Source organism: Pyrus communis, chromosome 7 (assembly GCF_041283825.1).
Source record: "Pyrus communis isolate YQ-2024b chromosome 7, ASM4128382v1, whole genome shotgun sequence".
Taxonomy (NCBI): Eukaryota; Viridiplantae; Streptophyta; class Magnoliopsida; order Rosales; family Rosaceae; genus Pyrus; species Pyrus communis.
In genome coordinates, this window is record NC_142571.1 from 24,873,861 (window position 1) to 25,012,696 (window position 138,836).

At 38.3% G+C, this 138,836-nt stretch overlaps 15 protein-coding genes, 1 long non-coding RNA gene and 1 other non-coding gene across 35 annotated transcripts; 8 read left to right on the plus strand and 9 right to left on the minus strand.

Moving 5' to 3' along the window:
• The first annotated feature begins 365 nt into the window (after positions 1-365).
• Positions 366-5,159, plus strand: LOC137734751 (BTB/POZ and MATH domain-containing protein 3). 3 transcript variants are annotated; one of them, XR_015964093.1, is made up of 5 exons: positions 367-1,022; positions 2,036-2,384; positions 3,231-3,547; positions 3,668-3,814; positions 4,552-5,000. XR_015964093.1 is itself a non-coding variant. In XM_068474028.2 (4 exons), the coding sequence occupies exons 1-4, from the start codon at positions 592-594 to the stop codon at positions 4,773-4,775; spliced, it is 1,281 nt and encodes a 426-aa protein (XP_068330129.1). In that variant the 5' UTR covers positions 366-591; the 3' UTR covers positions 4,776-5,159. The 3 variants fall into 3 exon arrangements, 2 of the variants coding, with proteins under 2 accessions (XP_068330129.1, XP_068330130.1); XM_068474028.2 differs by lacking the exon at positions 3,668-3,814 and having other exon boundaries at positions 366-1,022; positions 3,231-3,507; positions 4,552-5,159; XM_068474029.2 differs by lacking the exon at positions 3,668-3,814 and having other exon boundaries at positions 4,552-5,159.
• Positions 5,160-13,244: 8,085 nt separating this feature from the next.
• LOC137735358 (ultraviolet-B receptor UVR8) lies at positions 13,245-18,848 on the plus strand. 2 transcript variants are annotated; one of them, XM_068474779.2, is made up of 12 exons: positions 13,245-13,582; positions 14,147-14,220; positions 14,319-14,403; positions 14,643-14,774; positions 14,859-15,077; positions 15,236-15,472; positions 15,864-15,907; positions 16,431-16,613; positions 16,958-17,048; positions 17,531-17,574; positions 17,694-17,836; positions 18,374-18,848. In XM_068474779.2, the coding sequence occupies exons 1-11, from the start codon at positions 13,378-13,380 to the stop codon at positions 17,811-17,813; spliced, it is 1,434 nt and encodes a 477-aa protein (XP_068330880.1). In that variant the 5' UTR covers positions 13,245-13,377; the 3' UTR covers positions 17,814-17,836; positions 18,374-18,848. The 2 variants fall into 2 exon arrangements, with proteins under 2 accessions (XP_068330880.1, XP_088552790.1); XM_088696664.1 differs by lacking the exons at positions 17,531-17,574; positions 17,694-17,836; positions 18,374-18,848 and having other exon boundaries at positions 16,919-17,048.
• Positions 18,849-29,421: 10,573 nt separating this feature from the next.
• Positions 29,422-32,031, plus strand: LOC137733643 (mannose-1-phosphate guanylyltransferase 1). Its single transcript, XM_068472781.2, has 5 exons — positions 29,422-29,695; positions 30,252-30,384; positions 30,616-30,678; positions 30,781-31,020; positions 31,109-32,031. Exons 2-5 carry the CDS (start codon positions 30,274-30,276, stop codon positions 31,778-31,780), a joined length of 1,086 nt encoding a protein of 361 aa, XP_068328882.1. The 5' UTR covers positions 29,422-29,695; positions 30,252-30,273; the 3' UTR covers positions 31,781-32,031.
• Positions 32,032-33,208: 1,177 nt separating this feature from the next.
• Positions 33,209-36,652, minus strand: LOC137735450 (CASP-like protein 5B2). The gene is made up of 3 exons (XM_068474873.2): positions 35,980-36,652; positions 34,433-34,565; positions 33,209-33,884 (listed from the first exon to the last, which is right to left on the minus strand). Exons 1-3 carry the CDS (start codon positions 36,108-36,110, stop codon positions 33,684-33,686), a joined length of 465 nt encoding a protein of 154 aa, XP_068330974.1. The 5' UTR covers positions 36,111-36,652; the 3' UTR covers positions 33,209-33,683.
• A 569-nt stretch (positions 36,653-37,221) lies between these two features.
• On the plus strand, positions 37,222-38,879 carry LOC137734992 (uncharacterized protein At2g39795, mitochondrial). Its single transcript, XM_068474342.2, has 3 exons — positions 37,222-37,601; positions 38,123-38,466; positions 38,561-38,879. The coding sequence occupies exons 1-3, from the start codon at positions 37,344-37,346 to the stop codon at positions 38,718-38,720; spliced, it is 762 nt and encodes a 253-aa protein (XP_068330443.1). The 5' UTR covers positions 37,222-37,343; the 3' UTR covers positions 38,721-38,879.
• Positions 38,880-39,312: 433 nt separating this feature from the next.
• On the minus strand, positions 39,313-45,457 carry LOC137733612 (delta-1-pyrroline-5-carboxylate synthase). Of its 5 annotated transcripts, none has more exons than XM_068472745.2 (20): positions 45,151-45,457; positions 44,814-44,885; positions 44,604-44,707; positions 44,377-44,479; positions 44,024-44,185; positions 43,478-43,755; positions 42,954-43,104; positions 42,635-42,799; positions 42,366-42,443; positions 41,973-42,062; positions 41,555-41,641; positions 41,345-41,431; positions 41,166-41,262; positions 40,926-41,029; positions 40,708-40,783; positions 40,293-40,443; positions 40,141-40,209; positions 39,892-39,958; positions 39,732-39,802; positions 39,313-39,607 (listed from the first exon to the last, which is right to left on the minus strand). In XM_068472745.2, exons 1-20 carry the CDS (start codon positions 45,208-45,210, stop codon positions 39,526-39,528), a joined length of 2,154 nt encoding a protein of 717 aa, XP_068328846.1. In that variant the 5' UTR covers positions 45,211-45,457; the 3' UTR covers positions 39,313-39,525. The 5 variants fall into 5 exon arrangements, 3 of the variants coding, with proteins under 3 accessions (XP_068328846.1, XP_088552792.1, XP_088552791.1); XM_088696666.1 differs by having other exon boundaries at positions 39,900-39,958; positions 45,151-45,362; XM_088696665.1 differs by having other exon boundaries at positions 39,892-39,986; positions 45,151-45,362.
• A 13,383-nt stretch (positions 45,458-58,840) lies between these two features.
• Positions 58,841-62,635, minus strand: LOC137734780 (uncharacterized). The gene is made up of 6 exons (XM_068474066.2): positions 62,398-62,635; positions 61,618-61,660; positions 61,404-61,490; positions 60,506-60,671; positions 59,782-60,058; positions 58,841-59,334 (listed from the first exon to the last, which is right to left on the minus strand). Exons 1-6 carry the CDS (start codon positions 62,449-62,451, stop codon positions 59,143-59,145), a joined length of 819 nt encoding a protein of 272 aa, XP_068330167.1. The 5' UTR covers positions 62,452-62,635; the 3' UTR covers positions 58,841-59,142.
• A 114-nt stretch (positions 62,636-62,749) lies between these two features.
• TRNAV-CAC (transfer RNA valine (anticodon CAC)) lies at positions 62,750-62,823 on the minus strand. The gene has a single exon. It is a non-coding gene; the product is annotated as a tRNA-Val (tRNA).
• A 918-nt stretch (positions 62,824-63,741) lies between these two features.
• On the plus strand, positions 63,742-65,368 carry LOC137734442 (putative glycosyltransferase At5g03795). Its single transcript, XM_068473707.2, has one exon. It carries the CDS (start codon positions 63,945-63,947, stop codon positions 65,004-65,006), a length of 1,062 nt encoding a protein of 353 aa, XP_068329808.1. The 5' UTR covers positions 63,742-63,944; the 3' UTR covers positions 65,007-65,368.
• Positions 65,369-66,506: 1,138 nt separating this feature from the next.
• Positions 66,507-71,482, plus strand: LOC137733812 (folylpolyglutamate synthase). The gene is made up of 16 exons (XM_068473004.2): positions 66,507-66,743; positions 66,832-66,974; positions 67,084-67,149; positions 67,456-67,565; positions 67,674-67,734; positions 67,925-68,008; positions 68,123-68,179; positions 68,264-68,324; positions 68,619-68,665; positions 68,775-68,852; positions 69,509-69,667; positions 69,750-70,013; positions 70,096-70,174; positions 70,523-70,675; positions 70,793-70,953; positions 71,030-71,482. Exons 1-16 carry the CDS (start codon positions 66,731-66,733, stop codon positions 71,087-71,089), a joined length of 1,596 nt encoding a protein of 531 aa, XP_068329105.1. The 5' UTR covers positions 66,507-66,730; the 3' UTR covers positions 71,090-71,482.
• Positions 71,483-72,175: 693 nt separating this feature from the next.
• LOC137734953 (protein NEDD1) lies at positions 72,176-77,307 on the minus strand. Its single transcript, XM_068474296.2, has 10 exons — positions 76,808-77,307; positions 76,492-76,604; positions 76,099-76,359; positions 75,890-75,994; positions 75,417-75,482; positions 75,030-75,251; positions 74,093-74,659; positions 73,120-73,680; positions 72,611-72,787; positions 72,176-72,539 (listed from the first exon to the last, which is right to left on the minus strand). The coding sequence occupies exons 1-10, from the start codon at positions 76,965-76,967 to the stop codon at positions 72,432-72,434; spliced, it is 2,340 nt and encodes a 779-aa protein (XP_068330397.1). The 5' UTR covers positions 76,968-77,307; the 3' UTR covers positions 72,176-72,431.
• A 1,160-nt stretch (positions 77,308-78,467) lies between these two features.
• On the minus strand, positions 78,468-83,057 carry LOC137734774 (serine/threonine-protein phosphatase PP1 isozyme 4). Its single transcript, XM_068474060.2, has 4 exons — positions 82,499-83,057; positions 80,663-81,222; positions 80,361-80,583; positions 78,468-78,877 (listed from the first exon to the last, which is right to left on the minus strand). Exons 1-3 carry the CDS (start codon positions 82,698-82,700, stop codon positions 80,395-80,397), a joined length of 951 nt encoding a protein of 316 aa, XP_068330161.1. The 5' UTR covers positions 82,701-83,057; the 3' UTR covers positions 78,468-78,877; positions 80,361-80,394.
• An 8,671-nt stretch (positions 83,058-91,728) lies between these two features.
• LOC148695944 (uncharacterized) lies at positions 91,729-95,880 on the minus strand. 2 transcript variants are annotated; one of them, XR_015964558.1, is made up of 3 exons: positions 95,790-95,880; positions 93,320-93,373; positions 91,729-92,380 (listed from the first exon to the last, which is right to left on the minus strand). It is a non-coding gene; the product is annotated as an uncharacterized LOC148695944 (long non-coding RNA). The 2 variants fall into 2 exon arrangements; XR_015964557.1 differs by lacking the exon at positions 95,790-95,880 and adding an exon at positions 93,583-93,710.
• A 7,519-nt stretch (positions 95,881-103,399) lies between these two features.
• LOC137735033 (protein DA1-related 2) lies at positions 103,400-110,629 on the plus strand. Its single transcript, XM_068474393.2, has 12 exons — positions 103,400-103,521; positions 103,631-103,767; positions 108,099-108,186; positions 108,293-108,416; positions 108,565-108,685; positions 108,771-108,854; positions 108,941-109,060; positions 109,189-109,401; positions 109,485-109,547; positions 109,670-109,785; positions 109,903-109,961; positions 110,077-110,629. Exons 1-12 carry the CDS (start codon positions 103,515-103,517, stop codon positions 110,229-110,231), a joined length of 1,287 nt encoding a protein of 428 aa, XP_068330494.2. The 5' UTR covers positions 103,400-103,514; the 3' UTR covers positions 110,232-110,629.
• Positions 110,630-120,132: 9,503 nt separating this feature from the next.
• On the plus strand, positions 120,133-123,799 carry LOC137734145 (protein DA1-related 2-like). 4 transcript variants are annotated; one of them, XM_088696667.1, is made up of 12 exons: positions 120,133-120,442; positions 120,591-120,760; positions 121,327-121,414; positions 121,526-121,649; positions 121,785-121,905; positions 121,991-122,074; positions 122,161-122,280; positions 122,411-122,623; positions 122,704-122,766; positions 122,860-122,975; positions 123,075-123,133; positions 123,255-123,799. In XM_088696667.1, exons 1-12 carry the CDS (start codon positions 120,397-120,399, stop codon positions 123,581-123,583), a joined length of 1,533 nt encoding a protein of 510 aa, XP_088552793.1. In that variant the 5' UTR covers positions 120,133-120,396; the 3' UTR covers positions 123,584-123,799. The 4 variants fall into 4 exon arrangements, with proteins under 4 accessions (XP_088552793.1, XP_088552794.1, XP_068329540.2 ...); XM_088696668.1 differs by having other exon boundaries at positions 120,594-120,760; XM_068473439.2 differs by having other exon boundaries at positions 120,618-120,760.
• A 288-nt stretch (positions 123,800-124,087) lies between these two features.
• LOC137734146 (uncharacterized) lies at positions 124,088-128,504 on the minus strand. 8 transcript variants are annotated; one of them, XR_011068564.2, is made up of 9 exons: positions 127,395-128,089; positions 126,871-127,047; positions 126,615-126,764; positions 126,181-126,282; positions 126,021-126,091; positions 125,828-125,895; positions 125,374-125,491; positions 125,158-125,237; positions 124,088-124,569 (listed from the first exon to the last, which is right to left on the minus strand). XR_011068564.2 is itself a non-coding variant. In XM_068473441.2 (8 exons), the coding sequence occupies exons 1-8, from the start codon at positions 127,641-127,643 to the stop codon at positions 124,546-124,548; spliced, it is 921 nt and encodes a 306-aa protein (XP_068329542.1). In that variant the 5' UTR covers positions 127,644-128,089; the 3' UTR covers positions 124,088-124,545. The 8 variants fall into 8 exon arrangements, 2 of the variants coding, with proteins under 2 accessions (XP_068329542.1, XP_068329541.1); XR_015964098.1 differs by having other exon boundaries at positions 124,524-124,569; positions 125,374-125,515; XR_011068563.2 differs by having other exon boundaries at positions 125,158-125,491.
• Positions 128,505-134,688: 6,184 nt separating this feature from the next.
• LOC137735274 (BEL1-like homeodomain protein 9) lies at positions 134,689-138,714 on the minus strand. Its single transcript, XM_068474687.2, has 4 exons — positions 138,025-138,714; positions 135,936-136,309; positions 135,764-135,824; positions 134,689-135,398 (listed from the first exon to the last, which is right to left on the minus strand). Exons 1-4 carry the CDS (start codon positions 138,400-138,402, stop codon positions 135,024-135,026), a joined length of 1,188 nt encoding a protein of 395 aa, XP_068330788.1. The 5' UTR covers positions 138,403-138,714; the 3' UTR covers positions 134,689-135,023.
• Between the last annotated feature and the right edge of the window lie 122 nt (positions 138,715-138,836).

Genomic DNA, 138,836 nt, shown 5'->3' on the forward strand with positions numbered 1-138,836 from the left:
ACAAGTAATTGAAAATTTATTTTTCAAATATCCAACCACTTGTATTATGTCACTTAGTGTACTGAACCGAATTTCTAACCCACTGAAAAATCTCTTCATAAAGAATCTCACTTTAAAAGAGTCACATTAACATTTCAAATTCCAAATCATAATAATTGATATTGACAAAAAAAAAATGATAATTGATAAGTTTTAATGAATGGACTTGGGCCTAAGTTTGCTAATTAGCCAAATTAATAGTTAATTTACTTCCAAGTCCTAAAACTTAATAAAATAATCCTTTTAGACCAAATCTTCTCAAGTCCATCCGGACACGTCACCCGAACCGAAAAGAACTATAAATTCGAATCGAGCCCCAGCCCATCTGGCCCGTCAGGAAGCAAAAACGACCCGCCTAACCCCAAAAAATCTCTTCAGTCTTCTCGAATCTTTATCTCTTCTCCGGCGACGCATCGTTTCTCCTCCCCAATTCACCACCCAAAACCCAAAATTAGGGTTTCATTTTCCCAATTTGCGCAATTTACATGCCATGCCAAGGCCGCGCCTTGACCGCTTGGCTTTCTAGGGTTTCAGCCCGGACCCGACGGTCCGATGCCGCCGATTCGGAAACATTTCAGAGGGGCGAAATCGGGTGAATCCATGGGGAATTCGAAGCCTGGGTCCGACCATGAATCGTGCTCGAGATCGATCAGCGAGACTGTGAATGGCTCCCACCGGTTCACGATAAAGGGGTATTCGCTGGCCAAAGGTATGGGAGCTGGGAAGTATCTGACGAGCGATACGTTCACGGTGGGCGGATACGATTGGGCAATTTACTTTTACCCCGACGGTAAAAACCCCGAGGATAGTAACGCGTACGTCTCGGTTTTCATTGCTTTGGTTAGTGAGGGTACGGATGTGAGGGCTCTGTTCGAGCTGACGTTGGTGGATCAGACGGACAGTGGGAAGGACAAGGTACACAGTCACTTTGATCGCGCTCTCGAGGGCGGGCCGTACACGCTGAAGTATAGAGGCAGCATGTGGTATGTGTTTAAATGGGTTAATTGGCGGGTTTTCGTGCCTTAAAGATCTAATTTTTATGATAAAATTGAGTACATTCCCGGGTTACGGATAGGTTTTAATGTGTTTTATGTGAAATAATGGTGATTTAGCAGCTTGGTAATCAATTGGGTAATTGGGATTTGAATGTGATTGGTATGGGTGTTCTTTCAGTGGGTATGTATGTGATTATGCTAGATTGGCATTCTAGTTGTTATATTTGGGGCTTATAGCTTAAGTGGTTGAGCTCTCTGTGACATCGGTCTACCTATCTCCAGTCCTTAGGCTTTGCTTTCCAAAAAAAACGAGAGAGAAAAAAATGCATAAAACTGTACAAAAACTTCAAATGGATACTAATTTTTAAGATATATCATTGTTTAGTCTGGTGTACTAATGTGTATGTTCATCCAAATCTTGAAATGAACCATTCCTCTTCAGTTTTCTTTTTCACATTGTTGTTAGTAAAACCTAGTTTGAATTGTACTTTTATTTAATAAATCACTTGGAAAATCAACACAACTAAAGAAAGAAAAGATGATTTTGGTTAGGATTTTTTTTTTCTCCATAGAAAATGTAAAACAGACCCAGAAGTGATGGTGATAATAATATTAAAGGTCTGATTGAGTTATTTATGATATGCTTAGTTCAGACCCGAGATACATCTACTTTAGAAATGTTATATATAAAGAAATTATTTTGTCCGGTGAATATTAATCATATTAAAGATTATATTTTGGAAAATCCTAACGTTTCATTATCAATATCTACAATCTATACTATTGTTAAACAGAAGTCTACCTGTCAACTGTTTTTGCAAAGTTCTAATTTGAGAAGTTCATCGTTTATTGTTGATCAGACTGTTTATAGATTTCTTGCAGTTTATGTAACCTATTTTTCAATTTTGGTTAAGCTTACTGATTTCCGAATATTGGGAATTTATGTTCAGGTGGGAACTTTCTGCATGTTTCCGTAATGAGATTTACTTTTCTAATTTCAGGGGTTACAAGAAATTCTTCAGAAGATCAATACTAGAAACTTCTGAGTTCCTTAAGGATGATTGCCTTGTATTGAACTGCACTGTTGGAGTTGTCAGAACTCGCCTTGAGCAACCAAAACAATTTACAATCACTGTTCCATCATCAGACATGGGACGAGACCTCAAGGACTTTCTAGATTCTGAAGCTGGTTGTGACATAGTTTTTCAGGTTGGTGATGAACAGTTTAAAGCTCATAAGTTGATACTTGCTGCTCGGTCTCGTGTATTTAGAGCGCAGTTTTATGGACTTGTTGGGGATTGTAACGTGGATAAAGTAGTTGTGAAGGATGTTGAGCCCTTCATCTTCAAGGTAATGCTTCATGATCTTGTTGCTTCCCCTTGTTACCATCTGAATAATAGAGTGCGTTAACATTTGTGCACTTCTGTGTCTCTCCATAATTGACATTCACCTTTTACACTTTTATTAGTAGTCAAAAGGTTCTTTTTGAATTCAGTTATCAACTGAACAAATAAGAAATCTTGGGATGATCAAAGTCAAATGCTAGCATTATTTTGTTAGATTAGGAGCTTTCAAGACAAAGTAATGATGATAATAATTACAAGTTATCATATAATGCATTGAGTTGTTAAATTCACTTAAATATAAAAACTTATCTACAGGTTAAAGATTATCTGGAAAAGTGATATTTGTTTCTTCTTATGTTCACATTAGCAAACTACAGTGCTTGTTGGGGTCTGCTTGGTTGGTGGTATAATTATTGCAGGAATCCCCTAATATGAATTAGAGAGAGTCATCTTAAGGTTTGAGTTTTTATACTGTTGTTGTTCGATTGTTTACAGATATAATCAAACGTGATAAATCAAAAGTAGCTGATGGCATGTCTGGATTCAGATTCAACATGTAATTAAGGGTACATGTGGGAGTTGATTGCTTAGAACTGGCCTCTAATAAGTGAAAAGTTGAACCAGTTTGAGCTTGTTTCAGTAACATGTAACTGTGAATATTACACTGGTCCATTTGTCTTTGTTTCATTAGTTGAGATTTAGACTAGAAGTTCGCTCTTTGGCTTGTGGCCAATATTCACAGTGATACCGACCTTTCCTGATAAGTTTTATCCATATGGTTTTATTTATGTATGCTCTTATTTTGAACACGTTTAATGAATTTAATAGAGATCTTGGCACTTTTTTCCAGGCAATGCTTCTCTTTATTTACACGGACAAACTTCCTGATACACGCGAAGTTATGGGCTCATCACCTTTGTGCACATTCACTGTCATGGTGCAGCATCTGTTGGCAGCTGCAGACCTGTATAATCTAGATCGACTGAAATTGTTGTGTGAATCAAAGTTATGTGAAGAAATCACTACTGAGACAGTGGCAACTACACTTGCGCTAGCTGAACAGCATCAATGCCGACAGCTTAAGGATGTCTGTCTTAAATTTACAGCAAATCCGTCGAACTTGGGAGGTGGGTGTTACCCATAGATTCTGATGGTGCAAGCTTTCAGGTTATATCAGTTTTGAATTTTCTCTGTTTCTTAGTGTCTCAAGTATCCTTGATGTAGTATCATGCATGCCTGCCTCATCATGCATGCTGCAGATGTCCTTATCAATGTCTATGGTTTCAGGATGTCAATAAGGACGTTCCTTTAAAATTTATGATATTTCCATTTGGGACGGTGGGACCTCTGGTCAACCTTTCCGTCTGGGTCCTCTGGTCAGCCTATGGTGACACCTTGATATCTGGCTGATCGAGGGGCAGCGTTCTGAGAATGGTATAGTAGGATTTCTATTTTGGCTGATTGTATATAGGTTCTTCCCCTATACATTCTTTTTCCATTAAGTTATAGAAAGGAAAGAATTACGATGAATTTCACTGTTTCTCTCTCTAATGGTAGAAGAGTGATTCAAAAAGTTGGACCCTGCATGAAATTGTTACAATTTGCCATATTTTAGACCCTGGAAACTGGTTTAAACCAGAAGTGCTGTTAATTGGTCTTAACAAGGCACTGACCTCTTCACCCACCCACCGTTTGCTATATTTAAACTCGAATACAGTTATCAGTTTGTTCTAAGTTTTTAGGGATTAACCGATGAATTCCATATTGGTTGGTTAATAATTGAATGACCATTTTGAATGGTCTGGAACATCTCAGAGTTCCTATAATTCCGTTAGTGTGCATTGATTTAACCGTAGTTCCTTATCCTCACGTGGTTGAATGTCATGGTTATTCTGCTGAAAATATTGGTTGACCTTATCTTTGTGATGCATTTGATATGAATCTGGACGGTTTCCTGTTGCAACATGAATTTATGTTACTACCCGTGAACATAAATTTTCATGTGTTCTTTCTCAAAGCTTGTATTTTCCACATCCGTCCTCTTGCAACAATCACTTTCAACCTTTTATAGAGGAATTATTTTTTATTTTCTTTGCATGTAACTCTATTCATTTGGCAGTGTATGTTGTAAAACTGAATATAGGACTCATGACTGCTCGTGATTTTTGCAGCCGTAATGCAATCAGAAGGGTACAAGCATCTAGAGGAGAGCTGCCCATCAATGTTGGTAGAGCTGCTGGAGACATTTGCAGCGGTGGATGACAATTCTAGTCTTCTGTCAAGTCGGAAGAGGAGTGGCAGCAGCATATATGGACTAGATTTGCCAGCAGATGGGGGTGGGACTGTAGCAGAATCAGCAAATCCCAATGGTAGGCGCGTGAGGCGGCGGTTTTAGCATATGTAGGTTCCTGGAGGCCACAAGCCTGAAAGGAGTGGTAGTCATGCATGGCGGGCGTGTATTTGTCACTTACCGTCTTGCGTTATGTCAGGCACTCCTTGTATAAAGGTTCTGTGGGGGTTACTGTTGTTGGATGTAAAACTGAGAATTGTATGGTTACATTGTGTGTTATGTAGGAATTGTAGGTAGTCTCTCCTTTCCAATGGAAATTTTTACTGAAAAGCATAGTGTTTAGGTGTTGAAATTTACTTATTCAGTTTTAGCTTAATGTTTGCTCAAGTAACAAGCAACTCCGAGGCAATTTCGGACTCGCGGTCTAAGATCTTCGGGGTTTTTTAAGAACATTTGATATGAAATGTTAAAGTTCTTTAATGTTGTACACTGTTTTGATGTGTTGTTGGGGGGGGGGGGGGGGGGGAAGCTATTATACCAACAGAGAGATGTATATGAACTCTTCTAATGTACAAGTTATAGGCTAACGTGCTAATGAATTCAACAAATTGAATTCGTTTGGGGGTACATTGTTAGTGTAAAGGTATAACTTCATCGTTAGTTCAAGAGCTTGTAGGTTGAAGTAGTTAAAAGAGTATTAACCATTATGCTTGAGATTCTATGTTCGATTTCTCTTAAAAATGGCTCCATGTCAAAGAAAAAACTATAAAATGAAGAATTTAGTTACAATACTTACATTTAATCGTTAAATGATGATTGTGTTAAAAAGATATAAGTATTTTAGTCAGTCCCATTAATAAGACGATTGTGCACACTTCTTTTGGGCTAGACTGCTAGTACATGGCCACACTCATGGTCATGGGTAGAGCCACTAAGGGACCAGAGTGGTTCTAGGCCTATCTTGACAACTGTGTAAGAAATTTCTAATGGCCTCAAGCTTGCAGTTGTAGAACCGTGAGACATGAGAAAAAAAATGAATTATCTTCATGAAGAAGTTGAGTTGAACGATGTCGTGTCTTATATTTTTCTAACAGTTTTGTTTGTTTTGTCTTTGTGGTTTTGGGAAACTCATGGATAGGGTTTAAAATCGTTCTTAATATTATTTCTAAAGCAACCTAATCAACTATTATTTACCCTCTTTTTTCTGTCAAATGATTCAAATTAGATTTCTTTGTATTTTCTTCCTATAATTTCAAATTTTTTACAAGTTACGGTGCTCTTTACCCCACCCCCACTTAGTTGTACCATACACTTCTTCATCCTTTTGATTAAATTTAATGGGTCTTTCAGTTTTGTGAAGATTACTTCAGTTGCTCATGTTATGATTCGAAATTTTTCTCAATACATATATGAAAGGTCCCCTCACACAAAGAGTTTTAGCTCTACCACTGGCCACACTTTTTGAATATTGCAATGAAAATCATAATATTGTAATAGAAATCAAATTCATTACCAAATTTTAGGAGCATGATAGAAAGAAAAAATTACATAAAATATATTGATAGTCACATATAGTAGATGCTACTGCTGGTAGGAAGGTAGCTATTTGAGATTTTTGTCTCCAAAAGAACTTGAAGCGTCCTGAACTGTGGTGTCAGGCCAGAGAAAGGCACCCATTGCAAACTCTCGCTTGTGCGCTAAGTCACCGTGCATGGGCAACCCATATTCGGCAAGAAGGCGGTCGAGCTTCCACTCAGCCATGCCCTCGTAGTCCTTTTTGGTGTATCTCGGGTAGTGAAGCGGCATCTTGAAGAAGCCCACACCGCTGCTCATTTTTCTGCTTTCCATCTGATTTTTCCGCTCTTACTAATCACTGTGCTCGATCTAGAAATTCGGTTTTCTGTGTTTTAGTTTGGTGTTGTGAGCTTGAGTTATAGAGATTTTACGAGAGTTAATCCTTGAAGGCTCCAGAGGCATGATTAGGGTTCACAAGAATCGGTTGGCATACCTTCTCATAGCATGGTATTTACGTGCATGTGTGCATCTGCATGTCTAGAGAGAGACTCTTAACGAGAACAGCATGACACTAACCCAATAAGAAGGCTAAAGCAAGCATTGGAGACAAGGAACACATACAACATGCATCTACACACCCATTATGTTATTACGGTTCGACTCTTTTTCCGGTTATGCTGGATGTATTCCAACTTTAGACCTCTCTTAAATTTTGTCGACTGTATTAATGAACAAGTCATATTTGTATTGAGTAAGTTTACAAGGATCAATTATACTTGATAAGTGAGGATTGGTCAAGATTCAATACGACACTAGTTTTATTTATTTATTTTTGTTTCGAATTATTACACCATTCGTCTCTTCGTTGAAGTAGCCCTTGAGTTAATCGAGCATCAACGCACTACTCTAACCAGACCTAATTTTGTCCGAGCTCTCGACAACTATGTGATGTTTTTGTTGTTCTTAAAACGAAAAGATTGACTAGAACCAAAACCCTAAAAACCCTAGCTGGTATTTGGCCCCTACCACAGAACTTCACCGACACAATCTCAACTCCCAAGTGACCCTATAAAATGATCCCAAACCAAAACTAAATTAAAGGGTGCGAATAAGCAACTTGTACGTGTTGCCATATGGTGCCTATAAACCGAAGAGTACGAGTCTGTATTCGAGAATGTTATCCAAACCACTCAATTCTGTAGGCCGCTGCATGGGCTCAGATGAACATCCAATCGTAGCCACACGATCAGTTCTGAGACCGACAGATGATTAAGTGAGACGCATATAATTGGAGGGCCCGGACTTGGTGCATTGGGGGGGGGGGGGGGGGGGGGGGGGTGTGGGGGAAGAGGGGTGGTGGTGGGGTATCACGTCGTGCGGGTGCATGAGGTTCAGACATGAAACGTATGTGTAATACAGTTAGATATTAGTCTAAATATGTGGTGTGTTTACGGATCCGTACGCATGATCACTTTAAAAATAGCGACCCACCTCTTGATTGTGGGGACTTTGGGACCCTTAAACTCAATCATCAAACTATATTCCTAGCCTCGTGATTTGCTTCAACTAAATTGTGTGACCAAGTTAACCATATGATTGAGGGTGAGAGTCTACTCGTAATTGTTGGAGACAATGGCGGAGTCAGGATGACAAAGTAGGAGGTTTGATAGTGGATTAACGGGCGAAGTTTGGATTAAATTGAGGTTAAAATAGGTAAATCAATGTACATAATTTTTTATTGGATAACGAAATTTGGGCTGGACTAGAGCCGAATCTAATTGGACAAATGTTGAATCAGACATCGCTTGCTCTAAAGTTATGTGAAAATTTAAGCTTGTGTGCAGTGTAAAGTGCTCTACTAATAAAGACACTCAAATTGATGATGTGATAACTTTATAACGTATTATAAAATGGAGCAAATCTTAATAAATTTCTTGAATCCTAATGTACAATGTGAAATTTTTTTAAGGACAATTACGCACGAATGACTAATCTAAGTATTGTTCGGTAATGGTTACATGGTAACTGAAGCAAATTATTTTTTTGTGTGGAAATGATTTTCCTTCTTTTTCCCTTTTTTGCTATTCGAATTGAAAGGGGGCCAAATTGAGGGAAATAATGAGGCCAATTGTACCATGTAATAAGAAATTGAAAGATTTCGTTGAAATTGTTCGTTTGGAAATTTCCCGAAAAGCTAATCGTAGGTTATTCTCTCCATCAGAACAATAGGGCCGTTATGCTCATTACCAAACTTGTTGAAGAGATAAAATATAACAAAGGTATATCTTTTTTATCAAAGGTTGAATCGATAATCAGAAGAAGAATTAGGCCAAAAATTAGGATACATTATGGAAAAATATAACTTCTATCGAAGAAAAGCAAATGAAATATGCATGAGGCCCAAATATGGAGGGAATTGTGCCGTACACAAGGCTTAGGGAGTAACAAGTGGCTTTTCGGATCCGTTCTCAAATCACCACTCATAAGTGGTGCTATCAATACATCCGTTTTTATTTTTCATACATCTTTATCAATTTTTGACTGTCAAATTAAATGAATTGAAGATGATTAAATAATAGAAATTATCAGAGAATGTGCGGAAAGTAAAAGGAGTGTGTGGATGTGGATAGCAATACCCTTTGTGGGAATTAGATCCTCTCCTGAGCAGGAGATCAGGATCCTCCTGACCCACTAACACGGGCCGTTAGATTTTGATCCAACGGTTACAATTATTATAACTTTAAAGGGACTATCTGTTTGTAACCGTTAGATCAAAATCTAACAATCCGTGTTAGTGAATCAGAAGCATCTTGATCTCCTACTCAAGAGAGGATCCAATTCTCCGTTTGTGGTTTGCAGTCTATCCAACGTTTCTTCAGGTGTTCAGTTCAGTTCAGGCGTGAACTGTTTTGGGTTGGGCCACTTGTGGAAAGCAGAGATTGGTCAATATCCACGGGAAGGGACCGTACTAGGGCACACTTAATTGTAGGGGTGGAAAAAATTCCCAAAATTCCCAAACCAAACCAAAAAAATACCGATCCCAAACCAAAAATGTCCCAAACCGATTTTTCCAAAATTTTGGTATTCCCATACCGAAAAAATACCGAAATTTCGGTATGGGAATTGGGATTGCCTTTCCAATATTTCGGTATTCCCATACCGAACCGAAAATATATATTTTTAATTATTATATATATATTATTTTTTTTAATTATAATTAGAATTAATTTGAACCGTTGGATTGTTTCAAATTAATCTATGTCGTCCATCTATTCCTTGTTAGGCTTTCAAGTTTCAGCTTTGTTTGTCCCCATCGAGGACTGAACTAACTCCACTCCAATTTCTAACTTTCATTTCATTTCTCAATCTCTCTCTCAGCTCAGTCTCACTCAAATCCAACTCCGGCCAGCCATTCACCGGCCCACCACCACACGTGGATCATCCACCGCTATCTCTCCCTTCCTTCACGATACAAGGTCACAACTACCACCGGTCTGAGGTCTCTCTCACGATTCTCTCTATCGCGACTCTCTCTGGCGATTTTCTCTCTTAGGAGTCTCTTAACTCTCTCACGCGATTCTATCTCTCATATTCAGACACAAGTAAATAAATATGGGAATTAATTTAGGGTTTGAAATTTAATTTAGGGTTTGTGAAAATTAATTTACGAATTTTAGATTAGGGTTTGTAATTTTAGGGTTTTTGAAATTTAACTTTCGAATTCTAGATTAGGGTTTGTTTGTTTCACAAATCAGATTCTATTTAATTGATCTAATGGTTCATGTTCTTGGGTTCTTGGGTTTTTGCAGATTGGTTTAATACTTTCTCAGATTCCGATTTAATACTCTCTCAGATTCTGGTTTAATAGCATATGTGGAGCCGTGGAGGTTATTCTCTTCTAGTAGGAAGCCATTATTAATAAAATGGATGTCACATTAGCGACCAATATTTACCAATGTTGATCAAAGTTTAAGCAAGATCAAAATTTTTGTCTTTTTATGAGAATTACTTGGGGTATTAGGCAAACAGAATGTTGTTTGGTTGGTGTGTTATTGTTAACAGAGAAGGTGTACAAACAAACCAATGCCACAAGGACATCAAGGACAAGGTAATTCTGTTTGCCTCAACCGAGTAGGTATGTGTTGTTGAAATTGAATAGGCAAATGCTATTGTGCACAGATTGGCAGATTGCTTTTGAATAGGCAGATTGTGCACAGATGCTTTTGAATTGGCAGATTTGTGCACAGATTAGTAGAAACAAATTGGCAGATTGGGTCTGCCTGTATGTCAATTTTTAATATAAAATGTTGAATTTTAGCCCAAAAGCATAATATGTCAAATTTTTGTCCAAAAACCCAAAACCATTTAGGGATTCCCGATTTTTCCCGAAATCCCAAAACTATTTCGGGATTCCCGAAAATTTGGTTTGGGATCGGTATTGAAATTGGGATTCCCGAAAATTTCGGTTTGGGAATCGGGACAAGGATTTCGGTATGGGATCCCATACCGAACCACCCCTACTTAATTGGTTTCCAAGTTAGGTTTTGTGGTGGACTCTCTCTCTCTCTCTCTCTCTCTCTCTCTCTCTCTCTCTCTCTCTCTCTCTCTCTCTCTCTCTCTCTCTCTCTCTCTCTCTCTCTCTCTCTCTCTCTCTCTCTGACTTGATTGGATTGCATGACGGGGGGACATGGTATTGTTGGCATGAATGAATGTACATATTTAGGAGAATTAGAAGGTTATCCATACACATTTATACCAAAAATGCTCTAGCATTATAAGTGGTGGGGAAATGTAGAGAAAAACAAATGGTCTTTCTCATTCATGCTTCGCTTAATTTTAATAATTATTTTTTTTATGGTCTTGTTTCGGATTGCAGAAGTTTGATCATAGAGAACTAGAGTTGTTATGTGCAGCATGTTCATAGAGGGTGTAATTTTGCAGCTGATGAGTTAGCCAAATTGGGTTTAAATAGCAAGATGGAGTTTCAAGAGCTTGCGGAGCCTCCTCCTTGTTTAGTTCAAATTTTTTTCGATGACTGTTCTAGAGTCACTACAGCTAGATTAGTTGTTCCTTAGTTTTTCTTTTTCTTCTTCCATGTTACCGAGAAAAAGAAAAACATATGACTTTAAGCGACATTAAGTATTCCATAGTAAAAAAAAATTAAAAGTAAAATGCACAATAACAATACTTATAATTGTTGGTCTAAAAATTCGTTGAATGCTACTTGGTATGTCGAGCCACAGACGCACTGCTTATTTGGTTCACGCGTGAAATACTAAAGCTAGATGCAAACAACATCAAATAGCAGTCAATTTGCATGTTTCCAAGCCATTTGGTCTAGATACTCTAATAAATTGATACTTTATTTGGTTATATATGCATATGGAGTTGGTGGTCCTTCTATAACATATAAAAAACTTGTCATTTTATTTGGTTCATGTACAAATATTTTTGTATTGTTTCTCAATAAAAAATTTGTTGAAAATTATAGCTTCCAACTTGTAGCATGATGTGTATGCAAGTTGTCCTCTTTACCAAACAAATAAGGAAAAAGGAGTTAGAGTAATACTCAACCACGATAAGTGGCTCAATAAAATAAAAAAATACATACAACAACTCTTTAAAAGAAAAAAAAAGGAGGTTTTAGTTTTGATACTTAATAAGCTGGGTTCGATACTTTGTAACTGTGGAGAGGTCCTAGCCTTCTTCGGTCCCAATAGGTTTAGATAACCGCAAGGAGGTCCTAGCCTTCTCCGGCCCCAAAAGTTAAAATGGTAAAGTTTTGGAACTACCATGCCAAGTTGTTAGGATCTTTCTAATAATAGAACAAATGGAAAATTAATAACATATAATTCTAGTAAAATATAATGCCCTTCTTCAACTATTCGACCTTGTAGTATCCCACATCGCCCGTGAGGGCGTGGTCTTTGGGCCTTATATATCCATGCCCAGAGCTTTAACTTCAGAGAGGCCTTTTGTGGACTACGGTCCACAAGAACAAAACCGTGCGGTAGCTGGGTGGCTGCGACATAGTCCAGGCCCAGAATGCCAAAGCGGACAATATCCGAGAGGTTGGAGTCTGGGATGTGACAATTTGGTATCAGAGCCAGACTCACGGTCGTGGTGTGCCGACGAGGACGTCGGGCTCCCTAAGGGGGGTGGATTGTAGTATCCCACATCGCCCGTGAGGGCGTGGTCTTTGGGCCTTATATATCCATGCCCAGAGCTTTAACTTCAGAGAGGCCTTTTGTGGACTACGGTCCACAAGAACAAAACCGTGCGGTAGCTGGGTGGCTGCGACATAGTCCAGGCCCAGAATGCCAAAGCGGACAATATCCGAGAGGTTGGAGTCTGGGATGTGACAGACCTGCTCCTCGAAATAAGTAAATTTATTTGGTTTAAAGTAAATAGAATCCACAATACAAAAATATAGCTACTAGCACAACAATCTAAAAATATCTTTTTTTTTTAACATAAAAATAAAATGTCTCAAAGTTATTTTATCAAGATGACGAGTGCGATACTTGTGTTATCTGCATAACTGTTTTTATTCCTTGCACATTCTTTTTAGTTTTAGACAGTTGAATTTATTAATAAATTGAAGATCAAAGACATAAAATTAACAAAAATGTATGAGAGGTACCTTAAAATTGGTTTGTGAAAAACACTATCCTACTTAAATATGACTAAATATAAAATCCGACTACATTTTTTGAGATAAATATAAAAAACAGAAATCATGGAAGGAAAGAATCGAAAAAACATTTTCAGAGGTCCTAATCAAATATGCGGACACGTGGTAGCACAAAATCATTGGGGGCTCGCATCAGGTTCCACCACGTGGTGTGATGGACAGACGGCCACGCCAGCCCCGAACAATGCTCTCTGTAGTTAAGGGAGCCCGACCTTCCAGAAACTTCCGGGCACTACTGGCTTGCAGCGGCCGAGGCATCTTGGGGTCCAAAACGAGCCACGTGTCCACACAGCCACGCGGGAATCCAACGTGGCGTCCCCATTTTCCTGTATTTGATACGGCCCCATTTTTAGCAACCCAGCAAAATTAGGGCACTTCCCAAAAACGTACTCAAAAGTCCACCGAAGCTCAAAAAACTTAAAAGAAAATTCCGAAAACGAAATACGAAAAGGATTAGGAATCCGTTTCCGTTCCCTGTTTTTCGGATTTTATCGAGCGATGAATGCGGAGGGAATTACGGAGGGAGAGAAAGTGAAGATGGAAGAGGGGAAAGAGGAGGTGGTGTTCATGTGGGGATATCTTCCCGGAGCTCTGCCCCAGAGATCGCCGCTTTTGTCGCCGACGGTGGTGCGGACGGCCGACGCCGAGTACGCGTGGAAGGATGTATGCGGTGGCGGCTGCGGCTTCGCCATGGCCATATCTGGTGCTTTCTTCGAACACTGCCTTGGTTTTTTACTTTCTGATTGCAGTTTTACCCGCTGTTTGGACGCCGAGAAAATGTGGGAAAATAAAGCTTGAAATTTTATGCTTTCTGCTATTTTTTTTGCCATATAAAAACATACAGCATATTAAAGTTAGTAAATTTAGTATACAGAGTTTTTATGTCTGAAAATTGCTGCTGTACTTCATGTATCTTTTTCTATTTTCAATTCCACATTTCAAATTGGGGAAGAATTATAATTTTAGTCTACACACACACACATACACATACATACATACATATATATATATATATATATATATATATATTCTAAATTGCTCTAATCCACGGGGAGGGAATGTCAACTTGGTTGCAACAGGACGGGCACACTGTCTTGGCAAACTGGCTTTAACCCGCATTTGCCTTAATTTGAGGCAGATGATAGACTCTATTATTTTCTCCCCAATGCTGTTTTACCATATCTTTGTGTATGTTTGTCTTTGATGGTTGTGCTGCAAAGTACGTTTCTTTTTGCTCATGGTTCTTTGTTGGTATGATTTCACCCAGAGCCTGGAAAGCTTATTACATGGGGCTCAACAGATGATCTAGGCCAAAGCTATGTGACATCTGGGATGCACGGGGTACTGAAGCGATACACGACACTTGGTTCGTTCATTGGTTTATTTTGTTAATTTGTTGGTGGAATTAATTGACATTGTTCTCGATTTTGCTTGTTAAGGAAAACCCGGAGCCTTTTCCTCTTCCGAATGATGCTTGTATAGTACAGGCGGCTGCGGGTTGGGCCCATTGTGTTGCAGTCACAGGTAATGCTGATTACTGCATTTTTCTCAAGGAGTAGATTTTTATTCAACGTCCTTTTCTGACAAATAATTTCTTCTGAAGATGCCAAGGGGGTTTGGAATTAAGCGCATGAAACTAGACCGACTGAAACAATTAGTTGGTAACTAATTGAATTGTGGAAACAATTTCAGTTTCCATGTTCCTTCGTTATTAAGCTATTATGAGTATTGAGGCAGTCAATAAATTTTGGTTTTTAATGCAGATAATGGAGGAGTTTACACATGGGGATGGAAAGAGTGTGTTCCATCCGGGAAGGTCTTTGGGGAGCAATCTATGGGTCCAGACGGTGTAAAGGATGCCTATGAAAGGCAGAATTCTTTTATGACTGAGCAAGGTAATTCATGTTTGGCCTCTTTTCTTGACAATGAGAAAAGCTTGTTTTTCGTTCATTGCTGACTTATTTATGTTTATAATATAGTTAGCCCTCGCTCTCAAGGCTCACGATCCACTGCTGCAGCAGTTTCTGCTAGCGAAGAAAGTACAAAGCGAAGAAAATTGTCGTCAGCAAAACAAGCGGCTGAAAGTTCATCATCTGGTGATGAACCTCCGTCAGCATTGCCATGTCTTGTGGCATTGAACCCGGGAGTTAGAATAGCCAGTGTTGCTGCTGGAGGGCGCCATAGTCTGGCATTATCTGGTAATTTTACCCTGTTCTGATTTTTACCTGTATGCGATGCATAGTCTCTTTGCATTGTGGTCATGAAATAAGGTGTGGAATGAAGTATCAGAGTTAGAAATTAGAATATTTATAATATCAAGCAAGACATAAGGTATCCTAACTTCCCAAAACTTCAGATATAGGACAAGTGTGGGGATGGGGCTATGGAGGTGAAGGGCAGCTTGGTCTGGGCTCCCGCATACGTATGGTGTCCTCTCCTCATCCTGTACCTTGCATTGAGTCCTCTTATGGAAAAGATAGATCTGCAGCACTGTCTCGAGGAACCATGGGTTCAGACGGATTTGGTGTTAGGGTTCCTGGAAATTATGTGAAGGGGATTGCCTGTGGAGGGCGACATAGTGTAGTAATCACAGGTACAAATTTTAAGTTCTTTCTCCAATTATTTATAAGCATGGGCACCCGAGCTGGATAGTACTGTTACTGCCAACGTCTTTAATTAATCTTAGATACTCAATTGGTATTTCTTGCCGTTAATATGTTATATGTAAGAGATATTTGATTAAATACTGAAGAATCAGTCACTAGATTAGGTGAATGATCAATCATTGGAATCATGGGAGCCATTTTCAAAACTTCATAGTTATAGCTGTTTATAAGTGGGGAATTAGAATTGACTTATCACAGGAATGGCATTACTGTGGTTAGTGTATCATGTGGTACAACTGAGATGTTAAATGATTTTAGCACTTTAGCTTTTATGTTTTATTTTACTTGTATGTTTGTGATTTCTTTCTTGCATTTCAGATGCTGGAGCAGTACTTGCTTTTGGTTGGGGGCTGTATGGACAGGTGAGTTTTCTGCAGTATTGCACTCTTTGCCTCGCACTTTTGCTTCTTCAAGAAACCATAAGTGCTGTCTGCGTTAATTTTATTTCATCCGTATGCACAACATATTACTTCATAGTGAAAAATCATTGATCATAGTGCTTTTGGCTTGTTGGTGGTAAAACTGCTATTGATGACCAATATAAAAATCCATTATCTATAGTATTACTGGATTAGTACCTAAACAAGATGTTACCGGTGTACCAACCAGGCTGGAATGTCTAATTTTTAATTGTTGTATCCATCCATAATTCCATACAAAACAACTAGCAGGTGTTCCCCAAATCTTAACCATTCTACGGTATCATTATGTAGGTATAGGAATGATGGAGAAAAAGCACTGTAGGTGCTCAAGATGAGGTTCACTCAAATGGATTAATCTATTCTATTCCTTCCCAACATTACCAATATTGCACTGTTGCTGACCATTTTGGCTTATTAAAATAAGGCATAAAACTGATTTCCTTGTCATTTTTGTTTTTTCAAGTGTGGGCAAGGAAGCACAGATGACGAGTTAAGCCCGATTTGTGTATCTTCGTTACTGGGTATCCGGATAGAGGGTGTCGCGGCAGGACTGTGGCACACTGTCTGCATTTCAGCAGATGGCGATGTTTATGCATTTGGTGGGAATCAGTTTGGACAGCTGGGAACCGGAGCTGATCAAGCTGAGGTAACTATGAAGTTTACCTACATCTATCCTTTGTTTGGCTATAGACTTTGACATCCTCACTAATTGAGAAGTCATAAAGTTACTAGAATATGATATGGTTGCTTTGATTCATAGGTTTGTCATTCAGGCAATGACGCAACGGGATGATAACCCTTAATTTTTCCCTTACTCGGCCATAAAATGTTAATAGTATATAGGTAGGGTTACTAGGGTAACATAAATTAAATAATCGATAATATTTACGTGGCTACTTTTGCAGTATTTTCAAATCATCATTGCCAATATTCATTGAATGTTGCTTTCAGAGAAACTGTTGAACTGAATTTTCTTGAATTGTGGACCAGACGATACCAAGACTTTTGGATGCTTCAATTCTGGAAAATGAGAATGCAAAGATTGTTTCCTGTGGGGCGCGTCATAGTGCCATAATCACGGGTATGCTACCGTCTACTTTTACAAGCTCCCTAACTCTTTTATGATAAGCGACTTTATCTTTCTTTAAGCTAACTAGTCTTTCCTTTAAGCTAAAGAAGAGATGGTATCCAATCTTAATGTGGTTAAGCAAATATGATTACCTCGATTATATTTGGTTACATGTGGTCGTCTGCGTTGGTCCAGAGAACAGGAAGTGATTTATGGAGAAAGAAACACGGAAATTTGGTCAGCTCATAAGAGCCTTCACAAGTCCTTAGAAAATTCCAAATATTGTGTTTAGGCTAGTAAACAAACGAAAAACAGTGAAAGTGTCTGAAGTTGTAGGTAGTATGGATAAAAGTATCTATTTAGGTGGAGATATCAGTTGCTTGGGTTTACAGAAATATCGGTTTATGTCGTAATTTTAGTTTAGAAGATGTTGAAGTTGAACTTGTGCGGATTAAAACGTAAAGAGATTCTTAATTTATTTGTGTTTCATGTAGAGGATGGGAAAGTTTTCGGCTGGGGATGGAACAAGTATGGTCAGGTATTCAGCTGTCATCAATAGTTCATGTCGATGCTATGAATGTATTTTGCGCTGCAATGTTCCCATTTCTCGTATTGCCTTGCAAGTCTCATACTGTGGTTTTCTGTTGCAAATTCCAGCTTGGCCTGGGTGATGTGATCGACCGCAACATTCCGGCTCAAGTCACGATCGACGGATGTGTGCCGAAGAATGTGGCATGCGGCTGGTGGCATACCTTACTGCTTGCTGAACCTACTTGAGTTCTCCTAGTCCAAAGGCCACGGTACAATTTTGTTAGATAGCAGTGTTCATTGAAGTTGGTAACTTATTGGTTACATGTACATACACTAGTTTGGAATGGAATTGTATGTACATATACATATGTATTTATGTATGTATAATGTATATGCATGTGCCTCATTCTTTCATGGCGGACGTCTTCCACGTCTGATACGGTTAGGATATCGTAATATGTATCAAATTCGACGATGTACAACTAAGGTTGTGTATAATTGGAAGTGGCTGTGATGTAACCAAACGCCTGGAAATGTTATGTAATTGTTCTGTATTGTCTTAGGAAACTGGCAGCTATGTGGGGAATGCTATGGAAATTTCCTTGATTCATCTGTGTAATGCGATGTCTGCTGCAAAATTGCAAATCAAACGTTCTATTTTTTTTTTTTTTTTATATTCTCGAAGTACATTTTCTAAGAGAGAGATTTACATGCATCTAGAACACTAGTAATTGTATTCTAAACTATCATGCAATATTATGTGTTTTAACTCGCACACTTGACATTGCTTTATTAATTCGGAACAGGCCTTCAATGAAAGAAGTCGCGGACGAGCTTGAGTGCATTGCAAGCGTTGCCGCAGCAAAGGGTTGTCGATGTCTATTTTTTGTTCGAGTTACCTGTCCTATTTGGATATTGCACGGTTGTGTGTTTGTTTAGCAGATGCATTGTATGTTAAGAGATTATATTCACACACTCTAATTTATTTCTCCCACACCTTTTTAATTTTTTAATATTTTCTACACACCACTAACACTTGATAAAAAAAAATTCAAAAATTAAAAAGGTGTGGAACAAGTAATTTAGGGTATGTGAATATAATCTTTATTACCAGAGTTCTGCTTGTACAACTTGAGGTGAAGGTTTTGCTTGTTGAAATATGAGTTTTTTTTTTTTGGTTTTTGTTCTTGAGATTAAGGTTAAGGGGCGTGCCTTAAAGAATTTTTTTGGAAGTATTGGATACGCCAATGGGCATACCCAAAAGGAGGAGAAAGTATGTTATTCGCTTACGTCTACAACACTCGTGATCCATATGTACACAAAGCACGTGGTGAGTATTATACCATTGAGATTCTGTTTGGATTTCTGTGTTCGGAACCTAAGGATTAAGAAATCCTGACTACTCATTCAAATCTTGCGACTCCCTTTAGCCCACCTTACACAAATCAAAAGCCCAAACCTTTGTCTCCCTTCAACAGCTCGAATCGCCAGGTCTTTGGGCGCCAGACACAGAGATTCTCTAATCCAAAGCATATTCTCTCTAGAAAGAAGCTCAATTATGAGTGGCAGGGGAATTATGTAGTTGGGCTTTTTGGGTGGACTTATGGGCTTGAAGAAAGATTAGCACTAATGCCTTCATGGTCAAAGGGTTTTTGCTTGTTTTCTTTTTTATTCTGAAAGATGGCATTATCAATCATTGGTTTAGTTTCTAATGAGCGATTAGCTCGAGCAGAGCTGTTAATTGGTTGCAATCAACTCTTTCAAATGATTTCTTTGGCTGGTCTTCTGTTTTGAATCTTTTGATTCTTTCTTAAGTAGGTAATGAGTAGAAGTGAGACCTAAAAATAGGCTTTGAACGGACCAACTACCTGGACACTATAAACACGTTTAGACCGCTTTTAACACACTTTGAGTTGTGCCTGAAACAAAAGGCAATAGAACAATCAGATCTTATAACTAATTCACTCATATTATAATATAGGTGGACGATTATTTTATATTTTAGCGTGATTATTAATAACACGCGTTAGTAGTGAACTGGTCATGCTATGAGACAGCGTTCTAAGACCACATTATAATTTCTCCATGATAAGAACGCATATTCCATTGTTTTGGTTAAAGAAAGAATATAAGGATTACATTAATTTGTTAATCTTCTTGTTTTACCCTTGAATTTTTTCTATCCTGATTATTTCTGGCTTATACTAAAAATGGTAGCTAGATTAAGAAAGTTGGTGATGATATGAAGTAAAGCCTAAAGATTTTGAATAGTCAAATAAGACCAAATTCACAAATTATTTTTGCTTTTTCGAGAAGACAGATGAGTTGGGCTGACTTGTCCTTTACTATTTTAACTGGCATTGCACTTCTTGATTGTATTAAGGAAAGATGACATGCTCCTTAAGGCTTCATTAGTAATGGTGGGTATGAAATATCGAACACTTGATTTCGGGTGCAGTTCGTTAAGTCGTCCTTTACTTTTAATTACTTAAGTTGCAGTTTGCTCGGAAAAGTTGATGACTTGCCATTTGACTCAAGTCATATCTTTTTTTTAAAGATATTGTTGGAACCAAAGTTCTGCACCACCATGGATGGTAGGGAGTGTGAGAATATACGACCATAGACAAGAATAAACAACCGTGATTAACGTAAGGTACTGGTGTGGTACCAAGCCAAAGGCTTTTTAATAGTCAAGTTAGTATAAAGATCTTAGAACTCCTTTTATGATTGTGAATACTTGCAGCGCAAACCATTCCATGGATGGTGGGAATATCCAAGAATATAAGCAACCAATGCGAACCCTAGTTGGACCAGGTTTCCATGTCTTGTGAAACATGTATGGTCTATCTCAGCAAGGTCTGCAGGGGTAGTAATCCAATGGTAGTAAAAGATGACACTTGTCAAAAGATAGAGAAGGTTTTTAGAAGGTAGTTAGAGTTAGTTACATTGTGACTTAAGCAGTAAGATTTGTGCAAGGTAGTATATAACCTTGAGGCTGTAAGATTGTATGACATATAGAAAAAATACCAGTTGAAGAATATTCATTCTCTCTCTCTCTCTCTCTCTTCTTTGAACAATACTGTGAATTTCTTTTGGCGTCTGGTTTCTATGCATGCCAACTGTTTGACAAAAGTTTGCAATTACCATTCTGCTACAAGTTTTCAATTTTCTTGCAGCAATGGTTTCTGCCTCTCAACTACAAATTGTTCAATCTCCCATTACCTCTCTCATTTCCATTGTTTCAACATCTGTCACAGTCAAGCTTGATGAGACAAACTACTTGGTTTGGCATTTTCAGATGCAGCTTCTGCTCTAAGGGCATGGAATCATGGGGTTTGTGGATGGTTCCACACCTTGTCCTACTCGATTCACATGAATTACACCTAGTGGATTCGAGGTAGATTCTAACGAAATTGGTTCTTCCACAGAATCTGGTGGCTACAAGATTTGGAAGATGCATGATCAAGCCTTGATGTAGCTAATTACTGCAACCCTTTCATCACCTGCAATTTCTTGTGCCATCAGGAGTACTAGTGCTCAAGATCTTTGGACACGGCTCAAGGAGCAATTTTCAATTGTTACAAGAACAAGTATCTTCCAAATGAAATTAGAATTGCAGAATATCATAAAGGTTAATGATTTCATTTCTCTTTACTTACAAAGAATCAAGGAGACTAAAGATTATCTTTCTGCGGCTGGGGTTAAATTTGATGATGATGATATTGTAATCCTTACTCTTAGTGGTTTGTTTGGTTTAACAACACTAAAAGGTTAAGGGTTCTATTTCTAACTTGAGGTCGGCCACAAGGCCAATTACTTAGAAGTGGAGCATAACCATATATATGCATGCATGACGTGCTATTTTGTCAAGGGGATCCAACACCAAAAGATCAACGAATTGTTTAGGTTGTTTGGATGAAGACGGCAATTTGGAACATGCTGACGTTGACCAACATAAGTAAGCCTTAGTTTTGGTGCAAGACAACTACGTTTCCTTAATTGTATGATTCAGGTGCATAAATAAACGCTCGTATTTGCTTCAGTTACAAATCTCTTGTTATGATGTAATCAATGTAAAGCTCCATTATAATTTCTCCATGATAAAAATGTATATTCCATTGTTTTTTGGGTTTTTTTATTTTTTTATTTTATATATAAATATTTTAATATTTATTTAATATTTAATTAATTAATTTTTTTTAAATATTCAATTACTTTTTTAATAAAAAGTGGGTCCCGCCTCAAGCCACGTTAGCATTTAACGGAAGAATTGACAGACAGCTGATGAAAGGTATGACATTTTAACAAATTCGAAGATAAGACATGACATTGAAACTTTTTAAAGACTAGGTATGAAACCGTTAATGACCCAATAGTTGAGATAGTTTTATGTAATTTACCCTTTTAGTTTAGAAGATGTAGAAGTTGAACTTGTGTGGATTAAAACCGAAAGAGATTCTTAATTTCTTTGTGTTTCATGTAAAGGATGGGAAAGTTTTCGGCTAGGGATGGAACAAGTATTGTTTGGGTTAATATTTGAACATTGGACTTAGATGAAGGAAAGCCCAAGGGTGCCAAATTAAAAGAGATTTTCCTGAAGTCCATCATCAAGCCCAAAAGCAAATTGAGGCATTCTCAGCCAAGATACAAGTCACGTGCTTACCATTGAAGTGACAAGTGATGGAGACTAATCTACTACCAGCTCAAAGAACACTTTTCAATGGTATTACAAGTAAAAGTTGATGACTCACTACCCTCCAAGTGCTTTCGGGCAAGAACAAAGTTACAACAGTCGGGCTAATCTGCCTATAAAATGAGGAAGAGGCCCCAGAGGTAAAGACACTCAACCAATCAACACAAACATACAAACTCTGCTCTCAAGCCAAATTTGCATCCAAAAGCTGTAATCAGCCCAAATCCCAGATCTTTTAGTGACAAGCTATCTCTTGTCCAATTTAAAGCTCTGCTATTTCTCTCAGTGGCGTAGTATCGATTCCCTCGTGTAAACTTGTTTACCATCCATCCCTTTTTAGCATGTAAACCCTGTAATTACAAAGAGAAGTGACTGCAAGAAGTTCAACCTTGCCATACAAGGTGAAATCTTACCCGAAGCTCTTTGTTTGTTTTCTAAAGTTGTAGATCTATTACTTAATGCATTCTCCAGTACGTATTCAAGTCATATCCACCTGTTTTCCTATTTTAAGAGTTCCATTTGCATTTGGATCTGGTTAGTTTAATGGATATGTTATCATTAAAATCAATCAAAAACCAAGTAAATGGCTTAAAGGGCTCTGGACTCCCTTCATTTAAACATACAAGACTATGAACTAAAAGTCCTTGTTTACAAGGCAAGAAAAAGAACTTAATGTGGATTTAACCCATCCACGACAATCCTTTGATAACAAGAAGTCTGAGTAACTTGGGACGCAAGTAATCGACTAAAAACACTCTTGTTCTACATCTGCTATACTGAGATAGCAGTGGCACGCGTAGCACTCAGTTAGTTTTGATTGTGAGTCTCAAGGCCTACACCTAAGGCCCCACAAATGCACCTTTCAGAACTAACTTTGTCCTCTTCTTATAGCACATCAACAAGCAAGAGCCCGACTACACATCCAAAGTGCCAATCCCTAGGGAAGCTGTGCTGAGGTCCGAGGATCCTTCTCCAGAGAAATCTTCGCCCGAACAAGTATGGTCAGGTATTCAGCCGTCATCAATAGTTCATGTCGATGCTATGAATGTAGTTTGCTCTGCAATGTTCCTATTTTTCGTATTGCCTTGCAAGTCTAATACTGTGGTTTTCTGTTGCAAATTCCAGCTTGGCCTGGGTGATGTGATCGACCGCAAGATTCCGGCTCAAGTCACGATTGACGGATGTGTGCCGAAAAATGTGGCATGCGGCTGGTGGCTTACCTTACTGCTTGCTGAACCTACTTGAGTTCTCCTAGTCCAAAGGCCACGGTACAATTTTGTTAGATAGCAGTGTTCATTGAAGTTGGTTACTTATTGGTTACATGTACATACACTAGTTTGGAATGGAATTGTATATACGTATACATATGTATTTATGTATGTATATGCATGTACCCCATTCTTTCATGGCGGACGTCTTCCATGTCTTATACGGTTAGGATATCGTAATACGTATCAATTCGACGATGTACAACTAACTTTGTGTATAATTGGAAGTGGCTGTGATGTAACCAAACGCCTGGAAATGTTATGTAATTGTTCTGTATTGTCTTAGGAAACATGCAGCTATGTGGGGAATGCTATGGAAATTTCGTTGATTCATCTGTGTAATGCGATGTCTGGTGCAAAATTGCAAATCAGCGTTCTATGTTTTTTTATACTCTCAAAGTTCATTTTCTAGGAGAGAGACTTACATGCAACTAGAACACTGGTTACGGTATTCTAAACTATCATGCAATTTTATGTGTTTTAACTCGCTCACATGACATTGCTTTATTAATTCGGAACAAACCTTCAATGAAAGAAGTCGCAGAGGAGATTGAGTACATTGCAAGCATTGCCACAGCAAAGGGTTATTGATGTCTAATTTTTGTTCCAGTTACCTGTCCTATTTGGATATTGCACGGTTGTGTTTTTGTTTAGCAGATGCATATGTATGTTATATATTACCAGAGTTCTGCTTGTACAGCTTGAGGTGGAGGTTTTGCTTGCTGAAATATGAGTTTTTTTGTTTTTTTTTTTTTTGTTTTTGAGTTCATTGGTTTAGGATTTAGGGTTTAGGGACGTGCCTTAAAGAAATTTTTTGGAAGTATTGGATATGCCAATGGGCATACCCAAAAAGATGAGAAAGTATGTTATTCGCTTGTGTCTACGACACTCGTGATCCATGTGTACACAAAGCACGTGATGATTATTATGTCATCGAGATTCTCTCTGAATCTCTGAGTCCGGAGCCTAAGGATTATGAGATATGAACTACTCATTCAAATTTGGCGACTCCTATTAACCCACCTTACACAAACCAATAGCCCAAACCTTTGTCTTCCTTCAACAGTCTAAATCTCCTAGTCTTTGGGCGCCAGACACAGAGATTCTCTAATCCAAAGCATATTCTCTCTAGAAAGAAGCTCCATTATATGGGTGGGCATGGGAATTATGTAGTTGGGCTTTTTGGGTGCACTTATGGGCTTAAAGAAATATTAGCACTAATTATGTAGATGGGCCTTCATGGTCAAAGGGTTTTTGCTTGTTTTCATTTTTATTCTGAAAGATGGCATTGATCAATCACTGGTTTAGTTTCTAATGAGCGATTAGCTCGAGCAGAGCTGTTAATTGGTTGCAATCAACTCTTTCAAATGATTTCTTTGGCTGGTCTTCAGTTTTGAATCTTTTGATTCTTTTTGTTAAAGTAGGTAATGAGTAGAAGTAAGACCTAAAAATAGGCTTTGAATGGTACAACCATCTAGACACTGTAAACACATTTAGACCGCTTTTAACACACTTTGAGTTGTGCCTGAAACAAAAGGCAATAGAACAATCAGATCTTATAACGAATTTACTCATATTATAATATAGGTGGACGATTATTTTATATTTTAGCATTTATTATTAATAACAAGCGTTAGTGATGAACTAATCGTGTTATGAGGCAGCGTTCTAAGACCACATTATAATTTATCCATGATAAGAATTCATATTCCATTGTTTTGGATAAAGAAAGAATATAATGATTAAATTAATTTGTTAATCTTCTTGTTTTACCCTCGAAATTTTTCTGTTCCTAATTATTTCTGGCTTATGCTAAAAATGGTAGCTTATCGTGTCTATATTTATTTATTTAATTAAGAAAGTTGGTGACGATATGAAGTAAAGCCTAAAGATTTTGAATAGTCAAATAAGACCAAATTCACACATTATTTTTGCTTTTTCCAGAAGACAGACGTGTTGGCTGACTTGTCCTTTTACTATTTTAACTGGCATTGCACTTGATGATTGTATCAAGGAAATATGACATGCTCCTTAAGGCTTCATTAGTAATGTTGGGTATGAAATATCGAACATATGATGTTGGGTGCAGTTCGCTAAGTTGTCCTTTACCCTTAATCACTTAGGTTGTAGTTTGCTGGTAAAAGTTCATGACTTGCCATTTTGACTCAAGTCATATCTTTTTTAAAAGATATAGTTGGAATCAAAATTCTGCACCATCATGGATGGTAGGGAATGTGAGAACGTACGGCCATAGACAAGAATAAACAACCGTGATTAATGTAAGGTACTGGTGTGGTACCAGGCCAAAAAGCTTTCTGATGGTCAAGTTAGTATAAAGATCTTAGAACTCCATTTATGATTATGAATACTTGCAGCGCAAACCATTCCCTAGATGGTGGGAATATCCAAGAATATAAGCAACCAATATGAACCCTAGTTAGACCAGGTTTCCATGTCTTCTGAAACAAGCATGGTCGATCCTAGCAAGGTCTGTAGACCTTGCTTACCATATTAGAGCTCAACAAGATGTAGGGCATCATTGGTCTATTTAGTCGGCTTAGTCCAATCATAACCATAATCAGATTTCTAAGGCATTTTTATTCTGATTTGCCTTACTCCAACCCAAAAAATATATATGGTTCCACAGATAACAAAAAAAAAAAAGAAAAAAAAAAAGCCAAATTGTTACTTCAATTGGAGACTTCAAATCTCATTCACACATACATACCCCCCTTTTGGTTTGTTTGGTTTAACAGCACTAAAGGGTTAAAGGTTCTATTTCTAACTTGAGGTCGGCCACAAGGACAATTGCTTAGCAGTGGAGCATAACCAAATATATATGCATGCATGACTTGCTATTTTGTCAAGGGGATCCAACACCAAAAGGTCAACGAATTGTTTAGGTTGTTTGGATGAAGACGGCAAATTTAGAACATGCTGATATTGACCAACATAAGTAAGCCTTAGTTTTGGCGCAAGACAACTAAGTTTCCTTAATTGTATGATTCGGGTGCATAGATAATGCTTGTATTTGCTTCAATTACAAACCTCTTGTTATGATGTAATCAATGTAAAATTCTTAAAAAAATTCGTTTTTATTTTGTTAAAAGTTGGAACCTTGCTTCGTGGTTGAATTTCTCATGGTTGTATTTGTACTTACTAGTATTCGAAGAGTGATGCTATTCAGACCGCATTTACTGATTACATTGTCGATGACCTCTCAAATATACACAAGTCTCACATATATAGATGAAGTTTTCACCTTGATTAGAAAACTAATAAGGTGATCAGTAAATGTGGTACAAATAACATCATTCGTATCAGAAACAGAGAGATTTTGTTTTGGTGCATATCAATGACAATTTTTTTTAAGAGGCAAGCAAAAGTTTAAAGCTGAAATTAGCTGGAGTTTGTGCTTTTATAGGCAAAGCGGTCTGGGGTTAATTTGAACCTTTATGTGGATCTTGCATTAGAAGCAAAACCCATTAGGTTTGGTTTGGTGGTATAAGAGGATACGATCTGTGTGACATCCCATATCGTCCAGGGGAGTGATCCTTAAATGTATATTCTCATCCCTACCTAGCACGAGAACTTTTGGGAGCTCACTGGCTTCGGGTTCCGTAGGAACTCCGAAGTTAAGCGAGAAGGGGGCTAGAGCAATCCCATGATGAGTGACCCACTGGGAAGTTGCTCGTGAGTTCCCAAAAACAAAACCGTGAGGGAATGGTAAGCCCAAAGCGGACAATATCATGCTACGGTGGTTGAGCGGGCCCGGAAAGTGGTGCGCCCCGGGCCGGGATGTGACAATCTGATACACCAAGCGTAATAGTTATAATACAATTAGTTAAAAATAAAAATAAAAAATTAACTAATTATATTATTAGTTATTACACTTGATGTATCAAATTATATTATTGACAGATTGAAAAATTGCTTTGATGTAAGCTGCATCTTTATTTGGAATATACTTTTTTCTGCCTTGTTGGCAAATTTGGCTGCAACTTGCAAGTTGATATAAAAATAATGGTGGATCTCAAATTAAATATGTCATCTGTCCTCTAGGATCCCTACCCATTTATCTTTGGACTACAAACTTTTTATTTTTCTACAGTTGAGAAATCAAAGTCATGGCACATAGTTTTAGAAGTAGTACTACGATATTAACTCGATAAACTCTTTATTTGGGTTGTGTGAACCCTAATTATATGCATTGTAAAAAAACATTTATCCATGTAGAATTATCTCTAAGGTGAAGGGGTATCTCAAACTTTAAATCAAAAGAAGTTTATTAAACACGACAAGTGGTTTAGGGGGAATTGTGGTTGAATTTTAGATCAAGTTTATTCTCTACTCTTGAATTTGAGGTACAAAGTTAGCAAAAAACACAAGTAATTCTCTCATCGAAACCTTAAAATCACTATTATAAATCTTTCTTGTGAGCATACAAACCTTTCAAGAACATACAAATGATTTTAATTTTAATTTTAATTGCTTTTTTTTTTTTTTTGGCAGAAGCGGTTTTTTAATAAAGAATTTATAATATGAACGGTTTTAATCATAAACACAAGTTTTTATAACTCGACAATGAACACTTTTGAATAAAAATTTCTACTTATTTTAGCAAAGTATTATTCTAAAAGGCAAACAAAAAGAGAAATTTATTTCGACGATGGTTGTGTTTGACTACGACAGTATCATTATTATCTTCATTCGTCGATGTTGATTGCCCAACTCTGTCAATCACAACCAAGATTAATGGTATTTCATGAAATAAAAAAAATACCACATATTAGGATTACTATAATTATTCACATCATCTTTTTTAATCTTTTCTATTTGTTAGAACAATTTGATCAAGTCGAGTTCATCTTACTGTAAGTTCTCGGTCTAGTAACACAATATCAAATATTTCCTTAACATTACACATTATGTTATTAAACAAAAGTGTTACCGTAATTTTAATCAATCCATTTAACACCTCCCCCAATTAGACGCCATCTTTTTTGTAATATATACTAGCAGAGAGCACACACTTTATGTGTGTGAACAATTTATCTTAATATTACATAATTACTGTTTTTTTGTCATCATTATGTAAATATTGTGTATCATAAATAAAAATAAATAAATAAAAAAGGATAAAATAGGGATATGATTGTAATTTTGTCAAAAAAAAGAGGGTAAAATAGGAAAAATAGGGATATAATTGTCATGTTGTCAAAAGGTACGAAATTACCATTTTACCGTCCTTATGTCAATATTGTATATGGAAAAGTAAGGGCAAAATTGGAAAAAATGGGAAAAAAAAGTTGACAAAGGCTCTTCTCTTAATAGAATAGATTTTAAAATGAACCTTCTTTCCTACGGAAAGGTCCTGTCCAGATTCATTTCCACCTAATTCAACTAGTCTGGGATCTAGGCTGTTGAAATTTGATCTAACGGTTACAAACATGGAACTTCCTTAAAAGTGATAATCATTGTAACTGTTTGATCAAATTTCAACGGCCTAGATCCCAAACTAGGTGGATTAGGTGGAAAGAGATCTGGAGATGATCATTTTCCCTTTTTTTTAGAATCTATAATTTCACCCAAAACAAAAGAATCATACTTTGATCATTTAGTATTAGAATAGTGGTATTCTTCTTCACTTGTAAGTGAGAAGTCTTAAGTTTGATTATCATCAAATAACAATTTGAATCACATTATAACTGGCATATTTTAAGACGTAACCTACTTTCCAATGTATATAATATGGTTGTTAAAAAAAAAAAAAAAAAATCATACTTCGATACTTTACCGTACAAATTTATCCACAAACATAAACAGACGAAAGTACGAAACTACCCCGAAATTACGCGTAAACCATTAGCGCCAAGCGGACGTGAAGAAAGTTAGAATTAATATTTTAATTTGAGATCCGCCAGAAAACGTGGTTCGTTAATATCACCCTCCCCTCCGCGCGTATAAATACAAATCCGATGCGGAAGCATTCTCCTCAACCAAACGTCATTGCACAGCTCGGACCCTGACGGATAAACCGTTAGGGTGGAAAGGCAATACCACTAGCGCCAACTCGCTACCGACGACCCGGTCCCCCCACTCGTCCGAGTCCCAACCCAAGCTGCTGCGGTGGACTCCCTTCGCGTTTTGATCTGTTGAGATCCGAGGTAATTCAGTGCTCTTTGGGCGTCGATTCGATCGGACTTTTTGGCAATGTGTTTCGTGTCGATTGGATTGAATTGTTCAAAAAGTTGATTGATTTGATTGCTTCGATTCGCATGTTTTGGCGAATTTGCTTGGGATTTTGAGCTTTGAATTCGTCGTCGAAGTATTTTTTAGATTAATTTCATGTATAATGACAGATCCGGTGGAATTTCTGTGATTAATTGCGTTGGTAATGTCAGCACATAGAGTTTCTATGATTTCTGTTGGAATTTTTCCGGTTAAAGTTGCTCGAGCCATGAAAATTTGCGTAATTTATTTGGTTAATGGGGAATTATTTAGGTAGAAAGTATGAATGTGTCTTTCTTTAGATTTTGTTGGTGTGAAATTTCTGCTTTTTAGCTTCTGTGGTAGCTGAAGTTTTGAGCTTTTCGGGTTTTCGGATGTCGGTGAACGGGGAATGTGAATTTCTGTGATGACTAATGTGTTTGGGGGGTAAAGAAATGATCTGAACTAAGTTGAAGTTGCCTGTAAGATTTTCTGACCGTACTAATATACCAGGGAAAGCAGAGGGCATATCAAAATGAAGGCACTTATTCTTGTTGGAGGTTTCGGGACGCGTCTGCGGCCGTTGACACTCAGTTTTCCCAAGCCACTTGTTGAGTTTGCTAACAAACCCATGATCCTGCATCAGGTACAATTGCTCTAGCAATTGAAAAATAATTTTTTTTTTATCCGTTTGTAGGAGTGGATTTCCTTTTGTTGATCTTGAGCCTAAACATTATTACTTTCTATATAAGAGGAATTGTCAAAAACCTCAAAATATAGTGCTTACCTCAAATCCTCACTGTGTGTTTTATGTACGCATGCTTTTGTGATCGCATAAATCACGAGTTGATACAATTTTGTTGGTTTTTGCTTTCAGATAGAGGCTCTTAAGGCAATTGGCGTGACAGAAGTGGTTCTGGCTATCAATTACCAACCAGAGGTAAGCGAGGCCATCGTTTTGTGAAAAGTTTGATTTTATACTTGACGAGATTCATGCTACCGAAGGTTCTTTGAATGCTTATGCTCTTTATGATTTCTGCAGGTGATGATGACTTTCTTGAAGGAGTTTGAGGAAAAGGTTGACATCAAGATCACATGCTCACAAGAGACTGAGCCCCTTGGCACTGCTGGACCTCTGGCTCTTGCTAGGGACAAACTGATTGACGATTCTGGCGAGCCCTTCTTTGTCCTTAACAGTGATGTTATCAGCGAGTACCCGTTTAAGGAAATGATTGAATTCCATAAAGCCCATGGAGGAGAAGCTTCCATAATGGTGACCAAGGTAACATTGAGTTGTAATTCTACCTGATACTTTGCATTCAGCTTCCTTCCAGCCTTGATATCACCGAAAATAACTTCTTTTTATATAGGTGGATGAGCCGTCGAAATATGGAGTGGTGGTTATGGAAGAGTCTACAGGGAAAGTTCAGAAATTTGTGGAGAAACCAAAGTTGTTTGTTGGCAACAAAATCAATGCTGGAATTTACTTGTTGAACCCCTCCGTTCTTGATAAAATTGAACTCAGACCAACCTCAATTGAGAAGGAAGTATTCCCAAAAATCGCAGCAGAGAATAAGCTCTTCGCAATGGTCCTTCCAGGGTTTTGGATGGACATTGGGCAACCAAGGGATTATATTACCGGCCTGAGACTATACCTGGATTCGTTGAGGAAGAACTCTTCATCCAAGTTGGCCAGAGGCGCCCACATTGTGGGAAACGTTCTGGTGGACGAGACAGCCAAAATTGGCGAGGGATGCCTGATTGGACCGGATGTTGCAATCGGTCCAGGCTGCATTATCGAGTCGGGAGTCAGGCTCTCTCGCTGTACAGTAATGCGTGGAGTCCGCATCAAGAACCACGCATGCATTTCCAGCAGTATAATCGGATGGCACTCCACCGTTGGACAATGGGCTCGTGTAGAGAACATGACCATCCTCGGAGAAGATGTGCACGTGAGCGATGAGATTTACAGCAACGGAGGTGTGGTTTTGCCCCACAAAGAAATCAAGTCGAGCATTTTGAAGCCGGAAATTGTAATGTAGGGTGTACGCTGTCGCTTATGTTCAAATTACACAACAGAATTTGGTGTCAAGAGATGTAGTAAGTAAGTTATGTTGTTTGATATGTATTTGCTATTTTTATCCTTCCCGTTTATACAGTGCATAGGCTCTGCTGCTCCTTCATTTGTGATGTTTTTTTTGAAGTTTTGGGGCCGTTGGTTGTCCTCTGGGACTTGGAATTGTTGTGAATTGTGTATTGTTTTTGGTGTATATAGGAATAAATTTATCAGTCACTCTCTTGCTGTGTAACTTATTAATCAAGCTTGAATTCTTTTCTATTAATATTAATAATATTTTGTTTTTTGCATTTTTTAATTAAGTGGGTACTTTGCTTCCAGTGTTGGTATCTCTACTAGATCTGGGAAGATTCCATGACCATTGATCCAAGTGTCGGCAGCATAGATTATGTGAATTATGTCAGTTGGTCCAAGTAATATGCAGCGTGCTTGTCTCTTAGTTTGAATTGTTTTTCCGGCTATTAGAGTAGTTTTGTTTTGATACTTGTCAGAATACAAAGACAGAGCATTTCATGGGTGTGTTCCCGTTTCTTCGTTAGTCGCAAACAATACTAAGAGAGGGGAAATTTAAACACACGATTTCGAATGCATGGGTCAGTGCTCTCAGTCTCTCGTTCCTTTGCGGATTTGAATATTTTGCATTTTCTGGTCCAAACAAAATTAGAAGGTGAAATCATGGACCCCTTGTCATCCATCCCTATTACCTGCCACACAAGGCAAATCCTATGACTCTTAGGCTTCGTCCAAAACAGCGTATTATTCTACTGAGTGAGACTGAGAGGGACATAAGAAGAAATATTAGCGATTTGTAGAACCAAATAAAAAGGGGTTGGGTGTTGTAATTATTGTCACACATTTTATTTGTGACGTGAGTGAGCACCTCAGCCATCTTTATCTCCCAGAATGACACTTTGACGGACAACAAGGCTTTGATTATGTATCACTAATTAGTGATAATTATGACACTTTGACGGACAAGAAGGTTTTAATTAATGTCAGTTAGTACTACGGTCTAATAGTATTCGTCTTCACTTGTAAGTGAGAAATCTTAAGTTCGATTCTCATCAAAGGCGAATTTGAACCACATTATTGCTAACCCATTGTGAGGCTAAGCCAATCCCTCTCCCCTTAGTGTAGATAATATCATTTGTTCAAAAAAAAAAAATCCTTCGTGCTAAAAACACAAGTTTCAGTGTTTCTTACCACAATCGCTTTAAGTGCTTTTCAAAGATTCATTTGCATTTTTACCAAAAATTGGTTCCAAAAACAATTTTACCAAAAACGCTTTCAGTCATTTTAAAAGTATTTACAAACGAGACATAATTGAAAGAAAATGAAATAAACAAGGGTTAAATGGGTAATTAAAAAATGAAGTGACAAAGGGAAAAGCAACTAATCAAGTGTGGTCTACCATGTGAAATTCCACCAAATAAAATACAGCAAAGCAAGAGAGCCAATAGTACAGCAAAATGATTACACTCCAGAGACAGCAGACCTACTTTCATTACAAAAATTAACACACATGATGATTTTCAAGTCATGGACCCCACACCTCTTGTCCCAATCAAAGGTTGGAGCTGCTCAAGAATTGTGATTGACAAGTGGAAATCCATCCAGAAGATCAAAACCTCATGAACCTCCAAGACGGAGGACTTTCATGAAACAGGAATGCCATCATAACAGTATCTCAAGCTAACTACACCTCGTGCTGCCACGTAGAAAAGTTAGGATGTATGACACTGCGCGGCTGGCTCGGGATACTGCTCTAGTGGCATCCCCGTAGTTGTACATTTCTCTCCATATAGGGACGACAGTTCTCAGATGTATTTACAGGGGAAAATTGAAGAATATGTAGAATTTTGTCAAGCTCATACTGCGCCTAACAACCGAAACATGACGATGGACGAAACAGCAAGGAGGAACCATGAGATGAAAGCAAAGGCAACGGCGATTTGGAACCTGCTGCATGGAAGATGCATTGGTGGCCTGCAGTAATTCAAATCCCTCGAGTACAGAACTGTCACCCCCGCTGATGAGCATGCAGCTGCTAATGACAGAGTAGACGTCACCTGCATTTTTCATTTTTGTTAAACATGAATTAGTTGATAACCGCTTCGGTTTTTATACATCGAACCATAAACAGAATCAAAACTATGAAGTAAACAATCTGTTTAGTAGTGGTAGTGCAATACCTACAAGAAACGGTTAAAGCACAATGAAACCTTTCATTTGGGAAGGTGATACTTTCTTTCCGGAAAATTTTAGTAAATATCATGTATTGTAGTAGTCTTAAGTGTAGCAAAGGATCACCCGAAAAGCTTTATTCATTTCTAAGTTAATCAGTATCCTGAAGATCACACAACGGAATTGAAGTTATTTGACTGACCATGTTTTCTCAAACATTTTTCCGCTACTCAGTTGTCCTGATGATCCAACATTTGTTCCGCGTGATCAGGATAAGTTTCAATTAATAAGTGCATAAATTATCTATAAACTTCTCCCAACATCTCCAGTCCATCAGAAATCATGCATAACCCTTAAAATTAACGATGCCACACACACTTGTTTCTGAAGACTAAATGCAAAAAACAATCCATAAATAAATGAAGAAACTTACCCAATCCCCGACAACAAATAGGCTCACTAAAATGGGATTCTGCAAGCTTCTCTTCGACCTCAAAGCATGTAAATCAAGGCAAGCAAGTCCAAAACTCCAAACAACTTGAAGCCCCATTGATGCAATTAAATAGCTGCATCCACATAAATGCAGGTAAGAATTATACAACTATTCAAACCTAGAAGCATGTAAACTTCAAACCATTTACGGGAAAGGATATAAAGAACAATCTTACTGCATGACAGGGGCAGCAACCAATAAATTAGCAGATTATAAGTCCTAACGCAAGTATGCACCAATGGACACATAGTGGACATACAGGCAAAGACATGCGACTCTATGCACCTTAAAAGTTAGGCTCACAAATAACACTTCCAAGTTCTATGAACACAACTGATCAATAAATTGAGGTGGGAAGGTGTTGCTACTTATCAGAACACATACAAACTAAGGAAAGGCTTTATGAACCGAAAATCAAGTAAACACACGTTAACACATGAAAACTACACGGTCACAATATCTCAAGAAACTTCGTCAAACCTCTCTATAAGTGGGAGAATTGAAATCATTTGTTCGTAAGGGAAGAAAATCATTAGCTACCAAGGAAGCAGAATGGTAGGAATGACTTCATTGACTTGTGGTTATGTGATAGAGAGAGAGAGAGAGAGAGAGAGAGGTCATTGAGATGACTTTTCGGAATGCTGCAAAGAGAATTATAGCTTCAATTCGCAGTTGTCACCATACAAAGACATCTTATGATGTTCAGGTTTCTGCAAACAAAATAAGGTGGAATAACGTACGATTTTTTATTCCTATGTGGAAGGTATAGGTTCAATAGGAGGAGATTCTTATCCTTAAAATGTACAGATTTAAGCTCAGAGATCAACAGACGAGGGTAGATGAATTAAACAAAGGCCCAGATCAACCATAGAAAAACTCAAGAACCAAGCATACATTAGTAAGTGATTAGTTTAACATTTTACGACAAACCTTGGTAAGTGAATAAATAAGAGCGAAAACAAGGGTAAGGGCAACAACATGAAATTTGCTTTTACCACTTTCAGAACCATTAACCACATTTCTGAATACTAAGAGACTTAAATTTGTTCTCTTTTACTTCCTCCTCATTAATTTCTATGTAATTGGTAAAGAGAAACGCTAAGGAGACTCTCTAAAAAATGAAACTCTCCGTACTCTCACCTCATGTTTTTTGCAGTGTTTTATAATCTTTTGGCACGAAAATTGCGTTAAACTATGAGGCGTCAGAGAGTCCGAGTCTCCTTAGCATTTTTCAATTGGTAAAACTTAGCAAGGGAATCCGATCCACACCACTTTCCTTTCTAATTAAACCCTTTTTTTTTTCTTTCCCATTAATGGAGAATCCCAGCTGGGTTAAATTTTGCTACAAATTGAACAAATCCGAAATCGATCGATAAAAACTCAACCATTTCAAAATACCCACCAGGGGAGAACAGAATCTACGAAAGTTTTCTTGTAAAAAATGTAAAAAAACAGAAAGACATAATAAGAAGGGGAAAACAAAATACCAAAATGCAGTGGCATTGAAGAATCCATGAGCAGAGAGCATCACCCCAATAGCAGCAGCAGCAAAACAGCACTGCCCAATTCTCAGTGCCAGCCCACTCACCTTCCCTGGGCTCCCAAACAGCTTCTTCATCCCTTCCCTTCACTCTCTCTCTCTCTCTCTCTCTCTCTCTCTCTCTCTCTCTCTCTCTCTCTCTCTCTCTCTCGATTTTCTCTCTCTAAGCTCAAAGGGACCGTTTTCTGAGTCCTACAAATGAGCCCTAACTTTCATATAATTCCACCATTAACGCAATAAGAGCTAAAGAACTCAACTTTTGGAGGGGAGGCTTAAAATGTGGGATCTTCAGAGATAAAGGTGAGATTTTCGGTTGAAGAAGAAAAGAGATGTCTGACATGGAATGGGATGGCAGCAATGGGGAAAGGATCTTTCCACCCGGACACACAATCCTGGCTTTTGAAATTTGATCTAACGGTTTCAAACATGGACCCATTTAAAAAGTTATAATAACATAAACCGTTAGATCAAATTTCAAAGGTTCAGATTATATGCCTCGATAGACTTGGTGAAAAAGATCCCATCCGGATCATTTCCCGGCAGGAATGGAATGCTTTCATCATCTCTCTTACTGAGAGACTGCTTTATTTCTCTCTCTCTCTCTCTCTCTCTCATGGGTCTCTCTCCCATTGGTCCTCCATCAAATATAAAATATAGTTAGATTTGGGCCCTCAATGTGAAGAAAGTAGAAGAAAGGAATTGCATTTTATATGGGCCCTCAATATAAAATATAGTTAGATTTGGGCCCAATAGGTTGATTGCATTTTATATGAGCCCACTCAAATTTTTTTTTTTTTTTTGGATTTTGTTATTTGTATCTCTATTTTTACCTCTTACAAATCCTCATTAATTTTTAATCATTGATTTTTTTCAATTCTTCTGATTTGACTTCCAAAAAATGAAAGAGACATGTGAGAAGTGAAAATAGACGTGTATATTGCATTACCTATTCTTTTTTTTTTTTTTGGTGGAGAAAAATTCAAATTTAAGACATCAAATAGCGACTTTACGGGAATGTAATCAAAATTCAGAATCAAATTGCGGAATTAGATTCCGATTATGAGATATACTTTCGTTTATTGAACTTGGGAATTCAATTCCTCGTTTTGAAGGAATTGGACTCCATAAAACATTGGTCGCAAAAGTCTATACAATACATGAGACCGCAGAGAACCAACACCCACCTCACCATAAAGGCCACCGACTTCAACGCATTTCAACCCTAAACCTCTCAAGGCGTCGAGAGAGAGGGAGAGAGTCCTGTTTCTAAAATCCTAGCTAAACCCTCGCCTCGCTTCTCCTCCAAACCAAATGGCTTTCACTTCAATTCTCCGCCGATCGGCCTCCTCCCTGGCCCCACTCGCCAGCCGCCTTGCTCGTGGCCAGCGGTCTTACCACGGCGCTGTTGCCACCACCGTCAACCACTTCAATTTCTCCCGAAAGCACACTCAGCCGACCCCTTTCGTTCCCACCCCTCGATACTACTCGAGCCACAGTTCGGACCAGTCTCTGATCAGGGTCATCGAGTCGGAGATCAAGTGCGCTGAGGAGACCGAGGATCTCGACAAGGTGAGGTTTTTTAGTTAATTTTCTCTTGCATTGTGGACTGTTTGGTTTCTGAGAAAATTTGGGGAAATGGGCAAGAAAATGAGGGTATGGTGGCTCTGTTGTGTTTGGCTTCTTGGATTAGGAAAACCCCATCTCAATTAAATTGAATAATCGTGCTTGGGAACTGCTATTTTGAAGTGAATTGCAGAAATTGAAGGATTTCTTGCGTTAGAGTTCATACTTCCTTAATTTAGTTCAATCATATTTCCCTTATGTTCGTTTCCTTGATTTTGATTTGCCCCTTGAGATGTATATATTTCGAAAAATTGGTTCTTGTAAAAGAACTACATGATCTCCGAATGTTAGTAATAGATGTTTGTGAGTGATGTTGGATAATTTGTTTATGTTGGTATTTGTTCATGGATTGTGTGAGTGTTTTCGCTCGTGGTTCGATTCAGCAGTAGATGTTTGAATGTGTGTTAGTGATATTTGAATTATGTGAGATCACTAGAATTATCGCTACTCGAGTGCTCAATTTGTAGGTTGAGGAGATTCCATCATCCTTTCCTTTTAAAATTGAAGATACTCCCGGAATCCAGACGGTGACGCTGAAAAGAACGTATCAAGGTGAAGACATACAGGTTGAAGTTCACATGCCTGATCTAGTCACAGGTGAAGACGACAACGATGATAACCAAAATGATGACAATGATGAACACGCCAACCAATCCAGCATCCCGTTGGTCGTAACTGTCTCCAAGGGTAACGGACCAGTTCTCGAGTTTAGCATCACTGCTTACCCTGATGAGTTTCAAATTGACAGCTTGGCAGTGAAAAATCCCGAAGATTCCGAGGATCAAATTGCCTATGAGGGGCCTGATTTCCAGTAAGCATAAATTACTAATACTTCTGCAGCATTAATCAAAGATTATTGTATATGTAATTCTCTCGAATTCACGCAAATGTCTGCTGTATTGCAGTGATTTGGACGAGAACCTTCAGAAGGCATTCCACAAGTATTTGGAGGTGAGAGGAATCAAGCCCAGCACAACCAATTTCTTGCATGAGTACATGCTCAACAAGGACAGCAAAGAATATGCAAACTGGTTGCAGCAACTTAAGCGCTTCGTCGAAGCGTAAAATTTTTACCGTAAGATGTTACCTGGTAGAAAAGATTGCGGGCATGGTTTAGCCTGCGTTTTTGGAACTCTTACTGAACTTTGAGGGATGTGGTCTTTTGTTGGGAGGCTTTTATGCAAACAATAGTTGCTTTTCGTATGAAAATAACTATTTAGGCAATCTCTTGTGCACTCACTATTTCATCAGAAGTATCTCAAAATTCATGCTACATGTCCTCGACGGATTTTCGTTTCTTGCGATGTTCTTGGTCTCACTTGTGTTTTCGATCATTTTTTTTTTTTTTTTTGGGAATTAAAGTTTGAATAAAAATTATTTACGTGACACAACAAATAAAAAGACCGTTTCCTGGCTTATAATATTTTTCAAACGGCTTAATGTTTGGATTGAAAATACTCGTGATGGTTTTTCTTTTGTCCAAATTTAAGTTCAGTAAAAAGTATGTGACCATAAAAATCGTAAAACCGTAACATTTTCAACTTTTGATTATTAGGAAACGGTTGCCAAACTTTTAACGTGTCATAAAGACAAGCGAAAATTCTACTATGCTCCTCTATGGCGTGCACCCGCGCAATAGATAAAAAGACGATGAAAAGAGCAAGTAATGAAATGATTTTATTATTTTTCTAAAAGAAAAAAAACAACAGAAAATTTTTATGAATTTGCTACGCTAATATGAGTGGGGATAAACTACGCATCATATTTTAAAGCAATAATACATGATAATTTATTCTCTGTCCATCTCTCTCACAAGTGACCACCTGGGAAGATGGAAATGGGAGATGGACGGCTGTGATTGATGACAAATTTAGGGCTCAATTGGGAGGTCCTTGTGTGTGTAAGTAATCCCCTTATCACCGTCCACAATCTGTCCATTTCCTCGCAGAATCCTGCACGTCCAATCAAAATACTAAAAGTCAATATTTTTGTTTTGGACAAAGTGGGGAGTGCCTTCTTCAAGGTGCTTCTGTACTTCCAACCGAAAATGTACTGACATGAACTGAGGTTTCTTACCATCGAGTTGTTAACAATCCTTCTACTCCTACCGGACCCCGAGCGTGAATTCGACTTGTGCTTATCCCAACCTGTTGAGCAAGGGAAGATAGTTAGATACAGTACTCAAAACCTTGGCATATAACTGTCTTCAAGAATTACTGCTAGATCATCTTTCTACCTCCGCACCAAGTCCAAATCGAGCACCATCGCAGAATCTTGGGCTTGCATTGTGGAAAATAGCAGCACTGCCAACGTTTATAACAATCAACGTTACTGCCAACATCACTAAAGAGTGAACAAGTAGGACCTTTTTTTCTGTCCAACCATTTTAGTTGGCCTGACTCTATGTAATTGCCTCTGATTACAGAATATTCTGATTGATATGGAAAGCATAGATCCTCTGAAAAAAGACCGGAATCATTCATACCTGTCGACTTGACCTAAAAACGCATCCACAACTTCTTGGTCTTCTGCAATGATGCAATCGGTATGTGCACTGCAAAATGGAGAAAAGATAAACGACAGCTTTATACAATTGATTGACATGTAATCCATTTAAAAAAGGAAACTTCGACATGCCTTCCATGTTCATGTATATGACCAATCGCTGCATGCACATCGTCAACAAACTCAACAGTGCAAGCCATTGAACTGTACTCATGATGGAATGAATGCGCCTCTGGAATCCTGAGCAAGGCATTTGCCCTTGGTCCACCATATAAAGTAACACCTGCACATGATACCCGAGTTTAATTTCTTTAAATCCTTCTGATGGCATGTTTCACTGAAACAATTTTTGTTGGCTTCTCTTTAAAAGTGTGTCCCAAGCTTGGGTGGGGGGTAACAGAATATTGTTCTGTTACATGCCTGTGATTCGAAATTTTCAGTAATTCTCGTTCTCAACAGGTAAAAGGCATATGAACAGTATCAAGTCTCATCCACCTCAATGCCCTTGTTTAAAACAAAAGAAGTTTTTTATGCATGAAAATTGTACCTGCAATGCGAAGCTCAACAACAAGATCATAAAATGCAGTTGTACTCTTCAAATCGTTATGGACAAGAAGTGTTTCCTGAGAATAACACACACAACAACAAAGTGTTACAAATGATAAATTAGCAATTACAAAGTACGTTCTTAACTGCAGTAGAAAGATTGTAAGATGCCATCGAAACATATTATCATCCAGAAATTGTAAATTACAGATAAATTACCATTGCATTACATGCTGCTGGATAATCTATTTTTGCATCCAAAACAATTCTCTTTGCCATATCCATATTAGCAGACTTATCAATATACACGTGGCATATTCCATCTGCATAGAAAACAACACATTTGTTCTCTTTACTATGGCAGCCGCCATCATATTCTCTCACAAAACAAGAATACAGGAAAAATGGAGCACATAATGCAATTATTTATAAGTGAAGAATAAATTTAGTAGTTCTAACCGGCATGACCGAGAACTGGAATCTTGGTCGAATTCTTGACTTGAGAAACCAGTTTATTGCTGCCTCTTGGGATCACAAGATCAATCACGTCATCATGCTGGAAATAATTTTTTAGTTAGTACTAATTATGATCTGAAATCGACTGAGGAATTGGGATTATCAGTCTATGCTCTACTCACCTTAAGCAAATCTGGAATCTCTTCTCTTGAAGTCACAAGTCCAATTAGTTTTCCACCAACACTCTCTGGGATGGCTTCGGTGATAATCTACATATTTTTTATGAAAAATACTTTTAATAAAATGATTACTTCACTGACAATGCAAAAAGGGAATGCAAATATAAATTCTCTATATATTTTGTACAAATCATTAGATTGAGAGAAACAAACCTTGTGCAAAATTGCATTTGATCTCTTAGCCTCCTTTCCCCCCTTCAAGAGAAGTCCATTCCCACTTCGGATTGCTAATGAAGCTATCTATTCAATCATAAAAAAAATACAAAAACCCTTAGGCGTATGATGAGGAAGAAATGCAAGTCTTCTCCAAAGCATAAAACTAATGACAGAGACTCAATATGAGCTTCGTGAAACATTTAAAATAAAGAACCAAAAAAATTCTTCCTCAAAGTCCTTGTCTAAGGTTTTTTAATGAGATCTGATTTCCAAGCTGTTAGATTACAGATGGTATTGAGCTGCATCTTTCCCACTATGCATCTCAATTGTCCACATTTATTTTACACTTGGACAAACAAAATTTAAATGACATAAGATAACATGCAGTTTGATATTCCAAAGTTTCACTGTATACCTGTACTAGCGCTTCAGGACGGGACTCAAATACAATCAGAAGAACACCCAGTGGGCTTGATGTTTTCTCCAAGACAAGACCATCTGCAAGCTGGAAGCAAGTGTTACCAACAGAAGCATCATTTATTAGTTATCAGCACAACAACAGATTATGGTGCCCCACTTGACAAAGATAAATGATTTCAGTTGCAGATTATAGACTATGTATTACAGAAATGTCAATAATCGCAAATATCTCTAAGTAAGAAATTGATAGTGGAGTTAAAACTCTTGTATTTGATCTCTATCTATTGTTTTATTTGTTTGTCTTAAATCGTTGTCCACACTCTTGAGAGCATTGTTGTGTAAGAATATCATAAGCCAAAAATAATGATCCTTATACCACATCCCATACCTCAGTTTTTTTCAAAACACGACCAATTGGATCTTCCATGTTTGCAAGCACACGTATAGACTTTGCAAGACTTGTAATCTGCAGTATGAGCACATTTCAGAAAAGAATTAGAAGGGGACCCCAGTTTCAGAAACAAATACACAAAGTCTAGTGAGCAATTGTACAGATTGGCATCAAACATAAACCAAAAGGTAGTGATAGTAACAATAATACAAAAATGAATGAAACTAAACGTTTATCTAAAATAGCAAAGAAGTTGGCTCTCTTGCCTTCCCAGGCTTCAGAGCCAGCCGAGATATAAGTGATTTTTCATATCCCGCTTGTTGTGCCTCTGAAACATCAGCTTCATTTTCAATGTTGATCAATTTTACATTTGTTTCAAGGGCATCAGCTACATCCAGAAGAATTTTTTTCCTTTCTTCTGAAGTCATGGCCTGCAGAGGAAGCGTTACCAAGTTACTTGTTTTGCTAAACTTAGTAGATATACGTTGCTAAATAATTATGGGAGTAAGATTGTCAACGACTGCAGAAGTATTTATGAGCAGCAGTCAACATATTAAACTATGTAATCAAAGCAAACAAAGCTACCTGAAGCCGTCTGGAACTTTCCCTAGCTGCAACTGCCATCCCTCTTGCATCAATTTCTTTAACTGGTGCCCATAAGTGTGCATCTTGATGAAAGAGGGTACCAATACGTTGCCCTTGAAGAACTTTAAAGATGTTTCCAGCAGCAAACCCACTTAACAAAGAAAGAGATTAGTACACAGTCAAGGACAGCATATCGAATTTAGATTGCAATGCCATTAAAAACAAAAACTACAAGTATTAATTTAAAATTTTGGAGTATTTGGTACTCTAACTTGTAAGAAGGATGTGAACCACATATTTCTTATTTATCAGTGAATTTTCACCAACCAGAAAACTAACACTACCCTTGAGTTTTCATAAACCCTCCCATGTAACCTCATTATCATAGACAAGTTGAATGATGATTTTTCTTTTAAACTATAACGAAATGATATAAACATGACATTGAATTTGTATAGTTAAACTGATGCCACAGAATAGCGTAGTTTATCACTCTGATGACACAACCAAATATCAAAACACACCTGGTGATAACAACAGGGATGCCAGCATAAGCTGCATTGACAGCAGCTTTTACTTTAGCAGTCATACCTCCTCTTCCCACTCTAGATTTGTCTCCGAAAGTAATTTCAGTCTGATGCTTCTCCTTTATGTACGTATGGATAAGTTTTGAACGTGGGTCACTTGGAGGCCCACTATATAGACCATCCACATCACTCAAAAGAATAAGAAGATCAGCCTTTAGCTCCAAAGCCAGTAGAGCTGCCAAACTGTCATTATCCCAAAATATACCATATGAATCCTGCAATGAGTGGAATATGTATCGCATGAATACACTTAAATTCCTTAGTGTTTAGAAAAGGAAAATAAGTATGAGATAGTGTAGGTAACGTATTGCGTTCTTAAGTGGTCCCAATATTTCGTTTCTTTCTTTGTAATCACTTTTTGATTCCCATATTTCCTTTTGTCCATATCCATAATAGCAAGACTAAGATTGTGATAGTCCTGCCCACAGAATATCAGTACCACAACAAAGTGATAAACACATCAACCATAGAAGAGTATTAAACCTCGTAAGGAGCTCTCCTCGTACTGACTGCGTCGTTTTCATTAAATATAGGAATAACCTTCAGAGATAACAACGATTTCATAGTTTCACTGAGTTGCTTTCTGAAATCTCTATCCCTAAAATCGCTGTCTGTTACAAGAAGTTGAGCTGATGACACATCCAACTGCAAGGGAGAACAAATGAGGCTTAGGAAAAAGAAAAAGATAAATTGAACTGAATTGGGCAATAATTAGAAAACTCATATATCTGATGATCCAGCTTTGCTTGTAAGATCTTAAATAACCGAACGTCAAGTCCAAATCAAGGGTTCGATACAGCTTGAGAACAGATTTAACAGAGGATCAATGCGTTCACCTGACTAAACAAGGTATCGTAGAGAGCCATCAGACAGTTCTGTCCAACAGCTGCACACGCCTTCCCATCAAGTTCAACGTGTGGTTTCTGGAGATCAGCAAAGCTGCAGCAATTCAATAACTACCAATTAGAATCGAAATTTTTCAGACATAAGAGCCTCTAAAGAAAATATCTTTAAAGTTATCCAAACAAATGGCAGCAATGTCAATTAGGGACACGATACGAACCTGCTGTTAACTAATTTCCGGTATCTGAGCCGCTGTCTGCCGAGGCCCACAGCACCAGATGACACCAATATAATCTCATACCCTTGAGAGTTCAACTCCTTCAGCTGCATTTCATATCAAATTAACATTTTCAGACCCGAAAAAATGCTCAATTGCATCAGCAATCAATACAAGGGTAAATCAAAGTGTATTGTTCCTCAATTTGCATACCTGCTCACAAAGTGCGCCTAATCTTCCAAGAGCAATTCTTCCGTCGTTTCGAGTCACAACGGCAGTCCCGACCTTCATAATCCAACCAAAACATCAACAAAATATTAATCTCATTACTAATCATACTACTAAAACTCTGAAGATATCAAATTTTCTGCTTCAAATCTTTTGGGGAACTAAAATTTCAATAAATATCTACCAAAAAGACTTCAAATTTGCCAAAAATAAGCTTGTTTCAAGATCCATTGAGTTCAAAAATGAAAATAAAACTATCTTTTCGAAAAATGACAAAAAAATTGAATTCAGAAATGAATGATTAATGCGGGAAAATATGTACCTTGATAACGAGGCGCTTAACGTCTTTGAGGAAAGCTCGAGAACGATCCACTTCCTCCATTTTTTACTGGTGGAGGTCGGCAGTGGCGAGTCAAAACTCAGTCGTCAGAACGAGGCAACTCGGAAGCGCGCGGGTCCTTCTTTTTCGGTTATTGAGAGATTTTTTTGGAGATATTTATAAGAAAACTAATGAAAATTAGTAAAATTAAAGATAAAATAAATAAATTATGATTGATTTTTTAAATTAATTTTTCGTTAAAGTAAACACTACTGTGAATTTCGTACTGAGCAAGCAAAGTTGGAGAGACGTTGTCATGCGGGTTGGTGTCTTTCTTTTTGTCAACCATGAGGGTTGGTCGGGTCCGAGAGACGTTGTCAACTTTGCTACCATAGGTGATTAAAATTGTTCTAGTTCAAAGCATATTATCAACCCTAGAACGTATTAAAATATGTTTAAAAAAATAATTAACGTAACCTTAGATACATTCTTAATTTAGTATTACGGTGTACTTATTGTATGGTTTAGCTCCATTTCATTCTCATTATGATAACTATACCCCTCTCCTTATATCCAAAAGCTATTTCTTATTCCTTTTGATAAGTGCATTATTTGTTATTATTTCATGTCATTTATCCCTATGTTTTGTTAACGAATTAGTCTTAAAAGAACCATATTACTTTCCTTTCTTCAGTTTCAGCCAATCTACGCATGCATAACATTTTTGGTGATAATTCGACTTTCCAAAGGAGTTTTGATGCAAGGCCATTTGGAGAAGGAAGCTAAGAGGCTGAAGATCGTTGTGTCCGAATATCATAATTTTCCATGAAGCCAAACATTCCAGTTTTCAAAGTTAATCCCGCAAAAGTAGTTTTCCTGTCAGAACTGCGTAGCTGTGGGAGAATGGCGAGTTGAAGGCTTTCCCGATTTTTCCTAGTGGTGTGCGATATATGCCTGGAAAGATAAGAGATAAAGCTACGTTTTCCATATTTTTACAGAATTTTACAGAAGAGAAATCGACCTCAAAATTGGCATGCAAGTCAGATGACGTGTTTCCCAAGCCAAGAAAGATTCTTTCTAGTTTCTCTCATTGATTATTTAAGAATTTGTTTCTTTTAGGATAGTTTCTACCAGACTTTTTAGGGTTTTACTAGAATAAATATAGTGCCCTAGGATATCTCAAAGAGAGAGGACTTAATACACAAAAATTCGTCCAAAGTGAATGAGGGAAGCTTAGCGTGCTTTTACCATTCTTTTTCGGGTTTTATCTTCTTCCATGACTTCTTTTGTGATTTTTATTATGACTATGTGTAACTAAACTACTTTTCTAAGGTTTATGATAAAACATGACATGATTATTTCCGAATTATCTTGTTGATTATTGTTTGATTACATTCCATGTTTATTTCTTAATCTTTGTGTTCAATTTATTCTAGTTTCGGATGTCCTTGTGACTGGCCATCATTGTGAACTTGTTTCTAGATATCTAGATAAATCTAAGAGGATGACCAATCAATTAGATTTAATGGAACTAAGATTAACAAGAGTAGACAAACTAGTGAGGATCACCAATATCAAACTAGTCCTACTTGGTTGACATAATTCTTTAGTGCTTAATGGGTTTTTATGTGTTTAACTATATGCCTAACCAATAGGATACAGTTGTCACATATACACACACGAGTTGATGCCTGACCATGGATTAATTCATATCTTAGAAAGAACAACCTTAAATATTGGCATGGTAATTGGATAGTAATCAACTTGAAGAAAAGGGAATATGATTGTTATTGGTGGATTCATGACCTTAGGCTATCATCATATTAATTTCTTTAAACCTTCATTCGTTGTGTTTTCGTTATTCATATTCCTAGTTTGATTATAAGTTGGAGTTTTAATTATTTTTCGTAATCAATTAATCAATCATTTGTTTCTTAATTAAGTTAAGTTTCGCGTAATCAGCTGGTTGAATTGGTATTAAAAGTAATCTCTATAGGATCAACCTCGTATTTGCATATATTTCTACAATTGATTCATGCGCTTGCCAGTTTAATTTGGTTTAAATTAACCTATTATTTAGGTTAGTTTCAGTATACATCACCTTTCATTGGAAGAGTTCAATTTTCGTGAATGTTAAATTACTGACGAAAACTAATCATGCTTATGCACCTTGTTACAGGTTCGATCTTCATCAATACTCTTTTCTCCTAATAAATAACTATTTAATCTACTAACGCTATTATTCTACTAAGAATATTAAAATGATTAAGAGTGACCTGATACAGAACAAAATAAAAATGAACTGTTCTAAAAGTACTCCGGAACTGACATCTAAGAGCATCGTTAGATGTTAGAATTTTAGATGAAATGTCACTATACATATTTGACATCAAAAGTTTATCAAACTGAAGTGTTATTTGCTGAATGAATTTGAAGGCTTTGTGATTAGGAGTCAAATTGGACATCAATGTCAAATTTATTTTTAATTCGTTTTAATGGTGCGTCTTTTATTTTACCAACATTTCAACCAATAAAAATTATGTTTCAACAATTTTTTAATAACTACAATAATTTAAAACTCTATTTAAATAGGAAATTAACATTTAACAATTTGGTTAGAGAAACACAAAATTAGACATAGAACTTTAAATTGTCACATAATCATCAATTATAATTTAACTCTCGTAATTTAGCATTTGTTTAAAAACGGTCTAAAACATGTATTGCCCACAGAGACACTTCCCTGGTTTTACTCACCAACTCAAAGTCATGAAAGTGGATTCTTCCCATTCACATTTAAGAAAAGTTGTCTCCATCAAAATTTTAGAAACCAAAACACGAAACTCAACCCAACCATGCGTAAGTAACTGTGTACTAATCAAACCATTAATTTCCTAACATGGCCGAGTTTCCACATCCCACCTCCACTCCATTCGGTGTTCCCATCCGAATAAACTAGTTTCCGTGATCGATTCGACCTGTAAACCATTTCTATTTATATTTATAACCAAACAAACACGTAACGATTTAAAAGGGGTTTAATATCTTTGCAGTGCGGACTCGACAGCCAACGCTCGACATCGACAGGTAAAGGCAGATAGCACGTTAGATGGTGGCACGTCTTAACAGACTCAAAGACAGCGGAGTTTACCCACCTCTCGAGTTCTTAACTTGAACGAATTGTACTGTGGGTTCATCTGGACGTGTGGCAATGTGGAAGTGTGACTGTAACATCCCGTTCCGGGATTTTTAAAACTTACGCGTGAATTTACAATTTTATCCCCCTAGTTGTTTCTACGTGTAGTTTTGTGTTGTGTGGTGTAGTAGGACCACACACACACTCATACACCTCGTTTCACTCTCCCGGGATTCCCTCCCTCTTTTCCCTCATTCCTGTCTCTTCTCTGTCTCTCCTTTCTTTCTTTCTCTCTCTCTCTCACTCTCCCCGAGTTCTTCTTCTTCCTCTACACACGGACACACATACAAACCTACTCAAATCTTCACCAAACAAGAAACCAAGACCACCATCGTGTTCGTGGAGCTGAGAGGAGTTCAAAGGTGCCATTTTCAGGTAAGAATATAGATGTTTTCACGTCGATATCACAATGGCCGAATTATTGCACTGTTCATGCAAACCTAATCTAGCTTGTTTTAGGAGATTCTAAGCTTGTAGATGTGTTTGTGAGGTCCCAAGGAGCCTCGGAGTGGTTCGTTGGGTGAATTTGGACGTTGGGAAGGCTAGGTTCGAAGTTGGCCGAACTTGGATCGTTGTTGCAGGTGAGATTCTTTGATTTTTAGGCCTTAAAACTAGTCTAACGTTGTTCTACTAGTTCTAAGCTTCATTTTGGTATAAAGATCGTGAAAAATGGTTGAAAAACGAAGGAGAAAACAAGGTTTGAAAATTACCCAGTTTTCCGGCGCCGTCGCCGGCGCCGGAGGTTCGCCGGAGAAGAAAGAGGAATATTCTGTTAAGTCTAACGGAATATTCCTAACGGCAGTGGACGGAATCTGGTTAGATTTGACGGAATATTCCGTTAGTTGACGGAATATTCCTGACGGCGTCAACTGACGCCGTCAGTGTGCAGTGCACGTGGGCCGCGCGTGGGGGCGCGTAGGTCCGTGCGGGGTCAGGCGCGTGGGGGCGCGTGCGTGGTCCAAAAATTTTTCTAAAAATATGTGTGTGATCCTGAGGTTGTGTAGATCACATTGGTATATTCAATTGTCCAAATTGAGCAATGTATGAGAAGTTATTACGAGAAGTTGCTTAGGTGCTTTTAAATTAATGTTTTCGTAACTTTGTCGCGTATAGGTGATTCGTTTTCCGAAGACGAGCGTACGCACTCGAGGCAGGGGGGCTACGACCCTTCTAATTATCAGTGAGTGGGCTTTTGTTTTCCGTATATACCTATATACCTCTAAATTCCCAGAAATAGAATAGAAAAGGTTATTTGTTTTATGCCATGCATCATATGAATGACGTTTACGCATTATCACGTGCATTGGTAATTGGCATACATTTATAAATGTGTATTTGGTGCTGTGGACGCACAGGTAAGTGCCAGGTAAGCGGTATTCATGTGGTTATGCATTCCTGTTTATTATGCAATAGTAGTCTGAAATGCTTAGAGAGCTCATAATCTGCACCCCCGGTGTTAGTGCTCCCGCCCAGAGAGGGGCAGAGTCCTTCACGTGTATGTTCACCAGCACCACACGCTCGCCTTGGATCCAAGTTAGGTGCAAGCCTTGTCGTACAGACCACATTAGGTGGCTCCGACTCGTAGGTGACCCGCGATTATTCGCACAGTCTTCACGTGATCGTAGCACTAGAGCGTATATATTACACCCAGTCTTGTCGTACAGACCACGTTAGGTGGCTCCGACTTGTGTGCAGATTCAGATATTGAGTTGAGATTGGAGCTCTATATGCAGCGGTACATGTCACGTTAGGTGACTCCCGGCTGCCAGATTATGTTATTGATGTGAATTACGCTTGAGCATTTATATTTGATTATGAGATTTTGTTGTGGCATATTCTCAAGCATGAATGGCATATTATGGAGCATGAATGGCATATCATGGAGCATGATTGACATATCTATACATACGTATATATGTTCATTTTCTGGGAAGTATACAGGTTTTACGGCGAGGGGTTAGATTGTGTTTTGCTAAAGAGTTTTCAAAGAACTTTGTTTTTGCCCACTCACGCTTTTGTTTTTGCGCCCCTCCAGGTTCTAGTGGTCTAGAAGGTTCGGTGGTTTTCCCCAGAGGGCGTCCCGGCAATTTCTGACAGACACTCACCATTGTAGGGTCACCTTCGGGTGTACATATGTCGTATCTTTTCCTTTTGGACTGTTGTAGACTTGCTCTGAATTGTGTCTCACATACACTAGTACTTTGTATGTTATTAGGTTTTTAACTATTCGTACTTTATATTACCTTCTTAATTAGCTTCCGCACGCGCACATGGTTACGTCACCTTCGTGTGACGGCCAGCACGCCCTGATCTCGGTCGGGGTGTGTCAGCTTGGTATCAGAGCCTAGGTTTGGCAGTCCTGTGTCTTTGTGAGTATTCTAATAGTTGGTGTCTTCTGTCAGAATCATGCCGCCTCGTCGGGAACCACGTCGCTCAGATGAGTCTAGTTTTCCTGATCTTACTCAATTGGGGGAAGTGATTGATACAGCCCTTCAAACAGTGATGCGCCCTCCCCAGAGGACCCCTCTGGAGACTATGTATAACCTGAAGTTGGATAAGTTTAAAGGTAACGAGGGTCACGAAGGCGCAGAACGTTGGTTGGAACACATAGAGAAGACTTTCCGTGTGTTACATAACCAGGGGAACCTTCCTATGGATAGGTGGGTTGAGACAACCTCTTGGTTTCTGGAGATGGAGTCTGCAGCTTGGTGGGAACAAGAACTTCGGAGGTTGACTCCAGCTCAGAGGACCGATTGGAATGTTTTCAAAGACGTGTTTCAAAGGAGATTTGTACCCCCTGAGTATATCGACCGTAAGAAACAGGAATTCACTGAGTTAAAACAGCGAAAGATGACGGCTAACGAGTACTATCGTAAGTTCACTGATTTGTCTCGTTACTATCCTGATGTCGCTGGTAATCCGGCGGAGATGCTTCGTCGTTTTCGCTTGGGCACTAGGAAGAGATGGCGTTCTATGGCCACTACTACTCACTGTGAGTCCTACCAGGATTTTTATGAGATACTGTTGAGGATAGAGGACTCTGAGAATATGTCTAGTGACAGTGACGAAAAGAAAGATGACAGAGGGAAAAGTCAAGTGTCGCTTGGGCCTCGCCAGACTCAGAACTTCAAAAGGGGTGGTGCCAGTTCGAGTTCGTCTAGTGGTGGTTTCAGTGCCTCTGGACAAGGACGTGGAGGTAGGTTTTATGGAAGTGCTCGAGGCCAGAGACAAGGTGATGGTGGCCGAAACCGAATCCCATTTTGCCGTAGATGTAATAACCGACATTTCGGCGAGTGCAGACGTGGCAGCGGTGTTTGTTTCACATGTGGACAGTTGGGACATATAGCGGTGAATTGTCCCCAGGGTCAGCAGCAGAAGCCACAGCAGACCTTTATGCCGCCACCTGCACCAATTCGGCAAATCCAGGGTCCGAGTAATTATGGTCAAGCAGGTAGAGGTGGTGCTTACCACTATCAGGGTGATGTTGTTCCCTATGCCCCGGGACCGTATCAGTACCCCCAGGACCCGTATTCACAAGGTGGTTATCCCCCGTATCCCAGCAACTACATGCCGTATCCTCCAGCTCCAACGGGTGGTTCTCAGTGGTACCAAGGAGGACAGTATCAGCAGGGGGAGATTGCCACTAGTAGCGCAGGGTCTTCGAGACAGATGGGTCAGCCCAGTCAGGGGCGTGGAGCTCAAGGTCGCGGTGTTCAAGCGAACAGAGGTCGTGGCGGACGACAGCAGGGCCAAGGGCGTATTCACAATATTTCCCTGCAAGATGCTCAGAACAACCCGGACTTGATAATGGGTACGTTAAACATTCTTGGTTATTTTGCTAGAGTCTTAATTGATTGTGGAGCTACACATTCCGTTATTTCTCATACATTTGCTCAAGTAACGCAACCTCGCCCCACACCTCTAGGGTACGATTTAGAATTCGCTATGCCTAGAGGAGAGAGATGTGTTGTAGATTGTTTATACCCAGGATGTCCAGTGATAGTAGAGGGTGTTGTTATGCCCGCTGATCTTATCCCGTTAGATATTGTCGATTTTGATGTGATTTTGGGCAACGATTGGTTGCACTTCTATCGTGCCAACATTGATTGTTACGGGAAAGTAGTTACGTTTCACCGCCCTGGATTACCCGAGGTTACTTTTGTGGGTGAGCAGAGTGGAGGAAGACATGGTGTTATTTCGGCTTTGCGAGCGAAGAAGTTGTTGACTAAAGGTTGTCAGGGGTATCTAGCTCATGTGGTGCTAGAGGAGACCGTTCCTAGTAGAACTGAGGATGTGAGAGTGGTCAGACACTTCCCTGATGTTTTTCCTGAGGATTTACCTGGTTTACCCCCGGATCGAGACGTGGATTTCAATGTTGAGTTGCTTCCAGGTACCAATCCTATTTCTTTAACTCCTTATCGTATGGCTCCTGCTGAGTTAAGGGAATTGAAAGTGCAGTTACAGGAATTAGTGGATAAGGGATTTATTCAGCCTAGTATTTCACCTTGGGGCGCTCCAGTGTTGTTTGTGAAAAAGAAAGATGGGACTTTGAGGCTGTGTATCGACTACAGGCAATTGAATCGGGTGACGATTAAAAACCGTTATCCATTGCCTCGTATTGATGATTTGTTTGATCAGCTGAGAGGTGCTTGTGTATTTTCTAAGATAGACTTGAGGTCTGGGTACTATCAGCTGAAGATTAGTAGGGATGATGTTCCTAAGACGGCGTTCAGGACTCGTTACGGTCATTACGAGTTTCTGGTTATGCCATTTGGGTTGACGAATGCACCAGCAGCTTTTATGGATTTAATGAACCGGGTATTCCAGCCTTACCTGGATAGATTTGTCATTGTCTTCATTGACGATATTCTGGTGTATTCTAAGTCCAAAGCAGAGCATGTTAGACATCTTACTTTGGTGTTGAAGAGGTTGAGAGAACACCAATTGTATGCTAAGTTTAGCAAGTGCCAGTTCTGGTTAGATCAAGTTGCATTTTTGGGGCACATCATTTCTGCTCAAGGTATTCTTGTTGATCCTCAAAAGGTTGCAGCTGTGGAGAGTTGGGAGCAACCACGAACCGTCACTGAGGTGAGAAGTTTCATTGGTTTGGCGGGATATTATCGGAGATTCGTTAAGGATTTTTCGTTGATTGCCTTGCCACTGACGAGGTTAACAAGGAAAGATGTTAAGTTTGAGTGGAATGATAAGTGTGAGCAGAGTTTCCAGCAATTGAAGCATTGTCTCACTCATGCACCTGTTTTGACACTCCCGGACGATAGTGGTGATTTCGAGGTTTATAGCGATGCTTCCTTGAATGGTCTGGGATGTGTATTGATGCAGCATGGTAGGGTGATTGCTTATGCTTCGCGGCAGTTGAAAACCCATGAAATGAATTACCCTACACATGATTTGGAGTTAGCTGCTATCATCTTTGCGTTGAAGTTGTGGAGACATTATCTTTACGGAGAGAAGTGCAGGATCTTCACAGATCACAAGAGTCTTCAGTATCTTTTCACCCAGAAGGAACTTAATCTTCGTCAACGGAGGTGGTTGGAGTTGCTCAGCGATTACGATTGCACGATTGATTATCACCCTGGTCGTGCGAACGTAGTAGCCGATGCACTTAGCAGGAAGTCACATGGCCGTATCAATGCGTTGTACGCTAGTCGTATTCCTCTTTTGGTGGACTTGCGTGCTACGGGAGTAAGGTTAGAAGCAGAAGATCGAGAAGTGGCATTAGTTGCTAATTTTCAAGTTAGGCCAATCTTGGTAGATCGGGTGCTTGAAGCTCAGGTAGCTGATGAACAGATTCAAGAACTAATCCGAGCTCGAGATCAAGGAAAGAGGCGAGATCTCAGAGTTCGTGATTCTGATGGCATGTTGATGTTAGAAGGTAGAATGTTCGTGCCTAGTAATGTGGAGCTGAAAAAGGAAATTCTTGATGAAGCACATATCTCGGCTTATGCCATGCACCCAGGAGCAACTAAAATGTATCATACTATTCGACCATTTTACTATTGGCCGGGTATAAAAAGGGAGATAGCTGAGTATGTGAGTAGTTGCGCTGTTTGTCAACAGGTTAAAGCAGAAAGAAAGAAGCCGTTTGGATTGTTACAGCCGCTTCCCGTTCCAGAGTGGAAGTGGGAAAATATCACTATGGATTTTGTGTACAAGTTGCCGCGTACACATAATGGTTTTGATGGCATTTGGGTGATCGTTGATCGACTCACTAAGTCAGCACATTTTATTCCAGTAAGAGAGAAGTACTCTTTGAGCCGGTTAGCAGAGTTGTTTATCTCAAAGGTTGTGAAGTACCATGGTGTCCCTGTAAGTATTGTCTCGGATCGTGATCCACGATTCACATCGAAGTTTTGGGTAGCTTTTCAAGAAGCTTTGGGTACGAGACTACTTTACAGTACGGCATATCATCCACAGACGGACGGACAGTCTGAGAGAACTATTCAGACTTTGGAAGATATGCTGCGAGCTTCGGTGTTACAGTTCAGTGATGCTTGGCACCAGCGATTAGATTTGATGGAATTTGCTTACAACAACAGTTTCCATTCGAGCATTAGCATGGCGCCATTTGAGGCTTTGTATGGTAGATCTTGTCGCACTCCGTTATGTTGGTCAGAGGTTGGCGAAAGAGTTTTGGTAGGTCCGGAGATTGTCGAGGAGACTACTCAAAATGTTCAGGTAATTAGGTCTAACCTGAAAGCAGCTCAGGACAGGCAGAAAAGTTTAGCAGATCGACATGCTACGGACAGAACGTATGAGGTCGGAGATTGGGTATTTCTAAAGCTTTCACCGTGGAGAGGTGTGGTGCGGTTTGGAAAGAAGGGGAAGTTGAGTCCCAGATACATCGGACCGTACATAGTCACAGAAAGAGTTGGTGAGGTAGCTTACAGGTTGGAGTTGCCTCCGGAGTTGGCTAAAGTGCATAACGTTTTTCACGTGTCTATGCTCCGACATTACGTTGCTGATCCATTGCATGTGATACCTCCTCAACCGTTAGAGATAAATCCAGATTTGACGTACGACGAGGAACCGTTAACGATCTTAGATTGGAAAGAGAAGGTTCTGAGGAACAAAACGGTGAATTTGGTGAAAGTTTTGTGGAGGAATCATTCGGTTGAAGAAGCGACATGGGAGACAGAAAATAGGATGAGGGATTTGTATCCTAGATTGTTTTTCGATCACTAGGGGTTATATGTGGTTGTTTTGAATTTCGGGACGAAATTCTATTAAGGTGGGTAGGTTGTAACATCCCGTTCCGGGATTTTTAAAACTTACGCGTGAATTTACAATTTTATCCCCCTAGTTGTTTCTACGTGTAGTTTTGTGTTGTGTGGTGTAGTAGGACCACACACACACTCATACACCTCGTTTCACTCTCCCGGGATTCCCTCCCTCTTTTCCCTCATTCCTGTCTCTTCTCTGTCTCTCCTTTCTTTCTTTCTCTCTCTCTCTCACTCTCCCCGAGTTCTTCTTCTTCCTCTACACACGGACACACATACAAACCTACTCAAATCTTCACCAAACAAGAAACCAAGACCACCATCGTGTTCGTGGAGCTGAGAGGAGTTCAAAGGTGCCATTTTCAGGTAAGAATATAGATGTTTTCACGTCGATATCACAATGGCCGAATTATTGCACTGTTCATGCAAACCTAATCTAGCTTGTTTTAGGAGATTCTAAGCTTGTAGATGTGTTTGTGAGGTCCCAAGGAGCCTCGGAGTGGTTCGTTGGGTGAATTTGGACGTTGGGAAGGCTAGGTTCGAAGTTGGCCGAACTTGGATCGTTGTTGCAGGTGAGATTCTTTGATTTTTAGGCCTTAAAACTAGTCTAACGTTGTTCTACTAGTTCTAAGCTTCATTTTGGTATAAAGATCGTGAAAAATGGTTGAAAAACGAAGGAGAAAACAAGGTTTGAAAATTACCCAGTTTTCCGGCGCCGTCGCCGGCGCCGGAGGTTCGCCGGAGAAGAAAGAGGAATATTCCGTTAAGTCTAACGGAATATTCCTAACGGCAGTGGACGGAATCTGGTTAGATTTGACGGAATATTCCGTTAGTTGACGGAATATTCCTGACGGCGTCAACTGACGCCGTCAGTGTGCAGTGCACGTGGGCCGCGCGTGGGGGCGCGTAGGTCCGTGCGGGGTCAGGCGCGTGGGGGCGCGTGCGTGGTCCAAAAATTTTTCTAAAAATATGTGTGTGATCCTGAGGTTGTGTAGATCACATTGGTATATTCAATTGTCCAAATTGAGCAATGTATGAGAAGTTATTACGAGAAGTTGCTTAGGTGCTTTTAAATTAATGTTTTCGTAACTTTGTCGCGTATAGGTGATTCGTTTTCCGAAGACGAGCGTACGCACTCGAGGCAGGGGGGCTACGACCCTTCTAATTATCAGTGAGTGGGCTTTTGTTTTCCGTATATACCTATATACCTCTAAATTCCCAGAAATAGAATAGAAAAGGTTATTTGTTTTATGCCATGCATCATATGAATGACGTTTACGCATTATCACGTGCATTGGTAATTGGCATACATTTATAAATGTGTATTTGGTGCTGTGGACGCACAGGTAAGTGCCAGGTAAGCGGTATTCATGTGGTTATGCATTCCTGTTTATTATGCAATAGTAGTCTGAAATGCTTAGAGAGCTCATAATCTGCACCCCCGGTGTTAGTGCTCCCGCCCAGAGAGGGGCAGAGTCCTTCACGTGTATGTTCACCAGCACCACACGCTCGCCTTGGATCCAAGTTAGGTGCAAGCCTTGTCGTACAGACCACATTAGGTGGCTCCGACTCGTAGGTGACCCGCGATTATTCGCACAGTCTTCACGTGATCGTAGCACTAGAGCGTATATATTACACCCAGTCTTGTCGTACAGACCACGTTAGGTGGCTCCGACTTGTGTGCAGATTCAGATATTGAGTTGAGATTGGAGCTCTATATGCAGCGGTACATGTCACGTTAGGTGACTCCCGGCTGCCAGATTATGTTATTGATGTGAATTACGCTTGAGCATTTATATTTGATTATGAGATTTTGTTGTGGCATATTCTCAAGCATGAATGGCATATTATGGAGCATGAATGGCATATCATGGAGCATGATTGACATATCTATACATACGTATATATGTTCATTTTCTGGGAAGTATACAGGTTTTACGGCGAGGGGTTAGATTGTGTTTTGCTAAAGAGTTTTCAAAGAACTTTGTTTTTGCCCACTCACGCTTTTGTTTTTGCGCCCCTCCAGGTTCTAGTGGTCTAGAAGGTTCGGTGGTTTTCCCCAGAGGGCGTCCCGGCAATTTCTGACAGACACTCACCATTGTAGGGTCACCTTCGGGTGTACATATGTCGTATCTTTTCCTTTTGGACTGTTGTAGACTTGCTCTGAATTGTGTCTCACATACACTAGTACTTTGTATGTTATTAGGTTTTTAACTATTCGTACTTTATATTACCTTCTTAATTAGCTTCCGCACGCGCACATGGTTACGTCACCTTCGTGTGACGGCCAGCACGCCCTGATCTCGGTCGGGGTGTGTCAGTGACGGATATCCGTTTGGTTTTTTTTTTTTTAAGAAAAACTAATGACAATAATTGAAAAACTTTGAGTTTTAACGATAAGGACAAAATAAATGGTAAAATGAATAGTATCAGAATTGATTTTTTAGGATAACAATATGGTTTTTCGTTAAAGTAAACAGTATCGGAAGCTTTTCGTTAAAATTTTTTTTTTTTTTTTATGGACAGCGACAATAATGGCAAAATCTTATTTAATTAAGTGGAATTAGTTGTATGAATTCTTGAACGCCACTGTGTTTAAGTTTGCGTTAAGTTTTCTGTTAGCTTTAAGTACTTCATGTCTTTTCCTAAACTCTCTTTTCAAATCTTCATGGGTCTTCCTTTATAGCTTTTGCCCTGAGTCTCTGTCTTATATTCACATTTTCTACCCGAAACATCTCTTGGTCTTCGTTTCACATATTCAAATCACCTTAACCGGTTTTCTCTCATCTTATCTTCAATTGCGACCACTCGTGCTTTACCTTGGATATCCTCGTTTTTAATCATGTTCTTTCTTGTGTACCCACACATCCAACGAAGCATTCTCATCTTCGCTACACTCATCCTTTTTGCACGTGTTGATGCTTGACCGCCCGACATTCCATGTCGCAAAGCATGCCGGCTTTATTGTCATCCTACAAAATTTTCCCTTGAACTTTAGAGGCATACGACAGTCGTGCAAACACCCAATACACTCTTCCACTTCATCCGTCCAACTTATATTCTATAGTTGAGATCTTATCCAATTTTCCATTCTTTTGCAAGATAGATCCAGAATAACGAAAGCATTCCCTATTAGGTACTTCCTGATTTCGTTCGGCTTTCTCAATAAAAAAAATAATAAATACTTGAGGAAATGATTTCCGCAATCCATCAATGGATAAGAACTCTACCTGATGCAAAAGATACTAAATAACCTCTCTAAAGCAAAAGGCATTTTTCAATATTTATTTACAAACTCAGGTTTGAAGGGGAAAGTTGGAATATTAAGTAAGAAAAAGCGTGATATACAAATACAAGCTTGGTCCTACTCGTCAGGGCCAAAGTTCTCTCTTCCTTGGACTACAATACAACCGAGTGAATAATTGCGGAATTTGAACACACACGAAAACCTCTACTCTAGAGAAGTACCACTCTGGCCAACATAAAATATAAATACCCGAAATCAAGTAAACGCAGTTGGTTGAGGTTCGTAATTCAGAGACCGAGCGCACTTGGTAACGCTTATGGAAAGAAGTAGACCTTAAAGAAGATTGCCAGGGCCAGTTGCAAGAGAAATGCAGCAACCACCACAAGTGAAAAATCACTCCCCTCCATATTGGACCTGAGATTGAAGGCAACAAAGCAAGCAGAATACCCACCAACGAGAACTATAATGATCCACCGAAGAGCCTCAACTGGGATAAGCAGCAGAAACTGAAAATGTTCCCGGAAAATAAGTATCAGATGATGGAATAATAGAATGAATGATAATATTAATAATGTTCCGGCTAAAACACAACGTTCTGCCTGAAAATGAATACAAACATGTGGCCTGGCAGGAAAGAAAAGTCCCTGCCGAACATCATTTCCCTGAGTGTCAATTAACTAGCATTCAATAATCCCCAAGAACCGGGAACATGAAACATTTTACCCTAAACAGATATTTATTTCCCCTCAATTTGAGCTTAAAAGATAGTACTTGGATGAGTCCAGTTCAGCACATAAATATTTGAATGTATTGAGAGCAACTCATCCAAAAGAAGATTACTTATTTCTGCTTTTGGCCTTTCAATGATTATCAATATTCAAATGGAGAGTCAAGAAAGGGGGAAATGGCAAAACACAAAAACTGACATAAAGGCAGAGGAGGCAAGTACTTACAGAGGCGGCAACGAAAATGAAGAGAGAGTATCCCCACATACACCAATACCGAACTAGGCTGGCATTTGTGGTGCCCAGATACTGTATCAAGAAATAGAATGCCAATGGCACCAAAATTGCATAACCGTAGACTGAATAGGCTGCCAAACTCATATAACTGACATTAAACACCCAAGAGGTACTGCTATCTGTGCGCTTGTCCATGAGGTAGGTGGCACAGTTACCAAGTGCAGCAAGCACAAACACCAACGTAGTGGAAATCCAGATTAGCCCATATCTACACATTACAGAAACTCATGCAAAGAAAGCCAAATGTTAGATGCTCACGTTTACATATTGCTGTGCACAGATAAAGAACATACTGCCTTAGTATTAGCCTTTTTCACAAGTAGCTAGATTTCCTTCTTGTGATTAACATAAATTTTGCAGATGAGACGATGCAAACCTAAAAATCAAAATCCAACCTTACGATGTTACAGAAGAGGACATTGTGTATGTATTTCTCAATATTTTTTATGCACAATATGACATAATCTTACCAGCTATTTAATCTGAATAAAGCATAAAGGTGAGAGCGAACTCTAGTCAAAAGTCCACATGAGAATATCAAACTCTTCAACTGAAACTGAGGATCATGATTCTTTCTTTTCTTTTTTTAGTAATGAAATAACATGTACATAAAAGAAACAAAAGGAAAAAAGGGAAATAAAGACCAGAAACTCACAGATCAGGGTTGGCATCAATTTTGCTGAAAAAATCTCCAGTATGGGGATATAAAGAACTAAGCAATCTGGTTAAGATAACGTCTGTATCCACATTGAAGTATTGTGTGTATGATGCGATATTAAATACTCCCCTCCAGTTGTTTGCTGGTTGTTGCTCAAATGTTTCTGCATGGATAGACAGAACGAGAGATCATGAGATACAAAGCAAATAAAGTAGCAGATTAAATAAACATAGAAAGAGAAGAAAATCCACCAATAATCCTTTCGAAATTTGATTTGATGTCCCAAAAAAGCAATAGGTTAACAACGCATTTAGCAAGCAGATAAGGTCAAAGACATTTCTTGATCCTAAATTCCTAATACATTACTATACCGGGCTCCTACTACCGCTCAATCCAAAAGAAAAGTGAAAAAGTATGACACTCATGAAAATCATTTCATGGGGGAAGATAATATGCCAGCTACTTTATTTGGGGTAAGAAAGCATAAGAACTTTGATAATGTACATAAAAACTCATGTGCAATGTTGCAAAGACACTAATATTACCATTAATCTGCATTATTCTGCAATGAAAAACTCAACCCGGGGTTGAAGGAGGTTCAAATCCTTCCGCACTCCCCAAAAACGAGGTACAGTTCAGGAAATAGAAAATAACTCCAGGATTTGTTCCACTGCTGATTAATTAGGTTTCATGCTTTTACAGCACTCAACTTTAACAGTCTAACTCTAATCTAGTCTATTACACATTTATTATAGTGTCCCTAAAAAACAACCAAAATACTAAATTCACCAGAAAATAAATGAGGATGATTGGTTGACTAAGTTCTGCTGTTTTCGTAAAAAGTAAATCTACATATAAAGCACATGAATGTAAATTATCCGTTTGAATGCCATACCACTTGTACTTCCAACAGTTTGATAACCGCCCCCTTTCCCTCCTCCATTACTATTTGGCGGGAAGATTTGCAAATTCGCTTTAGGTGCTGCATGAGTTCAAAGAAAATTCTTCAAAGCAGGAAACAAACAATGATTCCGGTGAACCTTCACCGGACTTTTACTTTGAAAAAGAAAATAAAAAATAATTTAAAACACAGTGAGCAAGTATAATACCTTCATAACTTGTGGTATTCTTTTCTTTATTTTCAGTAACAGCCTATCAAGCCCAAAAGGGGAAAAAAGGTAGAGCAAAGATAAGTGATTTATTTGACATTTCAAAGGGAAAACAACTTTCATAGCTTGGGTTCATATCGTTAATAATTCTTAGTAATATAATTTAAAATTGCAACTATTACTTAGAGAATGGTTGTTTAAATTGGAAAGTAGTTATATTTAAATGGAAATGCATCAAGAAATATAAATAATTGTAAAAATTACTAAGAAATTCCTCAAAATCTCAATTATAACTAACTGTAAGTAACACTTTGGCTGCTCCGAAAAGGGGCAAAAATTTAATCAAACACTGTCATTGACTTTCCCTCATTTTCTCGGAAAACAAACAAACTCTAAGATCAGTCAGCTCACAAATTACATTCATGCAACGAAATTAAACCTAATTGTAAGAAATTATTAAGAAAATCCACAAAATCTCAATTATATCAAACTCTAAGCTTCACATTGGCAGCTCAGAAAAGGGGCAAAAGATAATAAAAAAAATGTCGGAACCACTGATTATCCAGAACTCCAAAATTTTCTTTTCCTTCACTTTCCCTCATTTTCCCGGGAAACAAACAAGCTCTAAGATCACTTAGCTCACAAATTACATTCATGTAAAGAGAATCTAGACGCACCCAACCAATCATGTACAACTCTACAAGTTCGATTCAACGATTCGCGAATTGGTGGAAAGGATTACATAAAAAAATCAAACTCAAAATCGATCAGAGAACTTACAGGGACTGAGCCGAGCAAATGGCTGGTGGCGAGGCCAGCGTAGGACTCATCCATTTGAGACGGAAACCAAAACGCTGCGTTTCGAAGCTCAGAGAGTCAATGGGTTGAGATTCCGAGTTCGAGGGATCCGAGTCGGGAGCTGGAACTGAGTCAGAGAGACCAGCCCCAGGAAAGACGTTGCTTTTCGTAATTTGGAAGGAAGACAGCGAAAAGACGACCGAACGGTTTTAATTTCCCTGCACGCGCTTCTTCCGTGCGCGCGTTTACTTTGCTTTGCTTTGCTTTCCAACTGTTGCACGTGACTGGATCATGGATATCACGTGAGCTAAAAATATATGGTAAAATTAAAAAGTGTCTGAGCCCGGGTTCGAACCGGGGACCTCTAGTGTGTGAGACTAGCGTGATAACCGACTACACCACCCAGACAGATGTCCATTGACATTCCAAACAAGTTATATGGACAAATTGTAAGATCTTTGGGTTCAAGCATTTTAATATGATTAAAAGTTTTTTTAGAGAAAATGTTATTAGGTTTCTAATGCACTTCAAGAGTTTTTTCTAGATTCACTTACATTTTCACTAAAAATTGATTCCAAAAATATTTTCACTGTTTCTTTAATAACACTTCCAAACAAGTTAATTAATTTTTGATTTAAGTATAATTCATGTTGTTCATATTTGAGATGATTTTTAAAATAGATGAAAGTTTTACTTTTCTCTTTATGCATAATTCAAATGCATTTAATTCAGATTGATTGTTTGATCCACCATTAAGTTAATAACATAATGAGCTTGAGATCCTTATATGAGTTAATATGTAAGCCATTGCACCTCGTAGACAAAAAAAAACCCCTATCAATTTATGGAGAAGATTGTTAGATACTTATGTTCTTATATGATGCTAGTGATTTTGTTCATTAATAGATCTAATGATTTCACCAACTACAACACCACGGAAGGAGAATCATTTATGTGCAAAACACGCCACGCTGAGATGCGTATTATGAGTGTTTCACATTAGAGATAAAAATCTAAATTAAGATGTTTAAAATATCTTTATCTATGCAGTATTGATCTCATTACAAATCCCGTTTTATGTAAAATATCACTTTGTTAGAAATTATAGGGAATTGTTATTAGCACTCTAAAAATCTCATTCTGCACTCATCACAAGTGTAATTTTCTTTCTAATTATAGAAAGTTTGAAGTGCCAAATGAGATTTTTGGAGTATTAATAACAATTCCCAAATTATAAGAATATTACTTTATAAATCTCTCAATTAACACTAACAACTACATTCTTAATCTAGTTTTATTATATTGACACATTGATTATCTCAGCATTGTATTAATCATCCGGTCATTGTCCGAAATCATAAACAAATAGACCACGCGTTGCCGCCTGGCGGGATGCAACCTTACCAACACCTTACCCCCGTTTCGTCGCCATTTCACAATTGACATCTCCTCTTCGTCTTCAACCTCCCGCTTTACCAGTGAGAAAGAGTGCGGTTTCACAGTCTAAGGCCTTGTGTGGCTGTTCCAAAATGTCCACCACCTCCATATTCCGCCTCCTCCACCTCCTCCTCCTCCTCCTCCTCCTCCAATTCTCTTTTTCCTCCGTCCTCGCCGCCCACCCCAAACCCCTCACTTCCCCCTACCTTTCACCCGCCACGATCCACCCAAATTACCAAAACATGTTCAAATTCTTCAAGATCTTCATCTACAACCCAAACAGCACCTTCCCCTTTACCTCCCCATCCCAATCGCTCTTCTACACGCGCCTCCAGGACAGCCACTTCCCCACCGAAAACCCTGAAAAAGCCCACCTCTTCTTCGTCCCCTTCCCCTCCGACCTCCCCCCGCGCTCCGTCGCGCGCCTCATCAGATCCCTCCGCTCCGAGCTTCCCTACTGGAACCGTACCCTCGGCGCCGACCATTTCTATCTCTCATGCGCCGGCATCGGGTACGAATCGGATCGGAATCTCGTCGAGCTCAAGAAAAACTCGGTCCAGATCTCGTGCTTCCCGACGCCGGACGGTAAGTTTATTCCCCACAAGGACATTTCGCTTCCGCCGGTTCCGAGCACTCCCGCGCCGACGAACAACACGGCGAGCATCTTGGCGTACGCCAGGTTCGATTGGGTCAAGGAGTCAACGTTAGTCAACCAATTGAGCAGCGACCCCGATTTTCTGATCGAATCCAAGCCGTCCGATCCCAATACCTTCGCGGACAGACTCGGCGGGAGTAAGTTCTGCTTGTTCGAGTACGGAGGAGGCGAAGTGTCGGGGATCGGGGAGGCGCTGCGTTTCGGTTGCGTGCCGGTGGTGATCACGGACCGTCCGATCCCGGACCTGCCGTTCTCGGACGTGCTGAGGTGGCAAGAGATCGCGGTGTTCGTGAGACGTAGTGGAGGGGTAGTGAGGGAGCTGAAGCGCGTGTTGGGGCGCGCGTGCTGGGAGCGGCACGAGAAGATGAGGGAGTTGGGTGTGGCTGCGAGTCGGCACTTTATGTGGAATGAGACACCGGAGCCGTTCGATGCGTTTTATACGTTGATGTATCAGCTGTGGCTGAGACGGCACACCGTTAGATACGTCAGGAGAGAATGAGCTTACGTACGATGGAAGGATTTTTGTGAACATACCATTTGATATGGTTGTTCGGTCTCACCTTGGGCCTAATGCAATTATATTTTATTTGGATGGTCGATTAATGTGTGCTTTGATTAGGGGGCGGCCCAATCAAGATAATATAATCATGGCTGTAAATGGGCCGAGCAGAACCGATTATTATTGTGCTTGAAGTTTGGTTTGTTTAATTTTTCTGAGCTCAAGCTAGGTTTGCTTGGTTCTTGCGCACCTTAAAAAATTCGAGCCTGGTACCGAGCTCAAGCTGATTTAAGCTATTTTTTGTAATAAGTTGGGTTTGATCGTGTAAAAACTTTGCAACGTAAGAGTGGAGTTGAGTATCATATCAAATCTTTTTAATACGAAACAATATAGTTGATTAAACTTTACATACTTAATACATCCCACATTTACTTTTTTAATTAAAAATTATCATAATATATATCGCATACTTTCTCATAATACCCTTACACTCCGCATTCTCATACACCTAATATTTTCCACATACACCCCACATTCCTTAAATCTTATTATACTCATTTTCAAATTTTATAAATTAAATTGACTTAGGATTAAAACCCTAACATTATCTAAAAAGAGAAGTCTACAATAGGATTAAAACCCTAACATTATCTAAAAAGAGAAGTCTACAATCCGGTCTGTTGAGCTTGAGTTTCATTGGGTCATCACATCCAAATCTCCTTTTCCTTGTCTCTTAAGCCCTTTGCTAACAAAAAAGGATTTCTACTAAAAAATGGCAACTGTGCGGAATTTAACAGTGCAAAAGTAAACCCCAGAAGATGAATAAGAACGGAAAAGGCGTTGCTGGGTTGGCCTCCTAAGAAATTGGGTAGTATGGAAAGCAAAATCAAGCTTAAATAATTACCAATGTCGTTGAATAATTAAAACAATGACAGATATGAAATTTTAACTCATCTGAAGCTTCCAAAATATTGATATCGTGTTCCATCCGTTAATTTTTTTTTTCTTCTCAATCAACGTGTTTATGGTTTCAATGGTTAGAATTTTATTCAACAATGGAGTGGCGGGTGAGAGGGGTTTTGATAGTTGAAAAAGATAAATAATACTTTAAAAGTAATTTGGGGTGTATTTAGAAATTTCTTATTTTCTTTAAACCTCCTAAGGTCGAAATTGTCATTGCATAGTAGGTTACATAAGTCACTTAATATTAAATTTTAATGTGGGATGCATTCAACATTATGTGGGGTGCTAATAAAAAAACCATAGTGTAATGTAGTAATCACTAATTATGATATAGTGTTCAATGAAGATTGGGCATATTACGATAGAGAGTCCATTAAACTATATTAATGATATAGAGTTTAAAAGATTTGGATTTCATCCGGATCCACGTGGTGGGATTTTAGAAATCTTTATATTTTAGTCATTCATCATATATTGTAGTGAAAAATTATTTAAATATTTTTATTTAAAATTAAACTCAAATAGTATCTGAAAAATACTGACTATACCAACAATGAAGGTGAGCATATTTAATGTCCTCACAAAAAAATCCGAAAATGATCCCATCCGTGTTTAGCAGCCTCAGCCGCTACGTACAAAATAAAATAGATTAAAGAATCCGACGCAGTGGACTGAAGAAGTGGTCTAGTTTCAACCCCAATTCCTTGATCTCAGTCCAACTTTTCGTTCGATTCAGATCTAAAACACCAACTCCACTCGCCATGGCGGAATCAGGTAATACTACAAAGTTACGATACAACCCCGCCGCCGCCGCCACCTCCTCCTCCTTCTATCTATTCATATTGTTTTGGTTTGTTTGTAGGTGGCGATGGCTCCTCGGCACCGCCTCCGGCGACTCCGTACGAGAAGGCACTGGACGCTCTATCCTCCTTGATCACAAAACGCAGTCGTGCCGATAAGAGCAACAAGGGCGACCGCTTCGACCTCCTCTTCGACTACGTCAAAGTAAAAAACTACAGAGCTTTATTCACTAACTTAACGACGTCGTATTTGAGCTCATGTGTGCAAATTCAAGTAATTATTGATTAATGGTGTTTTATGTAATAATATGCAGATTCTGGAGTTGGAGGATCCTATTGAAAAGATGAAGATTATTCACGTTGCTGGCACCAAAGGCAAGGTATTTACACAATTTTACATTTTACTAATTGAACTTCAACATGTACATGCTAGATGAAATGTCCCGATGAAAAAAATTCTGGACCCGCCACTGCTTGCGAGTGCTTAAAAAATTATAAAATATTCGGTTTAGAGTGCAGACGGTTAAAGAAAAGTATTAAAATCGCTACCCTTTATTGTTAATATATTTGAAGTTACAAACTTTATTTTTAACAGTGTGATTCTGTATATATAAACTGGCTTTGGTTGCTTGTTTCTGTATGATGTGGGACTGATTGCTGTTTTCTTGTTTTTGGGTATTGGAAAGGGATCCACCTGCACCTTCACAGAGTCGATATTACGCCATTGCGGCTTTCGCACTGGACTTTTCACGTCTCCTCATCTCATTGATGTTCGAGAAAGATTTCGGTTGGATGGGTGAGTTTGTCTATTTTGTATAGGCTAAGTAGTTTTATATCTAACTTCCATGTTAACAAGTAAGCTTCATGTAATGTTACCTTTTCTTGTTTTCGTCGAATGATGCAGTTTGGACATCAGTGAAGAGAAATTTTTAGCATATTTCTGGTGGTGTTTCGAGAGACTTAAGGTAATCCATGTGTGATATTTTTAATCTTTTGTTTGCCGTATTTTTGAATTAGCACATTTTCCTTCTGCTGTATACTGATCAGCAAAAGAGTGTCCATTCTTGTATCCTGAACTTTTTTAGTTCAATGCTTTTGTCTAATTTGTTTAATCATGATGGTTATGTCAAACATGAGCATGTATTTCAAATGCAGGAAAAATCTACTAACGATATACCAATGCCTACCTACTTTCGCTTCCTTGCCTTGCTTGCCTTTAAGATATTTGCAGCAGAACAGGTTTGATGCATATCTTCTTAGTTGCTTCCATATAACATCCTTCCTCTCCAGAAATGTTATTGATCTCGATGATGTGAATCAGTAATGTTGCTTTTATTTTAATCTACTATGCAGGTAGATGTTGCTATCTTGGAGGTAGGGTTAGGCGGAAGGTTTGATGCAACAAATGTGGTATGTGAAATGGGTATTTGAGTACGATATCCATTATTTTGATTGCTTTGGAAATAACCAAGTATAGATGCATTAACATTTCAGGTTCAGGCGCCTGTTGTCTGTGGTATATCTTCCCTTGGATACGACCACATGGAGATTCTTGGTTAGTGTTTTCTCAAACCTATGTAATTACATGTGAGTAATTGAGGCATTTAATTGAAAATACAAATATAAAGAACATATGCAAATGTTCTGTATTTGCAATGTGATACAATTACAATTTGGCTTGTTATGGTGTCAAACTGTCAATTTGGGCCATTGATCAAGTGGAAAATTGTTTGAATGTGTGGTCCAGATTGTCAATCTGGCGCCACAACATGCGAACATTGATACCCATGCCCACAGGTGTCTAATACGCATGATTGCTTTTGTTTTCTTTGCTGGATACTATAAATAGGAAATACTTTGGGAGCAATTGCTGGGGAGAAGGCTGGAATCTTCAAGGTTTTCCTTAAAATTACATTTTCTAAATGCATATGATGATTGGCCATATGTCTAACAGAATTTACACTCACTTCCGTTACTGCCCATTTTTTTTTTTCTTTCAATTCAGTCTAGGGTTCCTGCCTTGACTGTGCCTCAACCTGATGAAGCAATGCGTGTACTGGAAGAGAAGGCTTCTCAGTTGGATGTAAGTTGCAAGATGTTCCCTTCATTGATTTTTTCTCAGAAGTTGAAAATGCATGATACAGAATGAAAGAAATTTGACGTCTCTCTAGAAACTGTAATCTACAAGCGGTCATCTAATAAGTAGATGAATTCCTAACAAACAGATAATTAAATCAAAGTTTTGAGACAGGTTCCATGCGCATATTTGTTTTAAGAACCCCTTTAAGTACTGACATGCTCTTAAATCTTCACTCGCATCCTTTGCTGCTTAAGCCTCAGCTTCCATTCTTCTGCAATCCTAGGATACTTTTGATTATCGGAGGTCCTGGGATTCTGAATTTCGGTTCGTTATGGACTACAAAGTTGCCAAGTCATAGCTGCCATGTTCGAAGGAACTTGAGGCCTTTTTGTAATTGAGGGATGCCATTCTATTTGACCTACACGTATAAGGAGTTTGGCTATATTCTAGGGATGTACCTTCCATCTATTAAGCAAATAATATTTCAACAATTTGAGGAGTTACACTATGCCAAGCCAAATTTAGCTATTTTGAATTCCGTATTGATGTTCTTATAAAGAAATATAAATAAATCATTATTGACGCAGTTACTTTGTTTTGAGATAAATACAAAACAAAAAGAATGTCTTCAATGAACTGAGAAATTATGCTGGTTCCAGGTACCCCTTCAACTGGTACAACCGTTGGATCCCAATATGCTGAATGGCTCAAAACTTGGGCTTGCAGGCGAGCACCAATATGTTAATGCTGGTCTTGCTATTGCACTGTCCTCTACATGGCTCCAGAGGACTGGTCACCTTGAATACCCAGAACATACTGTAAGTTCTATGAACAATCAATTCTCCGTTTTATTCTTGATTTCTATGTTGATTGATTTATATACATATCCAAATGGAATAGACCTCTCTGCCGGAGCAGTTCATAAAAGGACTAACTGCTACAGTCAGTTTACAAGGACGGGCTCAAATAGTCCCTGATCGCTTTATTAACAGTGAAAGCCCTGAAGATCTTTTGTTTTATTTGGACGGTGCACATAGCCCAGAAAGCATGGAAATATGCGCAAGATGGTTTTCTCTTTCTGTTCAGCCACCCAGTACTTCTGGACCATCACATGATCCGGTACAGAGGCACCCTATTGAAAAAGTCGGGAAGAATTCAGAACAGGTAGATGCTTTATTTTACAAACCTTGGAGATCTTCATTTCCCTGGCTGTTACTGAGAAAAATTTGTTGATAAATACTTGCAGATACTGCTGTTTAATTGTATGTCAGTGAGGGATCCTCAGTTGCTGCTTCCGAATCTGATGAAAACATGTGCTAGTCATGGTGAGCATAAGCATTATTTGATGTAATCTTCTGAATTTACATCCAGTAAGTTTTAAAGATCTAAAAGGAATTTATAGGTTAAAAATCATTGTTGATTGAAAAATGGAAACGCATGGAATTTAGATCTGCAATGAATTTTGTGAGGATCCGACATTGGAAAGTTAAGACGGACTTATAAGCAATTAGGCCACTCCCCTATTACCAAAGGGTTTTAGGGTGGTGCCTCAACTTCCTTCAAGTTTCATGGTGGTGATCCTAGAGTATTGATAATTTCACTCTTGAATGGTGTCAGAAACTTTCTCGAAGTATGTTTCAAAGAAACTTATGAGATTTTGGTTGATATTTTAGGTGTCTACTTCAAGAAGGCTCTGTTTGTACCAAACACATCAGTGTATTACAAGGTCGGTTCGCATTCCTTACCTCCGACTGATTCTCAAGTGGATTTGTCGTGGCAGTTTGCTCTTCAAAAAGTATGGGAAAATCTAATGCAGGGTAACAAAGGTATGTGACTTGTAACATAAAATTCCAATTAAGTTAACTTGTTCTTCAGACAACATATAATTCAGGGGTGCACTGTATTTCTCAGTTGGAAGTGTTTCTATTTTTTTACTTTAATAGGAGGCGCTGACAATAGCGCAGCCACAGTTTGTGAAGAACTGACAGATGATAAGGAGATCGCTGTCAAAAGTTGCGAAAATAGTGCAGTTTTTCCCTCTCTCCCATCAGCTATACAATGGCTCAGGGACACTGTCCGACAAAGTAAATCTGTTCGTTTTCAGGTAATCTTGTTTTTTAATTTTTGGGAGATTTAATTTATTATCTTTCATTTTCATGGAACCAAGGTTTATATACCAGGTCCTTGTAACTGGTTCGTTACATCTTGTTGGCGACGTGTTGAGATTAATTAAGAAGTGAGGCGTAGTACGAAAGCTGAAACCCTAAATTTGCAAAGTCCTTCGAACTGCAAGATGTTCTGTATTCATGGAGTCATGGGAAGAGCCGTGAAACCGTTGTAATTTCCAACAACTCCGAGATGGTTCAGTGCCGACTGCCCCGACGTGCTTCTGCTACATGTTGTATGTTCTCAACTGCCACAGATTTCGGGTCGGCATTTCTTAGTGACTACAGTTCAATCAAGACAATGACACAAGAACTTTTGCCAGCATTTTGTTTGGGGTGGGGATATTTCCACCGCCCGTATTATAAGCACACTTCTCAATTCTCTGTCTACAGATTTTCGTATGAAAGACAATAGGGCAAAATTACCCCCTCACTTTTCGTTCAATTTCAAATTCGTACGCCTTTCAATTTTTTTGCAGTTTCATACAGCGGTTCACGATTTCATATCAATGTCATACAACCGTTATTAGTCCGTCAAATTGGCCGTTAATGTGATGCGGTAAGCGCGGAGCCTACATTTAATTATTAATAATGTAAAAATTAGACGATTATCTCAATTTATTTAATATTTTGTTTAAAAGTTAGAAGAACAACAAAAAAAGGAAAAAAATTAGAAAAGCAATTCGGTAAATTATCCCTTGAAGTTTCCTCATAACCTAACCGACTTAGGGCTCGTTTAGAAGTAATTGTGGAAGTGGCCATAACCACTTCCGCGAATGTGCTTCTCTCGGGAAGCGATTATGGCCCCTTGATTATTCACTTCCAAACGGACCCTTAACGCTTCAAAGCATGAAAGCAAGTTCCCAGCTTCCGAGGCCAAGCTCTCAACAAGAAGCGATCTTTATCATCTGTTCCTCCCGAGTGCTATAGACTTCCAACATTAACACACTCGGGACTACGATGCTATACCTTCTTCGATACTCGATGCAAGGAAGGATCTTCTACCCCGAAAGCACGTCCAACGGATATTGTGGGCGAGCAAGAGCACGGTCGTATAACAGTAGGAGTGGAGGAGAAAAGACAGTCCAAGATGGGAACAGGTAAAAGGAAAAATGAACAAATAAAACCAGGTAAAAGCTGAAACATCGTAATGCTTGTAAATTTCACCCGAATCAAAGCCTTCGTTCATTAGCTGGAAATGATCATTCTGTACATATGCTCACAAACTCTACTTCCTATTGCACTTGCATTTCTACCTTTTCTTTAGTCCCCGCCCCCGGCCAAGAGAAGCAATTCTAGTCTACCTATAGAACGAACACCGACTGATGGAGAGCAAATCATGACACTGAAACAACATGCATATTCCAAATCCACAACAAAAAAAAAAAATCAAAACAATAACAATCGTCACCAATGCTCAAAGCAATTGCCGGAGCTGCTGGTTTTCTTTCCGGAGAGACTTAACTTCCTTCATCAGCTCAGCTTGGTTTTCCAGCATTGCCCTCATCACATTTGACATTTCCATCTGTGTAATGATTCCAGAAAATGCATGAGGAACTAAACGAAAATGAAAACAACAAGAGAGAAGATTCATACCTCTTGCATATGAAATTGCCTTAAAATTTCTATATGAAGGTTCCTCATATCTTCGTGTATGGATTTCTGAAAAGAATCCAGAGTTTCTTCTAGAGTCCGTTGAAAAATCTGAAATGTAAAGGAGCTTCCCTGCTGTGCATCTTGTTGGGGCGCATTTTGGAGATGCAAGCTTCCTCCCTGTCACAATCATCATCGTCGAGTTAACTATAATAATCTAGTATGACAGAAAAGGGAAACATGATAAACATCTGTGGAGGCTTCTCCTAACAAATTTCATCACTGGTTTCCCATTCGAATAATAGCGTAAAATCAAGAGCAACCGCTTCAAGTCGGACCCACTTGTTATATAATTCAAAAGGTGAAAGCATGTATATGAGCAAAATCATTAAAATAACAATTCATGCTCTAATGTTTTAATTTCCTTTTTTTTCTTCAGAAGGAGCATATTTAAATGGAAAGTCAGACCAAACCAAAGAAGACAACTTATCCAACAAATCTGCCACCCATACATTAATTGCTGGAAGAGCCCCTAATTCTGCGGCAGTTGATGCATCTGACTTTGACAAGAAGCTATTCAACAATTCTTCTCTTCCTTCGGCTCCTGTTTTCTTTGTTTTTGGTGAACTCACTGCTAGGGATGTTCGATCATTGAAGTTAGATGTAGTGCTTATCCTCTCTGCATAAGTAGAGAATCTCCGAGAAAAGGTCAAAGACGTTGGTGCATCAAGGTTAGGCTGTCCCAAGAGGCCTTTGTTACCAGGGGACATAGGCATTGCACTCGAGGAAATGTGTTCCGGAAATCCAAACGAAGTCTCCTGAATGGAAGACAAACCTTTGGTGCGCAAACTTTGCAAGTTTTCTGTTAAAGACATATCGGGCAGTCCAGATAAAGTTGATCCTGATGTCTGAGCTGACGTCCCAACGCGAGATAGAAAAGAGGTTGGCTGGCGAAACTTATCAGAAAATCTCTCACCACCCCAAGCTTCTGGAGGGGTGATGGATGAGTCTTCACTCTTGGAAGATGGAGCTGGGGTTGATTCTAATAGTGCAAACGACGATTTTATGTCATCCTGCACCAAGGAACAAACATGATCATTCAGAACAATTGAATACGCAATAAAGATAATGAGAAATTTAACACGCCCACCCCAACAAATAGCAAAATCACTTTACATAGCTTACAACTTACAGAGGAGGAACTACAATCTAGCATACATGGTTCCGTATTGATCTAACCTTTCATTTGGTTTACCATTTACAGAACAATAAAGACTAAGGTAGTCCAGAAATCATAATGGTCAGAAAATTTGTTGGTCGAAAAAGAAAATGTGAAAAAGATTAAAATAGTTATACTTACAAAAACAGCATAAAGGATGAGAAATTCCAGGTTTGCATACAAGGTTGCTCTTTATAATTCAAAAGATGGAACATTTCACATTAAGCATTCATCCAAAAAAAAATAAAGATATGGATAAGTGAGACCTGTTTAGATGTTGAACTGGGTTTCCAGTCAAAAATTGGATGATCAGTGGCCCCATCTTCTGCAAAAGAGAATCTCCCACCGGACGAAGGAAATAAAAGTGACGAAGGTTTCTTATCTGGAAACAAATTATCCTTCTTTGATTTGTCATCATCCCACAGCTTGTCAAGTGTAGGTGTGATTGGATGAACATCGACAAGAGGGGAGAACACCTCCATATCATCCTTGAAGTTATAAGTAGATCGAGGAGGATGCAACCTACGCAATGTTCTACCAGGCCACAAATGGTCTCGTTGTGGTGTATCCTCTGTCATAGATACACAAAGTGTGCTTGATGTTAATCCATTGCCAGCTGCTGATGTCTCGGTAGATGAACTTGAGCGGCCTGGATTTCGAGAACTAGATACCGCCATAGATGGAGGAAGACTTGATGAAGTCACAGAAGGAAGTTGGTCAGGCATAAGGATTGAATCTTCAACAGCATCTCCTAAAAGAGCAGTCTCAACTGTACAATTGTTTTCGTTTACAACGACAGGTTTTGACCTTTGCCAGCATAGACTTGTAACAGCCTGATGAATACTGTAAACGATTAGTACAACCAAAGTTAAACACCCAACTGTATCATTCATGTAGACTGCTTGTTAAAAGCTAAACACCCTATTGTGTGTCCCCATGAGAACATCCTCGTGATAAATCTACCTAACCAGGGATGATCGAAAGTTTGAGCCAGACCATAAGGAGGATATGTCTGACCATGTATACCCCTAATCCTCATGACAAGGTATCTTGATACTTAGTGATGGAAACGACACCTATAGTGTTACATAATTTGGAATTTACAAAGGATAGGAAATTCAAAAATATTAGAGACAACACAAGTTTTTCCAAAATTCAAAGTTTCAAGGAACAGTGCAGAGAGAGAGAGAGAGAGAGAGCTACCTCTGAACTACTATAAGCACGAATACCAGTGAAAGGCTCTGGTTTACCACGGACATCGTAGAACACCACATCACCACTGCTTGTTCCAGCTGCCAATACCCAACCATCATCTCTAAATGCCAATGAAGAGAAAGGTGCTTTATAGGAAATACAATGTGAAGGTTGTCTCGACCCTGAGTCGTAAGTATACAACTTCTTATCAAGCCCAACGGTAGCTATCATCTATCAAGAGGAAAATATATTGAAAATCAGAAGGCTTAATTAATATCTCTCTACATATTCTGACCCTAAAAAAATCTGCACAATTTAGTAGCACATGGTCAAATAGCCTTCTTGTCTTATAAACATAATCAACTATAAAATGTAAAGTTACATGTACTATGAGACCTTGTCATTAGATGGAGAGAAACTGATACCAGCAGCTGGTGCAGAATGCTGCTTCAGCCAAGAAACCTGCGTAAAAGAGTACGAAAAAGGGAAAAAGAAGAAGAAACAAACAAACCAATTCAATTACAAGTAAAACACAAACTAAGAGAAACAAGACTAAATGGGTAAGTGTTAGAGTATTTTTCAACTTAACAACTCTGCCTAGATTAACAAGGCAAGTGATAAACAAGGAAGTTAGCAAAGGGATAATATTTGACCACTACTGCCATCAGAGGACAAGATCAATGCTCGCTTTGGGTTTGGGGAGGTTGAAAGTTGTAAAAAATAAGGAAATGCAATTAATCTCTTTCAGATATGCCTGTTTTCCATATATGAACTGGGAATAAAATTTAACATTGCCCAATGGGAATGCAAACACAATAGCCCAAGAAAACGCAGCACAGCATCAATATTCGATTAAACATACTGCAAACCTTTGGGCTACGAGCGGTTGTGTCCCACAAATGTACAGACCCATCATCACCTGCTGTCACAAGAAGGTGTCGACTAATCCGGGAATAATCAAGCACTCTTAGTACCTGGTCTTAAAAACCAGCAAACAACCAATTAGTTTGGAAACTTAGAACTCAAAGCCACAAAGACCAGCGTAATAATCAGCAGAAAGATGCAACGAGAAGACAACCTGTTGATTGGGGTCCTTGAGTTCAGTAGTCCTTGTACCAGATGCAAGGTTGTGAAGTATGAGGTTCCCATTAAGACTGATGGAAGCCAAGTGCTCATCTTTGCAATTGTACATTGCACCCGTAATTGTACTAGAGTGACCCCTCAACCATTTGATACACCGCTTTCTCTGCAAATCCCAAATTCTTACAACTTGACCGGTTCCACCGGAACAAATGTATCTAGAAACCTTGTTACCGAAGCTGAGAGCCAATATAGACTCCTGCATAAATAGTTCCACCAGCAGAATATCAACTACTAACCCAACACCTTCTCTCAAGCATTCATTCATTTCACATTACTGTCACACCAAATATACAAATACACTTCAACGATATAATTGTAACTGAATTACCTCAATGCCGTCTCCGCTGTCGGTCCCGGCCACCGGAATGGTGCCCATGCTCTTCCCATTCTTATTCCACAATGATATCTTCTTATCATCTCCAGCACTAGCCACCACCATATCTGCAAAACACCCCACATTGAATAAACTAAACCCACTATTTGGCAGCCAAGAAAATGCAGGAAAAAAGACCCAAAATTTTCTCATCTACAAAGATCAAATTTTGTTTCAATGCCTATAAACACAGACAGCAGAAAGCAAAACCCATCACCAATTGAGAGGAGGGAGAGAAAGAGAGGGGGAGAGAGAGAGAGTGGTGACTGACTGGTGTGATTCCACTTGAGGGAATTGACATGGGAACCAGGAGAAGGAGTGTAGCTTAAAACCAAGGGATCGGCGGACTTGTCCGACACATCGAAGAGCTTCACGGTGTCGCCGCCGCTTGCTGCCAGCAACGTCATCGACGGATCCAACCCAGTATTCATTTCTCCCTCTTTCTTCCCAACTTCCCTGATTTGGTTTTTCTTTTTTCGAATCTACCAAACCAATTCCCGGAAAATTCAGTAATGAGTATTTCTGGGATTGCCTTTGAAATTGTGTAATGAAATTACGAAAAGGAAGAGGTGGTTTTTTGAATTTTTATTTGTTCGTTTGAATTTAAAAATAGAAAAACTAATAGGGGGATTTGAAAATTTTGAACTTTAATCAAAAGAACAAAATAAATGATATAGTAAATAGTAGTATTATTGATTTTTTAATATAAAAATATAAAACTTTGTTAAACTAAATAATACCGACAGTTTTCGTTAAAAATCCTTTAAAATTGGGTTTTGTTTTGTCGAAGGGAAAAATAACCCTACTGAGAAATTGAAAAAAAGAGGGTGAAGATTTTAAATCTGTACGTCCCACGGCCCATAGATCCACAACTTTAGCGCGTATTCCATTTTATTTTACAATTTCTCTCTTTTTTGATCAATATTAATTTTACATTTCTCCATTTTTGGGTGCATGGAAGCTTTTCGCTTTTTTTTTTACATCTCAAATTTTCTGATATCAAAACCAAAATGAAAGTAGTTTTTGCACATCCCCCCACTATTTGTTACTTAAATGAGTATTGGAAATTTTCTGATTCACTTTTTTTTTTTTTTGTGAATACTTATACATAATATCGATGCGGTAAAATAAAAATACAAACTAAAAATAACATGATTTTTAGTGTTTAGATTATAACTCGTAATCCGATACTTGAAAAATATGATTAATTGAATTAGAAAAAAGAAATGGTACCTATTTCCGATCTACGATAATCGATACTCTAGAATTCATTCTAAATAAAGAAACATGTCGCACTAGTAAAGCAGAATTGGCCACCAACGTTTCAACTAGTAAGTTCTAAAACTACTAATATTTTCATTCAGGTGTAAAAACCTTCTTAAGTAAGTGGGGGTTTACGATAAATGAGGTGAACAACTAGTGACGAACCACTATTATTCACCTCTTTGAGATGGGAGAAGGGTAGTTGAATATTGCACTCTACCCCTATGATCATGAACAAGCAAATTCATAGCTTAAAAAGTATTAAACCCATGACCTCTCATGTCCGCACTTTTTTTACTGGGCCACTTATGGTTACAACTAACTTAACTCAAACAATGTGAACTATCAGCAATTCGACACTCAATGTAGAACTATCAACTAACATAAGTTCATCTTTCTTGGAGGATTTCGGCTGTTCGGGCCATTAATGTAAGGAGTCACTCTTTCTTACTTGCAGTTGCAAATCATAGTCTGACACACACAAAATTAATTTGACAATCACAATGGAAAACATTTAGGCAAACATGTCAAATTGCGGTCCGTTGGTCCTCCTTACATATAAAGCGCCACATATAAATCAGTCAGTTTGGAAGAAAAAAAGTTCATGATGTTTGGAAGAAAAAAAGTTCATGATGCCTTGACATATTAATAAGATGCCACACAGCCACTAATGACAATTGACCATCTCTTAACAAAAAAAGTAAGCTTAAAGCGTCGTTAACAAACCGTTCAATCAATGAGTTATATTACCTAATAATCTATGAAAACTGGAGACTTCTTTGGGAGAGCAAAACGACGGGATTGCTGTTGGCCTCCATGGAAGGCACAGCATTCAGTTGACGGACCAAATTATATGTACACAAATGTTGCAGAATACGCATTACAGAGAAAGGTGAACGAGGAAATATAAAATTCTACTGCCTCAGGCGACTCCAGAGTTTCTCCCAAACCACCAACTTCTATAGCTCCTCACCCCAGCTTACATACTTGCAGTCTACTAGAGGTGAATGAAAGTTTTCGAGGCTGGCCAACCTTCATTTTCCGCTAAGTTGCCCAAGAAAAAATGGGGGGAAAATGCCTGCAAGAGGAAAAAATAAGTAAATAATGAGGGAAATGGGATAAAGTGAACACAAATTGATGTGTTGCGGTAGGCACAACTAGACTAGCACACTGTTCAGCACAAGATAAACATTTCAATGTCACAAAGTATAAGCAAACCACAAGGTTACTGCCGGAACTACAGGATCTTTTTACGAGCGCACTGTTCAGAATTGTTAAAAAGCACACGGGCATGAGATTAAGCTCATTAAGATGGGGTCAAAATGACTTGCATCCCAAAGTGCATCTTGAGATGCCTTATAAACTGGAAAAAACAACCAACTCATACCAAGATATTATAAAACATATCTTCTTGTCTTCAAACCAATGATTGTTGAGTACATTCTTTTATTATGAACGTGTGAAAAGTTCATTAAATTTTAAAAATCGAAAGGACATGAGTTGCAACCGGTCCATATTATTGAGGGATTTGACAACAATACTTACATGTATTTATTACAATCACTATCTCGACAGTCAGACAGTAATTGTATCAAATACATATATTCACATAAATTATATATCACCGCTAGATGGTGATTATATTAAATACATGCAAGTATTGTAGTCAAATCATTATTAAGGAAATTCGATCCTGACTTGCAAGACTCAGAGTATACTAATGACTTGTACCAGATCATGAGTCAACAAGCATGTAAGGTTATTCATAGTTTGACACTAGACAAACAATGATGAAGACATGATCCAATGATTTTGCAAAACAAAAAGTGCCTTAACAAATGATTTTGGTGTGCCACCAGAGAAATCCAAATCATATTCATTGAAAGGCCAGTTATTTCCTTCCATTCTAAAAGAAATACAGCAATGCATGTCAAATTATAAAATGTATATCCTAAAGTTAAAGAGAAAGGACCCTTACCTACATTACGGAAAAACATTAACTTCCAATGAAGTGGCATAAAAACTGCTGAAATATGTTAATTTCTAAAGTACAAATAAAACAACCTACCTTTTCAAAGTAGAAACTTATAAGTGCCTTTTCAAAGTAAAAACTTACAAGTGCCTCTTCAATGTTTTCATTTTTAAATAAAAGTGGTCCAAAATGCTTGAAGACAACTAGGAAAAGGAAACATAACTGATTGAAGACCATATAGGAAATCAATGGAGCTTGAATTTATAATTAATAAACAAACTAACAGAGCTTGTGTACTACACAAGCCCTCCAAGGATGAGAAGAATAACAGAACAATAATAACAATCACATATAGGTGCACATGAACCTTCACACATCCAGAAAATTTGCAAAAGAAGTACAGCAATAACATAGATGGCTTATGGCATGGCACACGCACTCGCACAGCTAGTGTAATAAGTAATAATATTCCCATATAGCTGCGCATTCAATTGCACAAATACAAAAAGAACTACAACAATAACGTAGACATGACGCGCACGCATGCACACACACAGAGAGCTAGTGAATGTAACAATAATCGGCTGACCTGGTTCAAGACTGGAGCAGTGGTAGTGCAATCGTCACACTTTTGTTGACATCATGAACTTAGCTTTTTTCTCAGCTGGCTTAAGAATCTGGAAAGAGCACATTAAGTTTTCATCTACACTCATCATCGCACCAGCATTGTCAAACTCACCACAGTAGTTGGGAGCTGAAAAAATTGTAACAAGTTGCCTGTCCGCAAAGAACTCATAACCATCTTCCACAACCTACAGAAAAAGACCTTGTTTCATTTCCAAGCCGATTTAACTTGAGTAGAACAAAGGGGGAAGAAGGATAGTCACTAACCTGATGGGCACGACAAACAAGGTCCAAATCATGCTTCATTAAAAATTCTGCCACCTTATCAGGGCCGAATGTATATGAGACTCCTCTGTCATTCATTCCCCATCCCTTAACATCTCTACCAGGATCTGACCAGAGCAAATCGCAAAGCAATCCAGTATCAGGAACAGCAGTTGGACGAGGTAAGTTTCTGATCTGATCCAAGTTTGTCAAATCAGGGGAAAGACCACCATGCATGCATAAAATTTTGTCATCTATAAGAGCTGCCACAGGAAGACAGTTAAAGCTGTCTGTGAAGGATTTCCATAGTCTCACATTAAATCGCCTCTTGCACTCATCATAGAATCCATATATACGATTAATAGAAGCACATTCATGATTTCCTCTCAGCAGAAAGAAGTTCTCTGGATACTTAATTTTATAGGCAAGCAGGAGGCATATTGTTTCTAAACTCTGCTTGCCACGATCCACATAGTCGCCTAGGAACAGATAATTTGCACTAGGGGGAAAACCACCATATTCAAAGAGCCTTAAAAGGTCACTGTATTGCCCATGAATGTCACCTGTAAATAAAAAGGAAAACTCAGGTCAGAAACATAAAGCCTAGGACAAAGGGACGAGTACAATAGTGAACCACAAACCTATGAGCTGCAGTGAGCAAACTAGCCACTATATCTAGAGATATATACCTGGAAATTTTTAATATAAATAACTCCCAAAGCCTTGGACGGTCTACTCACTCACTAAACAGTCATAGTGCGATGCAGAATTTTTTATTCTTCAACCCTTACGCTGTCGTCATACAAGACATGACAAGAATTTCTGGTTCAGATTGCATGCACCGAATCACCTGTGTCAATGCTTTATCATGCTTACATGATAAACCCATGAATCCAGAGCTTATGAATGAAATTATTCAACTCTCTTCATACTTAATCATGCCCTCCTTACACCTCCCCACTAGATAGAGAATGGAAAAACATGTGTGACCCCCCATACCCCCATCTTAATTCCACCAAACTTTTTCAAACAATTTATTCTCAATAATGTTCAAATTAATATAAATTACCTTATTTTCCCCAAATGAAGGTAGAAACCACCATTACTTTCAATCTCAACGGCGTTCAATCAACTAAACTAACCTTATTTCCCCAAATGAAGGTAGAAAGCACCATTAGTTTCGATGAACACAATATACAACTATGCACATCAATGATTTCAGTTTAAATGTACAAACGGTTATAAAGAGAAAACACACATGATAGTTCAACATTTTAAATTTTCAAGCTTTTACCTCTACACAACATGGGTTAACCAACTTACATAACACCATCAACAAGCCACAATCTTGTCACAACTACATTAAATACAGAAAAACTATCATATCATTGTACGAGAAAAACGAGAACTTGGTTATCTGAACATCTATAAACAGAAAATAAAACGTATATTCACCGTGTGTGTGTGTGTGTGTGTATATATATATATTATTTCTAACGTAGCTTGCCACTGATATCTGTTAAGCTGAGCTACTTCTGCAACATATTTTATGCTCTCCCTTTCAAATTAAAACTTTGACAATCGAAAGAAAAATACATATGGGTACCCTTAAACTATAATATCACCGCAGATAACTTCAACCCTAATCTGCCACAATATTTCCACCAGTAATTTCATAGCAGACAAGTAATAAACGAAAACCCATCAGAAAAAATCAAACAAAAAACCCATCAAAATCACAAAAGGGGAAAAATAATAAGTCAATAGAATTTAGTGCCAGTTAAAATTGAGGATTAATAAACCCACATCAAAATGTATGTGGGTATGTAAAAACCCTACCGCAAATTTTGATTGGGGCCTCGAGCTCAAGCAAATTGGGCTGCTGAAGAAAGATTTCCCTGGAAGCGACACAGAGCTGTTTGATCTCCGACTCCGAGAGCTGAACCTGCTTCCCCGGCCTGGCCAGTCGAACCTCCGTGAGCCGCCTGATTATGTCGTCGAGCACGGCAGGGTCCATCGCTCCCTGCCCCTGCGATGCCATTCGATTGGGTTCTCAGATCCTCCCTCGAACGGCTCGGATTTCTCCTCGAAAGAAACCCTAGAAATCCCAACTGCGAAAAAGGGTTGGTCGAGCTGTTATGGAGGCTCTTTTGGAATTTTGGCTTTTGGGTTTGGTGGGTCTTTTTTTAATTATTTTTATTTGTAAGGAGAATATATTTGTATAGAAAATAAAAAGTGAATTTTCTCGGGAAAAAAGAGGGGGAAAAAAATGGGGAGGGAAAGAGAAAAATGGGAATAAAAAATTAGGGTTTTTGATTGGGGAGAAGAAAGCGTCGAAAGATTGAGGATGCAAATGGCTACAACTCCAACGTGACAGAGATTGGGGACGACGTCGTAGTCTTGTACCTCACACAGCTGTAAATAATTTAGAGTTTATTTGAAAATGTTTTTAGACTTACTAAAAGTGTTTTTAAAAAAAATATTTTAAGTTTCAGAATTCTTTTGTTTTTTAGCTAAGATTGATTTTTAAAACATTTTCGTCAAAAACGTTTTCAATCATTTTAAAAACATTTTAAAATAAGTCTGGTTAGAAAGAAAATAAGATTAAATTGTAAAGCCCATCCAAAAGTGTAACTGGAATTTTTGTTTTTTTTGAGGAACAGTGTAATTGGGTTGGTTGAGGACCTGATGTACTGAGATAAGGCCAAAAATGAAAAAACATTGTCGACACGTTTACATTTTTTGTTTGGTGAATTGTTGAAGAAAGATGTCCGCCCACTCGCTGGTGCCGGTGCGGATCATAAATGGAATGCCGATCTGCAGACGAAAAACGGAAAAGGGCCCCTACCAAATCCCACTATTTTCTTCCTTCTTTTACCCTTTCTATTCATTCAGATTCAGGCAATAACAGGTCTGTGATGCCCTTAGATGTTATGGGCCGCATGTGCGCTACACTGATGTATTCAACGAGTCTATAGCCTTGGACGACAAGCCCGGATAATATTTGAAATTTCATCGTGATGGGGATAGATCATTGCAATTGTTGGTCTTCAACAAGAAATTCCTAGTAAGCGCGAGTCATCAGCTCGCGCTGACTACGTCCCTACCCTTTGTACACACCGCCCGTCGCTCCTACCGATCGAATGGTCCGGTGAAGTGTTCAGATCGTGGTGGCGGGTGGTTCGCTGCCCATGACGTCGCAAGAAGTCCACTGAACCTTATCATTTAGAGGAAGGAGGACCAAGGGGGTTGGTGAGAATAGTTAATCACTTTGTGATGATTCGTGATTGTGACCTTATTCTCAAATTTTAAACAAATACTGTTTAATTATCATTAAGAGGAACTATTAAGACTCATTAACCTTAATCCAACAACCAATGTAAATAACTTTAATAAAATAGGTCGAGTTTGATGTTTCATGGTAATGATATAACGTTACGTATAGTGTTTTTTAGATTTTATTTTTAATGGCATGTAACACCAAGAGCGGGATCCACTTTTTGGGGAATATGAGTCGAAGCAATAACAAGAATATTTCTAGTGGAACATCTTTCACAATCCTTGGAAAGATAGTTCACTAATAGATCGAGGGATAAGTAAGAAACAGGGATTAAGTGGAACATAATTGATTGGGCGGTAGAGTCGTGGAAACACCTATTTCTTCCATATTTTGGACCTTAGCTCCATGGAACAATATACTAATTACTGCTGAAAAATGGAAGAATTGAAATCTTAGATCAAAACATTATGTATGGATGGTATGAACTGCCGAAACAATAATTCTTGAATAGCGAACAACCAGAGCTATTTCCATGACTCCTCTTAACTGAGACAAAGATCCTATGCTTGAAGCAGGAATCAAATTGATTCCACCAAACTTAATATGTATGGTGGATCAGGTCATATTTTAAAAGCATTCTTTCTTCTCAACTCATTTATATCTTCTAATCTTTTTTTTCTGGCTCGGCTATCCCACTTAGCCGAGTAGTTCTTAAATTATCATATCTGTAAAAATTAGGTTTTTAAATTATTTTTTCAGTAAAATAAGTATCTAAATTCATAAAAATTACTAATTTCATTCCCAATATAATAATATTATATTGAAACCTATTTTATCTAATTTTTCGTGAACTTAAGTCACTTGGCATATTTTAGAGGGTAATTTCATCATTTTCTTACCTATAAAACCTCAACATTGCATATAGATTGTAAATCTAGCGTCTTATTTACCCTCAAAAGTTAAGTCCATATTCTATTTCTTCTTCTTCACAAAAAAAAGAAAAAGTCCTTAAACTATGCAAAACTACCAATTTACCTTCCAAATTGAATCGCATGCAAGTTACGCGACTTAAATTGACGAAAAATTAAGTAAAGTAGTTTCGAATCTAATATTTGGGATGTAATTGGAAGACTTTTATTAGTTTAATGACTGATTTTTTCGAATAAATAGTTTAGGAATCTAATTTCACTCAGGTAATAATATAGAGACTATATTGGCAGTTTCCTTTTTTTTTTTTTTTTTTTTTTTTTTTTAATACAACGATATTGGAGAAAGAAGATTTGAACTAAGTACACAATGAATTAGCTATAAATAAGTATCGAATTCATAATATATGCAAGTTAAACTTACAATTAATATATATATATATGAAGCCTTTAAGGGAAGGGATCTTTATTTTTCAGAAAAAATAGGGACATCATCTTAACCGTTAGATTTGGCTTTAATGAAATTCTGTGGTTGAGATTTTGTGGCCTATGATTTAATCTCAGCCACAAAATTTCATTAAAGTCAAATCTAATGGTTAAGAGGGTGTTCCTATTTTTATTGAAAAATAAGAATCCATTCCCTTAAAGGGTCTGTGTGTGTGTGTATATATATCAGTAAATTGTAATCAGTAGAAGAAACTTCTTTTAACAATGACATTGTAACATTGGGGTTCATTTCTTTATGTATTCTAGTTGTTTGTTCATATATCTATTTTGGTTCTATTTAGTCAAATAACTAGTTTGTAAAGGCACCATTGATAACGACACATTGAATTGTTAACTTACTGATTCCAATTTAAAACAACTTTTAAAATTTATAATGACATTTCAAACTTATAGACTATACTTTGTTTTTCAATAAATTCATTTTGATTCTTGAGAGTTTTGTTCTTTAACACTATAAAATGCCCACACATTATGCGTGTGTAAAATTTTAAAGAGAGAGGGAGGTGGGGTGGATGATTTGATGACATGTAGGTGAGCAAAGAAAAAAAAACAACAAAAAAAAATTTGTGCAAAATCTTCTTAATGTCCATACATTGTCATTGTGTGCATGTAAAATTTTGAATTTTACGGAAGCAAATGAGGAGAGAAATGTTCTTTTATTGAATTAAAAAAAAAAATCATTTTTGAGGGAGGAAGGGGTGGAATGATTTCATGGCATATAGGTGAGGAAAGGGAAAAAAAAATTGTGCGAAATCATCTTAATGTTCATGATTTTCTTTTTATTTTTATAATACTTTCAATATGCAGTTGTGAATAGAGGTTCCAATCGTTTTATCACCATCTTTTGGTTGATAAAGAGAGTTTTGTTAATAAATAACTAGAAAACTATACACATCTCGGGTGTGCTTCAAAGAGGCTAGAATAAACATTTTTATTTAATTGTTAAAAAAAACCTGCTATGTTTACTGTAACGACCCGTCCCCAAAAACTACGGTTTTTATAATTTTAAAATGTGAAATTTCGAAAATGCCCTTCAAGGCAAATGCATTGACTTTTGTTGACCGCCTTGTTGAGTCACGTAAGATCCATTTTCTTGACGTATCCTCATAGTACTCGTCGCTACAAACACATGGATGCAAACGAAATGTAATTTGGAGTTATAACGAAGGAGATATTAACGTTCAAAGTCGGGGGCATTTTAGTAAATTGGTTATTTTCTAAAAAGCTCCAGATTTTTGGGGCAAAATTTGGAAAGCCACGTGTGTGGCCCAGATTAAAGGAAAGAGAGATGGTCGGTAGAGATGGAAAATAAAGGAGAGAAAGGAAGGAGAGGTGAGGACGAATGGAGAGAAGGGAGAGGGTGAGTGGCCAATTAGAGATGAGAGAAAGGAGAGGAAAGAAGAGCAAGGGGATGCACCAGATCACCCTTGACCCCGTTACACCCAGCCAACCAGTGTGATTCGGTTTTGACCCGGGTCTAATTCTAGTGGTTTTTTTTTTATTTTCCGACAAAATGTAGTCAACCAACACCATCAATCAACATGGCATCATCCCAGTTTCCATTCCCACCTAAGTTTGATGGCTATTGGTCGTGATTTCACGGCGAATGCTCACGTCGACTTCAAGGGCACCCATAGCGGTGAATCTGCCATTCCTGCAACGATTCCGTTCAATTTTCACCACCAAAGTACTTCCCTTAAGCTCAGGAACAATGCCCAATCATTGGTTGGAGCGTCGAAGTCAATTTGAGGACGAATCAAGAAACACCCTTTATAGGGTTTCCGACGGGTTCATGGACATTTGAGGCCTTTCTAGTTAAATTGGACTTGGCCACAGCTATGAAACTTGCTCTACCCATTGAGATCTTCATTATCGTGAAATTTGAGAATTTTTAGAAATAGTTGATTTTTTCGGCGAGTTGGGGCGGCCGACAATCATGTGCGGCGGCGGGTGGGCTGAGACCCCACCTGACTTTCCTAAGCTAAGTCTGATACTCCAATTGCTTAGGTGAAGTCCGATTAATGAAATTCCATTGTTTGGGTACAATTTCGCTAAGGTTTGCCACTTGATCCTTATTTGAATCGACAATCAAACTGTTGGATCGTCACCAAACTTTAGTAGGTTATTATTCATAATAATTGAGGACAATAGAAACTGACAGATCGGGAATTCGACATGCAGATCTTCCTGAATTGGATTCCTAAGTTTGTAAAATAAAATATTGACCGCCATTTGAATTTACAATTGGCAGAGATCCGACCGTTGGATCGTAATGAAACTTTAGTATGATGTTTTAGAAGCATAATGTGGATCTTCGGAAGTTATGGATCAGAAATCTGTGACGCAGATCTTCTGAATCGAGTTACGTAGGGTTGTGGACCCTACAATTGATCTTTGAGAGACAACTGACTTTTGGTCAATGGGTCTCAAATCATTCTAGAACGTCATTGGAGATGTGTTTTATGTAAGTTACGTGTTCTATCGATAAGAATTCTGAGATGTGACTAAATATTTGTTTTAGGCGATGATCGTCTGTGATGTCTCGATATTCGTGCTAGGGAGTTGTAGCACAGACTTCAGGTGAGTGGGTCTTTTTCCTTTTTATAGTGTGTGTGTGCGTGTGTGTGTGTGTGTGTGTGTGTGTGTGTGTGTATAAACTTAACGGTTTCCAAAAATGTTTTAAATTGAGTATTGCATTTCATGCCATGTCTAGAAAATGTATTATTTTTAAATGTTGCATTGTTATGAAATGTGTTTGTGCTAAATGATCATATGGAGGCGCAGGTAAGTTTAGGTGAGTTATTATGTGATTGAAATGGTTGCATTATATGAGCATGCATATATTCATTTAGAGTTCACCATGGCTGCACCTCGGTATTAGTGCTCCCGCCCAGGGCTAGGGCCAGCCTTCACATGATTGTTCATCTGCCGCACCGCACACTCACCTTGGATCCAAGTCTGGTGCTAGCCTGTCGTACAGACCACAATAGGTGGTTCTGACTCGTAGGTGACTCGCGATTTATCGCACAACTTTCACGTGATCGTAGCACTTAATCGTACATATTTATACCCGGCATGTCGTACAGGTCACACTAGGTGACTTCGACTCGTGTGCTAGCCTAGATTGATGAGCTACAAGTCCAGTCATATAGGTCACGTTAGGTGGCTCCGACTGGCATACTATTTCATATTGGTTTCACACCTAACTTACATTTATTATTGTTGAGATATTATGACATGGCATACTTTAGTTTTCGCCGCTTTTGTGCATTGGTTTTCATACCTACGTAGTAGTATTTTCTGGAAACTATACAGGTTTTATGAGGAGGAGTTATAACGCTTTCAAAAGGTTTTTTTTAAAACTTTATTTTTAGGCCCACTCACCTTTGTTTTTCGCCCCTTCATGTGTTAGTAGCAGAGTTTTCGTACCGACGAGGATTATTGGCAAATCTTAGTGTAGACAATTATCATCGATGGTATAATTCTCACCCTATTTTACTGTACTGTACTTATGCTCTGTCATCATGTATGAATTGGGTTCATTCTCGCTCACAGCGCACTCTTGTATTTAGACACTTTTAGGTTTAAATTTATTGACATTTTCCACATCACTACACTTTATGGCTTCATCACCTTCCTGGTGTTGGCCAACATAGTTCAATTCGGAGTCCTAGTTGACATTTCCAGGTCAGGGTGCATGGCTATGAGGGTAGTGTAAAAAACAACAAAATTCATGTTGCATGTAATTACTAAATTGCCCCTAATTTTTATTTTTGTTCAGTTCTGTAATTTTGATAGACAAAAAGTGTTTTATTAATAAGTAGTTTAGATATAGATTAGCAGTTGCCAAAGTGTGATACTAATTAACTGTAGTTGTGAAAAAAAAAAAACCCACCTAAACTGCATTCAACTTTGTCTTTGCTCTTCAAAAGCACCTTGAATACAACAAAAGATCATGAAATAATTTGAAGAAGAAGAAGAATAAACCCTTTGCACATGATTATTATTCCACCATGTATTATAAGTGTGACATCCCACATCGCTCAGTGGAGTGATCCTTATATGTATATTCCCATCCTTACCTAGCACGAGGCCTTTTGGGAGTTCACTGGCTTCGGGTTCCGTAGGAACTCCGAAGTTAAGCGAGAAGGGGGCTAGAGCAATCCCATGATGGGTGACCCACTGGGAAGTTGCTCGTGAGTTCCCAAAAACAAGACCGTGAGGGAATGGTAAGCCTAAAGCGGACAATATCGTGCTACGGTGATGGAACGGGCCCGGGAAGTGATCCGCCCCGGGCCGGGATGTGACAATAAGTGTGTTCTTTTCTCCATATAATTTGATTCTTCTAGTGTTTTTCGATGATGTTAATTTTTTTTAAGTGGTTACACAAATTAACTATAATTTTAGATGCCTCATCTACATGTTTAATCTAGTCGTCTGGAAACACTCTATAGTGGGAAAATCGCACAAAATTTATAAATAAATTAAAACTGTATTCACCATTCAACTTTGTATTTGGTTCTTCGAAGGACCTTGAATGCAGATCGAGGGCAAATGGCAAAAAAAAAAAAAAAAAAAAAATGAAAAGGGCTAGAAAAGTTTTAGTTTTAATAAAAAACCATGTTATAAGTTTTGTTTAATGATTAGTACAAGGCTCATATTAAAGCAGTCCAACTAAAAATGACCCAACTATAATAAATTATGATTTGTTGATTTTACCCTTAACTTTTTTAGGTTTAGTTCCAGATTTTCATCGTTAATGGAGTTCATCGTTGTTTTGCAGACCTTCTTTTTCTTTGAAACAAAAATATAGATCTTCATGCTATTTAATTTATATTTTGTATTATTTCGTTGAAATGTGATCGTCTTTATTATTCATAGTGGATTTGAGGTAATTTTTTTCAATTTTTCTTCGTCAGTGGAGTTCCTCGTTTGTTTATCCAGAAAATAAATTTAAGATCTGCATGCTATTCAATAACAACGATGGGTCACTGTTTCTGGACTGTAAAAATGAACTGTTTCTGGATTTTAAGTAACATTGTTTCTAGAATCTAAGTCACTGTTTCTAGAGACAGTGTTAGTTTTTCCAGAGACAGTGTTAATTTTTCTAGAGACAGTGTTTTTCCAGAGACAGTGCTAATTTTTTCAGAGACAGTGTAGTGTTAGTTTTTCCAGAGATAATGTTAATTTTTCCAGAAACAATCTTAGTTTTTCCAGAGACAGTGTTAGGTTTTTCCAGAGACAGTGTTAATTTTTCCAGAGACAGTTTTAGTTTTTGCAGGGACTGTTAATTTTTTCAGAAACAGTTACGAATTCAAAATATAACGGGTCGCATTGTTTTCTAAAAAAGTGGCAAAAAAAGCATACTATTTCCTAGAATGCTTAACATTAACAGTGTTATGAGAGTTGAACGCCATGGTTGAAGTCACTTTTCTCTCTCTTTCTCGTCTGCTTTTTCTATTTTCTCTTTCTTTTCCAGATTTTGCAATTGGGGAAGGTGGTTCTATCATAGGTAGAGATACATTTTTCTTTCTAGTTTTATGGAGAAATGGTGCAACGAATTGGAATTTTTGGTTTTTTCCTGTTCCATGGAAAATGGATTTAGTTTGAGTGTCCTCCTCCTTGATTCAATTGCACAGCTCTTTTCCTGTTCGTTTCTTTTTAATTGTACTTTTGGAGATTGGATTCAATAATTTGGGATTTTTTTTTCTTCTCAAGGTCTGGTTATTCTCCAAATCTGAATCTAATTTGGACAAGGAAATTCAAAAACTGATATATGCACCAAGAATGATGAAAGAAAAACCCGGAAAACAAAACGCTGATTGACGCTCTGCTTAGAGCTGACGTGAGTTTTCTCTTTCATGAGAACAAGCAAGTTTCAGACCTGCACCTTGTTGGGGTAATTTTGGGAACTTATTTTTGTTTCTGTTGGGCTCTGTAATTCAACCCATGTAGAATTGGAGGCCTCTATCTTTATTGTAAATTTTGAGGTGTTTTTGGTTAAAGAAAACTATAGGGTGGTTTTTTATTAAAATAATCTTGGTCCAAGCCCTTTTCATTAAAGCTCCCAAAAAAAAAAAATGGGAAAAAAAAATTTGGACCGTGCGTGTCAAGAGCCATGCTAATCTCTTGTTCCAATTTTATCGAATGGCCCCGAAGGGACGCAGAACACCGCTTAGCAATATATAAAGGGCGTTTGAAACGTATCCTGGTCGATGTGGGATTCGCTCTTTAATACTCAATTTGCTGCCCTCAATTATAATCCCAACGCATTACCGACTTAAAAGCCAGACAAGCTTTCATTTCAAACATTGCTTAGATTTCTTCATTTCAAACATTGTTTAAAAACGCCGTAGCTTCGCTCGAACACTTTTGCTAGTTATACATGATAGTTGAAACTTAAAGTCTTGGAACATAGAGTTCGATTTTCAAAACTAGGGAAATACTACACAAACATGTTTCTTTGTTGCAATGGATTCTTATCCGCACCATCAGCGGGTTGAAAAACTTGTGTGGGAGCTATTTTTGGCACGTGGTAGTGCCAAGTAGCAGAACAATCCAGTTAGATTGTTTGCATCCAAATTCGACGCTAACTTTTTATTTCTCGCATAAGTATCATCTTTTAATTGAGTTGTTGTGCCACTCTGCATTGTCACTTGGCAGGAACAACTACACATAAGTCTTTCTTCGGCCCGTTTAGGACCCCGGGGCTCACTCAAATTGCTATTGACAATCTCGTTCTCATGCACAAGTTTTTCTTCTGCCGGTTTGGAACCTCGGGATTCACTCAAACTGCTATCGACGATCTCGTTCTCATGCACTGGTTTTTCTTCGGCCGGTTTGGAACCTCGGGGTTCACTCAAACTGCTATCGACGATCTCGTTCTCATGCACTGTGTCAGCATCCAAAGTTGTGGAGCGTTTGACAGTGTACCTCTTTACGTTTGAAAGAAGCCCACCGCCCATAGTGTCTACTTAAGAATTGTCAACAATTTCCAATGTCAAGAAACTGAAACCAACCCTCATCAGAAGTAATCACAAATCATTAGCAGTCTCAGAAACTTGTAACAGAGCTCAAGATTCATCTAATTAATCACAAGAAAACTTTATTCTAATCCTTGACAAAAATGACTTTTAGACTAAAACTATGAGTAAGATCAAAATATTTATTTCTCTTTTTCTTCTTAATTTTAATGTATTAATTTTATTTCATTATAATTTTCATTTTCATTTCATTTATCGTAATATATTTTATTGTAAACATTTAGATAAACTAATTTTTGTTATACAATATATTTTGATGTACTTTGTCTTCTTCATTTAGGTACATTATATTCATTATAATATATTTCGGTGCATACATTTAGGTACATATATTTCAGTACATACATTTTGATACAAATATTTAGGTACATTAATTCAATATAATACATTTCGGTACATACTTTTCGGTACTAACATTTCGGTGCACACATTTAGGTACATTAATTTAATATAATATATTTCGATGCATATATTTCAGTACATACATTTTGGTACTAACATTTAAATACATTAGTTTACTATAATACATTTCGGTACTAACATTTAAGCACATTAATTGAGCCTTTCAAGTTTGAAGAATGTAAGATAAAATTAAAAATTTTAAAAAAATGTAGTAAAAAAATAAATTAAAATTTGTATATTAATAAATTTAAATATTTAATGGGAGACATTAAATAAAATGCACATTAATTATTTTGAATTAAGAATACATCAAGGGACTATAATCAATATGTAATCTAACACCAAATTTATTTAAATTTCAATCTTCTTAAAGGATTAAAGTTAAAAAACCCCATTAATAAAAAACCATGAATGGATGCAAATATGAATATAATTACCCGGTCATCTAATTTACCGGTTGTTTATGAAAAAAAAAAAGGAAAGAAGAAAAGAAAAGAATTACCTCGTCTTCTCTTGGGGATCCCTAGTAGTTAGCAGTAGTGCTGAAGCTCGACGTCTTCAAATAAATGAAGGAGACCGTGAGTTCATGAATTAGGGAAACCAAAACCAAACATGCAATTATTTACATAAAATCAAAATATTAAGACTATTAACGAAGCCCAAAAAGAATAAACTGTAGATATGCATAATTCATTAAAAGAAATGAAAAATATATGTTTATATGTAGTCTAATAGATGGATCGTGGAATAAGAAGGAAAACTCACAGTCTATGATCAAGGATAAGAAATGCAGAAATAATGAGAGATCGAGAAAAGAGAAAACTAATGGAGAGAGAGAGAGAGAGAGAGAGAGAGAGAGAGAGAGAGAGAGAGAGAGAGAGAGAGAGAGAGAGAGAGAGAGGTAGACTTTCCCGTTGACCAATTGACATATTTTATCGGGTCTGTAATTAAAGGGTTCAATTTACTATCACCCTCGAATGGTGGTAAAAATTATCATTCTATTTATCATTATTACATAAGTTAAAATTTTGAGATTTGTGTCTATTTACTACATAATTTCAAGATTTACACTTATTTAACGATGATCAATAGAGTGACGAGTATCAAGATGATGAGAAAAAATATTCTCCATAAATAGTTCCACGATCCAATAGTGAGAACTCTTTGTTGGGTAATAAATATTTTTTTAATTCTAACGGTTGTATTGTCATGCAGTGTTATATTCAGGTATTATAGTTTGGTGCATTACATATGGTTGATACATTAAGGAGAGACTTAGGGTACAATTATATATGGTTGATACATTAAGGAGGGACATAGGGTATAGTTTTGGTAGAAAAATACATGCGTTAAAATAGAGTATGACTACAATGATACATGCTACTTAGTAGTACGAGTTTTATGTAAAATATAATCCTTGTAAAAAAATTATTAGGTCTCTATACGTACAAAATTTAACTATTGATTGATTTTTAGAACCACTCACTAGTACGTATTCTAAAAAAAGTGGTTATCAATAATAACTTAGTAATATAAAATAACAATATACCGGCGACGTTTTAAAAATCTTTCCCTAAATTAAACATGTCTTCAAAATATGAACCTCTGCATTTGGAATTTGGAGGGCTGAACCCAGCAAGCAAAACAAAGTATTGAGGGATCACCCTCGGGCTAGGCCTCAAGCAATATCAGAACCACAGAACTAGGAGGAAGAGTCCACACTCCGTACAACCCCCAACTCAAGGAAAGAAAAGAAAAAAAACCCATATATATGCAGCCAAAACCACGAGCAAAAATGGAGTGATTTGTTTCATGATGTGCTCTGAATATTTATCACTTCCTCTTTTCACGACAGTATCAAAGTCTAAATAATTTTACTTGAAAGAAAGGCAGCAGCAACTGCAGGGTTTTCAATTTTCCATGCGCATGCATGCATCACATCTGCAACCCTAATCCCTAAACTAAATACGTTGCCCTTTACCAGAATCTTAGCATCTAACATCGACCGCTTCTCACTCACAACTTCTCAAAGTAATAAAGTTCCTAGCTATAGCCTCCCAAAACTGCTGCGAATATGGTTCAAGCCACAGCCTATTGGATATAGATTATATTCCTAAGTAGATCCATTTTCGTCAAACCGCCATGTGATTTAACTAATCTATTACGTCATAACACAATTTTTTTATTTGTTATATGAGACCCTAAAATATTAATACATCATGCACTCGTACCGTGGGAGATCCAGAAAAAATTATTTAGGAGCTCATATTTAAAAATTCACAACATTTCTTAAACGTATAATAATGTTAAAAATTAAACCATAGTTTTATCATTCATAATTTATAGAACAAATAACAATAAAAGTTACAATTGTCCACGATGCGTTTTCATATTTTGAAAATGCTGCAATATAGCTTCATTATCAATAGAAGACAAAACATTGTTCTCAATATAAACAATCATGCTATCACTTAGCCATTGATCTTCAATTCAAGGCTCTCACCACTGAAGCAGTAGCCACCAGTAGAACCAAAGACAATGTAAGTAGCATCCACACATGATTATATACTATATTCCTACTTGTCTCTACTATTTTTTTGCTAGACTACCAATTCATTTCAATTGAGAAAATTCACTACTCGAACACATATAAAAAATATAACGTCCAAGTTGATCTTGAAGTGCCAAGAGTTGACACATAGAAAATTCATTTGGATAAAATTGAGCAAAACAAATTAGCTTTTGTTCATCAATAGTTAAGAATGAAGCATTCAGGTATGCTGAGCATGCGGGCCTGCTCTTTTTTTTTTTTAAACTGTTGTTTGTCTATTTTTTCCTTATGAAATAATCTGTTCCAAAACTATGTCGTTTTTTCCAGGTAATATTTTAAAAAAAAAATAATAATAAGGGTAAGTCCTCTTTGAGATATTTTATCAAGTCGTTGGAGGACATGTATAAAGAACAACTCAAACCTTCAAAGGGACAACATCCAAGTCGTCTATGAAGATCCACGAGAATTCAGAGGATTAGCTGACCCCCTTTGCCCCTTCATGCATCCGTCCCTGCTCGTACGTGTTATAACACATGAATTAATAAATCACGTTGTGGTATGATCGAGATCAATTATATATCAATATCAGGATATGTAAACGCTTCCTTTTAGGCTTTAGCCAAGATGAATAAATAAGTGAAAAATAAGCATATGGACGGCTAGCAAAAGTCCCCTTTCATCCTGAAATGAGTCATCATGTCGCAGAATTGTGTAGTATAGGAATATTGCAGGACAGTTGCCATGCAAAAACCGACTTTGCCTTTGGTTGCCTGTTGCAGACAACTACATAGAGTATCAGGTACTTTGTGCCTTATCAAAAAAGGTACCAATACAGATTTTCTACATACAAGAATTTTACAAATGATAGAGGCCGTGCAAATCCAGGAACTTAATTTATTCGTTCTAGTAAATCTTTTTTTGTTTTTTTTGTTTTTGTTCTAGAAATATATCAATGGCTGCATTATATTATATATGGTCTGAAAAATCACAACTATATGGTCTTAAAAATCACAACATTTTGGTTGGCATATATATAAGCTTCCAAGGTTCCAAGTGGGGTTTGACTATATACACAAAGTTTTAAACTATTCACAACATGTACAAAACTAGGAGAATGATAGACTTATATCAAGATTTTATTTACATGACATAGATTTATTCAATCAAAACTCTGTTGCATATAAGTTATTCTCCAAAACTCCATCCCACCCTAAATAGCTCATCCATCTTAGTTTTGGTGGCTACGTCCGTGCGGTTCCAAAGATATATGAAATCACAATGCGTTTCGCAGTATCAAAATTATATATATACATTAGTCAAGGAAAGTTACAATATTTGATGTGATTATATAAATTTCCCTGAAAAGGGCTTGCTTAAGATGCTGATGAGAAGGGGCATTTTTTTGTTAGAGAATATTGTTGCCATGTTACCTAATGAGAAGAAAAGAGAACTAATATATAGATGAGTATCTAATTCCATTGGAAGCAAAGAGAATTTAATTATTGTATTTGACAAACCAAATGGGAAAAAAGTGGGGTAAAAGAGAGGAAAAGGGAGAATAAAAACCAGCTATTTTAAATGGATCACCATTAGGAACACTTTTAATCTTTAAAGGTGTTTGGCTGCTTTTATATATGCTGATTCTTGGATATAATGCCCCGCATTTTCCTCTTATCCAAACACAACAACAACCCACTCGGCGAAAATAAAAGATGAGAAATGTTTGGGTGTGACGGTCACTACATTATACAATGATATGAATTCACGGGTTATAATATTGATAAAAGACAATACTAATAGATCATATGCTAAAACTATAGTGTTAATAAGCACATGCAATACTGTTGATCCTAAACACTATCAAGCCTATATGGCGCACAGACCGAATAATTAATAAGTTAACTACGTTATTCGGTTGTGTGCGGGGCGTCCCAATTTGTCGGCCAAGTTCGGCCGGGGAGTAAAATATGTTGGTGTGGCGTTGAGTGAGCTGTTTACTTCTTGATCTTGCGACTGTGGTCGAGGAAGGAACACGTCTTGGCCCTTGTGTTCTAGAGCCTGAAGATAAGGCCGCTAGTCTTGCGAAGTTCACGGATTGTCGGCACTGGGTTCGGTCACAGTGATTATATTCGTGAGAGTATAAGCACGTCGAACTGGTACCAGACTATATGGACACAAATACTAAAAAAAGATGCATGTCTTGATGGTAAATGTGGTTCGGCTGTCGAAATGCCGAACTCTAAAAGATACTTGTGAATATCCAATCATAAAACAACTCAGCGTTCAATGTGCCGAGCCTAGTAACTTGGAACACCTCACTTCGCCGAGAAGGCTGATGAGATGACCTGTACCAATAAGGACTCAAAAATCGTCGTCGACCAAGACTTGGATAAATAATCAATCGGCCTCGAAGCAGTGATGTTTATCCAAACTAAAGGTGCTCCTTGATCAGCTGATTCTATGGCTCTAGTGTTGTTTATCCAAACTAAAGATGTCGCCAGTTGCCTTCATAGTGCTATTCATCCAAACTGAAGATGTGTTGTCACGCCCCGATCCTGACATACGTCTAGTATCGACACGTGACGTCTCCAAATACCCGTATATCTAACATACCCCGCCTCTTGAATATATACAAAGTATCATTCAAGATCCAAATGCATAATAATTTTTCGTATACTTTATGGCTTCATCTAACCTCTTCGTTAGACTACCTACGTACCCTCATTAGGGATCAAGCAATTCGTAGTTCAACTTCTTTATAACTCGACATATAACACGATTCGTACAAGCCAAAAAGGCATAACATTCCTCAATCAAACATTTGGACTTGACAAGCATGAATTTTTCAAGCTACATAATTACCCACATGATAATCAAGGTTTCTATTTCCTCCATCATAAACATCATTATGTTTCAACATAATTGTGCAGATGGTGATCACCCAACGCGGATATACCAGGCAGGACCATCCATGTACCTTTGCTACATGGTGCAATAACTTCAACATTCAACTTAACCACATCTCAACCTCTATGAGTTTCAACGTAGTCATCTACACCATCAACTTCTCAAGGCCATCACTAATATGTCACACAAGCATATAGGTGCTACAACATACTTCAAACAGGATTCTAGGATAACCTTATCATAAAAAAATAATAATTATACACATCAATCACAGTAATAAAAGATAATTAAACTCAAATATATCCCAACCATCATCAGTACACAAGCCAATTCATGTTTAATAAGATAGTCTATGGCTAATATATAAAATCACATTTCAACACAAATCCCATTTATAAGACCAATACATATTCACATACGATATTAATAAAAGAAAATAAGTTAATATCCATATCTCATATACTCAAGTCACTCTTTAACCAATGTAAACCCACTAGACTTCAATTAGTCCCCCGTAGTATTAATTTTAGTATTTAGAACGTTTCGAGACATGTTGACCAAAAGTCAATTCTCGGTCAATAGTAGGATCTACAACGCTACAAAATTTGATCCAGAAGATCCGTACATCATAATCTAGATCCGTAACTTCCTCAGGTCCACATTATTCTCAAAGAACAACATACTAAAATCTCATCGCGATCCGACAGTCGGATCTCTGCCAATTACTAAAGTTAAGTGGCGATCAACAATTTATTTTACAAACTTAGAAATCCAATTCGGGAAGATCTGTATGTCGGATTCCCGATCCATAAGTTCCTAACATCCTCAAATATTACTTATTATAATGTCTTAAAGTTTGGTGATGATCCAACGGTCGGATCATCGGTTTATATTTTGACCTATTCACGTATCGAAAAGAAGCTAAGTTCAGACAATCAATTTATGTCGTACGGATATCAAACATGAACTCATGGCATCTAAAAGTGCTTTAAAAGACATCATTGGCCCATAGGCCACGTGCCGCCTCGACTCGTAGGAAAAAATTCAACTATTTCCAAAAAATTACCAAAATTTACAGGAATGAAGATCTCAATGAGTAGAGTAAACTTTATACCTGCGGCCAAGACCAATTTGGCCGGAAAACACCCAAAACTGGCCACGAACCGCCGGAACCCTAAGGTGGGTGTGCTTCGAATTCGGCTTCCAACCGAACTCCGACGCCTCCAACACTGCTTGGGCTTTGTTCTTGGGGTTGAGGGGAGTGGTGTTCATGGACGGTGAAACTTGTTGGAGCCACCGGAAAAAGGGATAAAGCCGCCGTAACATCCGTGGGTTTGTGGCTTCGAACAGGAAAAATGAGAAAGAAATTGGGAAATCTAACACTACAAAGATGTAAGGCTCATCAAGAGCTTTCCATGGACACCAAGATCACTCAAAACGGAGTTCGGATGAAGGAGATACAATGAAGGAGATACAAGCGGGTCAAATTTGTGGGTTAACGGGTCCAATTCAACCCAAAACGGGTTAGCAGCAACCCTTTTCCTTCTTTTTTTTTTTTTTTTTTTTCTTTTCTCCTCCTTCTTGGTTCTTTTTTTCCTCCCCTTAACCGGTTCCCCTAACCCAAATATATATTTGGGCCTTTTACCCTCTAGTGGAAATTAAATAATTTTCACAACCTAAAGTTTCATAACTTCAAATGTCCGTAACTATACCGTTATAACCCAGACTCGCAAATGGTTTTCGCCTATGCGTTCGTGGCTTCGAGACCTATTCGAAAACGTTACTTGTGACCTCAAAAGGTCAACGAGTAAATAATAATTTTCCAAACTTCACTCTTCGTACCTAGTTTAATTGAAATCTAATTTCAAATAAATTAATATAATTTCTCAAAAATAATATAAAATTTCAATAATACAAATACGTAGATTATAACAGTGAAATCCGAGAACGGGATTTCACATGTGTTGTATTGGAGGAAGAAATAGGAGAAGGATAAAATCTCAAAGGTTGTTGAGGCAGAGTAATTTGTGTGTTGAATTAGAAAGGGCTTAAATGTTGCCAGCGATTATGTATTTATAGGCTTATAACATCCATACCTTTTGCTTGGCATGGCCAGATAATTTTGTAGAGTCCAACTAAAACTCTAACTCGTGGGCCTTGAATTGATCCGTATTGGAGGTTAAAGCATATCCTTCAGATTACTGTACGTGACTTTTCAAACAAAATAAAAGCCTATCTAGGCTTATCACATCTCATTAGAAACCTAGCCCATCTAGGCTTCTTATCTCATCATCAAAACTCCATCAGTAGCCTTTAATCTATCTGACAACACCATCACCATGCAAAATGGCCTAGCCTACCTAGGTTCCTTATCTCATCATTGTCCAAGACCATGATTTTCCTTTTGGAGATCATCAAATCCTATATGCTGATCTCCACTCCAAGCTGTTTCAATATACACGTACCCAAATCAATTTGAATTGCACCACTTGCTTGAGAATATAACTCGCATCCTATTTGTCCCGTTTAAGAAAATGCCAAGATAATTTATATTAAAAGATAATTATTATGATAAAGAAAATCATAATATCATATGTCCTGCATGCTTCATTATCTGGAATTTGATCCTCTTCGAGGCAAATCCTCGGGATCCTCTTGACCCAATAACACTAACCGTTGGATTTTGATCCAATGGCTACAAACAGAGGGCCCCTCTAAAAGTTATAATAATTGTAACCGTTGGATCAAAATCCAACGGTCCATGTTGGTGGGTCAGAAGGATCCCGAGGCTTTGCCTTGGAGAGGATCCAATTCCTCATTATCTAACGCCGTGCATATCCCCATACTCCACCATCATCCAAATCAATTGGGATTTAGACAAATATTAGGTTCAAATAATTTAATATATTACTAAGAGATAATATCATGATTAAAATGACAATATTATTTCTCAATAATAATTAAAAATAATTTCAACTACTTTGTCATTCAACGGTCAAAAACTTTGCTCAATCAACGGCCTCGATTACTCGGGCCGATATTGTAAAATCGGGTCCAAACAAATACGCCTTTGGAGAAAATTAAATTGAATCATGTTATGGTGAGACAACATTACTAAAGAACTTCTTGGCCATAACTGCCATACAAAGGTGAAAACTTATGTCTGACCGGCCGTATACAACTTAAGGGAAACCGACCATCTTAATGACTATGTAGCCGCACAACCACGTAGTCCGACATACGATTCCTAATATTTACCCACATGAGGGGATGGAGGCCCATGGTATTTCAGTAAATAAAGAGTATGCTCTGACCACGTTTTAAATAGTATAACTGTCTAGTCGTATTCCTCAACACTTGTAAGTGAGAGGTCTTAGTTTCAATTCTTGCCAAAGGCGAATTTGAACCACATTATTGCTAACCTATGGTGAAGCTTAACCCAATCTCTCACCCATTTAATGTAAATAATATCGTTTATTCAAAAAAAAAAAAAAAAAAAAAAGCAAACACGGGAAAACATAAATTTGTTCTAAAATTCAAAACAAGGAAGAAAATAGAAAAAAAAAAAAAGAAGAAGAGAAAAGTACATCGTTTTTGGTCCTGTTTGGCCTTGTTTTTTCACCAAAAACTGCTTCACTTTAAAGTTAAGCAATAAAAAAAATGTTTGATAAAAACAAAAAATATCCCGCTTATTTTAAAAGGATCAGGATCCTCTCCAAATCTAAGAATGAGGATCCTCATGACCAAGGGATGTGGGCCGTTGGATGAAAATCCAACGGTTATAATTATTATAACTTTAAAGGGACCCCCTTGTTTGTAGCCGTTGGATTTTCATCCAACGGTCCACATCCCTTGGTCATGAGGATCCTCATCCTTAGATTAGGAGAGGATCCTGATCTATTTTAAAAGTAATAGCCTTCAAACAGCAGCTTTCAAAAACATCATGTTGGTTGCTATTAAAAGTTGCTTTAATAAAAAACAGAGTTGAGCTTTTAAAGAATAACTTCAACTTAACTTCAACAAGTATATTACCCTCATTAGTTTTTAAAAATGATAGTGTTTTAACCTTTATGCTCATTTTATCACCTGAAGAAGAAAGTGACCGCCACCACCTACCATTATAATCACTAACTTTACACCACCATTGCTACTACCACTACCACTACCACTACCAACACTAGAACCATAATTGCTGCCGCCATCGTTGTCACCAATGCTACCATCACCACCATAACCATAACCTCCACCATGGCCACCACAACCAGTACTGTCGCCCCTACCACATTGTTACCTCTACACTCCAACCACGACACTCCACTATTGGCACCAACACCATTGTCGCCACCATCACCACCGCCACTACCCTCGCCATCGCCGTTATCGCCACCATGCACGCCGTTATTGCCATCATGCACCCCCACTACCATGTCTATTTTTGTCATTATATACAATTACATGATTTTTACATTAAAAATTTACCAAATACTTTTCCACTGCTTTTCATACTCACAGCACTTTTAGAAATACAGTTTATCAAACGCTCAACTGCTTTATTTTACAACTGATCATCTTCAAGCATAGGATAAATAGTTTTTAAAAAACATAGCAATCTCAAACTCGACCTTCAATCCATCCACTTCTCTCCAACTGCAATCCATGATGATGCATATACACACCACACCTTTTTTCTTTTCCATCAATTCATCGTATAGGTGAAGTTTGCATTTCACCTCCCCTTTCCATATCGATCATTGATATTTTGAATATTTCAACAAAAATATCGATAATTTTGTGGATATTTTAAACACTGCCCCTATTATAGAAGGACTAATACGTACATGTATGTGCATACACAAATATATGAATTTAAGTTTTCTTTCAGTTGTAGTTTGAGAGAAATGAATTGAATTTCATTGATTCGGAAGCCAAGAATCTGAGCCTTTCTCTGCGCCTCTCTGTCTACATTCTACAAGCACTTTCTGTCTCTCTCAGAGATTCTCTTGCTTTCTCTTTCGGCCTTTTAATTTTTGCCGATGCCTGGTACCTTGTTCTCCTCCCTTTTTCTTTTGAGCCGTCCGTCACGTTATTCATCTCTCTCTCTCTCTCCCCTTCTCTCTCTCTGACCGTCCCTTTCAAGGTTCTTCGTGATTACGGTGTAGTCCTCTTAGGCTCTTCCTATACATAAGGAGCTCAATCTTCAATCGTTCCTTCAGGTGTCACCCAGCTTTCTCACCCTTGTATGTATGGTATAACATATATATATATATATATATATATATATATAACATGAATTCAACTTTAATTTTTCCAAACATTTGTTTTCTGAAGCTCTGTTTTCTTATGTTGTTGGAACAGAGTCGCGCTTTATGAAACGTCTCGGTAAACTTTTCAGGAGTGGGCCTAATCGTGGAGAAGCCGCCGAGCGTAGTAACCCGAATCCGCAGCTTAGTGGTGACGAAAACGAGCTTTGGCGGGCGCTGCCTCGATCCTTGGTTTGAACACCAACCCCTCTCTTATTTTTTATGATCACGTTTTCTTAAATTCGGATTGTTCATATATGTTAGTTATTGTTGTTTGGATTACAAAATTATGGCATATTTTTGTTCGAGTTCGGCTGCAAAATATGCCCTTTACTTGCAATACAAGGGATTCAATCTGAAATGGGTGGATGCTAAGAATTTTAACTTTCCTTGAGATTGCAAGATATGGGGTTTTAAAAATTCCCACTTGATTTTGAGTGCTTATATCTTCACCCATTTTTACTTACTTTTCGTACACTCATTGTGAATTTTTGTCTTTTAATTTTCTTTTATTTTCTTTACTTGAATTTTTACTGTCATCCATGGACGTAATTTTTGTTATGTTTTTACTTTGGTCAAATCCGTGAGTTGATTTTTCCATCAATTTTTTGTGCACATATTCTCATTTGAAAAATCGAAGTTGGTGTAGAAAAAGCTAGTTCATGTGAGACAATATTTGTGGAAGTCGTAGCCTTTCATTCATTGATCCATCTTATAAATAGATACAACTGTTTAAGAGTACAAAAAGTCCTATTGGGATGATAAGTTATCCATCAATATCTCATATACAAGATAACAAATATTTGAACTTAAATTAAAACAACTTAATCTGATAATGCTAGGTAGACTAAATTTATAAATTAAATGATGTGTCACCAATGAGAATTAAACACGTTAATCAACGCTTAATTAATCATCCAATCATCAACTTCCATGATATTTAGTTTGCAAAATTTAGTCTCCCTAATATTATCTTAATCTAAAACCATTATCTTAAGGCTCGTCATCTTCCATCGGAGGATGAACAAGTTTGGATCGAAGTAGAAGATGACGAGCCTTAAGAAAACCCTTGGTTAGCAAGTCGGCAGGCTGATCAACAAAAGGCAAAAAATGAACTTGATGGCTGCCCAAGGCCACTCGTTCTATAACAAAGTGATAATCCAACTTAATATGATGAGTCCTAAACCTGGGTTGCTGCCATGAATGTGGTGTTGAGGTTGTTATAGTAGAGAAAAATAGGAAATTGATCAGCAATGCCTAACTCATGAAACAAATAAGATATGTAATTTCAGCACACGGGTGGGAGAGTGTTTGATACTCAGGCTCAACACTAGACTTGGACAAGGTTGGTTGCTTCTTAGAACACCATGAAATTAAGTTATTGCCAAGATAAACCAAATAATTTGTTGTTGAGTGACGGAGTATCAACATAACTTGACTAGTCCGCATAGGAGTAGGCTGAGATGCAAGCATCTAACCAAAGCACATGAAGTGCTTCTTAAAAGGAGCACATGAAGGGCTTCTTAAAAGAAGCACATGACTCGTGTTTTTTTCCAGAAAGCAATTCAAGTACTTTTGTAACCCAAAAATATTTTTTCTAAAAACACTTTTAGTTATTTTAATAACATTTCCAAACAAACTTGAAGACAATGTGGTATTGCGGTTGTGGGCCTATGCCAATGGGAACAACATAAAGCTCCACATAAGAGGACGAAGCTGAATGGTGTGGCTTAACATATGGAAAGTCAGCCTCGTGAAACATAACATGCCGAGAAATGTAAACACATTCCGAACTTGGATCAGGGCACTTTTAACTTTTATGAGAATCATTACATCCCACCTTACACATTCAATATATCGATTCATCAGTTTATTTTTGACATAAGGAACACGCAAGTAACCAAGGGTACGTAAGTGAGTGGAAGAAGAAGAGCAACCAAACAAAAATGTGTGGGGAGTGGACCAACGAAGTGTAGGTGTAGGAAGTAAATTGATGAGGTGAACAAAAGTGAGCACGGCCTCAACCCATAAAGTGAGAGGAGCATAAGCCGCAACGAGCAAAGTACTAGTCATGTCAACAGTATGATGATGCTTGAGCTCAGCAAGTTTATTCTATTGGGGCGTGTGAGGACATGAAAAATGTTATTGAATACTAGATCGATTGTAATACTCAGAAAATGAGTGATTTATTTACTTAGTACCACCATCACTTTGCAATTATTTAATAGAGGCATTAAATAAATTTTTAACCATAGCCACAAATGTTTGAAAATACGTGAAAACTTCAGATTTCTTTTTCATTAGACAAATCCACGAATAACGCGAATAATCATCAATCAAAAGTATTTAATAAGATAACCAGAAACAAAATCAACAGTGGACATCCACACATCCTAATGGATAATAAAAAAAGAAGGAACAATTTCACATTCATTATTCAATTCACAAGGAAGCTGTGCGAATTTTCCTAAAGCACAACTTTTACAAAAGTGACGAGAAACGACATAGTTTGAACCTAGACTAGAATGTAAACGAGACAACACAGACGCATACAAATGACCAAGATGTTTATGCCAATCAATGGACGACGCAGTAAGAGCTTAAGGGGATTAAAATGACAACGGGTATAGTCCATCTTTACATGGGTCTTGAAAGAGCAACGCACTATTACGTAAATAAAAAAAATACAATAAAAGAGATGGAAGAAACAAATGCCATATTATTGTCTTACATAGCATGAGTAATAGAAAAGAGATTTTTGTGTAAAGATGGAACATGAAAGATATTACGAAGATAGAAAGGTCCAGAATTAAGAGAAATGGGAATCGTACCAGTTAAAGTGATATTAAGTGTGTCACCATTACCCATTTAACCGAGTTGTGACCATGATAATGTTGTGGATTTTGAAGAGCACTTGCATCACCGGCCTTGTGGTGTGTGGCACCAGTGTTAGGAAACCAACTAGGGGTCCTGATACTGGGAAAGGGATCCTCTCCGGATCTCTTCCACCAATCCACCAAATTAAGGGATCCGGCCCCTTGAAATTTGATATAACGGCTAAAGTTATTATAACTTTTAAAAGGGCTTCCTGTTTGTAGTCGTTGGATCAAATTTCAAGAGCCCAGATCCCTTCATTTGGTGAATTTGGTAGAAAGGATCCAAAGAGGATCCAATTCCCCAATACTGAACAACCTGAGAGCCCGCAAAGGAAGAAAGTGCAGCGGGGCCTCCGTATCGACGTGGATAGGTGGTGGCAGAATGGTGTGACATGGAACAAAATGGGACACGAATCAGCATTGGTTGGAGAAATTTTTTATTGTGACGGGAACACGGGTTACCTACGTGTTTTTATGTAAGTGGTGGGAAATTTTATTTTGTAAGTTATTAAATTTTTAACACACATATCCCACCATTTGTATAGTGACATGTGGTGTACCACCTCGTGTGCCCGTCACATCGAAAAATCTCTCTATTGGTTGGAAGGATGACCCAACAAATCAAGAGAGGTCCAATTACCTCCAGCAGCAAAATCCGCGAGGCCCATTTCAATGCAGAGTAGATTCATGACCCAGGGTGAGACCAGGAATTGGCTCAGTCAAAGTGGAAGTGATATGGCTAAGCTAACCACCAGTTGATCTTGTTGAAATCATTTGAGGTATTCATGATTCGGAACCGTGGAAGAGGTGATAGTGGCAGTGGTGGATGAACCTGAAGAAAGCCAATACAAAGAGTAGTCTAATCTCTTATAAGTTCATGCAAAATTCTTTTTCCCATCAATGTGAGATTTATTCTCAACACACTTCCTTACGTGTGGCGGCTTTTTAAGCCTAACACATGAACAACACAACCGGGTGAAGTGGAGCACATGTGGCCGTTTGGCTTGATACGTGAGACAACTTGATAGGATATCATGAAGAAAGTTGAGGTTCCACCATAAAATCAATTGGCAATATGGGACGTAACTCCACCTCTTATAAGTCCATGTAAGGTCCATTCTCTTATCAATGTGGGACTCATCCTCAACAGAATCAGAGGTAGAATGGGGAGGAATCGTGGTGGTGGCAGTAATGGTGACAGCAAGTGGAGGATTTTGGAGATCGAAAGCAATGCTCTTGGAGTGAAGTTCTTCGAATGCGGCAGTGGAGATTATTCAGGACTGCAATGCGAAGCATGGAGTCGTCTGGGCCGAGACCGCGAAGGACTGTAACAAGATTGTCAGGGTCAACTGGACGACCCATGTTGGCAAGTTTATCAGCCAATGATTTAGCATGCTGCAGACACTCAGGGACATACAAGATAATAAATATTTGAATAAAGTAAAAGCAAACCTAATCTAAAACCGTTATGGACTCTTGTTTAACAGAAGGATTAGTTGATGAATTGGACTAAATGGTGCTAACGTATGAAACTATAAGAACGAAAGTGCAACAAAGAAAACTACAATGACGAAAGTGAGAATCCGAGTAAACGACTGGAACCGTTGGTGCATTTCTAAATTAGTTTCGTTTTCTTTTCGTGATCAGGATGACCGCTCTAGAGCGCAGAAGGAGAAAGAGGAGTTAGACCATGCAATTTCACTGGCTCTGGCTGAAGATTTGAAAAAAAAAAGTGGTAGGTTTCCATTCTTCAAGATCTGAACTCTGAGTAGACGTTCTGTATGTGCGCGCGCGTGTTTTCACAATGTCGTTATTGAGGATTTAAAATTTCCAATTTACAGGATATAGATCGCAGACAGAAAAAGATGACGAGCTTACTAGGTCACGTCAGGAAGGTCTGAATCCACCTTTATATCCTCCATATGCCCCAGCCCCTCCACCGTATTATCCCAATGGACAACAAAGGTAGCATTTTATCAGGTGTACTTTTTAATTTCGCGAAGCTTAAGATCTTCAATTTGATTAATTTTTATTTGCGTACCAAATTGCTCAGTGTTAATGAAGCTTGAAAGTTGCTGATACTAATCCTGTGCTTTTTCTGTCTGATGAGCAGAATATGTGGTGGTTGTAAACTCGACATACGCTATGGCAACTACCTGGAATGCATGGGGACTTTCTTTCATCCCCAGTGCTTCTGTTGTCGTTCTTGTGGCCGTCCGATTGTTGAGAATGAGGTAGCTTCTCTTCCTTGGACTCGGACGACCGTGTTCTTTATTTCCCTATGATCTAGTTCTTACCGGTCTTTTCCCTTGATTGAAGTTTTCTTTGTCAGGGAGGGATCCATATCACAAGTCCTGCTTTAAAGAACTGGCTCATCCCAAGTGTGAAGTTTGCCATCAATTTGTAAGAAAAGTCGATTTTCTAAATAAATAGAAATATTATTGTAACCTACTTCGACATAAACAATTCTTCGCTTTGAAAATTTTCAGATTCCAACAAATCGAGCTGGTTTGATCGAGTACAGATGCCATCCGTTTTGGTCACAAAAGTACTGTCCAGCACATGAACAGGATAACACATCTCGTTGCTGCAGTTGCGAACGCTTAGAGGTACTAATCTACACTAGCACCAAAATTTTAACCTTGAAAACTATCTCCTCCTAGTATTTCTTTAAAATGAAATGTCACGAGCGCTAAATGAAAACTTTTCTGCTTTCTTCTTTTTCTTCCTTTTGAAGTCTTGGGATGCAAGGTACGTTTCATTGGGGGATGGGCGAAGTCTATGCTTCGAGTGCATGGAATCTGCTATCATGGACACCGGTGACTGTCAGGCTCTGTATCACGCCATACGAGACTACTTTGAAGGGATGAACATGCAATTGGATCAGCAAATACCCATGCTTCTGGTCGAAAGACAAGCTCTAAAAGAAGCTATTGTAGGCGAAAAGAGTGTAATGTCGAAATCCCTGCTCTGTTCTTGAGTTTTTTTTTTCAGTTTGGGGAGCTCTTCTAATTCATAACTGGTTCTTTGCAGGGCCCCCATCACATGCCCGAGACGAGGGGTTTATGCCTTTTGGAAGAGCAGACTGTCACCAGTGTACGAATTTAGACAATTCTACTAGTTTGCTTTTCGTTCTTAAAATTGAAATGATTCCTGAAGCTGACCTAAAAGGAATTTCCTCATTTGTTTCTCTTGAATCTTCATGAGTAACTAATCAGATCATCAAAAGGCCGAGAATTAGGGGGCATCAATATATTGGAATGAGAACCCAACCTCAGAAATTGACTCGAAATTGTGAAGTTACTGCCATTCTTGTTCTCTATGGCTTCCCAAGGTAAAGCTAGTTGGTTTTTTCGAAAAAAAACAAAAAAAAAAAAAAAAAACGAAATGGTTATATAAAACTAGCACGCAAAGTTCATCTGACCGTTTTCAACATTCTTGTTGGATGCAGGTTACTAACAGGTGCCATTCTTGCCCATGAATTGATGCACGGCTTGTTACACCTCAAAGGTAGCATGTATTTCCAAAGCCCTCCTCACACGAACCTAAACCTAAAACCCTAAGCCCTGAACCTCGCCCCCTCTTTTTTCGGGGTCTCAATTTCTAGTTTAATTTGACAATGCAGGGTACCAGAATCTTAATCCCGAGGTAGAGAAAGGCATCTGCCAGGTGCTTTCGTACATGTGGCTTGAGTCGGAAGTAATGCCGCGATTCAAAAACATGCCATCTTCATCTACATTTACATCCGCAGCTTCCTCTTCCTCTTCCACGTTTTCATAAAAAAAAGGTGGAAAATCGAAAATTGAACACAAACTAGGGGAGTTTTTCATGCACCAAATCGCCAACGATTCTTCACCTGCATATGGAGGAGGGTTTCGAGCAGCTAATGCAGCTGTCAACAAGTATGGTTTGCGTCGTACATTGGATCACATTCGCCTCACCGGAAACTTCCCGTTGTAACGAGGAAAAAATAAAGTTGCTATTTCACTGATCTCTTTGCTTTTATACGGCCATTGAAGTCTAGTATTTTGCTCAACCCTAATTACGGATTGAGCTCGTCGCAGAAGCTTTAGATTAGGGTGCTGGGACTGGGTAGATACAAGCTCAAACTGTGACTCTTAAATAATAAATAATAAATGAATGTATTATTTTCTTTGAGATGAGAAATTCCTCTGTTCTTAATTCTTACAAATCTTAATGGAGTTTGCGTCTGCGTTATGGAATCTGACGAGAGTATTGGATCCACCACCAATCTCTCCACTGCATCTGCTGTCAAGACGTGATCCCACCAATCTCTCCATAGTGTTTATGTAAATAATCAAGAGTTATTAGTTACCTTTTATGTTGCTTAAAGTCAACTATAGACTTGTATATATCTTGTATCAATATGCAAAGCATATTAAGATTTGATTACTGGAATAAACAGGCTCTCTCTACAAAACCCTAAACCCTACTTTTCTCTATATGGTATCATCCTTTCTCTCGAGCTAACGCCTCCCACCGTTCGATCCTCTCCACGCCCCACCACCCCCCTCTCCGCTGCATCCTCTGCTTCCTCTCCTTCTTCACCCATGGCCGCATCTATTGCTTCCCTTCCCACCTCCTTCAACATCTCCCACACCATCAATACTCCCATGGACAGAAATAATTATCTCAGTTGGCGTTCTCAGTTTTCCGACATCCTTGAAATTCATGGTCTGGAAGATGTCGTGACCCTCAATACCAAACCTCCCAAGAAACTTGATGATGGCTCTCTTAATCCGAATTATTCTCGTGACAAACTTGTTCTCAGTTGGATCAAGTCTACTTGCTCATCCTCTATCCGCTTTATCCCGCTTCCTTGCACGTATGCCTTCGATGCTTGGTCTCTCCTGGAAAAACGTTTGTCTCCTGTCTCCAAGACTCACATCCGCACCCTTCGGGAACAACTCCGCACCCTAAAAAAGGATTCCGAGAAGTCCATGTCTGACTATTTGCTGCATGCCAAAAGCCTTGCAGATTCTCTTACTGCTGCTGGCTCCCTTATTTCTGACGACGACCTCATCGAAAGTCTCTTAGATGGTCTTGGTCCTGAATATAAAGAGTTCACCACCGCCGTTCATCTTCGATCTCCTCTCACTTATGATGATTGCTATGACTTGCTCCTTCAAGAAGAACATCTCATCCACAAGATGTCCACACTCTCCTTGTCCGGTAACGCTGCTTTCACTGCTTCTCGTCGTCCTGCTGCCTCGTCTCCGACTGCTCACAATGGCCACCGTTCCTCTTCTTCCCATCACTCATTTGGACAAGGCAGTAGTCGTGGTCGACCTTGGCGCTATTCCAAACCAAACCGTCAAGCCCACTGGAATTCTCCTCGACCTACTCCCCGGTCCTCGAATGACACTCACCCACCTCTTCTTCCCACACCGTCCCTACCACCTAAGCCACCAACTTTTGAATATGATGGCTACTGTCAACTGTGTGAAGACTATGGTCACAAAGCCCGCCAGTGTCCCTCCCGAGGCAACTTTGCCTATTTAGCCACTGCGGACTCTCATTCGTCAACACCTTGGGTGGTCGATTCCGGCGCCACCAACCACATCACCAATGATCATTCCGCTCTCACACAAATTCGTCCATACACAGGTACTGACACTATCATTGTGGGCAACGGCAATCACCTTCCTATTTCTCATGTTGGTAAATCCTCCATCTCTGGTTTGCATGGACCTATGTTCCTCAAAGATGTGTTATATGTCCCTGCCATTAAGAAGAATCTCTTATCTCTTCGTCGTTTTTGTTATGATAATCACTGTTTCTTTGAGATGGATGATTGTTCTTTTCGTGTGAAGGACAAGAAAACGGGCCAACTCCTTCTGATTGGGCATAGCTATGGTGAACTTTACTACATTCGAGCTGCTTCTCATATCTCTCCCAAGCTTGTGTGTTATGGTGAACGGACAACTAGCGACGTGTGGCATGCTCGCTTGGGTCACCCATCCACTGCTATATTTCAAGTTTTAGCCAATAAGTATCACCTTCCCATTAGTGGTGCAGTTTCATCAAATAACAAATGTCATGTTTGTCCCATAGGCAAGGCATGTCGCCTTCCATTCTCCTTTCGGACGTCCATAACTCACTATCCTTTAGACATGTTACATCTTGATGTATGGGGACCTGCTCCTGTGCTATCTAGTTTTGGTTATAAATACTATTTATCTATAGTGGATGATTATTCAAGATTTGTGTGGTTGTTCCCTCTTGTTCGCAAGTCAGATGTAATGCCTACCTTTATTACTTTCAAACGCATGATTGAAAATCGTTTGACTCGCACTATTAAAGTATTACAAACAGATGGTGGTGGTGAATTCACTAGCATTGCGTTTCGGCACTTTCTTCGTGATCATGGCATCTCACATCAACTTTCTTGCCCACATACGCCGCAACAAAATGGCATCGTTGAGCGCAAACATCGTCATGTTACCGAAATGGGTCTCTGTCTCCTTGCTCAATCTCATCTCCTTCACAAATTTTGGGTGGAGGCATTCACAACTGCTGCATTCCTCATCAACCGGTTGCCTCTTCATCATCTTGGGAATGTTTCTCCTTATGAAAAACTTTTTGCCAAAGTTCCTGATTACCGGTTTCTTAAGACGTTTGGCTGCACATGCTTTCCTCACTTGGTTCCTTACAACAAACATAAGTTGATGCATAAGTCCATCCCATGTGTCTTCATTGGCTACGACAATAACTACAAAGGCTACCGTTGTTTCGACATTCCTTCCGGTAAGGTGTATATTTCTCGCAATGTCCACTTTGATGAACTCACTTTTCCGTATCACAATCGCATGGCAGCTTCTCCTCCTCCTGAGCAGTCTTCTCCACCCCTCTTTTTGGAACCACTACTGCCTGCCGTGGCCCCTCTGTCTTCCAGCACCGTTCCACCACCTGCCGCAGCACCTGTGTCTCCTCGCCAGCTTCCACCACCTGCATCTGCCACCTTCATTGCTGCCTCACCGTCACCTGTTACTTCTCCCGATTCTACTCCTCCACGCAAATTTGGGAGCATCAATGCTCTTACTTATCCCTCGCCTCGGCATCCCCTTCCTCACGGGTTAACTGCTGTCCTTGACGATCCTCTGTCCATTGAGCCCACTAGCTACACTCAAGCCTCCAAAATTCCTCATTGGCAGCAAGCGATGAAAGAGGAACATGATGCACTTCTTCAGAATCACACTTGGTCTCTTGTTCCTGTTACTCCCCATATGAATATTGTGGGCTGCAAATGGGTCTTTCGTGTTAAACGCAAGGCCGACGGTTCCATTGATCGCCACAAGGCTCGTCTTGTCGCCAAGGGGTTCAATCAACAAGTTGGTGTTGACTACGCCGAGACCTTTAGTCCTGTTGTTAAACCAGGTACTATTCGGACTATTCTTGCCTTAGCCGTCTCACACAACTGGTCCTTGTAGCAACTTGACGTTCGGAATGCCTTCTTGAATGGTATTCTTCACGAGGAGGTGTATATGAAACAACCACCTGGCTTTGTTGATCCCAGTCACTCCCAGTATGTTTGTCGCCTTCACAAAGCACTTTATGGTCTCAAACAAGCACCTCGCACTTGGTTCCAACGTCTAGCATCCTTCTTATGCAATCAAGGCTTTTCCCATAGCAAATCGGATGCATCCTTGTTTACTTACCATTCCTCTACACACTCCCTCTATGTTCTGGTATACGTTGATGATCTTATTGTCACAGGTTCAAACAATGATGCTATTCACAGGTTCCTTGATCAACTATGTACCACCTTTGCTAGTCGCAAGCTAGGTGACCTCCATTTTTTTCTTGGCAAGACAGCCACCTCTCTCTTGCTCAAAGCCGTTATGCCTCTGATTTACTCCAGAAATTTAAGATGGACCAGTGCAAGCCCAGCCCCACTCCATTCCTCTCCTCCTTGCATCTCTCGGCGTCTGACGGTGATCTTCTTTCGGAACCTGAGGTTTATCGGAGCATGGTTGGCGGCCTTCAGTATCTAACTCTCACCCGTCCAGACATTTCCTTTGCCGTTAATCAAGTTTGTCAGTACATGCACAACCCGACATCAACTCATCTTCAGGCCGTCAAACGTATCTACCGCTACATCAAAGGGACTGTTGAACGCGGTCTTTTGTTTCGTTCCTCTCCTGATTTCACTCTTCGTGGCTTCTCTGATGCTAACTGGGCTGGTTCCCTTGATGATCGTCGATCAACCAGTGGTGCCTGCATTTTTCTTGGTCCGAACCTCCTTACATGGACCGCCAAAAAGAAATCCACCGTGTCTCGTTCTAGCTCAGAAGCAGAATATCGTGCTCTTGCCACCACAGCTGCTGAAATTCGTTGGTTCTGTTATCTCTTCCGTGAACTAGGCATTCCGCTTCGTTCTCCACCTTGCATCTTCGTCGACAATGTCTCTGCTCTTCACATGGCCGCTAATCCTGTGTTTCATGCGCGTACTCGTCATATAGAGATTGACTACCACTTTGTTCGCGAGCTTCTTGCCCACGGTGTACTTCAAACTCGCCACATCTCCTCTCATCATCAAATCACTGATATCTTCACTAAAGGACTTTCCCGCGATCGATTCTCTTTCCTTGGTTCCAAGCTCAATCTACACTTTGTTTCGTATCGCTTGAGGGGGGGTGACGAGAGTATTGGATCCACCACCAATCTCTCCACTGCATCTGCTGTCAAGACATGATCCCACCAATCTCTCCATAGTGTTTATGTAAATAATCAAGAGTTATTAGTTACCTTTTATGTTGCTTAAAGTCAACTATAGACTTGTATATATCTTGTATCAATATGCAAAGCATATTAAGATTTGATTACTGGAATAAACAGGCTCTCTCTACAAAACCCTAAACCCTACTTTTCTCTATAGAATCTTCTGTTAGAGAAGTTTTGTGAAAGATTACTTCGTATGAGAGCAAGGTGGTGGGCACGTGACAGATTCCCCAATGTGTAGAAAAATTCTTGTAAAAGACGAGCATGCTTTTGGAGACAGATTAATTTTTCAAAGTGACTAATCACACCGCCATGTAATGTTAGAAATTTGCACCTAACAATATAGATGAATGACGATATCGCCATGGTAGTGTGACAATCATGTTGAGCATTTAGCTAATAGATAGATTAGTACAATGTTTAATGATCGCTTACTTTGTTAATTCGAAGACAAGAACACATCAAAAGTGTGAGATAAGAAGATTGAATATTTCTGATAACTGCGGAAGACAGTTGTGTCGCTAAAAATAATAAATGTGAGAGACATAGGATCGTCAATCCATACATGGAAAAATCTATTCCTCATAGCAGTATGGGAAAACTACTTACCAAGAGATTTTGTTACAACAGCTTCATTCACGCCCTTCCTACACAGGCAGGGTCCGTCCCTCCCTGCCCCTGCGATGCCATTCGATTGGGTTCTCAGATCCTCCCAGCTCAGATTTCTCCTCGAGAGAAGCCTAGAAATCCCAACTGCGAAAAAGGATCTCTCCTTTTTTTTATGGTCCGAGTGCTATCCTACGGAGGCTCTTCGAATTTTGGCTTTTGGGTTTGGTGGGCCTTTTTTTTTTAAAGGAATATATTTGTGTAGATAATAAAAAGTGAATTTTGTCGGAAAAAAAAGGAGGTAGAAAATGGGAAGGAACAGAGAAACATGGGGAAAATGTTTTTTGATTTGGAAAAAAAGAAGAAGAAAGCGTCAAAAGATTGAGATTCAGACGGCTGCAACTCCTAGGTGAGTGTAACGGCGGTGCCCATAATAATCTGAGTTCTATGCAAAAACTAACCATTGCAAAAAATTAGTAGATTTTTATATATGCAAAATTTAATTGTTAAGTTTTTAGACCACTAAATAGTACGTACCATAGAAAACAAATTGATTGTAAGAAATAACTTGGTAATAAAAATGATAATACACCGGTAACATTGAAAATCTCTTGCTAAACATGTTTTCAGATATGAACTTCTATGCATTTGGAATTTGGAAGGCTGAACCCATCTAGCAAAACAATCTATTAAGGGATCACTAGGGGTGGGCATAAAAACCGTCAAACCGCAAAACCGCATCGAACCGTAAGAAAAAAAACTGAAAAAAACCGTGTTGACCGGAAAAGTCAACTTTGAGTGAAAAACCGAACCGAACCGTTCAAACCGGTTCCGGTTTCGAATGACCAAGAACCGGCCGAACCGAACCGAACCGTTTTATTAATAATAAATAAATAAATTATATATACACACACATGTTATGGTATAATAGGTTGAAAAATAGGTTGAAAAATTGTGTACAGGAGCTGCTGCTTCTTGCTTGCTCTCTGAAGTCTGAAAACTTGCAATTTGTTTCATCATTTTTTTGTTTGTTGACTGATTGACCATATGTATTTTAGTTGTCTCTTTTTGTTGACTTGGTGCCACTACCAAAGACATTTGCATTAAAAAAGATGTGTTGTATGCAACTTTATGTAATCAGTTTTAGAAGATGTATTTGAATGCATAATGATTTGGTGTTCAAATAATTTATTATTAGGAACCGTAAACCGGCAAGAACCGAATCGGAACCGGTGTAGACCGAACCGTAATGTTCTAGTCATAAATTTAAGTGGAACCGCACCGAATCGAACCGTTAATATATTTCGGTTCCGGTTCCAATTTAGGGGTGGAACCGCACCGAACCGCACCGTGCCCACCCCTAGGGATCACCCTAAGGCTAGGCCTCAACCAATAAGTGAACCACATAACTAGGAGGAATAGTCCACACTCCGTACAATCCCCAACTCCAAGAAAAAACCCCAGTGTGCAGACAATGCCACGAGCAAAAATGGAGTGATTTGTTTCATGATGTGCTCTGAATTTTGAACGCTTCCTCTTTTCACGATAGTATCAAAGTCTAAATAATTTTACTTTAAAGAAAGGCATCTGCAACAGCAGGGTTTTCAATTTTCCATGTGCATGCATGCATGGTATCTGCTGCAACCCTAAACCCTAAACTAAATATGTTGCCCTTTACCAGAATCCTAGCCTCCAACATCAACTGCTTCTTTCTCACAACTTGTCCTTAACACACAAAAGAAATGATTAAATATTTGTAAGCTGAGAATAAAATTCAAATGCATAAACTGCCATAGCAATTCAGATTTCTCAAAGTAACAAAGTTCCTAACTATAGGCTCCCAAAACTTCTGTGAATATGGTTCAAGTCACAACCTATTCGCTATGGATTATATTCCTAAGTAGATCAATTCCTGGCGTGATCGTTAAACCGTCATGTGATTTAACCAATCTATTTACTTTATAACACATTTTATTTATTTATTATACTAGACCATAAAATGTTAATAAATCATACACTCGCATGTATTATACATATAAATTATTAATATTACGTGACGGTGTAAGATCACTCATGTATCTACATGATCTATAAGCACCTTTTCTTGTAGGTAGGTCCAAGCCTGCCCTTTAGGCTTTGGCCAAGATCAATAAACAAGTGGAAAAAAGCATATGGACGGCTAGCAAAAGGCCCCTTTAATCCTGAAATGGGTCATCATATCGTATAATTGTGTGGTATAGGAATATTGTCGGACAGTTGCCATGCAAAAACCGACTTTGCCTTTGGTTGCCTGTTGCAGATAAATACATAAAAGTATCAGCCACTCTGTGTCTTATCAAAACAGGCACGAATACAGATTTTCTACATACAAGAGTCTCTTGCATTTTAGAAATGCTAATTAAACTTCCAAGGGTACCAACATATTAGGTGTAAAGGTGGGTTTTGGCTATCCTCTATACACAAAGTTTTGAACTATTCACAACATGTACAAAATCAGGAGAATGACTCACATTAGTTCAGTAATATGTATAATATCAAGATTTTATCCACATTATATAACATTATTGAATCAAAACACCATATAACAATAAATCCGTTGCATATAAATTACTCTCTGAAACTCCGTTCCACCCTAAATAGCTCACCCGCCTCAGTTTTGGTGGCTACGTCTGGGCCGCTCCAAAGATTTATGAGATCACAATACTTTGCTTTTGGCAGTATCAAAATTATAATATATATATGTATGTATGTGTGTCTATATATATATATATATATTGCAATATTTGATGGGATTATATAAATTGTTGTGCAAGAACGTTAAATATGAAACTAATAAACTAATACAGAAAAATATGACAAAACAAACAAATCAAAGTGACATTAAGATTTATACTGATTTGGTGTAGGCCTACGTCCAGTTTAAAGACGCCAAAGAAATTCCACTAATAATTAAAACGAAGATTACCAATAGAGTTTGACAAACAAATCTAAAATCTCACAAAAATCCAATAGCTAACACTCAAAACAACAGGGTGTACGTTGGATTTGTGATTTAATATTGAATAAGAAGGGGTATTTTTTAGGAGGGAATATTGTTGCCATGTGAAAACCTAATGAAAAGAAAAGAGAATTAATATATAAATAAGTATCCAATTCCATAGGAAGGAAAGATAAATTAATATATTTGTATTTGACAAACCAACTGGGAAAAAAGTGGGGGAAAAAGAGGGAAAAGGGAAGAATAAAAACCTGCTATGTTAAATGGACCACCATTAGGAAGACAGTTAAATCTTAATAGATTTTAAAGGCAGATTTGAATTTTGGGGTATCAGTGTTAATACAAGTTTTTTAGATAAGAACAGAGAACGAAGTACGCAAAAAAAAAAAAAAAAAAAAAAATCACCTTATGGCCTTGTTGTGCACATGTCAACAGATATCAGCATATGCCGAAACAATCTGATGAATAATATAAAAGAAATTTGTCGAGTGTTATCAACACAACTTGTCAATATATGCTTAGCATGCGTTTATCAAACATTTAGTAGGCTAAAAAAGGACTCGAACTAAACATTCGGAAAATCCTTAGAAAACCTTCACATGTATATTTTTGAACTTGAGTGATCATGGGATATAATGCCAGCATTTTCCTGTTCTCCAAACACAACCTCAAACCACTCGGCCACAATAAAAGACGATATTTGAGTATGACAGTCCGTTACAGTTTATGTGATAATATGAATTTACGTGTTATAATATTAATAATAGACAATATAGCATTGAGGTTATGGGTAATGTCCAGACGTTGGTGACGAGAGTAATCACTCTTCCCCTAAACTTTTTATGAAACTAAAAGACAATATTAATAGGGAATTGTTATTAGCACTAAAAAAATCTCATTCTATACTCCAAACTTTCTATATTTGGAAAGAAAAATACACTTGTGAGGAGTCTAGAATGAGATTTTTAGAGTGCCAATAACACTTCCCTATTAATATGTCATACACTAAAACTGTAGTGTTTATAGGTACATGTAATACGCCTTTTAGAGAAAATCAACTTGAATCACGTTGGGGTGAGACAACTATAGTAAAGAACTTCTTGCCATAGCTGCTAAAGAAAAGAGAACTTATTTCAGACCGGAAGTTGAAGGGGGAATGTGCCGATATTGTTGATACTCTGACCTTTCAATTGTTAACATGTCATCGATAAACAGAACTACAGTTAACCCTTCGTGTAGAAGGACTAATACGTATATTTGCATGTGCATATACAAATATATGAAGTTGAGTTTTCTTTTAGTTGGAGTTTTGAGAGAAATGAATTGAATTTCATTGCTTTGGAAGCCAAGAATCTGAGCCTTTCTCTGCGTCTCTCTGTCTACATTCTAAAATCACTTTCTTTCTCTCCCGGAGATTCTCTTGCTTTCTTTCTCTCTTTCTCTCTCGGCCTTTTAATTTTGACGATGCCTGGTGCCTTGTTCTCCTCCATCTTTTCTTTCAAGCCGTCTGTCACGTAATTTCTCTCTCTCCCTCTGTCTTTCTCTGTCTCTCTGTAACCGTCCCTAGTCTCTTCCTATACATAAGAAGCTCAGTATTCAATGGCTCCTTCAGGTGTCAACCAGCTTTCTCACCCTTGTATTTATGGTATAACATATATATATACGTATATGTATATATATTCAACTTTAATTTTTTCAATCGTTTATTATCTGGGGATCTGTTTTCTTGTATTGTTGGAACAGAGGACTTTGTTTTTATAGTTGGGAGGTGTTGTTGAAATATTTGTGGTAAGCAGGGGATTTTCTTTCTTCGAACACAGAGAGGAAGTCGCGCTTTATGAAATGGCTCAGTAAACTTTTCAGGAGTGGGCTTAGTCGTCGAGAAGCCGCCGCTGGTGGTAGCCGGAATCCGCAGCTTATTGGTGACGAAAACATGCTTTGGCAGGCGCCACCTCGATCCTTGGTTTGAACACCAATCCCTCTCCTATTTTTCTGATCACGTTTTCTTAAATTCGGATTGTTCATATGTTAGTATTGTTCTTGTTTGGATTACAAAATTTATGGCATGTTTTTGTTTTCGATTTTCGGCTGCAAAATATGCCCTTTGCTTGCAGTACAAGGGATTCAATCTGAAATGGGTGGATGCTAAGAATATTTACTTTTCTTGAGATTGCAAGATATGGGGTTTTAAAAACTCCCACTTGATTTTGAGTGCTTATATCTTTACTCGAATTTTCACCTTCATCCATGTAGGTCATTTTTGTAACATTTTCGTTATGTTTTTCACTTTGGTCGAATCCGTCAACTGAGTTGATTTTTCCATCAATTTTTTGTGCACATACTCTCATTCAAAAAATCATCGAAGTTGGAAGGATTATTTGATGAATTGGACTAAATGGTGCTAACGTATGAAACTATAAGAACGAAAGTGCAACGAGGAAAACTGCGACGACGAAAGTGAGAATCCGAGTAAACTACTGGAACTATTGGTGCATTTCTAAATTTGTTTCGTTGTCTTTTCGTGATCAGGATGACAACTCTAGAGCACAGAAGGAGAAAGAAGAGTTAGACCATGCAATTGCAGTGTCTCTGGCTGAAGATTTGAAAAGACCAAGTGGTAGGTTTCCATTCTTCAAGATCCAAACTCTGAGTACAGCCCTCTCTATGTGTGCGCGCTCGTGTGTTTTCACAACGTCGTTATTGAGGATTTAAAATTTTCAATTTCCAGGACACAGATGGCAGACAGAAAAAGATGAAGAGCTTGCTAGGTCACTTCAGGAAGGTCTGAATCCACCTTTGTATCCTCCATATGCCCCAGCTCATCCACAGTATTATCCCTGTGCACAACAAAGGTAACATTTTTTTCGGGTTTCACGTAGCTTAGGAACTTCAACTTGTTCAATGTTTGTTTGCATACCAAATTGCTGTGTTCATGAAGCTTGAAAGTAGCCGCTACTGATCCTGTGGTTTTTGTGTGTGATTAGCAGAATATGTGGCGGTTGTAAACGCGACATACGCTATGGCAACTACCTGGGTTGCATGGGGACTTTTTTTCATCCCCAGTGCTTCTGTTGCCGTTCTTGTGGCCACCCAATTGTTGAGAATGAGGTAGCTTCTCTTCCTTGGACTCGAACGACTGTGTTCTTTTTTTCACGACGGTCTAGTTCTTACCGATGTTTTCTCTTGATCGAAGTTTTCTTTGTCAGGGAGGGATCCATATCACAAGTCCTGCTTTAAAGATCTGGCTCATCCCAAGTGTGAAGTTTGCCATCAATTTGTAAGAAAACTCTATTTTCTAAATCAAAGGAAATGTTATTGTAACCTACTTCGACATAAACAATTCTTCGCTTTGAAAATTTTCAGATTCCAACAAATCGAGCTGGTTTGATCGAGTACAGATGCCATCCGTTTTGGTCACAAAAGTACTGTCCAGCACATGAACATGATAACACATCTCGTTGCTGCAGTTGCGAACGCTTAGAGGTACTAATCTACACTAACAAGAAAATTTTGTCCTCGAAAACTAGTATCTCCTACAAGTATTTCTTGAAAATGCAACACCACGAGTGCTAAATCAAAATTTTCTGTTTTCTTCTTTTTCTTCCATTTGAAGTCTTGGGATGCAAGGTACGTTTCACTGGGTGACGGGCGGAGTATATGCTTCGAGTGCATGGAATCCGCTATCATGGACACCGATGACTGTCAGACGCTGTATCACACCATACGAGACTATTATGAAGGGATGAACATGCAACTGGATCAGCAAATACCCATGCTTCTTGTCGAAAGACAAGCACTTAACGAAGCTATTGTGGGCGAAAAGAGTGTAATGTCGAAATCCCTGCTCTGTTGTTTGAGTTTTTTCGGTTTGAGGACTTCTTCTAATTCATAACTGGTTCTTTGCAGGGCCTCCACCACATGCCCGAGACTAGAGGTTTATGCCTTTCGGAAGAGCAGACTGTCACCAGTGTACGAATTTAGACGGTTCTACTAATTCTCTTTTCGTTCTTTCTTAAAATTGAAATGATTCGTGAAGCTGACCTCAACGAGTTTTCTAATCAGATCCTCAAAAGGCCGAGAATTGGGGGGAATCAATTTACCGGGATGAGAACACAACCTCAGAAATTGACTCGAAAATGCGAAGTTACTGCCATTCTTGTTCTCTATGGCCTCCCAAGGTACTGCTAGTTGCTTCTTTCAACTAAAAAAATTACTTGTAGAAGACTAGCACTACTCAAAGTTCATCTGATCGTTTTCAATATTCACGTTGGATGCAGGTTACTAACAGGTGCCATTCTTGCCCATGAATTGATGCACGGCTGGTTACGCCTCAAAGGTAGCATGTATTTCCAAAGCTCTCCTCACACAAACCTAAACCTGAAACCCGAAACCCTGAGCCCTGAACCTCGCCCGTCTTTTTTATTGGACTCAATTTCTTGTTTAATTTGACAATGCAGGCTACCGGAACCTTAATCCCGAGGTAGAGGAAGGCATCTGCCAGGTGCTTTCATACATGTGGCTTGAGTCAGAAGTAATGCCGGAATCCAAAAACATGCCGTCTTCATCTACATCCTCAGCTTCATCTTCCTCTTCCACGTTTTCATCGAAAAAAGGTGGAAAATCGAAAGTTGAGCACAAACTAGGGGAGTTTTTCATGCACCAAATCGCCAACGATTCTTCACCTGCATACGGAGGAGGGTTTCGAACAGCCAATGCAGCTGCCAACAAGTATGGTTTGCGTAATACATTGAATCACATTCGCCTCACCGGAAACTTCCCATTGTAACGATGAAAAATATTGCTATTTCACTGGTGTCTTTGCCTTTGTACGGCCATTGAAGTCTGAAGATAGATTAGTTTGCTCAACCCGAACAACGGATTGAGCTCGTCCCAGAAGCATACAAGCTAAAATTGTCACTCTTCCAATCAAATATTAATAAATAATAAATAAATATTAATGTATTTCTTTTCTTTGAGATGAGTGATTCTTTTGTTCTATAAATTTTAAAGGAGTTTGCGTTATGGAGTTTTCTGAGAGAGGTTTTGTGACAGATTTCTTCGTATGAGAGCAAGTTGGTGGGCACATGAGGGATTCCCCAATGTATAGAAAAATCCTTGTGAAAGACGAGCATATTTCTGGAGACGGATTAGTTTTTCAAGGTGACGGTCACACTACCAAGTAATGTTAGTGATTTGAGTTTAATAATATAGATGAATGATGATATAACCGTGACAGTTACGCTGAGAAACTCGCGTTAGAAGTGTGATTAGGTGATGAACGAATTACAGCTGCAGGAAACGTCCCATAAATTGAAGATTTTTGGGATAGGATTGAATATTTCTGGTAATTGCAAGAGAGTTGCTTCGCATACAAATTCTAAATGTGAGATATAGGATCGTCAATCTATACATGGAAAAATCTGTTCCTCGCGGCAGCATCGCAAAACTAACCACCATGAGATTTTGTTATAACAGCGTCGTTCACGCCCCTCATACAGTATAGCTTTCGGAAAGATGAGTATGTAGTCAACTATATAGCAGCACTGACGTCTGCTAAAAGCACCTTCAACGTCTCGTACGTCATGAAACAGATACCGACACCAGGTACCACCTTGTAGTATTCTGGTAGGATACCCCTATAGAAGCCACGCAACCCTTCTGTTTTGAAGATGTGCTTAAATGTGCCAAAAAGGCCTGTTGTGTAGACCCGGGCTCGGCCACCAGCGCCTTCCAGCTGCTTCCGCCGCCTCACAAGATCCAATGGAAAGGTTGCTGCATAATACAATGAGAATAAAATGAAAAGAGCAGGGACACCATTGTTGCATACCATCATACTATAATACTGTTTCAAGACCAGATTTTCCAAGGTCATGAAATCAGATATCAAACAGTTAACAAATCAACTATAACAATGCATCGACAGTAACACATGACAAGTCAAGATGAGAAAAAAGGCACAACTGATATCAAAGCAAGGAAAATAAACCTAAAACATATGAGCAGACTACTAGCACTATGCAATCACTCCCAGACAGATTGAGTAATATTGGCTGTTCGACTACCACTACTATGCAGCACGACAATCCAGTGCAGGTTTAATGAATTTTAGTTTTTTCGGGCGTGATAATGACGTGTTCAAATATTCTACAGGTCAGTCAGCAAATGATTTTAAAAGCCAACACTCGCATTTTATGACATAATGGAAGACAGTCAGCCTTAAATAAAGGAAAGTATATTTGAAGATTATAATCCAAGTGAAGGCAACACCCCAAGGACATCCCCTCATGCACTGGTGAGGGCATGAAGGACCACAATACCTATGAAGCCATTGGAAAGAGGAAGCCTAAGTGAGAAGCATACCTCAAAGAGGACACCTCTCACATTTGATAACTGAAGATATAGGTTCACCTGAGAGCAGTTCCACCCTATAATAGAACCGACTGCAAACATTTGGGAGACAAGTCACCGAAGAAACGTGGGAAAGATGATGTTAATCAAAACAAGATCTTTATCATAAGAAAAAAATTAAGTTAGATGAATGATGGAGCACAGAAGATTTCTTGTCAGCTTCCTTACTAAGATAGTAAGATTCTCCAGATACCAAATTAAAAAAATCACTCCGGTCAGGTTTCTGGCTCTAGAGATCAGTCTGGTTAGAGACTTGGTGCAGAGCCTGCACCACAACCTGTTTTCTCTGCATCAAAAGCATAGAAAACATCTATGTACATTAACTTTTATGTATTATTGACATTTCTAATCAAACAAACCAAATTATTTCAACCACAATGTTAACTGTAACAGTCTGTTCTAATTAGATTTCAATGCATCAGATTAGGTTTGGGGTATTTCACCAAAATTACATAATAAAATATGTAACAGAAAACATTATCGAAGTAGTAAATAGTGAAAGGAAAATGTGCATTAATTACAAACTATGACTTCCATCAAGAACAACCACCCAGACTATCTGACACAAAAAGTTATATAGAATCACTTTTCAAGAGAAAATAGAAAGTGTAAGATCACTCACCTGTTGATGATGCAATTCCTGAAAGGCTCCCACAAGCAAGACTAACCAACATAGTAGAATCCTCGGGCCTGAAGTGAAGATAACGAAATTAGCAAATTAGCATTATAGTGTTAGGCCTAAAGAAAGCATGCATGCAAAGGTAGTTGTAATATAAGACCAAAAAACTAGAGACTCGATTGATAAAGAAACCCACCTACGTGACTGCCAAGAAGCTCTCAAGGTCTCATACACTGAAAAACTGATAGCTATATTGGGCCCAACACCCTGCATTACAGACAACAGAGAAGTCAGAATAAACACCAAAAGAGGATCATAGGCATAAATGAAGTTAAAAGAAGATAATATGAGCATACCAAGAGGGTTGCTCCAAGTCCCTTATAGAGACCCAAAATACCCTCATCCCGGGTAATAGTTCGCAGCGTATGCCAAATTCCTTTGTAGTACATCACATTTGTCTGCAAATTTCCAACTAATGAATATGGAGCAAAATGCACATGAAAAGGCAGAGTGCTTAAATTCAATCATAGACTAACATAGAGTCACCCAAAAAGGATGAAATGGTTCAGAGTACAGTTGAACATATTCCCCTGTAGGTATTGATTTAAATATACAACTACACTGTAACTTCTGGGGAAGTGTTAAAGAAAAGCATATGCCAATTACCAATAACAAAACACGGCAAGCATTCCCAAAAATGTCAATCAATGGTTCAACAACTTAACAAATCAGTAAATAAAATCTAGTAAAAGAAAGCAGTTTCTTTCCAAACATGCCTATATGGTCTTACCTGAGCTGCAAGGCGCGTCCTTACAAGATCCAAAGGATATGTAACCGATGCAGCTGTTATTCCCGCCGATCCTCCACCCACAAAATGCACGCAAAGGTCTGTACTCAAGTTGTCCCTATGATTTTCCAGTCCTGGAACTTTTTGTAACAACTGTACCACATAAACCCCAATGAAATAAACATCAAGCAATGACAAAACAACTTACTTGAACAATTGAACTGTATGAAGGTAATATGAACCAAGCGTTTTTACCAACCTTTTTATATTGCTCGTATGAATAGAAATTGACAGAAGAATAAGGAAGACGATGAGCAATTGTCACCAGATTTCCTTTCCAGAAAGCTCTAAAACCTTCTTCACTAGCAATTCTGGAGGCCTCACGCCATATGCTAGCTTTTCGCATCGTTGCAACATCCGAGTGCATACCTTGCACCTAAAATGATAGCATGATATCAAGAAAGCAGCTCCGTCGTTCAGTAATCATAACAAAACCCAATCTGTACTTGTTCAGTAACCCGAAAACTCCGACATTTCAAAGTTCAAATTTTTACCCAAATTTTCATTAAAACTAAAACCAAGCATGATCCATTGTTCACTAAAGCATTAAAAAAAAAAAAAAAAAAAAAAAAACCCAATCTTCCCTTGATCAGTAACTCGAAAACTCCCGATTTTCATTCGACCAAAATAATATATCACAAGTCTATAAATTAAACAAAAACTCACCAATCAGCTTGCAAAACCAAACATTAAAGAAGAATAAAAGAAAGGAAAAATACCCACCTGAAAGAGAATAGTGAGGCGAGCGAGAGGTGCCGTGCAAGTCTTACTGAGAGAGCCGGCGACACCTCCGGCGAGAAGCTGTGACACCGCACCGATCTGAGACTGTTGGTGCAGCGGCTTCGGCTGTTTCTGCGGCAGCGACTGCGAGAGCGTCCTAACGCCACCTTCAACAGCGACGCCTCCATGGCCGGTATTCAGAGCTCTTTGCCCTCCTTCCACCACCACCCCAACTCTCGCCTCCGTCTGCATTTCTGGGTTGCCCTAGAATCCCCAAACTTCGCCACGAAGAAACCTCACCCCCAATTACCAAAGCCTGAGAGAAATTCAACGCTGTGAAACCCTAAAGACTCGAAATTGCAGGAACCCCGACGCAGTTCTGTGCTTCTGCTGTGGAGCTTCTTCTTATTCTCGTCTGCTCTCTCTGCCTAATTTGAAAGCAGGAAGGTGGAGAAGAATGTCCGAGGCGACGTCGTTTGTATCGCTTCGCGGCAACGGTGCGTTTTAAGCAAGATTAGGGTTTTGCGTCGTCGTCACTTAAGATGGCAGTTGCGGCTCCAGTGCGGTCAGTTCTATTCTAGCACAGACAAGTGTCGGTTGTCTATTCCCCACTGAAAAAGGACGTTGATACGTAAACGTCAATAAGTGGAATGTCTATGATGTGGGTCGTGTTACAATACAACTGGATGCAGACGATTATTGCTATCGCGGAATATCTGATGTACCGATTATTTTGGCTTTCGAATATGCTTTGCGCCCGCTGCTTCAAGTTCGCAGGCGTACTTTCATAGATAAATAGTTTGGTGACAGCTGGCAAGGTTAACGTTGTTGTAATAGGAAGTCGTTTGCTGCGTTCTCCACTACGTGGCTGCCACGTAGGATTTTGAAAGTCTAGGCAGCCGCCAAGGCGTTAGGCAGAGACCAAGAGCTCCGATGAGGGTGAAGCCTCTCAGCCTTACGCAGTTTAGGAGGCTTTAGGCGGCCTAGGCGGTTCAATATTTTTATTTTTTTAAGTTAGGTCATCTCTAACTGATGGCTGATCAGAGGGCTCGTTTTAGCCCTCTGGTCCTTCAAGATTCTCCAAGATATTAATATTTTAATGAACAGTACATGACTATATTTGCTTCCTTCTCCAACCGAGGGTCAAAGGGCCAAAGGGCTCGTTTTAGCCCTATCACAAAAAACCGTCTCCAACCGAGGGCCATATAGCCAAACATAATTTATTATTTAAAAACTACAACTTAAATGTTGTTAAATGTTTTTTTTAACAAATATGAAAAACTAGAAATGTTTTTAAGAATTTGTTAAATGTTGTTAAAAACTACAAATTTTGTAAAATAAAAGTTATAGGAAAAAAATAAAATTTAAAAAAGAAAAAGAAAAATAGAAGTTATAGGAAAAATTTCATAAATAAAAAATAATAATAAAACTGTAAAAAAAAAAATTCAAATCAATCATGTCGGTAACCGACAGTAATACATTTATACTAAATAATATGAATGTATTCCGGTCGGTTTTAACCGACATGATTGATTTGAATTCTAGCTAGCCTCGGGCTGGCTGGCTGGTTACATGCAGCCAACCCTCCAGCCCTCTCTGATTATGTGGGGCCCTCTCATATTCCATAATCCTCTAGCCTAGCCCTCAGTTGGAGGCGATTTTCGGGCTATTTTCGGCCCTCTGGACCCTTCGGTTGGAGATGGGCTTAAGGGTTTGAAGTTAGTTTCTTGTGAAACAACATTAAGTTTTCTTGTAAAATAACTCTGAATCCATATTCTATTTTATGTATTCAATCAAGTGTAGTCACTTGTTTATATGTTTGTATTGTTATATAATAGGATTAAATAACTTGTCTAGGTTTCACCTAGGCCCCTAGGCGCTAGGTTCTTATCCCCCTCCCGACTAGCTCCTAGCTTTCTAAAACATTGGGGAAATAAAATGCAAAAGAAAGAGAAAATTTAGTCTTTTAGTTTAATTATGAGGTAAAAGTAAGAAAAAAAAAATTTGGTATGAAAAGTTATTATGGGTATATTTGGATCACATTTTCAAAATTTGATGCCTACACAATCGTGTAATTTTATGATTTACGCATTAATATAAAGGTGAACGAGAAGTGTCTTTAATTGTGACCCAAATGTGATTTTGACATGGTATAACTTTCACAAAATATATACAAAAAAGTATAGCAGAACATCATTCTTCTTCCCCTGAGTGGTAGGTTGATTGCACGAACTTGTAAAAAGAAAGTGGAACTTGGATGGCTTTGAGTCCAAGCAAGATATTATCTTTTTCGTATTCCTAAATCAAAGTAAACCCTAGCCAACATGATCTGTAAAAATGTTTGAATTCAAGATTCCAAATAGATAAATGCGAAATTTTTTTCCCATACTTTAGATCAAATTTTAAACATAATTTAAGTTTGAAGTGGCATTTTGATTCTTATAAGGTTTTGTTCCACCCAATATTTTAAATTTACATTATTTATTTTTCATAATTGTAACTGGTATATGCCCACACACAAAGTGTGTGTCAAATTTTGTATTTTGTTTATAAAATTGAAAGAGAGATGAAGAGAGTGAGAGAGAACGTGGGAGTGAGGAGAGAGGAGATGACACACCCCGACTAGAGTCGAGGCATGTTGGCCGTCACCCGAAGGTGACGTAACCAAAAGTGTGAGTGATGTAAAATTGTGAATAAATTAAAACCGAAACTATAACTTATTTAACTAATAAAATGAGTGCGCAGTAGTGGGTAAAACCCATATAATACAAATATTCAGAGCATAGATAACAAAAGAGTGCAATCAGAACTAATTAAGTACTTAGCACACAACGGAAAATTTCCTACACTTAAACAGAGATATGTCAGAATTGCCAGCTAATCCTCGTACGCCATAGAGTAATTCTACTATCTAGGACCTGGAGGGGCGAAAAATAGAAGGGTGAGTGGGCACAAAAACAAAGGTTTATAAAACAATTTTATTTTCTGAACATACTAACCCCTCGCTGTAAAACATGTATAGTTTACATAAAATCATACTACGTATAAGTATAAAAACAACTGTAAATAACAATGATGCCAGAAATACGCCAAACTACAATATCTCAACAATAGCATAATGAAAACAGGTTGCTCATCAATCTACGCTAGCACACAAGTCCATGCAGATAGTTTCCGACATGAACAGGACTATGGCATAATATATAAGTACTCTCTAGTGCTACAATCACGTGAAGACTAGCGATAATCGCGGTCACCTACAAGTCGGAGTTGCCTAATGCAACCTGTATGACAGGACTGACACCAACTTGGATCCAAGGTGAGCGTGCAGTGAAGAGATGAACATACACGAGAAAGACTAGCCCTGGCCCTGGGTGAGCACTAACACCGGGGTGCAGCAATGATGAGCATACTACATAAATATAAACATGCCATAACCATTCACTGATACTAACTAACATAATAACGTACATGTGCATCCCGTAGAAATATTCCAGCATTTCACAACAATATAACATTTCTTATAACACGTTTAATCATGGCATAATATCAATCTAAAAACAATAGTGGCATGATATGCATAAATCCATTCAAAAGCATTTGTGGAAACTATAAGGTTTATATATATATATGAAAACAAAATGCCCACTCACTAGTATGTGGTCGGATCGTAGCCTCCTAGTTTCGCTTGACCTCATACGTCATCGGGATAATTTTCACCAATATGTGAAATAACTAAACTAATAAATTAAATAGGACATATTCAAAAAGGGTAGTAAATCTCCCATACTTTGCTCAAACGGAAGGTTTGAATATACGAAAATGATCTACATGAAGTCACGGACCCGTACGTGTCAAGCACTCACCGGCATATGGTTGGATGCGCCCTCACGGGCTGTCTAGCCCACGGCTACACGTGCAGGCCAGTGATTGACAGAGACTGACGGACGTTAAGAATAATCCGTCAGAATATATAGAATATTTCGTTAAATAGTAACGCAGTTACCTGATGCTGTTAGAATATTCTGTCAACTTTGACAGAATATTCTTCATCTTTTCCTATGAAATTTCAAAATCGCATATCTTCTTCATTTCTAAACTATTTTCGATGCAGTTTATATGGAAATGAAGTTTATGAAGAGTGGAACAAGATTGTACCTTTCAAAAGTCCAAAAATGGACGGGAAATGGCCTAAAAATGCCTCAAAAGTATCGGCCTAAAACTCGACTCCTCAAACTCGCTTGTTTTGACGTTAACTCGACTCCAAACTTAGTCTAGGGACCCTAGAGAGTTGTGTAAAAGCTTCCCCACGTCCTAAAACCTTGTAACTCAGCCTGAAACTCATTGGAGGAAAACTCACCGAGTCGGACCTTCCGAGTTGACGGTTCAAAACTTGGTGATTTCACCATCGGCTGGTACGGCTGGGTTCGTGGTTCAAGAGGAGTACAATGGTAGTGTTTTTGGATCCGATCTGTGAATGTTGATGAAGGTCCTTGTTGTTGCAGAGAGGAGAAAGTTATGGAATAAAGAGAGAAGGAGAAGAAGATGAGAGAGAGAATGAGAGCTTTTTTTGATTGGATGAAAAGAAAAGAGAGATGGATGTTGTCTAATTGGGTGAGAGATTTGAGGATGAGAATTGATTGGTGGGTAAGTGAAATGGGGAGCTTGGGACATTTTTTTAATGAGGAAAAAGAGATAGGGTTGTACAATTGAAATCCATGAAATCTTACATACCCTATCAAAAATAGTAGTTTTCCAGTATTGAAAATTAACACACACGTGTACCACTCTACCTATTGGTAATGTACTTTAACTGTGCGTAACTTTTTCGTTACAGATCCAATTCAGGTCTAATTTGCACTCATGCGATCGCAACAACGAATACTATTTAATTACAATAGTGAGAAAAATAATTTTAAACTAAATAACCACGTCCACATCACTTTGCCAACAAGGGCATAAAAGTCAATTTACACACTGAGGGAGAAATTACATGGAAAATTAGGGACGGGTCGTCACAGGAGAGATGTTTATTTTTTATTTGGTTTTATTTGTTTTTTATTTTTTTAAATTAGAGATGTTAAGGTCACCTGTAGATGAGACTTAAACAAAAACAATAAAATTTTTGTCTTATAAAGTTATGTTACTGCCCTTAACTTTTATGTTGTGATAGAAGACTAAATAATATTTTCACCTTCTTTTGGTTGACAAAGAGGATTCTATTAATATGTAATTTGGATAACTATTTTTAAAACAAAAAAAAATAAAAAAATGATAAAATTTTTTATTTATATTCAATTAAAAATGAATTTGAGGTTGCTGTCACTTTTTCTGATAACCACGTTATGCCATATAAGAATTTGCATTTCAGTTGGTAAACAGTAAACGTTCTCTTTGATAACAATTAAGATAGAATTAATGTTTTTGTTGATATGAACATTTTTTTATTGTTATTATTCATGTGAAATTTTAAAAGATGCTATTAATCTTTCTCTTTGATAACAATATAGAATTGATGGCGGTTAGTGCAAAAGACCATGATGTCGTTACTTTTTATCCTTTTTATTATTCCCATTTGATAGATTAGCGTTGATAGCAAATTAAAGCATAATTTGGAACAAGATTCCAATATCTACAAACCCATCATGGGTTGTGACTAGTCGTCACGATAATGCCAAAGAAATTCAGAAATATCTAAGAATGTAACACATAAATTAGGATAAAGCACCAATGCCATGATCCCATTAGCTGTTGCCCTCTAACTGAACCATGTTATAACTCAGTTGGATCGGTAATGCTACGAAACGGTATTTTAGTATCACATAATAATTTTTGACAACTTTTTTGCTTCGTGTGTTTTAAGTTCCACATCAGAGAATTGAAAAATAAAATAAAATACACGATATATAAGTGTATGGTCCTACTCCTAATAATACAGATGTCTTTTGTGATAAACTCAACACAAAGGCTGGCCTTGAGAATTTGGGGTCCCTATGCGAGCCTTCGAAATGGGGCCCTAGAGTGCTCTGACTCTCGACCCTTTGTACATTGACATGTATAAAAAAAATTCACTAAATACATGAAAAGTCTATTTCTACATCAAATATCATTAAAAATTAATATCAAAAGAAGAAATATATACAAACATTACTCAAATATTAGTATATTACCCATCTCGCATTTTTAGATGCAAATGCACTTAATAAGTTTACATAATCTAATTTTTCAACCAATTCAAATCGAAAGAGAAGTCCCTACCTAGTATGACAAATTCCAATCATTTTTCTATTGTTACAATGTTACTTATTACATTCAATAAATGAATGAATGTTTGGATTACAGAGACAACTAGGAAAAATACTAAAGTGAAGAGGATAGTGATTTTCATATATGCGCCTAGGAGGGCGAAACAGATTTGAATAATTTATTATATATTATATAAACTAATTGATTTGAACATTTAATAATGTCATCATTTTTCAAAAAGGTGAGAGTTTTAGCCTTTTAGGTACACATAATAAAGATATGTGGTGTGATCTTAAAATAAGGTAATAAAACTAAATAAAAATAAAAATAAAGGTGAGATTTAAGAGAGAAGCAAAAAATTAAAAATAAGATGGTGGAGACTATTTAAAGGGGAGAAGACGTGCATATATATATATATATATATATATATATATATATATATAAGATGGTGGGACCATCTTAAGTAAAATCGTGCAATTAAAATGATGTTGGGAATATGGTTGTCTTCTTCCTCGTGCGAGGCCAACCCTGCAACAAAAGATTGCCAAATTCTGGCTTTTACGTATAAGCCTACATAGCTCCCGCCCATCCTTGTCCAAACCCGCCTAGCTCCGCCTAAAAATTGGGGGCCCTTCTGAAGTGGGGGCCCAAGACGGGAGCCTACTCAGGCTACCCTTATGGGCGGCTCTGCTCAACACTTAGCAATAAGTAGTTAAGTTGGAATAATATCGCTATGGTTAAGAGTAGGTCAATGACTCGTCTCTCAAAATATCTAACATGATATAAGAGCGGGTTTGATTGTGGGTCTTGTGGGCCTTGTTGTGCCCGACTTACCGAGTTTAACTTAATACCTTGCTTCAACGCTTAATGTCCGATGTAGGATTAGTTTCCCATGTGGCCCAATATGTTGTGCTCACAGGGGGTGTGTTGAATATAATCTCACATCAGGAAATTGAGAAAATAAAGTAACACATATAAGTGTGTGGTTTCACTCATAATAATACTTAGGCCTTTTGTGATAAAACCCAACACCTAACAATAGGTGATTAAGTTAAGTGCGGTTAAGAGTAGGTCAATGACATGTCTCTCACACATGAGAAGGTGTGTTGAATATAATCCCACATCAGGAAATTGAGAAAATAAAATAACACATATAAGTGTGTGATTTCACTCCTAATAATACTTGGACTTTTAGTGATAACAATAGGTGATTAAGTTAAGTGTAATTAGGAGTGAATCTTGACCTGTCTCTCGGAATATCTGACACACAAGCAACTAATAACAAAATCTTGTTACCCATAACAGATGAAGTTAACAAAAGTTTGCCCCGTAGAAACATGCAGCAGCAGGGTCTTTCCTTTTACACCCTAATCCTTTCCAACGTGCTCACTTTCTCGCCTGAAGGCTTAAAGCTAAGGAAACTTCATCTATTTCGGTTGTTTTCCTAATTCTCTGTAGATCATTGCTTGTTAAGCTTCCATTAGCTGCATTCCTCCTCCATGTCTCGCTCTGCTTAGGCAAATCGTGTTGGATTTTTCGAGGGCGTTTAGTTTGGATGTCTTGAGCTTTTTGGCTAGAAGAATTCATAGGCGGGGTCCCCAGATGGAGAACTGGATTCTCTGCAGAAGGGTGAAGAGGTGCCTTTACACTCTTGTTCATTGGGTCTGGAATTGTTTGAGCCTGCTGTGTTTCAAGAATGTGTATTTCTTCCACCATCGGCTTCCAGATTCTCACTCTCGAATTAATAAACCAATTCGAAACCTGCAATATATATGTCCGAAGATAAATAGACACGGCAGGCAGCGGCAGATATCAAATTGAGGTAAGTTTCATTCATTTACAGTGGGGAAACCATCAGAAATTGAGATAAATTTGACAGCGGCAGGCATATTGCACATCATAAAATCTAAAGGGGGCTTAGAACCAGACTGAAAGCCGAGAGGACGAATTGGAAGGTCATAAGTTCCAGGGGCAGTGCTACTATCTCCTAATAGAAATGAACCAAAGAAAGATTGGGCCGACCTAGGCATAGCCAAGTAGGCTCGGGTACCATGCACCGAGCTCGAATCCCCCTCCTCACATTAGAAAAGAATGCTGCAAGAATCAACAACGAAAAATTGTCTCACCTGAGTTCTTGATAGGCCCGTCTGTTGAGCTAACATCAGCTTCTCAGAATCAGAAGGATAGCTGAAATGTTGAACAAAATCCAAGTCACAAGATACCAAATTACCAATTTATTGAATTGATATTCTAATTGAGCTGTTGACTTATATTAATGGAAAATGAGAAATAACTAACGGGTGCAGAAAGTGTTCAAAGAGCCAGGTCCTCAGCACAGCCACTGCATTCTCCGGGAGACCTCTCTGGGACCGGGAGACCGATTGACGAAGGTTGTTGGTGGTGGTCAACTTCAAATTCAAATGATCATTTGGGTTCTGGTTGTTCTGAAGGCCTATTACAGAAAACCCATCAGTTTCTTCATCGCCAAGCGACGTCTTGCCTCCGGATTGAAGCTTGTCTAAAATGGCATTCTTCAGGCAACCAAAGTGCTTCAAGATGGTTTTGATGGCAAGGGATATGTAAGGGGCTGCATTTCCAAGTCCATCAATGGTTTCAAACGATGCCACCACGGACTCCATTTGTTGGCAGTATAGTTTGTACCTCTTGTACACCTAGGAAACATGAGATGTGAGAACACAATTTAAGGGGACTTGGGTGCCAAAACTTTCTTTATTTGGGCCTAAAAGTCCATTGTGCCTCCACTAGACCCACAATACTATGGACAATTCAGTTATATTTCTACGTTAGCATGCAGAATGGGGTTAGGGCAATGTGTCTGATCCCTTATATTCGAGTTCAAATCTCTCTACTATTTTCTAGAAAGAAAAAAGTAATTAAATATGAGTTAAAGTTTATCCGATAATAATCGGATTCGCATAATTATCATTTATTTTTATTCTTTTCTTTATTAGACAATATATATGCTCTAATTTAACATAAAGTGGCTAATCCCTATGCAACATGAAATTTTTGAAGGGTGGCAATATCTACACTTTTTTTTTATTTTTTATCTTCCACTCACCTCAATTTTCGATCTCCAGATCGGATGAATGGAAGAGAATTAAACTATAGAAAATGTGTGAAAGGTAAAAACTAATGTGTAGATAACATCACTATTTTTTAAATTGTTGAAAATACACGTAAACTAATTAATTACGATACAAAATCAACTAATCAACATATGAATACAATACAACAGTTAAGTTACTAAATTCAATGATGATAGAATGTAATCCAAATCTTATTTAACAAGAAATAACATAAATGAGATAATTTGAATACAATTCGATTGAAATTAGAGAAATGCCAAGTTGACTCTCACAAAAGTGAAACTCCTAATGAATTATCTGTCATTTTATGTTTTTTTTTTGCACAATATTTTACAATATTAACATTAAATTGTACAGTGTCAAAGAATCCTTAAACAATCTCATTTTAAAAAAAATTCCATAAAATTTTTCTTAAAATTAAGGAAAAATTTGAAATAGGTACAATTTTATAGACTACCTTTTAAAATAGATTCAATTTTTAATGACTTTTAATTTTTGAAATAGGTCCAATTTTTAATTATTTAGACTTATTTCAAAAAACCCCTAAAATTAACTCGTGATTGGAATGGATAAGATTTGACCTAGGGCGATCCCATCCATTTACAGATACATGGTCATGTGCCATAATCTATCACCCGATAATTAATCATGACAAGTGAAGAAAAAAATGAACAGTGGACAAAATTACAAACCAATAAGAAACAATACACAGTTGAAAAAATTAATTTGTGACAAGACAAGACATCCTTTAGGCCATGACTACTGAACAAATCAATCATATGATGTGACTCCCCTGACATCAACCTCATACTACATTACTACTGTGTTAAATCCAATTATCTTCCCACATTTGACCCATATTCCATCCAAAAATTCAGAAAATATTAATTTAATCAAGATTAACATCTTAATTAGAAACATTTTTTGGTTAATTTTTGTGACATTTATATGTTCTTATCTAATAGTATATGAAATTATAAATGGGGCGTAAGAACTCTTATGGAGAAATTTTTTATCGTGTCACAAACAAAATCGATAATCAAAATGTTATAACACAATTAGATAATTTTTTTTTCAATTTTTTAAACTGTTGTATCTTTATATACTTGTATGACAACTGTGTTACACTAAAAAATTTCTCATAAAAAAGACCATGCATTTATGTACACGAATTATAATCTTCATTCTCACAATTTAGATTTGATTAAATTAAAATATTGATGATACGGAAAAGTGCAGTACGTATAATTAAAATTAATTAGTGGTGTATAATATACCTCCTCCAGCATGGTCGTCAGCCGAGAGTTCTTCATCTGAACGTCGACCCGGTGATCTTTGGCGCAAAAGCTCCAGCAGTTGGGCGGAGGAGGATCCGAGTCGGGTAGAACCGACCCGCAGAAATCCTCGAGGAGCTGCTGGGCAGGCTTCAGAAACCTGGACCGCTTCAGTATCGAAGCGTAGCCGGTGAACGGGCCCAGAGGAACCGAGCTTCTGAGTTCTCCGGCCCGGAAAGAGACGCCGTCGTAATGGCGGGATTCGGAGAAGAGAGGCAGAGAAAACGGTGGTTGGGGTGGGTGGTTTTGGAGGGTGAAACGGAGCTTGTCTCTTCTGCTCTGTTGGGGCACGTGGAAGGCTTCCAGGCCGTCGTCCGCCATGGATAAGTTGTGAAGGTTTTGAAGAGAGAGAGTGAGAGAGGTGATGAAATGATGGAGGGAGTGTTTTGGTTGAGCTGGGACAGAGTGATGCAATGTTTAGCAAAGATAAATTTATACAGAGAAATAAGACAGAGGGATCGACGTGATGGGTGAAAATATATATTTGTATATATATTATTTTGGGTACTCTCATGATCTGCATCTTTTTTATTGTTTTAAAATAATAAAATATTGATGGTAATGACAATTTCAAAGAGAGAATGGTAGTCGTATACTATGCGATATTCTTCTATCGTGTTTGGTATTCTGAGTGGTTTAGAAAATTAACTCAATTTTGATCATATAATAGATCTTTATGGCGGAGAATAACTTGTATTATTGAGTAATAAAACACCGGACTTTGTTATGTTTCAAAAGCAGTAAGACCAGTTAGG

Coding starts and splice junctions, on each gene's coding strand:
- LOC137734953 (XM_068474296.2), bottom strand. CDS start 76,967: ATGAATACTGGGTTGGATCCGTCGATGACGTTGCTGGCAGCAAGCGGC. Junction 76,360..76,491: donor ACAGCGGAGACGGCATTGAG/GTAATTCAGTTA, acceptor CTATTTATGCAG/GAGTCTATATTGGCTCTCAG. Junction 72,788..73,119: donor GGGCTCTTCCAGCAATTAAT/GTATGGGTGGCA, acceptor TGATTGTGACAG/GGAGGAAGCTTGCATCTCCA.
- LOC137735033 (XM_068474393.2), top strand. Junction 103,768..108,098: donor GGGCGCTGCCTCGATCCTTG/GTTTGAACACCA, acceptor TTTCGTGATCAG/GATGACCGCTCTAGAGCGCA. Junction 109,061..109,188: donor GCAGTTGCGAACGCTTAGAG/GTACTAATCTAC, acceptor TTCCTTTTGAAG/TCTTGGGATGCAAGGTACGT.
- LOC137734774 (XM_068474060.2), bottom strand. CDS start 82,700: ATGGCATCGCAGGGGCAGGGAGCGATGGACCCTGCCGTGCTCGACGAC. Junction 81,223..82,498: donor GGCCCCAATCAAAATTTGCG/GTAGGGTTTTTA, acceptor TTTTATTTACAG/GTGACATTCATGGGCAATAC. Junction 80,584..80,662: donor TTGTTTGTCGTGCCCATCAG/GTTAGTGACTAT, acceptor CTTTTTCTGTAG/GTTGTGGAAGATGGTTATGA.
- LOC137733812 (XM_068473004.2), top strand. Junction 67,150..67,455: donor TTGCTGGCACCAAAGGCAAG/GTATTTACACAA, acceptor GGTATTGGAAAG/GGATCCACCTGCACCTTCAC. Junction 70,014..70,095: donor TCGGGAAGAATTCAGAACAG/GTAGATGCTTTA, acceptor AAATACTTGCAG/ATACTGCTGTTTAATTGTAT.
- LOC137735450 (XM_068474873.2), bottom strand. CDS start 36,110: ATGAAGAAGCTGTTTGGGAGCCCAGGGAAGGTGAGTGGGCTGGCACTG. Junction 34,566..35,979: donor TTCAATGCCACTGCATTTTG/GTATTTTGTTTT, acceptor ATGTGGATGCAG/CTATTTAATTGCATCAATGG. Junction 33,885..34,432: donor TATTTGTTGTCGGGGATTGG/GTAAGTTTCTTC, acceptor TGAAAAATGCAG/GTGACGTCTACTCTGTCATT.
- LOC137735274 (XM_068474687.2), bottom strand. CDS start 138,402: ATGGCGGACGACGGCCTGGAAGCCTTCCACGTGCCCCAACAGAGCAGA. Junction 135,825..135,935: donor TTTGAACACTTTCTGCACCC/GTTAGTTATTTC, acceptor TCAACATTTCAG/CTATCCTTCTGATTCTGAGA. Junction 135,399..135,763: donor CGGGCCTATCAAGAACTCAG/GTGAGACAATTT, acceptor TATATATTGCAG/GTTTCGAATTGGTTTATTAA.
- LOC137734146 (XM_068473440.2), bottom strand. CDS start 127,643: ATGCAGACGGAGGCGAGAGTTGGGGTGGTGGTGGAAGGAGGGCAAAGA. Junction 127,048..127,394: donor GCCTCACTATTCTCTTTCAG/GTGGGTATTTTT, acceptor CTATCATTTTAG/GTGCAAGGTATGCACTCGGA. Junction 126,283..126,614: donor GGACGCGCCTTGCAGCTCAG/GTAAGACCATAT, acceptor GGAAATTTGCAG/ACAAATGTGATGTACTACAA.
- LOC137733643 (XM_068472781.2), top strand. CDS start 30,274: ATGAAGGCACTTATTCTTGTTGGAGGTTTCGGGACGCGTCTGCGGCCG. Junction 30,385..30,615: donor AACCCATGATCCTGCATCAG/GTACAATTGCTC, acceptor TTTTGCTTTCAG/ATAGAGGCTCTTAAGGCAAT. Junction 31,021..31,108: donor CTTCCATAATGGTGACCAAG/GTAACATTGAGT, acceptor CTTTTTATATAG/GTGGATGAGCCGTCGAAATA.
- LOC137735358 (XM_068474779.2), top strand. CDS start 13,378: ATGAATGCGGAGGGAATTACGGAGGGAGAGAAAGTGAAGATGGAAGAG. Junction 13,583..14,146: donor CTTCGCCATGGCCATATCTG/GTGCTTTCTTCG, acceptor GATTTCACCCAG/AGCCTGGAAAGCTTATTACA. Junction 14,404..14,642: donor CCATTGTGTTGCAGTCACAG/GTAATGCTGATT, acceptor TTTTTAATGCAG/ATAATGGAGGAGTTTACACA.
- LOC137734442 (XM_068473707.2), top strand. CDS start 63,945: ATGTCCACCACCTCCATATTCCGCCTCCTCCACCTCCTCCTCCTCCTC.
- LOC137734751 (XM_068474028.2), top strand. CDS start 592: ATGCCGCCGATTCGGAAACATTTCAGAGGGGCGAAATCGGGTGAATCC. Junction 1,023..2,035: donor AAGTATAGAGGCAGCATGTG/GTATGTGTTTAA, acceptor TTCTAATTTCAG/GGGTTACAAGAAATTCTTCA. Junction 2,385..3,230: donor TTGAGCCCTTCATCTTCAAG/GTAATGCTTCAT, acceptor ACTTTTTTCCAG/GCAATGCTTCTCTTTATTTA.
- LOC137734780 (XM_068474066.2), bottom strand. CDS start 62,451: ATGGATGAGTCCTACGCTGGCCTCGCCACCAGCCATTTGCTCGGCTCA. Junction 61,661..62,397: donor ATTTGCTCGGCTCAGTCCCT/GTAAGTTCTCTG, acceptor TGGGCTTGATAG/GCTGTTACTGAAAATAAAGA. Junction 60,672..61,403: donor AACTGTTGGAAGTACAAGTG/GTATGGCATTCA, acceptor CTATCCATGCAG/AAACATTTGAGCAACAACCA.
- LOC137733612 (XM_068472745.2), bottom strand. CDS start 45,210: ATGGAGGAAGTGGATCGTTCTCGAGCTTTCCTCAAAGACGTTAAGCGC. Junction 39,803..39,891: donor GATTTGGACTTGGTGCGGAG/GTAGAAAGATGA, acceptor CTTGCTCAACAG/GTTGGGATAAGCACAAGTCG. Junction 39,608..39,731: donor GGATTGTTAACAACTCGATG/GTAAGAAACCTC, acceptor TTGGACGTGCAG/GATTCTGCGAGGAAATGGAC.
- LOC137734145 (XM_088696667.1), top strand. CDS start 120,397: ATGGCTCCTTCAGGTGTCAACCAGCTTTCTCACCCTTGTATTTATG. Junction 120,443..120,590: donor TTCTCACCCTTGTATTTATG/GTATAACATATA, acceptor ATTTGTGGTAAG/CAGGGGATTTTCTTTCTTCG. Junction 121,415..121,525: donor AGATTTGAAAAGACCAAGTG/GTAGGTTTCCAT, acceptor TTCAATTTCCAG/GACACAGATGGCAGACAGAA.
- LOC137734992 (XM_068474342.2), top strand. CDS start 37,344: ATGGCTTTCACTTCAATTCTCCGCCGATCGGCCTCCTCCCTGGCCCCA. Junction 37,602..38,122: donor AGACCGAGGATCTCGACAAG/GTGAGGTTTTTT, acceptor CTCAATTTGTAG/GTTGAGGAGATTCCATCATC. Junction 38,467..38,560: donor TATGAGGGGCCTGATTTCCA/GTAAGCATAAAT, acceptor GCTGTATTGCAG/TGATTTGGACGAGAACCTTC.